This window comes from Sebastes fasciatus, chromosome 1 (genome assembly GCF_043250625.1).
Source record: "Sebastes fasciatus isolate fSebFas1 chromosome 1, fSebFas1.pri, whole genome shotgun sequence".
NCBI lineage: Eukaryota > Metazoa > Chordata > Actinopteri > Perciformes > Sebastidae > Sebastes > Sebastes fasciatus.
In genome coordinates this window covers 40633931-40778109 of record NC_133795.1, presented here as the reverse complement: position 1 = coordinate 40778109, position 144179 = coordinate 40633931, and the positions used below count along the sequence as shown (strand labels likewise).

At 42.5% G+C, this 144179-nt stretch overlaps 4 protein-coding genes and 1 long non-coding RNA gene across 32 annotated transcripts in view; 3 read left to right on the top strand and 2 right to left on the bottom strand.

Moving 5' to 3' along the window:
- The window catches only part of nfasca (neurofascin homolog (chicken) a), a 172210-nt gene extending 159990 nt beyond the window's left edge, over positions 1 to 12220 (top strand). For 23 of the 27 annotated variants that reach the window (XM_074648539.1, XM_074648547.1, XM_074648520.1 and 20 more), the window contains 2 exons: positions 1051 to 1068; positions 6149 to 12220. In XM_074648539.1, the coding sequence (XP_074504640.1) occupies positions 1051 to 1068; positions 6149 to 6377 (247 nt within the window). In that variant the 3' untranslated portion in view covers positions 6378 to 12220. The remainder of the gene's footprint in view (positions 1 to 1050; positions 1069 to 6148) is intronic. The other 4 variants (XM_074648626.1, XM_074648617.1, XM_074648571.1 and 1 more) reach the window with 1 other exon arrangement.
- Positions 12221 to 36506: 24286 nt separating this feature from the next.
- LOC141775587 (uncharacterized) lies at positions 36507 to 55157 on the bottom strand. Of its 2 annotated transcripts, none has more exons than XM_074649086.1 (3): positions 54801 to 55157; positions 37183 to 40512; positions 36507 to 36970 (listed from the first exon to the last, which is right to left on the bottom strand). In XM_074649086.1, the coding sequence occupies exon 2, from the start codon at positions 40216 to 40218 to the stop codon at positions 38218 to 38220; it is 2001 nt and encodes a 666-aa protein (XP_074505187.1). In that variant the 5' UTR covers positions 40219 to 40512; positions 54801 to 55157; the 3' UTR covers positions 36507 to 36970; positions 37183 to 38217. The 2 variants fall into 2 exon arrangements, with proteins under 2 accessions (XP_074505187.1, XP_074505196.1); XM_074649095.1 differs by lacking the exon at positions 54801 to 55157 and adding an exon at positions 40621 to 42862.
- An 8251-nt stretch (positions 55158 to 63408) lies between these two features.
- cntn2 (contactin 2) lies at positions 63409 to 126172 on the top strand. The gene is made up of 23 exons (XM_074648980.1): positions 63409 to 63633; positions 97128 to 97297; positions 99368 to 99509; positions 99805 to 99980; positions 100130 to 100225; positions 101071 to 101283; positions 101732 to 101834; positions 102020 to 102201; positions 102363 to 102499; positions 102996 to 103125; positions 103508 to 103658; positions 107991 to 108118; positions 108937 to 109112; positions 110587 to 110707; positions 110877 to 111035; positions 111425 to 111574; positions 112555 to 112625; positions 113301 to 113535; positions 114004 to 114119; positions 116060 to 116246; positions 118126 to 118238; positions 118790 to 118958; positions 121183 to 126172. The coding sequence occupies exons 2-23, from the start codon at positions 97237 to 97239 to the stop codon at positions 121287 to 121289; spliced, it is 3123 nt and encodes a 1040-aa protein (XP_074505081.1). The 5' UTR covers positions 63409 to 63633; positions 97128 to 97236; the 3' UTR covers positions 121290 to 126172.
- Positions 76120 to 76933, bottom strand: LOC141778045 (uncharacterized). The gene is made up of 3 exons (XR_012596005.1): positions 76498 to 76933; positions 76297 to 76393; positions 76120 to 76251 (listed from the first exon to the last, which is right to left on the bottom strand). It is a non-coding gene; the product is annotated as an uncharacterized LOC141778045 (long non-coding RNA).
- Positions 126173 to 129038: 2866 nt separating the features above from the next.
- Positions 129039 to 140696, top strand: LOC141775618 (acidic mammalian chitinase-like). The gene is made up of 12 exons (XM_074649176.1): positions 129039 to 129107; positions 129482 to 129538; positions 131965 to 131994; positions 132094 to 132298; positions 133874 to 133930; positions 134067 to 134232; positions 135620 to 135744; positions 136090 to 136213; positions 137221 to 137403; positions 138140 to 138256; positions 139215 to 139341; positions 140207 to 140696. The coding sequence occupies exons 2-12, from the start codon at positions 129520 to 129522 to the stop codon at positions 140413 to 140415; spliced, it is 1362 nt and encodes a 453-aa protein (XP_074505277.1). The 5' UTR covers positions 129039 to 129107; positions 129482 to 129519; the 3' UTR covers positions 140416 to 140696.
- The last annotated feature ends 3483 nt before the right edge of the window (positions 140697 to 144179 follow it).

Here is a 144179-nt window from a genome sequence, read left to right as displayed (position 1 = left end):
AGAAAGTGTTACCAAAATAATTCAAAGTAAAAACTTCAGGCACTACTCTTCTCCTTCTCCTGTTCTCTCCATCTTGTTCTTCATTCAGAGTAGTTTTAATGTGCAGGACAAGAATGAATTAAATATCATTAACTCTTTGAAGAAAAACTCTTTTACTCGTCATCACGCATGAGATTTTATAGTGTAGGTTTTAAAGGATGAATCTAATTTATTACAACCTGGATCTTACATTTCGTAGCTGGCCATCAATTTGTTGTACAAAACAAGACAATTGCTGAGAACAGGCGGCAGCGAGAAACACAAGCACTCAGACCTTCAGACGGGTTGTAAACAAGCCTCCAGGTCAGACACATTTATTTAGAAGAGAACACAAAGGTGACCAGGAAGAATTTCCATCACAGTTTACAGAACCACTTCCTGCTTCAACTTGGACCTGCTGTACTCACTGTAGTTGTGAGCGCACGGTTTTCCCCGTATAATGAAAGATTATCAGCTCACTCTCAGTTTTACCTCCACATTAAGTGGTTTAGATAAACTGTTGGCCAACCCTTTCCATATCGTACGATTGGACGGCATAACTCACCGGTGTAGTAATTACGATGCTGGGCTGTGTTTCTTGCCCCGTCAAGTTCTGTTCCCATTTCTCAACAACTGCTGACTTCAGCGTTATTGCAACTAATTACAATGATGGCCAAAACCACAGAAACAAGACTCAAGTTGTAACAAGCTGGAATTAGATGGCTCTGACACATGCTATGCTGCCTTTGTCTCTAATGGACAAAAAAAAATATTTTATTCAAATATCAAACATATACTTTATTTGATTTATGCCACTGGGATTAGGATTATGATGATTTCAATGTGTTGACCTCCACTCTATATAAATGTTGTACATGTTGTCCTCATCTCCCTCTTCTGTATCTGTGTATGTAGCATGTGTGGTTGTCCATCTGTGTCATGACTGTCTTTCTGTTCTACCCTTCCCACTTTATGTCCTATGTGTCTCGCTGTCTTTTTTTTGGGATTTATTTTCTTCATTGGTCCAAAAAGTCAAAAGTCTCTTGAAAGGTACTGTATGAAAGGAGAAGAGTCCCCCCCCCCCCCCCCCCCCCTCTGAGTCCTCTTAATCCTGCTTTAAGATAACCTCATCTCCCATTGCTCATTCGCAGTGCATTTTAATTGATTAATGTCTGTTAGAGCCAATTTGTTAACATCCTAATGAGTTCTATCTATTAATTGAACGCATGTCAACGCATTTGAAAAAGCATGGTTTATCCAATATTGGATAATATCAACCCCATACAATGTCCCCTAATAGAAAACTAAGTCAAATAAGAGAAAGCAAAAGAAAATACAGCGAGTTGACTTCCTGACTCGTGTTAATTTGAGTCATTTCCATGAACGCTGCAGATGGGCGACCTTCGCTCTTCTAGTCCAAAAATCACCTAATCAGATAATTGAATCATTCCCGACTCTTGCTCTCTTTTCATTCTGAAGACATTTCGGAGTCATCCCTCCTCGGCTCGCTGAAGCCGCCGGTGCAATACGGTCGACAAATGAAAGCGAGAGCTTGGCAAATGTGACCGGGCAGGCGGGTTTGAAAAGGGGGCTCTGCCTCTTGGCCAGATTTTTTATTTAATTAGCTGAAAGAGATGTGATCTTGAAGCGGTTCAGTGGCACCGGTGCGCAGAGAGTGATGTCCTTCTGATCTACTCCTGGCACACTCGGAGGATACTCCTTACTGCACACTGTGTCTGATATATCGATGAGTTATGAGGACATCTGCTCCTGATTCAACTACTTACAGGCCTTCTGGGTACTTTTAGTGACAACACTAAAGCCATGGGCACACTACCAACGTCAGGAGCGCGTGGCGTCTGCGTCGTGTGGTGGCTGCGTGATGCAGGAGTCTGGTGTTCACAGTAATCGCGTGTTGGCTGCGTGTCGGCTGCCTGTCAGCTGTGTTTCTGCTGCTGCTGTCAGCCCTTTCTTTCTGCATATAGTTTGCCTTTTTAATGGCCATTTAACTTCATATAAATATAATTTATATTTATTTTAGACAGAGAAAGGTTCAGAAACGTGTGGTAATTAGTAAATAATAGTAATAGTGAGACGCGCGTCTCATGCGGGCAGTGTGTCCACTCAAACCTGTTAACATAGACGCCGAAATAAAAAACAACACGCCACGCAGCCGCCACGCGCGTCTCTTGCGGGCAGTGTGTCCACCACTTTAGTCTCTAAGTATTTGGACAGTGACACACTGACTCGTTTACATACAGCCAAAACTGCTAAGAAGTTTTTTTTTAAACCAAACGGAGGATATTCGTGACAAATTAACAAATTTAATCGACTAAAAGACGAGGACCTTTCCCTCACATTTCCCCCACTTTGTGCTCAACTCCCACTCTCTTCATCTCTTCACCTTGTTACTTGTCAGCATGTGTTCTGAAAGCGTCCATTGTTTCACTATCTCTGCTTCTTCTCTGACTGTCTCTCTCGCTCTACTCTGAAAGATTCTTGTTGTGGATTGATAAAATAACTGCTTGGATTTCGAGTTCGATCGGAGTCAAATTTGCCGGATCTGAATTGTGACTGCGGTCGTGCTGCATCTCTGCCGTGGTCCATTTGTACTCTTGATTAATAACATGTATGGTTTCTAAAAAAATGTGATCAAGTGAGATGTCTGTGGTTCCCAAAGTGTTTCAGCATGGAGCATGACGATTCTGAGAAGCTACAGTGTAGATTCTTGTCCTCTCCGAGGGAATCTCTGAGTACATAATGTTTGATAACCTTGAAATGCAAATACACGTCCTGAGCTGAGAAGAGCAATGAAACAGAAAAAAAAAGATCTCACTTTTTGCATCCTTCGAGTGCATTTTCCTGCTGTTATGCTATACTAGCTTGATCTGAGACAAGAAAGCTAAAGCTAGCCTGTAGCTCTTTCTTCCTGTGCATGAAGTTCTCTTATCCCTAAAATCAGAGTTATAGGAGACATGCAGCCATGCTCTGAACTGAAATCAAGCACAGCTCCACAAATGAGGTGCAATGGAGTTTTCGTGCTTAGATCTCAGGTCAGAACATGGCCACCATTTAGCATGTGTATGCAAATGTCTTATTTGAATTTTTGATGACAGTATTTATCTCTTTTAATCACCCCTGTCTCCTATGTTTACTTATTTGATGAAGTATGTACGTAGTAATTTCACTGGCAGTATTTTTTCCAGTCCAGGAAGTGTGACGCTCTTATACTTTACTGTAGTCATGGGGACGAGGTTATCAAAGATAATTCAAGTGCAGGACTATAACGGACCTCATGTACTAACTTCGCTATTTTTCAACCTATTTTCCCATTTTTTTGTGTCTGACTGCCTATTAGGGACAACAATTCCTGAAACTGGTCCAGTATTGAGGGAGAGCGCTGTAGACGACAACTGCTCACAGGATGCAATATGGTGCTGTTGGGGCAAGCTGGCACCGTCATTTAGGTCCACTAAAAGTGCTTGTTTTTGCCATGACAGGCTCTGATTGTTATCATAAGTGTCTGAAATCATTGAAAGAGTCTTGCTAAAGGAGAAGTTGTCAGACACTTATTATAACAATCTGAGCCTGTCAGTGGCAAAAACAAGCACTTTTAGTGGACGTAACGTTACGCAGACGTCGCTCACTTGCCCTCGCAGCTCATTTCACGGCTGCCAGTTGCAGCGTTCCCTCAATCCCTCAATACTGGACCAATCTCAAAAGTAGTTGTCCCCATTGGTCACTTAGACACAAAACTATGGGATAATAGAGTCCAGGTTGAAAAATACCAAAGTTAACCCTTTAAGGCTAGGGAGAATTTTGCAGATTCATTCAGTATATTTTGTATTGGCAGTGAACAGTTTGCCAATACATTCAATGTTATGCTGATAAAGAACTTAATCCAGGTAATTATATTTCCTATAAACACATTAGGGCAAATTAGTTCTATATGAATGTAATTTTCAGGAGACAGGGTTGCTTTTAAAACATATGGACGAATACTGGTTAGTGTTCTGCAAAATCGACTTTTAACTTTGGATCAACAAGCATCTTTGGTATAAAATGCTAATGCAGCTATGTTTTTAAAGGATAGGTTTGGATTATCTCAAGTCTGTCTTGATACAGTACTCACATACCATAAGAAAGTTGAGAGAGTTCTTCTCTAAGTAGCCTATGTAAGGTCACGATGCAATTCCACTGAAGCACGACTTTAGTCTACATGAATTAAAGTACCACATCTACCGGAAGTCAACAAGTAGCCATTACTGCGGTGGCGTCTCCCTACAATATGTGCAAGTTTGAATGCAAGCTGTCCTAAGAAGTGTACAATTTTCCACTATTACCTTTACTTTCTATGTGCCGTTACTTTTGACTTTTAACGATATCTAGAAGTTCGGTATAGAACCTGTGCACTTATCAGCTGCTCCACCAGTAGCTTGGCAAACTTCAACCTGTTAGCTTAGCTAGCTAACATTAGTGGGCTACTGTCGAGAGGCTGTCGTGGTTCTACAAAATAAAGTAACTCTATCAACTAACTGTGGAGTTATTGAGAAATATAACGTTAGTTGCTTTAACTAGTGCAACCTAATGACAAAGTAAACATTTGGTCGGGATCACAATCAGAACACATAGTGTTGGTTTACTGTTTAACTGGTGACCTAGTAAAAGCCTTACATTTTACTTTAAATAACTTTAAATACATACTAATCTGTGTTTATTATCTGCGCCAACCATTTACTTTAGTTACCGCGAGCAACCACAGATGCATTCGACTGAAAGTCACCAGTTAACACCAAGTTAGCAGACATCGAGTCACGACGACTTGCCATCGAAGAAACGGCGGGGCCGCTAGACGGGGAACGCACTAAGCAGTCGCTGGATTCGTCTATACTGTAAGAGATGTGGGACAAAATCTCTCCTCGATCCACGCAAAAATGCCCTGTGATTCATTGCGCGTCAAGCTGATCACAACCTGCCCAATTAAAGAAAAAAGTAGTCCAAGTAGACACAATCTGGCAACACCGGTCTGCATACACAACACATACAGTCACAATGTTTGAGCTGTGTGCAGACATCTGTTAGAGGACCAATAAGTTTACAGTATTAAATCATAAAATGACTATGATATGTCATCAGAGATTAAGGAAACATGCTGAATTGAAATACTTGCTTCCCCGACAACAATGCTACAGCCAGTATGTTCTCCTTTGACATTTCCATTCCGGCCTTCTGCAGTCGTGGAAGCGAGCAACTGGATCAACAGAGATGACATTAACGTTAGATTCGACCCGACCTGAAAAGCCTTGGCACATCTCTCTGTGGTCCGTGTGCAGCTGGGTCATCAAGGCAGCGAGTATTTGAGACAAACAGACGGTGAAGTGATTCCGACTACTGCTGCTGGCCAGAGGCTAACGCGGTCGTGTTTAGAAAGTAACCTTCAGATTACGAAAATGTGTGCTAACTGCCATCAGTCGATTTCGCGTGAACTCTTTGTTTAAGTAGATTTGGACAGATGATGACGTTTATGTCACACTGACCCTTGCAGCTATGTGGACACAGAAACTATCATTTGAGCTTTAGTCAAATCGAGTGGATAGCTTCCAAAGTTACATTCTCTTTAGAATGAAATTATCTTTACAGTATGTTTCCACTGACGGTGTTTCTTTGCTGTGGAGGTACATCCTGTTTATTGCTGGGACAAAACACCAGGATAAACCTAACGGGAACTACCAGGAAGAATATATCCACATGAGTTGGCCTCCTATTAGCTTTGGCTGACCTTAAGAATGCAAATGACATAGCTTGTGAGTACTGTATTTATAGAGAATTGAAACTATTCAAACCTATCCTTTAAGGAAAATATGGAAAAGAAATGAATCATAAAAATCTAAATTCTAGTCTGACATGACCTTAGTGACCTGAACATTCAGTCACTTCACCAAGAGTTACAAAAGATGAAAATATGGAATTAACATCATTTCTTTACCCGCAACCTGCATAACCTTTCACTTTCCCCTTTTAACCTGTGCCGATGGGGGACGACAGGGTCCCCGAGCTCCCGCTGACACTCTTAACCGCATCCCGCTCCCGTTTTGACCTTTAACTGACAGCTCTTCGTTCACCTTTGCAGCAGCGATGAGGACAACAAGCCTCTCCAGGGCAGCCAGACGTCGCTGGATGGCGCTGTGAAGGAAAGCGACGACAGCCTGGTGGACTACGGCGAGGGCGGCGACGGCCAGTTCAACGAGGACGGCTCTTTCATCGGTCAGTACACGGTGAAGAAGGACAAGGACGAGACGGAGGGCAACGAGAGCTCCGAGGCCACCTCGCCCGTCAACGCCATCTACTCGCTGGCGTAGCGCCGCGGCGGCAGCAGCAGCAGCACACGGGGGGACGCTGATCTGATTTGAGGGCGTTACGACAAAAACCACGACACCATACACCTGACACAAACACACACACACATGAATATATTAATATATGAAACACATTAAACACAGAAGGAACGCAGCAGGGCCTGTCTGGAGACTGGGTAGGCTTCCCTCTGCTGATAAAGTAACAGGGGAACACGGATTAGACCACAAGCCTTTATTTTAGTTTTCCAGCTCGAAGAAATTGGCCCGTTGGAGCTGACGTTTGGACAAAGAGGACAGTGCTTGTTTTCCTCTGCGCTCCGTCTGACCCTTACACAGACTTGAAGTGTGCCTTCGGGGCAGCTCTCAGCACTTGGAGGCATCAACAAGCGTTCTTTAGAGATTTGTTTCTTTGGCTCGTTTCTGCTCTGAACATTTTCAGCGTCCCTGCTACTCCTTCCTGATACGCCCCCCCCCCCCCCCCTTCATACCTCTGTTTAGCATCCCAGTAAAGTACACACAAGAGGTCCCTGACACACACACACACACACACACACACACACACACACACACTGGCCCCGTCCTGCAACATATCAGCTTCTAACCATCAAACTCAACAGGATGCCGGCAGATATGTTTATCATATTGATATTTACGCAATGAAAGATTTTAGTTTTTCCACAGCTGGTAGACGAGTCATCGAATCTTAAATGAGTGCTGTATACAGTCCTGGCACACATTTTAGTGCCCTGCAAAAACTATGCACCTATCACCTCCTCCATACCATTTTGGGTTTAATCTGGTTAGTAAAAGTACACATTTTCTTTTTGTTTTGACCACTCACAGGCTAAATCACACGCTTTTATTCACTTTGCCTTGTAGGCTGCGACGTGGTAGACGATGTTTTTTCTTACCTCTAATCCAATGTTGTAGTGCAGAGAAGCTATTTCTGCCACCACAAGCACCACACTCTGCTATCTCAGTATGTTGTTAATGAATCCCATTAAAACAAAAAAAAAGATGATAAATATTATTTCGGAGCATGGTAGTAGCTTAGTGCAAGAGAAATGGAAGGCAACAGAGAGGGAAGTTGATCTTTAGACCACAACCCGGTGAATTCACTAGTAAGCATGCAGGCTATAATGCTGCGTTCATGTCAAATGGGAACAAATGTCGGTCGACAGTTCAAATGTTGACACTACTTTGGAGCTGTTAAGCGTCCATGTTTCTGTTTTTCTGTTGACTTTGGTTTCTTATTTGTTACAGGCGGTACTTTTGAAAGTACGTTTTCATACCAAACCAGACATTGCTTATGTCAATCCAACACGGTGATCACATAATGACTAATTAGGATCGGGAAAAAGTAAAAAAGAATATTTATATTTCCTCTACAACTTACCTGTGACACCAGAATTCTGGAAGTTTTTAAACTTCTTTAGTATGAACTCCTGTAAGCGGAGAAGTGTTTTCAAGTTGGAAGCCAAAGTCTACGTTCTCTCCCATGGGCCATGAATGCAGCACGAGAGGCCGGGACCCTTAGGGTGTGTTCAGACTACATTTTTACCACAAATTTTTCTTTTTTTTTTCTTTGCAGTCTATGTTTATTTGCCTTAAACAGCCAATGTATTAGCTGTTAGTAACATACGCACTAACCTCCGGTTCTCTCTGTTACTTTCCTCCGGACCTCTCTCTCTTTTCTCGTCTCCGTATGTTCATAAATTGGGAATAAATTGGGAGTCATAAAGCCTCGGAATAGGCCAAAAGTTTTACTCGAGTGTCAACACGGACACATCTTTCTCACATCTGTGCATCGCCTTTATATGCAATCACACCACCTCTCAACGTTCTCTTTGTGTTCAGTCTGAACCCACCCTTAACAGAGGGATCTAAAACCTCCGTCCCTCCATCCGTCTTTTATATTTATATATATTTCTTAATCACTACAGATGAAAAAAAGACAGCGTTAGGGCCACGTAGACTACGTAAAATAAGATTTACAGCATGAAAATATATACAATGAATTCACAGCCAACCTTTGAAATGGAACGTATCAGCTTATTTTTTTTTTTGCAGAGGAAGAACGATAAAAAGAAAACTGTTTGAGTAACAGAACAAGGTCTCATGTACACGCTCAGTATTTCACATTCGTCATGTCGCCATTCTGTTAACAGACTGATGGACTGACGGTCAGTGATTTTGCTTGTGTTTCTTTATTTTACACTCAATGTTCACATCATACTGTAGTTACCTGCTACTCGACGGCACTATTAACCCCTCCGATGCTAAATCAGAAAGATCTTTTCACTCCAGTTAGCGACTGGAGTTCACATTGTATTTCAAATATTTATTTTATATTTCTATTTATTACATTATGTGGATAGTATTAATATTAGTCCTTCATTTAATAATTGTTATATACACCAACTTATTTTGTTGTTTCACACCAGAAATAGCCAGAATAAAGGATGTCTCCAGAATCTGTTATTGTTCATCATAAGAGGCATTTTAAACACAACAGTATGTTCAAGATATTTGTGATATTTGTAGCAGCTGGATTTCTGCTGTAAACAAAACAACAACAACAACAAAATACCTGTCGTGTTTATCTGTGCTGCTCTTCTCGTACTCATGTCGTATTACGATTACTCTGTGTTGTTATTCAGATTTATGTAACATAACCTTTCCGCCACACAGAAAATGAATATTGTTGCTTATTATTTATTTGTCATATATTCTGTACTTGTAGGTCCTGAAAAGAAAAAAAATCTTATATTTGTAAATATTTAAAAGTCGATTTCCCCCAGAAAAGAACGCTTTATCCGAGACAAAAAGTCACAAATCTGTATTCACCGAGCAAATGTGACGGGTGCATCTTTAGTCCGTCATGCACCTTCGTAACGTAGCTTTGACTAACAATTGCACTCCGAAAAAAGTAACAAGAATCATCCTTCACTCTGTGTTGCCCTTTGCTTTGACATTGTGATGTACGGTACCGACTGTGGCGAGTCCTATCAGTCGCTTGTTGAATGATGGTTTGGATTCTATATCGTGAAAGAGGAATACTTGCGATTCTCTATGTAAATAAGACGCAAGTGCTACTGCAATTTTGTAGCATTGTCGCACACAAACTGCTAGTAGGCCTAAAAACATGCATTCGCTGAGGTATTGGAACAAACTCCCACACCCCCTCCCCCTTCCCCCCTCCTTTAAATTGTTATACATATGTCATCTTTCTGCATATAGCCTCCTTCCTGGGATGCCTTTCACCTAACATGCCTATTGTTGCATAGCTCGTCCCATTTCAGGGGCCACCTTAGAGGACTAAATGACGAGTCTGCTCCTCCTCCTCCTCCACAAATGAGACGCCTAACACACACACACCAAGCAGTGAACCAAATTTAGTTCCAGAAAGTCGTCCCCGACACAAGCAGAGAACAGTGGCAACACATTACGTTATGTCATGTTACAGTCATTGGAAATAGGGTTTGAAGATGAAAAATGAAGCCAACGAGGAAGTGCGAAAAAGTTGCTCACCTGAGGTTGAATCCAAAAGCGAGTCAATCCCAATAGACCTCCATGTTAAAATGCCCAACTTTACAGCAAAAATAAACAAGTTGGTACAAAAAAACGGTTTTGGTCTCTGTGGCTTATATCCCTGTTCATGACAACTGAACAGGGATATTATAAATTTAAATTATAAAAAAATATTTATTAAGGCTTAAAGGACCCATATCATAAAAGTGAGATTTTCATGTTTTTTTATTATAAAGCAGGCTTAAGTCCTACATAAATACTGTGAAAGTTTTGAAACGCTCAATCCACAGGGACACAAGCTGTCAGGATTTCTGTCCATTTGTGATGTCACAAATATACAATATTTAGACCCTTTACACAGATTTAAATGTAAACATTCTAAATGTGTCCCAGTTTATTCCTGGTTGCAGTGTATGTGAATGTCATCAGCTGACAGGAAGTACACATGGACCCAAGCTGTTGCCTAGCAACGCAATTCTGTTGCAATTTCGTCGCAATTCCGTCGAAATGCGCTAAAACGGAGCGTTTCAGACAGAGGGTAAATACAGGCTTATTCAGGCCGACAGTATGAGGAAAATACAGTTTTTTTTAACATTACAGCATGTGAACATGTTCTAGTAGAAACACAAAATACAAGTATGATCCTGAAAATGAGCACAATATGGGACCTTTAAAGTTAGGCATTATTGAGGCTGCTCTGAGTGACAGCTGGGTGCCGTACCAGGTCGCCAGCTGCTATAGCTGTGTGCTATAGCTGTCTGCTCTGCTGCATTGCCCGGCCCGCCTCAGCTCCACCGATGATCCACCTCTTTGCCCGTTGGATTAGTCGGGAGTTAGTCTGCGTCGTCACTGCCAAGATGGCGATGGCGATGGCGATGGCCGAAGCCGCCCACTATGAGCTTCAATACGGCTCTTCACACACCTATGGGTGACATCACAGAGACTATACGTCCATATATGTTAGAAGTGGTAAATACTGTGATAAATTGACTGACAAACAATGTAGCCGATAAAAGGGCAATAGGCTATATTACAGAAACCAGAACAGTGGAGTTTACTCCCAGCATTCATTATTTACATCCTGCGGTGGCTTTTAATTAGTCAACTTTATCTAATAAAAGTTTCAAGTTGACAAGGATCACCTTATTGTACAATTAAACGTGACAATCGATTGACTAAATTTGAGAAAAAGAAGGCTGCGTGTCTCGGCTCATTTGGAGGAGCCTTCTAATTAGGACAGACCTCATCGATCCATTATGACATTTTCAATTTACAAACGTCTAAGGAGGAGGAGGCCCCTAAAATGGAACACAACATTATGTCCCGGTGACAGGCGGCCACTTTAAAAAGACTTCCGGCCTGGTATTTCTCACCCCTATCATAACAAAGACATGTCTGATTCTCCAAAAAACACAACCTCTCCGTCACCGATCCCCCTCGTCCAAACACTCATGTTCCCTTCTGTCTCTCTGCAGGAACTCAAAGCAATATCCTCTGAGTTTTAATCAGCTGGGTGTTTTTCTCTGATGCCATCGTTTTACAGTATGTTCACTCTAATGTTGGTTTAACCACAAGGAGGTTGTTAGTTTGAGTCACAGACATCTTGACAAGAAACAGGAGACCGCTGCTGAAATAGAAGAAAATAGGAAGAAAAAGCACTGAGAAATCAAACTGGGTTGGAACGTATAGGTCCCAACTTTCTCACTGGACTCATAGGAAGTGCTCCAGATCTGGTCTGGAAATCTGCACCTCTCTTTTCCCACACGGCCGCCCCCCTCGACCCCTCCTCAAGTGGATCACAGTGGGGGAATGTTGTAAACTGTCTGTATAACAAAGAAAAGAGAATTATGCATATTTGCTGATGAACAGTGCTTTTTTTCTTGTCCTTTTATTCGTGCACGTTGACTCTTTTTTACCGTCCGCATCGTCTCAGCTCACCTGTAATCGGGGAAAAGAAGATGTCAATGTGCCGTTTTACAGCTTCGTGTTTTATTCATTTCAAAACGCTGCAAATTGTAGACTTTTACCGGTGCACATACGAGATTTGGATTTCTTTTTAATGGTCGATTACATGCTGTTTGGCATTTTTGTTTTTGTTTTTAATGAATTCTCATGTTAGCATCTTCTTGTTTTTACCGTATGTATCAGAGCAGCTCGTCAAAGTCTTGCTTCAACACGCAAAATAACAGCTTTTGTAAGGTACATACTCAACAGAAAATGGCATAAATATATTCACCATGTATGCGTGTATGATGAGATGTTGCAACTTCTGCTAGCGACGCCTTCTTTATAGTAAAGCTATCTCCTTTTCTCTACCTCCTGACGGCTGGTCTCTGTTCATCTCTCTGAGCTTTTGTCTGCTTTTCAAAACAGGTGCAACATTTCATTCTAGCCGTCCAGCGACCGCTGCCATTTCCAAATGCTTGAGTCAATGCTAAATTGCCGTGAAGTGATATCATCCATCCACCATCTGTAGGATCTGGATCCTGTGCAGGGTTGTGGGGGGCTGGATCAGGTCCATCACAGGGCTGACACACATTATAGACAACCATTCCCAACCTATGGACTATTTGTCATGATATTTTCTGCTCTGAGGTTATCTTTTTCCTTGTTTCATTTATCCATATAATTCATGTTTAGGATATTTTTTGTTTTCAAGATTCAAGAGTTTTATTTGCCATTTGCACCTAAGTACATTGGAATTCTGAGCAGTTTACAGCTTTAGTCAGCTTTAAGAAAATAAAAAGTATAAAAGGCACAAGGTAGTTACAGTACAAAATAAGTATTATTTTGGAAGAGTAACTTCTCCTTTCGTTTCAGTTCCTGTTTGAGTGTTTCCCTTGAGTCAGTCCAACCATCAAATCCAACAGCCAATAGCTGCAGTTGAAAAATTAAAAGGGTGTGGTCAAGGCCACCCATGTTGCACAGTCAACCCCCCTCAAAGCTCCAAAGCTCACCAAGACACTGACGGGCAAATTTACAAAGAATGGATTGTGGCACCATGAATTGCACATCAACCGCTATATCTGCCCCGTCTCAAGGTCCCATTCACCAAAAGATATTTCACTGAGGATATTACAGCGCACACACGCCCATAAAGTTTCACAGCAGAGTGCAATTTGACCTTATTTTATGTCTGATTGCAATTACCCATATGCCGAAGTATAAATGTTACCTTTGTAAGCAGAACAATGGAGAGAGAAAAAAGAAAAATTAAATGTTCGGACAGCGAGCTGCAGGTCCTGACCGACACGGTTCAGAGGTATACCTCAAAACTTCAGGAGGGAATTTAAACGTGACAGAGAGAAACTCTGTTTGGGATTTGACATAGCCATGATCACTGGAGAGTCCGGGCGTGACACCCGTCATAAATGTGTGTCAGTTACTCTGAAGACGTTAATGATTTCACTGTAACTGTGTGTGGCTGTTAGTACTGATCTTTCTGAATTAGGCTGTTTTTTGCAATAAGGCTAATTTACATAGAAAGGGGCCAATTTTGCGCCTAATGTATTCATATTCCCTAATTTAAATACATGCAAACAGCACAGGAGCAAGCCTCGTCCACACTGGGAACGTTAGGAGCGCGTGGCGGCTGCGTTACCTGTTGTTTTTTTTATTTTGCCATCCGTGTTAACAGGTTAGAGCAGCCACACTGCGCCTCAGCTGCGTCTCTACTAGAGATTCGAGATCTCGCCTATATACTATATTCAAATCAACACTTCCTGTTTCATTTCGAAATAAAAGCCCTGAAGCGTTTTTTTCTATGGACAGAATTCCTTAATTTGTTAACACAAGGCTTTTATTCTGAAATATGTGCTGGACAGTGTTGTAGAACATGCAGTGACTTGGAGAGCTCCATGAATGAATATTAGATTCATTCATGGAGCCCTTGAGAACCTGTTCTGGGCTTAGATTGCTTATCACCACCTCAGCCGGATCCAGACTGCCCAAAGGATTCATGCGCTCCAGTGACGTCACAGAGACGACATCCATGTTTATCTGCTGAGTGTGTGTCAACCTCTCTCTAGCCCAGATACTATACTGTTATACATGATCTTCCTACATCTTCTCCAGTAGAAATCAATGAGAATACCTCCACGTCTCTGTACATCTCATCTGGATAATGGTGAGCACTTACAGTATATCTGTCCATGTAAACCTAAAAGCCTGCATATAAAACTTTGATACTTTGACCATGTGCGTAAAGGCTTTTACACCCCCCCTACCCCCTATCCCCAACGCTGATCATTTTTTACAGTCATGTTTCAGCCCACAAAGTAACCAAACCAGAACTTTATAGTCTATTGATTTATCCTCTGTACCCTGGGATAAAGTGGATTACACCATTCCCATTAAAGTGCCGTGACCGCTGAGCTCATTTTACACAGATGACGCGCACGAAACCGGCTCAAAGATTAATAAAACACACTCCGACATTACATCTAGTCGTGGGTATGACACAAATGGAGAGAGCATGAGAGAGTGGTCCCTTTGGTGGTGACATGTTTTATTGAAGATGGCCTAATCCATTCTGCCTTGACCCCCCCTCTAGGCTGGTAAATATTAATGTCACAGCCCTCCGTATACGACCGTTCCCACCACCTCGTACATCAGCAGGGTAAAAGCCATTAGCAACCCAATACGTGGACTGGCAGAGAGGATTGGACCGAAGCAGCCGTGGATCAGCGTCTCAGAGGAAGTGTTGGCTAATTATTACATCTTCCTCAGGTTTCTGCAGCGGCCGAGCCAAAGGTTGAGGAAAGAAATTGAGATTTCTCTGTGATCTGAGATGACAAAATGAGCAGGGATGTCTGTGTTCCTATATTGTGTGTGTGTGTTTCAGGTTTCTAAGTTTAGTAATAAGATGGCACATTCAAATTTGATATGAATTTTGTTATGTTCTACTGGGTGGCCAGACCATTATTCAGCCTTTTGGCTCAGAGACTCTGGCAGTGTTCTGCATTTCCATCCTCTGCATCTGCTGCTGAGCTGATTCGATAAAGACACCAACTGGGAGGATGTTATTGTCATATCATGCTCAGCCATGAATGTAAAGATTAATAGAGCCTTACAAATTTGTCCTATTAGAATGGAACTTTTTTATCCTCAAATATGCAAGTCATCATCACCCTAAAAACGTCCCTACCAGTCATCTGTGCAAGCGAATGGAAAATGGACTTGCATTTATACAGCGCCTTTCTAGTTTTCTGACCACTCAAAGCGCTTTACACTACATGTCACACATGTGAGGTTAAGTGTCTAGCTCAAGGACACTTCGACATGCAACTGGAGGAACCGGGGATCGAACCGCCGACCTTCCGATTGGTGGACGACCTGCTCTACCTTTGAGCCACAGCTGCCCCAAGCAGCTTATTATGATCCCTATTTACGTCTGTTGTTTGGCGGCAACCCTATAGTGGCCGTAGTAATTGTGACGGGAGCCAATGAGGAGGTCAGGTGACGTAGTATAAAGAGCGACAAAGTCCGCTTAGGGAGGACAGCCCATTCTCATTCCCAGGGCGTGAAATACTGATGCTTTGTCATTGGTATGAGATGCACTGGGCATTCCATTAACTACGATGTAAACCCATCCGCGACAACAGCACAGTTGGTTGGTCATTGGTTGAAAACATAAGTAACAGCTCACAAATACATACTTTTATTTAAAAAAAAAAAAAGAGGCTCCTCAATGCCTTCCTTGGACACTGTAGTTTTTATCAAAAGTTAGTCAAACAGGAGGAAATAGTGCACTTTTTGGGGACTATTTTCAACGGCGGACTAATCTACATTTGGTGCTCTCATTTGGTGCAAAAGTTTTTTTTGTTACATCAAAGCTTTGATACACAAAATACTGTTAGTAGACACATTCATTGTTGGTTTGGGTTTGCACATGGGAATTGGTTTGCCAGCCTCATATTTTAATGTGATTTCCCAGCTATGAAAGAGGCCCACCACCTTTGTCTCTCTCGCCGTCCTTCCTGTTTCTCTCTTTATTTCACAGTAATCCAATAAAAATGAAAAATCAAAAAAATAATGTCCCCCATGGTAATGAATGGACTTCTGGCGTTCTGTAATGTATCACAGAGTCTGATGTAAAACAACGTGTTGGACAAACATTTCTTTCTCCTCGTGGTCCACCGGGAAACGTTCACATAAACACTGACAGATGCTCTGCTGTCAGCCAAAGCCTCACGCCAGTTATCCAATCAAATCAGCTACCTGTTCTGGGACCACACACATTCACACATATACACACACACACACACACACACACACACACAGAGACACACACTCACACACAACCGGTGGGACCTCTGATTTAATCCGGTGAAGTGCTAAGGTCGACTCCCCAGGTTCCTTCCAGAAATGAATCTCTTTAAGACAGAATCTCATTTGAGTCATCGGGTTAGGAGGTGAGGTCATTCCCAAAAATCTCCTCCCACTCTTCATCTCTCTGTCTGTGAAAGTATTAGTTATGCCCTGACCTGTTAATTTTGCAAATGCATCCTCCTGGCAAACATGTGCGTCCCACACTGAGGACCACATTGAGAATGAATGGGCACACGCCGTCCATTGTCATTGGATTGAATGGACTCAGTGGGGAGAAGAAAATTACGTTCACGGCTTTTTCTTCACAAACCCAACCAATTGACCTCAGCCAGACAGTCTCTAAAAAGACAAATGACATGTGGGAACCTGCAGAGACACTTGATTTATTACAAGGTCCTCTGGCTGAGATACTACCAGTCAATACATACAAATATGGTGTAGATATGTATTGTATGAGCAGATCCTCGGCCTCACAACATCTCTCAAAGTCCACTGCATCTTACCTGATGTTCTCAGGTCAGTGTTGTGAGAACATGCATGGCGCTAAACCAACCTTAAAAATGACATTTATTTTAAGAAATTCTACATGAGAATATTTAAAGAAAAGAAGTAGATTTAAGTAGAGAAGGAGTGCCACCTTTCTTTGATCAAAGCAAAGATGGCAACAGGAAGAAATAGCAGCTTTCTTGTCTAGTTTCCATCTTTGTTTGGGTTAGGAATGGAAACACACCTTGACCTTTGAAAAGCAGGAACCTGCCAGGACATTTAATCCTTTCTTTGATTTAGATTTTCTTTTTAAATGGCTGTCTATATCTGTGACTCAAATGTAATTATCGGTGCAGAAGTCTTAAACAAAAAGAGTATGATTACATAGTGTTGCTCTGGCTCTATCTATCCGGCGTGGAGAGGAGGTTGTGTTGCTCTGGCTCTATCTATCTGGTGTGGAGAGGAGGTCGTGTTGCTCTGGCTCTATCTATCCGGCGTGGAGAGGAGGTTGTGTTGCTCTGGCTCTATCTATCTTGTGTGGAGAGGAGGTTGTGTTGCTATGGCTCTATCTACCTGGCGTGGAGAGGAGGTCGTGTTGCTCTGGCTCTATCTATCTGGCGTGGAGAGGAGGTTGTGTTGCTCTGGCTCTATCTATTCGGTGTGGAGAGGAGGTTGTGTTGCTCTGGCTCTATCTATCTGGTGTGGAGAGGAGGTTGTGTTGCTATGGCTCTATCTACCTGGCGTGGAGAGGAGGTCGTGTTGCTCTGGCTCTATCTATCTTGTGTGGAGAGGAGGTTGTGTTGCTATGGCTCTATCTACCTGGTGTGGAGAGGAGGTTGTGTTGCTATGGCTCTATCTACCTGGCGTGGAGAGGAGGTCGTGTTGCTATGGCTCTATCTACCTGGTGTGGAGAGGAGGTTGTGTTGCTATGGCTCTATCTACCTGGCGTGGAGAGGAGGTCGTGTTGCTCTGGCTCTATCTATCTGGCGTGGAGAGGAGGTCGTGTTGCTCTGGCTCTATCTGTTTGGCGTCGAGAGGAGGTGGTGTTGCTCTGGGTCTATCTGTTTGGCGATGCCGGGAAGCTGCTTGACATCCTCCTGGATCCACCTTGCACCTCACATATGTTCGCATTACATGTATTATTTTTTGTCATATGGATTGTCTATGTTGTATTTTCATTATGTTGTTTCTCTGTACACACGACATCTATTGCACGTCTGTCCATCCTGGAAGGGGGATCCCTCCTCTGTTGCTCTTCCTGACGTTTCTAAAAAAAAATTCCTTGTTAAAAGGAGAAGTTTTTTTTGGTTACGTTTTTCCTTATCCGATAAGAGGATCGTACTGTAAAGGACAGAGGGTGTCGTATCCTGTACAGATTGTAAAGCCCCCTGAGGCAATTTTTAGATTTTTGAATTTGGGCGATACAAATAAAATTGACTTGACTTGAGCCACAAACTGAACCATATGTCTGATGCAACACGTTCTCACTCCCAAAACGTCAAATACCGCAGCTTGGGAAGTACCCCTTGGCATCTCGATACCAACACATCAAGTCACCCTTTAGCATCTGTCTGAGACGCACCGGGCTTTCAACTCCAATGTAAACCCATTGGTGTCAGTATTAGACAGTCAGAGCAACTGACATAGTATAAAGAGGCGAGAAAGTTTGCATAGGGCGGGAGGTTGGAGTGGATGGTTGGGTCAGACAAACACAGGATTTTCACCCAGGAGACTGCTGTTCTTGTCCCGTGTGAAACAAGTCAACGTTGACTTATTTGACCTTACTTTATTTACATAACTCGCGTACTAAACTAACAAATGTACTTATTTTATGTAACAAACATTTTTACCCAAACCACGATCTTCTCCTAAGCCTAACCAAGTAGTTTTGTTGTGTATGTAAACCACAAAATTAAGTAAACCTACGTTGGAAGTTTATTTTGAAGAGACTGTATGCATGTAACGAGCGAAAACTGTTGTGAACGCAGAAGTTTATTTTGAAAAGACACTATCCATGTGATGACCATATATTGACACGCCCTCCAAAACTGATGCTGCAGGGGTACCTAGAGAGTCAGTTTTTGCTGAAGCAATATTGAAGCATAGGGCCACTGACCAAGTTGGGAGTGAGAATGTGTTGCAACCAGGGTCTGAAATTAACTTTTTGTCACTTCCTGCCGCTGTGGAAGGCAAGTACTTTTTTTGTCTGCCACTCAGAAATTGTATCTGCAGCTTTTGAAATCTCTGCGCTAAATGAAGGAATAACATTTTAGATCTGATGTCATTCAATGTTTGATATATTTTACACAAAAAAAGATTATATGCATAGTCAATTACAGTGTTCAAATTACACCTTAGCTTCCTGGGGAGCAATGTTTTTTGGGGTGGGAGGGTACTGTACACAGTACTGTACTGTACCTTGTTATTGTCATCTATAGTGCTTATTTGCATAGAAACACAAAATTCAAATGATTAGGAAATAAATTATATATTTGCTTTGATTAAAAAAAATATTGGCGTTAGTAGTTTTAATAATGTATTATAAGCTGCTTAGAGCTAAAATTAGTGTTGCTGTGACAACATCTCCTTCAAACAACTGGATTTATTCAAATTTCTCACCAAAAACTACATTTTACGAGATTACATTTGAACACATCATGATAACGTTATAATTTACCTTCACTGAAAAGAGCTTGAGCACATCATAATGTAAATCAATGACACCTCTATTAACATTCGTAGCTCCATGCGTATGGTGTTATGTCATTGTGCACGTGTCACTGTTGGAAAGCATAAGCATAAGAGAAATCAATAGTCACAGAGGCATGAGACGCCAAGGAATCGGACAACTAGAAACCTCTTCTCGAGTCAAATCCCTCGGCGTTTTCCCTGTCCGCCAAAGTCAGGTGGATGGCCTGATGATTTTACATGCCACTGCCAACAATTTACCCACATTTGATGGGTGGCGGGTGCTAACTCCAGAAGTCAACATTGACTTATTTGTCACGTAACTTCCGTACTGAAGTAACGCCACTTCCGTAGTTATTTTAACTAAAAAACCATGATCTTTTCTTCAACGTAACTAAGTAGTTTTGTTGGCTAAACACTGCAGTGGCACAGGCGCACTGATCATTTGTGTTGCTGGGCAAAACACATGAAAAATATAAAAATAACTTTTTGTAAGATATCATACAAACTGTTGTATGAGGAAACGTTGCTTCATTTAGCATGGCTTCAGCAGATGCAGGAAAGGCAATGGTGACAGATTAGGGGATGTGAATGAGTGATGGGTGGGTGTAAACTGTAGGCATAGTAGTAGCAGTAATTATTTATTTTAACCCGGCCGTCCAAAGTACCTGCCCATCCTTCGCTGACGTCTATCCCATCATACTAGTCACAAGGGATATGCTGCTCCTCTTAGACAATGAAAGGGAGCCAGCAGCTCTGGCCAGCATGATGATTTGTTCTGTGAGAGGTAATTAAAAGGTTGAGCAATGTTTATTTGACATGTCATGTTTACTTCAGAAACAGGAACAGGAAACAGGAAGAAGTTGGATATTGTACTATGTGGTGCACATTTCCAGCTCCTATCAACTGACCGACCGACCAACATTGTTATATTTAGGACCTAGGAGAAAATAAATTCATACAAAGATCTGTTACTTGGAATTTTTACCTCCGCCAAGGCCGAAGGCCTAGGAAGGCGTTTATGTTTTCACTGGCGTTGGTTTGTTGGTTTGTTGGTTTGTTGGTTTGTTGGTTTGTTGGTTTGTTGGTTTGTTGGTTTGTTGGTTTGTCCGTTTGCAGGATTACTCCAAAAGTCCGCAATGGATTTGAATGACATTTTTTGGAGGGGTGGGTTGTAGGAAAATGAACAATCCATTAGATTTTGGTGGCAATCCAGATCTTGATCTGGATTCAGGATTTTTTTTAAGGATTCCGATCAGCCTGAGCATTAAGACCACAGGACACATGTGCAGTGTAACTGATGACGCGTTGATGACGCATGACCCCGCCTCTTTCCGTCAGACAGAGAGACAGAGAGAGAGCGGGGGAGGGGGCAACTGTAGATTTGGCGTTTTTTCTCATTAAACTCTGTGAAATTACAGTTGAGTTCGACCAAAGCACACTTGGTGATTGTTGGAAAGACTAACGACGACGAAGTGTTTTACGATGCTCCGCTACGTACAGCTGATCTCAACATAAACAAAATTACACGTGGATGATGGCGCAAGCTGAACGGAGAGGGGGGGAGGTTCAATTGTACTCGGGAACCCTGGCGGAGGTCTGCGCTCTCCGAGTGCCATTCTAGTTTTCATAGCAGACATCAATAACTTCTTTCAGATAAGGTTTGCATACAGAATGGACCTACAATCTGATGTCTACATTAGTCTTGTCTTGCTGTCCTGGGAGCAGCTCTGTGGCAGCGCACAATGTTGATGGATGAAAGTTGGTAAAAAAATACGGATGCTCTGCCATGCTGCTCAAAACAGCAGCGTGATGACAACATAAAACATGTCTACGTCTCCGATCCGGCTTTATCATGATTTATTGAGCTTCCTGCACCGGCACTGTGTCTTTGTGGATTTTAGTTTGTAAAGGCAGTAATTGGGTTTTGAAAAAAGAGACTTCTTCCTCCTCCTCCTCCTCTTCCTCCTCCTCCTCCTCCTCCTCCTCCTCCTCCTCCTCCTCCTCTTCCTCCTCCTCCTCCTCCTCCTCCTCCTCCTCCTTCTCAGTGTTCCTTGCTGTCTGTTCCTCTTGTTTCCCTCTGACATGATCTCTTGTCATTTTTGTAATCTGTGAAATATGTCTATTAATCTCAGTCCACAAAGCAGACCATTCATCTGTGTTTCATTTCTATCAGTCAATTAGCTGGCTCGTGTCATGCATTTGATTAAAGTCCACTACGTCTTTGTCCATCCCGGTCCGACGAGACACTCTATCATGCGTTAGGAAAACTTGATTAGCAGGACTCAAGCTCTGTTCTGGTTATGAATGCATCTGGCCACCTTTAGCCATCAGTCTCTGTTATTTGTCGTGCGTTGTTCATTAGTCTCAGGCAGAATAATAAAATGTCTCGCAACACAGCATGTAATGCCATTAATGTTCATTTGTCATTGGGGGGAGCTATTTAAAGGTGGTGCAGTGGCAGCAGCCCTACAGGGCTTTAAAAGGCACTAAGACGCCACAAGCTCAATCTGTCAGGACTAAATTATTCATGTTGTTTAAGATGTCTGGTCACAGACAGGAGGGAGAGAGGTGAGACAGCCAGGCGGGAAAACCTACTGTACTGTATGCGTCTGCTGATTTACATTTGTGTGAAGTGACACATGAGATCCAAAGTAACTTATGCTTTTAAACTCTTTAGACCTACAGAACGCTTTTTTTTAAATTGTGGTGGATGTCCAAAGATGTGAATTCTAAAGAAATGTGAATAAACGATGCCCAAATTATTTGGCATTTGCCAATGCGAGGTGTAAATTGGTAGACAGAACCAGACACGGATGGAAGGGTGAGAAAGAAGACAGAAAGAAAGAGAAGAGTGGAATCAATCAGACAGTGGAGGAAGACTGACTGAGCAGACGTGATGTTAAACATTACGCTTCACTCCTGCACTAACTGGCAGTACTGCAGTAGCTGTGATTGTAAATGTCTGTAGCATTCATTACCGTCTGTAATGTCGATCCCCAGAGAGTCTGCAGATTTCTTACATGCCTGGAAAGTAAAAACAAAAAAAAAATGTCTTGAGATAATTGCCTATTTCTTTTCAGCTATTTAGAGCAGCAGTCCAGTTAAAGTGACGACTGGTGATATAATGAAGCTGTTATACTCAGTATCATACCACATAGATGAGTCAACGGAAGTATCCTGTATCGGTGCAGGAGACTTAAGCACCGATACCTCATAACCTTTCCTCATTTGTAACTAGTGAGAGAGAGAGAGAGAGAGAGAGAGAGAGAGAGAGAGATAGAGAGAGAGAGAGAGGCTGTGTCAGCTCTGTCCACAGAGACAGGTGGAGACAGAGCAAAATTTCCTGCGACAACTTAGCACATAATATGAAGACATTAGGGAAAAGTTCTTTACAAAAATTAAATGTAAACTCCAAGATTTTGATTCCCTCTCTGACCAAACTAAAATGCAACATCTACTTGGAGAAAATAGTGTCATTAGCATAGAAGCTGCAGGATATGTCAGTGCATGTCACAGCCTAAGAGACAACCACAACAACACATAACAGCTGTAACTCACGCTCTGTCTTTTGTTTACTCCTCTAATTCATGTTTTTTTTTTTTTTTTTACATTTGGCATTTGATATTGCAATATATTGTTGTTAATTGTTTTTTTTTATTTGTTTGTTTGTTTTATTGACACAAAAAACATGAATTATGTCTGTATTGTTTTCTACCATTTCCATGTTCTTTTTAAATATCTTTATATTGCAATTTGCTTAATGAATTGTATATATATATATATATATATATGAATGTTTTAGTTTTTATTTTGATCTTCTTTTTTTCTCATTATTGAATTGACACTTTGGCAATATTGTTCACCTAACAGTCATGCCAATAAATCATATTGAATTGAAATTGAATTGAATTGAACATCGTATAATAGTATAATGAAATAGTATAATGAAATACAACATTAACTTTCTTCTCTACTATGGTGGCAGCAGAGTGTTACGTACTGTGCGGCTGAATGTATGAATTGTGGTTGTTCTGCTGAACACAGTTTCATCAGTTCATCACATGTTGTCTCTGCTGCTGTGATGAACTGATTAAACTGTTTAGCAGGAGAACCACATTACATGATTTAGTTCTCTCTCTCTCTCTCTCTCTCTCTCTCAAAGATATGATGTAATTAGATGTAATAAGATGCATTAGCAATGACGGTTGTTTACCATTCAAGCAAATAAAGCATATTGAATTGAAATTTGAGAGACAGAAAGGGAAAGAGAGAGAGAGAGAGAGAGAGAGAGAGAGAGAGAGAGAGAGAGAGAGAGAGAGAGAGAGAGAGAGAGAGAGAGAGAGAGAGAGAGAGAGAGAGAGAGAGAGAGAGAGAGAGAGAGAGAGAGAGAGCATATTGATCGAAGCTTGATTTTATACAGTGGAACAAGGTGCTCAAAAGCACTGCTTCAGCAAAAGTAAAATGGTTAATACTACATTCACACTACACAGTGTGAAAGCAGTAAAAGTTCTACTGTGGGGTGTTACAGTGACAACCCTTTTGAGTTTCCTCAAGACGTGCCAGTTACTCTGTTATCTGTGTTATGAGCATCTGACTGTCTGCCCTTCTGGACCTATTTGTCTGTAATGACTGTCTGCTCACCCAGTGCAGAACTTTACTTTACTTTGACCTTGGCTGTGACTTAAATCACTCCCTCGTTCACTCACTCACTCACTACTCCCTACATATATACACTTTATAGCTCACTCTATAGTGAGCACTAAATCTGTACCTGTAGAGTCTGTTATGTCTAATGAGTTGTTGCAGCAATTTTTGGGTTGATACCATTTGTTACACAGATTTGGTGCTAAATTTAATCATTTTTACCACTGGAGAATTGATCAAAATTATCAATAATCCCTCCAGAATACCACATTAATACACCAAGACCTTGAGGAACACCATAGAAAAAGCCATGCTGTGATTTGGGGAAAAAACCTTTGACATTTGGAGATTTCTGCTAGAATTGCATTTTTGGGCGATTGGATGGCGAGCACTTCTGTTGTGTAAACTGCTCAGAAACCCCCTTATTGTCAGTCTAGCTAGGAAAGCCATCCATCCTCTGAATGCTCTAGATCTGTAGTTTGTGGCTGTAAAGTTTCATGAGGCTGTGATTATCCTAGAGGTCACCACAAGGTCATTTTATACAGTAAGGTCAAGTTTCATAAAATGGTCTCACTACAATGAAATGTCTCCTATGGGGACCAACATCATCACACATGAATACAATTGGGCTCATTGGATCCACAAGATTCTCAACTCTACAGTGATACCCATGACAAGAGGGCGTGGGATACCGCTGGATACCGCTGGACACCGCTGGACACCGCCTTATAAACTGTGGTAGCGCACGTATTCGGTAGGCACGTCCTGATAGGCCGGCTACGTTTATGCAAATCTCAGTGGGTGAAGGTGTGCGTGTGATTGGAGAGTGTTACCCATAGAGTCCAGTAGAGGGCGAAGCCCGTGTGAGTTAATACAGCCGCCACAGACACAGCGTTTGTATTACTGCAGATATATAAATATTGCATCAGTGGACCAAAGGCTCAATCACCATTGTGTTACCTCATTCGGCAATAGTGACTTAACAGACATTTATTTAAAAGATAATCTTAGAGATTATTCCTTTAAAACACTTTATTGTCTGTCCGTGTCGTCCTCAAGAGTCAATACTCATTCAGTCTCTAGAGGGCGTTGACTCTTGCACGTATTTGCATATGTTTTGGGTATTTGCTGCAACTGATGCTTTTGTTTTGTCAGTGGTTGTTGTTGTTTGGAACGAAGGACCACAGAACCAACAAGTGAATAAACAGACCTCCATCCTCAGACAACCAATCCTCCAGACTCACTAAGAAAAAGAGTGTTTGCTGGTTGCTTTCCAATATGACCCATCTAAGTGTTTTCTGGTGGCCCTAGTGGCTGGATGCCATGGACATGTTTGTCAGGGCCTTCCAAAATACATATGATAGATTATAAAAATGTTTCATACGACTGCTGATGATCTGCTACCTCTAGTTAGGTTTCTGGTGAGAACAGTCTCGCCCAGGCCATTGGAACTGACTGACCCTCGACAAGGTGACTATCACCAGGACCAACAACCTCCCTTTGTTTTGTATGGAGAAATAAAGGTAGCAGATTTACATCAAAGACGAGAGCCAAGGTCTCCACTAGGAACAGCCTTCTACGACAACTAACAAACTCAAAGTGGGGGGCTCACCCAAGTACACTGCGTATTGGCACTAGCCTTGTGCTTCTCCACCGCTGAATATGCCTACTCAGCATGGAGCAGATCATGCCATGCACGTAAAATAGACTCTATCCTCAACGAGACCTGCAGGATAGTGACTGGGTGCATCAGAACAACCCCCGTACACTGCCTTTATGCCCTCTCTGGCATCGCTCCCGCTGACATCCGCAGAGCAGTCATCACAAAAGCCGAGGCCAATGACAACCGGCACCCACTCCATGAGCACTGCGCTGTCCAGAAATGGCTCAGCTCCAGGAGCAGTTTCCTGGACACCACTGAAGTACTGGATACCATCCCAACTGATGCCAGGTTTACTGAATGGCAGAACCAGTGGAACAGCCTTGGCAGCCAGACAACCCAATGGATAGAGAGAGACATCACCCCAGATGAATGCCTCGCTACCGGCCACGATCAACCTCGGGCTGTCTGGAAAACACTGAAACGCCTGCGGACTTGCGAAGGACACTGCAAGGTGTCCATGAAGAAATGGAAAATAACACCGTCCGATGCATGTGTGTGTGTGGCGAATCCCAAACCATGGAACACATCGTGAGATGTAGCCGAGCTCCATAATGTACCAAAGATGACCTGGCCAAACCAAACGCCGCTGAGCTCGCCTGCGCCACAACCACTGGAAAGACGTGATATAGAAGATGGCTGGACACAAGGAAGAAGAAGAAGATGAAGCGGATTTACATTTGACTTTGTTGTGTAGTCTTCTGCCCATTGTTTCATACTGGTTGGTCAACCTTGAATTTAAACCCACTAAACCAACAGGATTAAGAATGAGATTTGTAACGCCTGAGCACTATCCAGAGAAAGGGACTTAATCCTTTTATGTCGGAGGAATGTCACATCCACATTAGATTTAAAATCTGTGGTCAGATGTGGATAGCTGCTCAGACCACTGCTGTGTCTGGCCCTGCTACAGCTCCACGCCACTAATTCAACTGTTGGCTTCTATTCCATTCAACAGTTCAGCTATTATATATATGTTGGTCTACACATATGTTGATGAAGATGTACTTGAGGTGAGCGAGGTGGAAATGTGAATTACCTCAGAAACCCGTGTTGTCTCCTAAGTATAAAACCACTTCATCTCTCTGTCACCACGAGGCTCCACCAGAGTCGTGCACTTAACCCCTCCAGCCGTGCTCAGCCTCTGCTGAGGCGCTACGCATCATGAGCCATCTTAACACTTTATTTTAGGCAGCAGGTTCCACCTCTCTCTCTCATCCATCATCTTCAGCTCATCTTCTTCTCATCCATCTCTCTCTCTCTCTCTCTCTGCACCTCTTTCTCTGTCACTGTTTCCTCATCACTTACCATGTTGTCCTCACATTGAAAGAAAAAGATCTAGATGGATGCTGAGGTCATCCTTCTCTTGTGGCAAAGTGTTGTCCTGTCCATTGTCCATCTGTTCTCTTTGTTTCACCCTTCATCCATGTTCACCCCCTCCCTCTGTCTGCTTTTTCTACATTTACATTTTATGTCCGTCATGCACTGTTGATGTATCTTACATGCATATTAACATGCACATGAGGAGGGGTGGGTGGGGGGGATTTTTTTGTTCAGGACATCTGATCTCGAACCTCGATCCCAGAAACACAAGGCTTTCATCCATCCAGAGACCGCTGTTGTCCCGTGTGGTGAGTTTCACTTTCATGTTACAGTCAGCTGTTCGTTCGTGTCCCGTGTTCACAACAAAAACTTATTCATTTTGGTTGGTTTTGAGTTTAATTCACAACATTAAGCACGTGTTTACTGTGACCAAAAAGTGACACGGAGGGGTCTGACAAAGCATGAGAACATGTTGACACACCTGTAAAGTTTTGTGAATCGGGCCAGGGGCGTAAAGTGGGGGGCAAATAGCCCCTTTGCCCCCCCCCCCCCCCCCCCCCCCCCTCTCCTTGCTCAGACCACGCCCATCTTCGTACACGACCTTCATTTTGATCTTAACTAAAGATCTGTACATTTTCGTGATTTTCTCACACAGTTGCTATGTGACATTCAGAGCATTAACATATAGCACCAAATATCTATTGTCTATGTAAAGATATAGAGGAGGAATGTCTACCTGAGCAGAGAATGAAGTCTCTCCCTCTGTGTGTGTGTTGGAATCAGAGCTTCTCTGTGCTTTGTTGATGTAGCCGGGCTGGCCGTGTGTGCTTTTAGTGCATGTGAGCGTGCCCCTCTGGTTAGCTCACGGCTGCCGCCCTGCTTTGCCACCCTTCGGTCACCCCCCCCCCCCAGGTTAACACTGTTAGCGCTCTCAGTAGTGTTGCCATTGTTTTCACTGTTAGCACCCATTAGCTTCGAGCCATCGGCTCAGCCATCTCCATGTTGGGAGCCGTTAATTGGCAATAGAACAACTTGCATTAAATCTTCTGAACTCAGGCTAAAAGAGCCTCTCCCATCAACCAGCTAATCAATTCTAGATAATTCAATTATAGATAATTGATTATAATTGACCAGTGGAAAAAGTCTGAAATGATTCCACAGTTGGAGCCTGAACTTGTACGGCCCTGTGGGTCTCCTCCAGCAACATGAGAAAACACCAAACAACCTGAATCATTACCACAGGGAACACCAGTATTCCTTGAAAAGGCAGCGTGACAAGAATCAATGTGACAACGTCCCACTGTAGGAGGAAATGGAGCTAATTTGATGCTGCTGTCAACGTGGTTTGACGCCTCACCCAGCATTATACCCCTCCCTCCGCCCTCTGGCTCTCTCTCGGGGGTTACACAGTGACTCTTTAATGAGCTGCATGTATACGCAGTAGCCAGATGCCAGCGGAGAGCCATTAGCTCATATCACAGAGAGGGGACCCCCCCCCACCACCACCACCATCACCCAGCACCATTTCCCCATCCCGCCCTCCCACTGTCTCAGTGTGTCAGACCGATAGATGGGTTTCTGAAAAAGCAATGAACAATAACAAATAAATATGTATTATTTCTTGCCCTTCAGTGTGTTATAATATATACTGTCTATAGTGTGTCATTATAAAACCTGCCTCACCTTCAACAAGCTGCTGATCAACAGTTAACATCAGTATAACTCCACTACGAATGAGTTGTATTTCCTCACGATGGTCTAGAATGAAAATTAGAATCAATATTAACATCAAATGCAGCACAAAATATAATATATCTATATGTTATATATAAAACAAACAGGTCGGAGTCAGGGAGACATAAAGTGGCCTTAGTGGACCTTCAGGGGCCCTGGAGGCGATTCCTGGGGTCTGATAAATAAGTAAATAAATGATGAATAATTCAGTTTCACTATACTTTAATTCAGTAGAAACGATCCCAGCTGGAGTATAATGTACTCGATGGGGTTCACTCTCTTCACTCCATCACTGTAGATATTTCTATACAGGATAATCATATAATTACATTTCCTTCCACAACGAGAACAGAATTGTAGAAAAAAACCTGCATGGAAATATAATCATTGTTATGCATAATGAAACTGTCTTTCTGTCTTCATGAGACACAAGTTCACAGAAGTGGACAAACTTGATGACATGTGATAGACAAACCCAGGACACTGCAGTTACAATGTACTGTATAAAGCTTTACCAGCTGATTAATGAATCATTGGATAAATGAATGAATGAATCAATCCGTCTGTCCTCTTCATGTCCCACTCTGATCCGAGGCTATGTTTTGTTTGTTTCATGTCATTCTTTTGTTTTAAGTGTTTCCTGTTTTATTTTGTTACTCACCTCTCCTCTCGTTTCAGATCACTTCACTTCCTGCCTTTCTGTTTTGTGAGTTTTGATTGGCTGCCCCGCCCCGATTAGTTTCACCTGTCCCTCTTTAGCCCTGCAGTCACCAGACCTCCTGCTCACCTGAGGCCTGAACTACAAAGCCAGTTCAACATACCCAGAGTATATTTTCGTTATCTGGCTTAAAGGGACTCTATGTAAGAATCTCACTCAATCTTATTTTCACCTTTTAGCAAAGCAACACAAGGTAAAGCATACAGTCTGCGGGACTGTAAGCGCGCGACTCCAACGTGTTTAACGGCAACATACGGCTCAAGAAGCTGATTCAGATAAGTGAATGATATGATATGAATATAAGATAAAATAATATATACTGATTTTGTATTATTGTGGTTATATAAATGCAATTTATGGGTTTAGATCGCCTCGTTAATACAGGTAGGCTGTGTGCCTCCCTTTGTGTGCTGGAGAACAAAACTGTTTTTTTTACCTCAGTGAAAAATGTTGTTTTTGAAAGGCTAAACCCCAACAAACATTGATTGAATCAGAATATCTTGTTAGTTAAAAACATGTGAATTCTGGAAATATATACATCTATTTTTTTTCAATAAATGTTGAATTTTGGACTTTACAACGCTCTGGAGTTATTGGAAATGTTTGGATCATTCAAGTCAGAAACCTACGCAGCCACCACTGGAATCTAATTCTACAAATTGTACAATACTAATAATATTAATGTAGCCTATTCATTATCAAATTTGAGTTCCAGTGTTATGAATGAAGCTTCGATTGGTCAGTACACAATGCTTTTATATGAGCTGATCTGTTATCTGGAACATAACCTGCTCCTTCTGTTCCTTTCACCCCCCCCCCCCCACCATCCCTCCCCATCCCTCTCTTCCTCCCTGCCCCACTTTTCCACTCCCTCCACTCCCACCCTCTCCTCCATCCCTCTGTCGGGCTCCTCGGTGCCGCATGGCTAGCAGTGCTTCACTGAGCAGACACCCAGCCCAAACACTCAGTCCCAGCTGGGAATTCCACTGTGTGCTGGCTGTCTAGCTGGGACAGGATGGGTGGGGGGGTCTGGAGGAGAACAGGCACAGCAGGGGGTAGAGGTTAAAACAAGCCCATCTTTTATTAATTGGGGGGGAGCCTTTAAGTGATCTTTATTAATCATTCACATTGTACATTTCATTACAGCCGCTGTCACTTTGGGTTTGTTTTCAACGCCATGGGAGGGCAGAGGGAGCATGTTAATTACCGCTCATGACTTTGACCGTCAAATGCTTTGTTTAGAGTTCAGTTTTTATTGCCATGAAAACCTACAAAGCTGCTTTATAACTTGAGCAAAACACACAAGGCACCTCGGTGTGAAACGCACCGAGCTTTCCATTAACTACAATGTACACACATTCGCTCAGGGAAAGTGGTTGGAAGTGTGGTGACGCTGTTCATGTCTTGTTTGTTACGTTTCATTTTCACTCATTTTTCCTAAAAGTAGGTGAGATTGGAGCATATATGATTAGTTTATTAGTTATTACAAAAGTTTTTTTTATAAAACGGTCGCTATATCGTGACAGTAGTACATGAATCAGGTAACCTAAAAAAAATCATGTGCCTCTGTGTCCTCTGTGTCCTCCGGTGCTCCTAACGGAATCTGCAGGATTTCACAGAGCGGAGGAAAACAAGCAGTAAGAACTGATCTGAGGTCTGCTGCCCATCTGCCGTCTATAAGAGCCGGCTGTCAATCACTCGCGAACTCCGACCAAACGGTCAAACTAGGCAGCACTGATGAAATATGAATCAATATTCTGTTACGTTAATGTCTATTTCTCTCCTCAAATGTTTTAAAAATCATCTTGTAGTGCACGGTTTAGCTGTAAAATTAGAAAGTTTGTGACCCTGCAGCCATGTTGAGATCTCTTGAAGGAACGCCAAGCACCTGTCACATGACCGGAGCACAGCCAATAGGAACGCTCTGTCTCTCTGAAATGACCTGTGATTGGTCAAAGTCTCCCGTCACGGGCTAGATTCATTCTGTGAACTCTATTCCAGCATAGTATAACGCAAATAGGTTTTAAGATTAGAAATGCTGTCCAAATTCGTACCCTTCCCTACGTACAGTATGTATATAACTTAAAAACAGTAACAGTTTTGTCTCTTTTAAGGTGGCAGGACTGAAAATTTGTCATCCTCAACATTTGTTGTGTCATGGTTTCAGAATGATGAAGACAGTTGGAGAACAGTTTTTCCTTGGCAGTATCATCTATCCATTATCCGTAACCACTTATCCTATTCAGGGTCGCATGGGGGTGGGGGGTAGAGGGGCTGGAGCTGACCACAGCACGCTCACATTCATACCTATGGGCAATTTATAGTCAACAATTAACCTAACCCGCATGTCTTTTTACTGTGAGAAAACCCACGCTGACACGGGGAGAACATGCAAACTCCTCACAGAAGGACCCCGGGTTTGAACCTGTGACCATCTTGCTGTGAGGCGACAGTGCTAACCACTGCACCGTGCAGCCCTGGCAACTGAATTAAAACAATGATGGAAAGGTTGTGGAATGGACCTTTAAATAACACTTCATTAATATTGTATATGCATTTGACAATGATAAATTGCATCGGCATTTAGAAAAGAAAACATACACTTTTAAAACATCTTTTCCAGATCTGCTTTGTATCGTAACAGTTGATCATCTCCTTAAATGTAATCAGTTACTCACGAGCTCTGTTTATTCAGTAAACTGAGCCCACAAACAGCCTCCATTTATTTTTCCCTTTGAACGGAATAAATCTTTGACATTTCAGTCACTCTGCGGGGGACTGATACCATAAAGACAAATGAAGTCCAAACAAGGGACTGCACTGCTTTGAATGACTCACACACACATACACACACACACAAAACAAATGCAGGCATACACACAGTGAATAATGTCTTTACACTAACATTGTTTTATCCCTTTTGTAACTAAATGTTGGTCTTCACAGAAAGGCCTGAGCTACATTAGATTTATTCCTCTAATATACAAATTGATGGCTTTTAGTATATGAAAGAAGTATGAACAAAGACGGATAAGAGCTACATCATTGGTCGGTTCGTTCTGTTGTCAGTAAAGGAGGTGATCTTGTCGGTCCACTCTCCCTGGGGAGGTGTCCTCTGCAGGGGTCAAGAGGCTAACAGGATTAGCTACTAGTTAGGACCTGTCATTCTGCAAATGAGTGGATGGATTCAGACGTACCTGACAGTAGACAGGTAATTGATTATGGCACTAACTATTGGTTTGCCTCTTTAATTCCTAATGAAGATGGCTTATATTGACTCCTTCAATCTGGAGGGGCTTTCATGATGACTTCAAAAGAACAAGGACACACCAGCTGTGTCTCATCTCAGGGACAGCAGTTTTCAAAGTCTGTGTGTCAAAGCTAACATGTCATATTGGATCAATAAGGCTTCAGGAAATGTTCAAATCTGGCCACCTTTTGTCTGAATCCAGAGGATGCAACCAGTGTTTTCTGAATCCATCAGTATTCTGCACTTCACTGTGCATTGGTCAGTTGTTTAAAGGCAGGGTCGGTAAAGATTTTACAAACATTTTTTGTTACATTAGTTGAATTTTTGATTACATCCCGACAGCAATCATTAAATCAAATGCTCTGACAAAAAAAAAATCTGATATCTGTTGCCGTCACTGGACTGTTATAAATCCGCCCGAACATTTCGTTTGGCCCGAATGTAATGATTGGTATGAGTACTAACAAAAGCCATGGTCGCCTTTTACGTTCATTATGATTATGTTCATGTTTTGGGGGCTTTGTTTTGAAGCGACGGATTGTCAGTATTGCAGACTTTGCAACTTTCTCTCTAGATTTAGGGACTTTCTGAGCTAATTAGCTGCTAATTCTGCGAGCTACTTTCATTGGAAATGAATGCTCCCGGCCTGGAGGAGGAGCCACGGCTGCCGGGCACGGAGCTCTCCACCTCCACCTCCCTACGGAGCTCTCCGACTGAGGTCGAAGGCGGCAGCGAAGCTGGATCTGGGTATGTCGGCGGTGAGCTGGTCGCTGCCGGAGGCCCAGCTGGAGTCTGAGTTGAAGGAGTTTCTGGTGAACCTGATTTCGTCTGATTACGATGGAATCGGACCCGGTAGCACCAATGACAGTCATTAACAATAAAAAGCCTATGCAGGTCATATAAGGCATCAGTATTAAATTGAGACTTTTTCATAAGGATAAAAGTTCCTCGTTGTACCTTTAATGGTGCGTTCAGGTGACCATCGTCAGTTCATCGAGTCAGGATATGTCACGCCACCAAGTTGTATGTTACCAGTGTGTGTTTGTGCTCAACTGGTCATCAGTCATTGGTAAAAAAAAAAAAAGCCAACAAAAAAACACATGAAATGGAGCAACGGAAAAGCCACAGTAGGATTTATATAATGGAAGTCATAAACTGAAAACAGCCTGAATATGGTTAATCCCCATAAAGGGCATTACTGTTGAATGGAAGATATTATCGTTGCTTTAAATGAGGTATACTAGCTATCTCGCTATCTTTATGTGATCATAAAAAGAGAGAACTCCAGGGAGGTATTAGTTTGAGTAAGTTAGCATCTGCGACTCTTGAAAGTTTTTAAGCTCATGAAAAAACCACCAGGTCTCAATGTTGATTTAAATCTGAGCTCCGTTTCTTCAACAGCTCTTCCACAAGGAGCTACACAGTCAAGCAGGATATCCTGATGACAATGACATAGTCATTATCACCTGTCATTACCTTTTTAAAGCTGTTCAGAGTTCAAAGAAACGTCAAAAGAGAAACGAATGATCCGGCATCACCCAGCCTCCAATATCATCCCCCTTGATGAGTCTTTCTCTTTCATCACACCTCAGACCTCCCATCATAGACGACTTCTCCCCCGATACTCTCCCGCCTCCTCTTCACTTCTCCACAGATGATGTGTTGCCTCTGCTCCGTCTTTCTTTCATCCCTCTAAGAGCTCAGGATGTGAAGCTCAGGAGCTGTGGCTCACGTTGGAGCTGATATTGTTCTCCCATGCAGTCACAGAGCGATGAAGTGAAGTCAGTTAGTGTGGATGTTTAGTTAGAGTGTGGCTTTGCATTAAATAGTTTCTCTGTTCAAGTGTTTCCAAACACAATATTAACAGTAGTAGTTGAGGTGCTGCATAACACTATGTAGAGTTTTACATATTACATTTAAGGGAGTACGCTTTACTCACTTTCTTGGTGAAAGTTAGATGAAAAGATTGATTTCACTCTCTAGCCGTGAGCCTGACTCAGACTTGACTGAATAATTAACACTGCAGATTCAGTGCTCCTTGTCATGTTCTTCAAGTGTGAGGAACTCTACTGGAGGGCCATTCCTCCACAACATATTCCCTCATTCAGTGTTTTGATGATGGTGATGGAGAATGCTGTCTAATACATCCGTCCAAATATACCTCACCAAATAGAGGAGCTGGTTTAGCGGCAGGCTGCTGCGTCCCAAGTTTTCTACAGACAGACTCAGGAAATCCTTTGTCCCCCGAGCCATCAAACCGTACAACACCTCTCTGGGGAGGCGGGGGACAAAGGAGGACGGTCTGAAGGACAGATAATAATGCACACATTGCACTTTCATAGACTAAGCTACTTTTTAATTCTGCACACCACCAACAGCTCTACTCTGCACTTTATAGACTGGTTTTACTGTATTCTACCAATAATGCACAGCTTATTCTGCACTTAAGTCTATTTAAAAAAAAAAAAAACCTCTCTACCTCAGTTCTCATCCCGCATTATATTATATTTGACATTTCTTAATCCCCTGGTCTCTACTGTATATCTCCTATATTTTATTATCCAGCACTATATCACTTTTTGTACTATTTTCACATTTTTAATAGTCAGTTGTTACCCTGCACTATATTCAGTTTTAACAGTTTTCTTCATCTCCTTGTATTTTTATATCTGGTATATTTTTTTGTACTTTGTACTTTGTGCTACTAACTTTTTTACTGCCTTTTTACTAACATGTTTGCACTACGGAACTGTGATGCTGGAAACTTGAATTTCCCTCAGGATCAATAAAGTTACTCTCTATCTATCTATCTATCTATCTATCTATCTATCTATCTATCTATCTATCTATCTATCTATCTATCTATCTATATCTATCTATCTAATTATCAAAAACATATGATTCACATAATTTTCATACTCAAAACATGAATCAGTGACACACTGTGTCAGTGGTACATTGTTGGTATCTTGTGTGCAAAATGGATGTTTTATACTTTGTGGCTGTTCACAATGAAAAGGGTTTATCCTCTGGGGATTGTAAATGATTTTATATATTTTAATTAATTAGATCAGAAGGTCACCAAACGGAAACTAACTACGTTTTTGTGACCAGGTCTGACCAAGACAATTTGGTCCAAAGTGTTGCTGAAAGTTAAAGTTTGACCTAATAATGTTGATCTTCTTCAGAAACATTTTTTTTTTTGTGCTAGATTTAGTGCAGCTAGCTACTTTTAAAAATCTTTTGTACTCTTGCTGGTTTCTCAAGATTACCAACCCTAGAAGCATGTCATGAACTCATTCCTAGTTCAAGTGAAGGCGGTGACAGGTTATATCAATACTGACTGAGAAGAGATCATATAAAGTGTACAAGCAAAGGAAGGAAGCAAAGACAGGACATATCGTCAACTCAATCCTGACTGTCCTCAACCGACCTCCAACACCATGAGTCATTCCAACAAGTGCCCCAAAAGAACACAGGACATTTTTACTGTAATATGTCCGACTGCTGTTCGGTTTCTCTTTTCAAACCCTCAGTCAGCGTTTGTTTTCAGTGCCAATGTTTGTTTGTTTTTAGCAAGACCACAATCGTTTCCTAACCTTAACTGCATGGTTATTATTACTACACCCATGATAACAAAGCTCCCCTAACCTTAAAGAAACAGAGTGGTAAAGAGTCTCTGTTGGTGAGGAAACAGAGGTGTTTAGGATCCCGGATGAGCCCCCAGAATGTTGGAGAATTTTTTTAATAAACAGTCTCTGGTCATTCAGTTAAGAAGCAATTACAATTTATTTAGCAAATGCATTTGGGTCAATACAACAGACAAGTCAGTGTAAAAGACAAAGAGCTCCCTCACTACCTCATTCTCTATAATCTTGGTTTAGCCTTCCCCCCCCCTTTGTGGCCCACACCTTCCACCCTGCTTGTGTGTGAAAGCATTGTCTATTCATACAAAGGAGTTACTTGTGATTCAGTTTTGTTTTAGCAGAGTGCAGGTGCGAGAAAGATAAGAAATGTAACTACACTAGGACAGTCTGAGCTTTCCCGGAACATTCGGATAAATCTGAGTACACAAATGTTACATACACATCACAAGGGACATGGTATTTTACTCTCACATTCCCTCCTTTTATCATGAATCACTGAAATGATAACTGGAAACACAAAAATACATGAGAAATTGTAGGGTTTGTACAGCACATGTGTCATGATCATCAGTGATAATACACCTTTTTTTTTTTTTAAAGTTATTTTTTTGGGGACATTTTCCATTTTTTATTGAGAGGACAGTGGATAGAGTCTTGGAAAGGGGGGAGAGAGAGAGTGGATGCGGAAAGGGCCACAGGCCGGATTCGAACCCGGGCCGCCGCGGTCAGGACCAAGCCTTGATACATGGACGCCCGCTCTACCAACTGAGCTAACCCAGGCGCCCATAATACACCTTTCAAGGGTTTAAATTAACACGTCATTGAGATACAGTGGTTAAGGATCAGTGATGCATTGTTTTGTGGAGGACAGTCTCCTAATAGATATAACAAAGCATGTGTTTCATGTGTGTATATATCAATGTGCGATGGTTTACAGTTGACGAGTCATGTTTTTATGTCTGGGTGTAGAGGTCTCAAGAACAACAAGAGTGGGAGGACTATAAGGAGAGTGAGCAAGAGGAGGGAGAACATGGTGCCCCTCAGACCACAGAAACCAGTGTGTCTGAAAGGGTGCCATGGTCGTCCCCTCTCCATGTTATGTGTATGTGTTGGAGGGTGCAAGTGTGATGTGCGTGTATCTCCCTTGTCGGTGACACAGAGACTCGTCTGCACGCCACTTGCTGTCTTCTTGCTGTCTCCTTGCTGTCTCCTTGCTATTGTAGTGTAGTATTGAGAGCAGTGTACCTGCATACGCCCCTAATCTAAAAGTTGTGGGCGCTCATGAGCTAGCTGTGAGCTAATCATACACAGCTAGTCACGACACTCTCAGGTTCTGCACAACGATGTCGCTGTTTGTCTCAGCCTTGTCCTCTGCACAACACTCGTTCTCAGCTTACTGTGTGATGTCCTTCTTCACCCGGCCAGTTGGATGGAGCCTTTTTGCAGTGTGTGGCGTGTATCCACGTCTCTCTCTCTCAGCCACCCGCTCTGCTGTAGGTGACGTCAGGAGGACCTGGAACGGGCCCAGGAAACGAGGGTTTTTCCAGGATTTTCTCTTTCACCAGCACCCAGTCTCCTGGTTCAATGGAATGTAGCATCCCTCCTTCAGTCGTTTGGAGGGCACTTTCTACTGACCTAGAGGCACCAGAGTCTACAGCCATGTTTACTTTAAAGGGTCCTGTAGTTGGTTCAACAGTGGGTAATTGGCTGGGATGCATTACTGCCATTAACAACGCACAGTTTACTTCAGGCTCTGTTTCAGTGTCATGTGATGTTATGTGTGTGTCTGTGGTGCAATTACCCTCCCTTGGATGTCCGGCCTCCCCTAGTCATGCTTGGTCCTGCTGGTCTCCGTCTTTCCGGCCTTTTTGGTCTGGGCAATTTCTTGCCCAATGTCCTGTTTTTCCACAGACATAGCAAATGTCTCTGCCGTTGTAACAGCCTCTTCCCCTTCCACGGCCTCTGCCACGTTCTCTGTTTTTCTTCTTTTTGTCCTTGTCCTCCCTCCTGGCCCTCTCCTCGTTTCTGTCTCTCAATGTCCTTTCAGCATGTACCGCGTGTTCTTTTACTACAGAAAACCTGCAGTTGTCCCATGTGATGCAGATGGTTTTCAGCAGTCTGCGTACATCTGATCTCAGTCCTCTGATGTACACGTGCTTGTATTGTTGTTCAAAAGGCGTATCGCCGGCCCCACCAAAGGCCTGTCCTGCAGACAAATTCCTGCCTGAGTTGTGCTGAAAAATGGGGAACAGTCTTCGGTGGTATTGCTCACATGTTTCGTCTTTTCCTTGGGTGCAGTCTGTGATGACAGCCCAGTCCATTCGCCGGGGGTAGTGTGTTGAAACACGGCCCAACAGGGCCTCCACTGCCACTCTGTATTCACTGCCATTAGTCCAGTCAAACATACAATGTGTCCCTTCGGCAGTTAAGGGGTTAAAGTTACCCTGGACCTCTCCCATTTCCAGTCCCAATTTGTACTGGAAAAGTCGTAGAAGCTCGGGGCCGGTTGGTCGGTACTGTTGGACCAAAGATGTCACATCTCTGACAAATTCGGGTCCACCAATGTCTCTTGGATGTTTTACACCGGCCATTACTTCTTTAATGTCTGTTAATGTCCACGGCCTATAGACATACATGGTAGCAGGTTGACCTTCCCCTACATTTGGGATAGGGACTTCAGTCATGGGCATGACCTCACGTGTTTCGTCTTTTCCTTGGGTGCAGTCTGTGATGACGGCCCAGTCCATTCGCCGGGTGTAGTGTGTTGAAACACGGTCCAACAGGGCCTCCACTGCCACTCTGTATTCACTGCCATTAGTCCAGTCAAACCTACGATGTGTCCCTTCGGCAGTTAGGGGGTTAAAGTTACCCTGGACGTCTCCAATTTCCAGTCCCAGTTTGTACTGGAGAAGTTGTAGAAGCTCGGGGCCGGTTGGTCGGTACTCTTGGACCAAAGATGTCACATCTCTGACAAATACGGGTCCCCCAATGTCTCTTGGATGTTTTACACCGGCCATTACTTCTTTAATGTACATTAATGTCCATGGCCTATAAACGTACATGGTAGCAGGTTGACCTTCCCCTACATTTGGGTTAGGCACTTCAATCATGGGCATGACCTGGCAGGTCATGCTAGAAGGAACAGGTTCAGGTGGAGGGAGGCGCTCTGACTTGTGCACCACTTCAGGAGTGAGGACAGCTTCCTTCAGATTGGATACAGTAGGGCTGTTGATCAGTTCAGTGGCAAAAGGGTAAGTTGTTTTCCTGGGAAGGGAAATCTGAGGGTAGTGGACCTGGGGCAGGACGTCCAAGGCTTCGACCGCAGCTCCCTGGGTCTCATTTCCATCTCCAGTGGTCTCGGCGGGGTCTCTGTAGGGTGGTGGAGGTACCTTCGGTCGGTAGTTGTCACCGGAACCAGCAGGAGGTGCATGAGGGGGTGGCCTTCGTCCTCGGGAGGTCACTAATTCATCATCGCAGAGTTTATCTGAAAAACAAATAGACTCAGGGGAGTGAATTGGTCCAGTACCTTCCTCCTTTTTCTTTTTACCTCTGCTTTCTCTATCCCTCATCACATCCTCTCTTTTTAACATCTCTTTATTCCACACTTTCCATTCCTCAATCCCATATTTCTTTAATTTACTTTCTTTACCACCCGCCTTCTCTTCAATTTTTTCTTTAAGTTCACTTAAGTCTTGTTTCTTTAGACTTCCATTAACAGGGAATCCCCTTTGAATCCATTGTTTTAAATGTTTTAGGACCCCGGGCCCGTAAACATTTTCCATCTGAGAAGCAGGTCCCTTAGCGGGGATCTTGCTTCCACTCTTTCCCATTTTAACCCCTGGTTAAAATGAAACTATTCCCAGAACAGTTATTATAAGCCCCCAGGACTTCACAGTATTGTTTCAGAAATGAAATTGACCAACCTGATTCAGTTGTCTAGGAGTAACTATTTTGGATTCTTGTCCTATGCCCGTATTGAGTAGAGATCCTGTCACCCTATGTGTCTCCACCAACTCTCACTGGACTGGGCTCTCAATATTCCAAACCGTTGAATTTACTTCGCCAGGCGAAGGTCTTTCAGTCAGGAGTCCCGAACTCCCCCGTGCACGGTGTCAGATGAGTCTCTGTTGGTGAGGAGAAACATGGGTATTTAGGATCCCGGATGAGCCCCCAAAATGTTGGAGAAATTATTAAATAAACAGTCTCTGGTCATTCAGTTAAAAAGCAATTACAATTTATTTAGCAAATGCATTTGGGTCCATACAGCAGACAAGTCAGTGTAAAAGACAAAGAGCTCCCTCACTACAGCATTCCTTATAATCTTGGTTTAGCCTCCCCTCCCTTTGTGGCCCACACCTTCCACCCTGCTTGTGTGTGAAAGCATTGTCTATTCATAAAAGGGAGTTACTTGGGATTTAGTCTTAGCAGAGTGCAGGTGCGAGAAAGATAAGAAGTGTTACTACACTAGGACAGTCTATGCTTTCCCGAAACATTCAGATAAATCTGAGTACACAAATGTTACATACACATCACAAGGGACATGGTATTTTTTTAATACTTAATAATTTAAACATGAACCATGAGGTTTTGCTAACTCAAGTAGCTTTTGTGCCTAAACTGAACCATTTGTTTCTTGAAAATAAATAAAAAATATATTGCTTTACATAGTCAGATTCTAACAGCCTGCGTTGATCCTGTGTATCCAGTGCATCACCATTTTTCTTCCATATATGATGTGTTTTGTTACTCCATAAAAGCTGCATCTAACACATGCATAAGCCGACTTTAAAAGGCAAGCACAATTTTCCTATGGATACCCAGTCTCATCTTTTAATACTGTTTATTAAGTCAACAGCACTGTGGCCTTTAAAGCTGAAGTAGGCGAGATTGAAATATGATTAAAAAAAGTTATTTCTATAAAACGGTCACTATATCGTGACAGTAGTACATGAAACAGGTAACCTGAAAAAAAATCATGTGCCTCTGTGTCCTCCGGTGTTCTCTGGTGCTCCCAACGGCACCAGGAAAAAAGACAGAAATATATTATATTGTGATTCATTCCCATGCATGCTTCTCAGTGTAATCTCTCCCTCTCCTGTTGTGCTGTGCTCAGGCAGTCAGCAGATGTGTGGCAGGCAGGAGGACGCCGCTCTGCAGGAGTTGGGAGTTCAGTCGTAGTGACTTTCTATGGTTCCGTTTACTCTCTCTCGCTCTGAAACTTTCTCTGGATTGGAACTTTTCAAAGCGCGAGAAAGTGGTACACTGTAGATAAGCGCCGTAGCTCTCATGCCAGTATTTTTCTATTGAACCTAATTCAGCAAAGTTGTAAAATTCTTCCATTTCTGTCAGAGTATAATAAAGAATATAACTAACTACACTTGGACTTGAGCCTTTTAACTTGAAAACACTTACCTCCCCCCAAACCCAAAGATTAAAAAGTTATATTACACAATATATGTATAAATTATATAAAAATGTTATGGTGTGATTGCACCTTTCCATTCTGGACCAGTTGGAGCTGAGCTGCTGCAGACTGACTGAGGAAAGTGGACAGGTTCTACTGTAGGCTGAAGCAGTCGAGCATGGATGTGATAAAAGCATGAATGACTTTGATTTTCCGCCAGATAGATTAGTGACTCTGACACACCATCTATTTGTGTGTGTGACATTAGAAGGCTGTGCCCCCTCTGACAGATCAATGTCTCGGCCCCTCATCCTGTCTCCATCCAGATAATGGGGTTTAATGGGGCCAGTCCTCTGAGACTCATCCAGTATGAGATGCCATGGGGTGGTGGGGTGGGGTGGGGTGGGGGGGTTGCTCGAGGATGGAGGTGGGGTGTCTGCCATGTGTTAGTTTTTGTGACAGAAACTCTGTCATAATTTCATCAGCGTATTTGACTGACAGATCCACATTGTGTATTAATCAGAGTAAGGTTACACTGCAAACCATCTGCACACGGACCGAGAATGACTCAAGTCCCCGTCTCTGTCACTCCGTACAGGAAATCAATATGCACTCTAGTCAATGGACAGACAGGGTGTCTTCTGTCTTATAGGACATCACCACGAAACTGAACTCTTCTTGAAGCAGCACTGCTCATTCCATTTCTGTCTTCTGAATAGCATTTTTTTTTGTCTGCTATAGCAACATATGTGCTCTGTAAATCACTCGTTGTGTGTTCTTTGAGAAAAAAAAATCAGAAAGCAAAAGGCAGAAATTGATATTATTTATTTTTTGGTTCCATGATGGCGCCCACTAGTTGTACTAAGTCAACGGAACGCCTCTCCGTATACATCTGTGTAGATGGAGACCTTATATCGATACAGCCAATCAAATCCTGCATAACGCTGTAACATCATTGTCTTAACTCTAAGTTCAAAATGACCCATTTGACTGTTCCAAAAGGCCGATCTTTATTAAGATGCTACCTTTAAGTGTATGTGCTACTGTATGGCCTAATCCCACTGTCCCCCCCCCCTCTAACGCCTTAAGCCCTGAACCCTCAGGGACTTGACTGACGTCACCTGGTAAATGGTTGAGTGTGAGAGGCTGCGATGGCTTGAAACGGTATAAATACAAATGAGACAGCACTTTGCGGCGTGCGGTTTTTATCTAATGTTTTTTTACTGGTCAGTTGAACGTCTTCCAGACTCTTGCCTTATGAGAAAAGAGGTAACTGTCATAAAATCTATTTACTTGTTTTTGTCAAACTTCATTAAGCAAAATTAAAAGAAGTGGTTGAAATATGACACCTGCTACTCTGAGCTGAGACTCCGCATGGATGCATTCATGGTCAGTTTGTAGCGTCCGTCGTCTGACTTTGTATTGATAACATGCTGCTGATACGCCAAAATGGGTTTTATTTCTATCATAGACAGCAGCTGGACAGCAGACCTCAGATCAGCTCTTACTGCTTGTTTTCCTCCGGTCTGTGAAATCTTGCAGATGCCGTAAGAAGCACCGGAGGACACAGAGACACATGATTTTTTTCAGGTTACCTGTTTCATGTACTACTGTCACGATATAGCGACCGTTTTATAGAAATAACTTCTTTTAATCATATTTGCTTCAATCTCGCCTACTTCAGCTTTAAAGGACACAATGCTGTTAACTTAATAGACAGTATTAAAAGATGAAACTGGGTATCCATAGGAAAATTGCCCTTAAAGTCGGCTTATGCGTGTGTTAGATGAAGCTTTTATGGAGTTTTGTAAAAATATATTTTTTTAATCATATTTGCTCCAATCTCGCCTACTTCAGATTTAACCTGGATTATTCACTCTGGTTTGCACAGCATCATAAGATCTGTATATGGGGTTAACATTCATGCTATTGGTACAGAGGAGATGTGTGAAAAGATGTATACATGCATTTGAAATGCAGTTCTATTGCTGCATTGTCAGATTAGCTCTTTTGCATCTTTCTCATCACTAAAGACTTCATTCTTTTGGCTGCCACTTACACAACCAGCGGCGTAAGGTCGTTACAACGGACCCCAGTGCACGACAGTTAATGAAACTTACACACACACACACACAAGCCAAAAGAATCTAATTTAGAGCTTTGCTACCGTCTCCTCCTGTTCTTTTCTCTCTTGACTTTTCTTACTGCCGCTTTTATGCCGCTTACAGATGTGCTCAGCTTGTCAGTCTTGACAGATGTTGCGCCTACGCTACCGTAGCTATATCACATGTCTCGTCACATCATCAAATAGAGACTTCACATTGGACAACATCAACATACTGCACATATTACTCAGCAATCATCATTCCATATCTGTATATGAAAAAAATACCAAAGAAAATAAGAAATTATTCATTAAATGTAATTGTTTTTTTTCATAGTTTGTTCATAGTTTTTATAGTTTATTTAGAATAAACATATACATTTGTTATAGATTGTTACTGACTACTACCAAAAAAGAAAAAGAGGCATATACAGTATATGAAATGGCACTGCTTAAAGTTTGATGTGAGTTCTTCTATGAACACTATGGCAATCTGAATCATTCACAAGGGCCCATACTCCGTCCAACACACACACACACACACACACACACACACACACACACACACACACACACACACACACACACACACACACACACACATGGAGGGTCTGCTCTCTCTACAGTTTGTCATTTGTACCACTGTGAATTCAGTGAAGCCAAACATACAGAGCTCTGTCTCCTCCACATCCAAAGGGAAACAACGGAAGAGGCAGGCAGGGAAGGATTAGTCTGATATTTATACATAATTAATATCCACAAACAGGCACAAAATATTTCGGACCCCCTGATATCTGTCTCCTGAGGCAGCCTCTGCCCTTCAAACCTGAGAGCACAGAGAAACGTAGCTTATCAGTCCAGCTGCTTTCCAAGCACAAACTCCACTTAAACTGATTATTAAACAATGCCAAAAGACTACTTGGGAGAATGGAAGACAGAAACTAAGAGCAAAAAGTGGATTACGTTGTTACCTGGCCAAAAGTAAATTGTGAATTGGCAGAATATCTCTTTACTGTCGGGGGGTGGAGACGAGACGCAAAGGCTCACAAACCATTTGGCAAGTAAAATAATAGGGGTAAAATATATCTTTGCACCGAGAGAAATAAATGATGTGGCCAGTGTTGGATGAGTGACATTCCTCCTCATCTGTGAACGATATGCTCTAAACTCTAAACTAACGTTCTATTGCCTCCAGCAGCTTGAGGCGTTTGGCCTTGTCTCCTTTCTAATGCAGGAAAACTGTGAAGCTCTTTACTTTGATAAAGAACTTAAATCTTACATAAGGCTTAACATAAAAAATACAACTCAGACAAAGATATTTTAACCATTTCTCGGAGTTGTTCAAGGAAAAGAGAACTGCATAACTGGCTGCACAGTTTGTCACCACATGGCACAGCGTAAAATGACGTTACATTATATAACCGGTACGCAAGATAGATGTTGATGACGAACACAACGGCCCAGTCGCTCCATTAAAAGCTGCTGACCACTGCAAATGTTTCTTCCTTTTTCCATTCACACAACCCCAAATATATTTTTTAAAATCAACATAATAAGGAAATGTTTTTCATGAATGTATCTGCAAAATTGCAAAAAGTTCACACTGAATGTTCGTGTGAATGTTTTCTCTATGATATCCACTAATGTCAAATAAGGTATGATAAAAGCTTTTATTGAAAAGATTGTTGTGTGAGTTAAAGGTACTGTTTGTAACTTCTTACACAAATAAATTGGGTCGGTGTCCCACGTGCGCTCGCGTGTGGCTACGCTGTTCCAACACAAACTACATGGAAACACCAAAACCGCAAAGTTATATCTAGTGAAGCCCGTCTTGCAAAACAGTGTTAACTCTTCCTGCTTCAGCCTCCCGACCGCAGTCAGAAGACACAGTGAAGACCGTAGCTTTGGTCTCCAGGGCCGGAGTCTCTGCTGCTCTGTTCCTCTGCCTGCCTTCACACACACTGCGCTCGTTCTCACTCGCTCACTCACTCCACCTCTCAGGTGCATGCTCACACACTACACATTGCAGAAGACGGGAGTCTGAAGCAGGACATCACAGTATCAGCATTGATTCATGGAGAGACCTTCGTCTGGTCAGCTAACATTACTGCCAAGCAGCTGAAATATAGAGTGATATTGTGCTTTTAGCTGACGTGTGTCGCCTCACTGTTTTGACCGATACTCCTTCATGTCTATGTAGAGCGAGCACAAGCGCGAGCAACAGGACGCTGACTTTCGTTGACTTAACGGCCACAGGTGTCGCTGTTAACAAGACATTTCTGATTCTTACATAGAGTCCCTTTAAATTTGGAAAAAGTCAACAATGACCCAAGACAGAACGTGATTACTTTTTCTGTATTTTAAGAATTAGGCTGGCATTATTCTGTGTGTCTACTCCGTCTCTCAACACTTTCTGATCATCTTTACACAGTTACTTTCTAAAAACAGCTGGTAGGTTTCAAGAAACTGTCAATAATTAATTGTGCATTTTTAGGCAACTGTTTTGCACAATCCATATTTGGTGCTCCAGTGATCATTTCCAGGTGTACGTGGGATTGAGTCAAAATAAACCACAGTGTGTGTTCATGGTAATGTTGGAACATGTCGCCCAGTGCAACAGTGAGGCTCACTAATGAGGTTTTAATGTAGCTCTATAGCACAGAAGAAGAAGAGATATCAGGCTCTGATAAACACACAATATTCACAGGGTGTGTACGAGGCAGCAAGGAAAAGGACACCAAATGCAGACGACCAGGCAAACAGGACCAGTTGAATGATTTTAATGATAAAGTGGTAATACATAAACTTACGGGCAAAGTCTGCAAGTCCAAACAGAAGTGGCACTAAACTCCGTAGGTTAACAGGAATGGGGCAGATAGTTTGGTGCACAGGCACAAACAACAGCCAGAGATTTCCTCTCAGTCGACACAGCGGCGCTAACATAATAATAAGTACACCTTTTGTTGGTTATCAGTTTGACGGAAGTAAAGGAAGAAGTGGACACTTAGGATGAGCTGCAAACTTTACCTTCATGTACTTAATATTTTTAGTAGGGCTGTCAATCGATTAAAATATTGAATCACGATTAATCGCATGATTGTCCATAGTCAATAACGATTAATTACAAATTAATCACACATTTTTTATCTGTTCAAAATGTACCTTAAAGGCAGATTAGTCAAGTATTGAATACTCTGATTAACATGGGAGTGGGCAAATATGCTGCTTTATGCAAATGTATATATATATGTATTATTGTAAATCAATTAACAACTAATATTGTCCAGAAACCCTCACAGGTACTGCATTTAGCATAAAAAAATATGCTCAAATCATAACATGGCAAACTGCAGCCCAACAGGCAACAACAGCTGTCAGTGTGTCAGTGTGCTGACTTGACTATGACTTGCCCCAAACTGCATGTGATTATCATAAAGTGGGCATGTCTGTAAAGGGGAGACTCGTGGGTATCCATAGAACCCATTTACATTCACATATCTGGAGGTCAGAGGTCAAGGGACCCCTTTGAAAATGTCCATACCAGTTTTTCCTGGCCAAAATTTAACGTAACTTTGTCGCGTTATTTAGCCTCCTTCTTGACGGAGTAGTATGACGGTATGATTCCTTAGGTTGTCTAGTTTCATATGATGTCACTATCTTCACTCTAGCTTTAAAACTGAGACCGCTACAACCTAAAAATCACAAGTTGCGTTAATGCGTTAAAGAAATTAGAGGCGTTTATACAAATTTGCGTTAACCCATTATTATTATCGCATTAACTTTGACAGCCCTAATTTTCCGTTAATAATTTAAGTAAATCATTTTGCAGTTTCGCTTAAAGGTGCTCAATACAGAATTCAGAGCATATCTATTGACTCCACACGGCTCTTAACATGGAGACGGCTGAGCTGGCGGCTCGCAGCTAACGGTGCTAACAGCGCTCGCAGTGCAAACAACGGCGAAAGTGCTAAGCTAACTGTGTTTTATCGGGGGGGAAACCGGAGGGTACTACGCCATGGGTCAGCACTCCGTTATCAGCTGTAACCGCCGTATGAGAGCAGTGCAAAGCGGCAGCCATTAGCTAGCCAGTGGGGCACGCTCACATTCACTAAAAGGCACGCGCTGCTGGCCGGCTATGTCAACAAAGCACAGAGAGAAAACAAACAAAACTTTAGGAACATTAAAATCCTTCCAAGGGTACCAAAAGCCTGACACCAGTTATTTCTAGGTTTACACAAAAAAAAACTATAAAGGTTTCTAGGACAAGGATGGACCTCATGGCATTGGGGCCAGCAGAGGGCTACAACCCTACTCACAATTGTGCACAACCACCAAAACACACACAGCAAACAGCAAACCACAGGGAGGTGACTGTGCAATGAGCACCACTGTGCAGAGGGAGCAAGGCCAAACTCATTCACCAGGCACTCTGTGATCTACCAGCAATGCCTATAAAAAAAGATAAAAACATTATTTAAAGAACTATGAATAAAAATTGCAAATTTATTATGAGGCTCTATTGTAGTTTTCCTAATAGGGAGTGTTTCCAGGTGAGGGGTAACCACGGCAGCGACAGCGAGAAACAGAAAGGGGCAGCACTGAGTACGAGGAAGCAGGACTGTGCTGGAAAGTAATAGCGCTATCACAAATTCATAAAAATATATAATAAAATAGTCGAAAAAATAGAATGAATCCATCAGTTCTTCAGTGTTTTCAATGTATTCTCGTGTATGGCTGCAAATATGGTGCAGATCAGTTTCAGTAAACATATCTGTGTACATGTTGTCTGCCAGGTGCAAAGGAACAGAAGATGTGAAATGGCTTTTTGCAATGCGACACTGCACAACATGAAGCTGTAGTTCCTGTTACACCTGCAGGATGCGTCATGAACACCTCACACAACGCAACACATCTGTGAATCACAAACAGCCCTGCAGAGAAGCCATGAGGCCTGACAGTTGGTTAGGATGGTGATGAAGCGCTGAGAGCTTCTCTGGGGACCAGAAGGAAATGTGTTTATGAAGATACGGCTGCCATATGCCTGTTCCTGTATGTTGTTTACAACATGCTGAGACAGCAGGGAGAGGCGGGGGTGTGGAAACGGGATTATGTGAACTGTTCTAAGTGATTTGGGATCTTTGCACCAGTGGGTATATGTTGGTCTGAATGCTGTTTCAGAAGCATAGAGAAGTCAAGAAGAAGATAAATTGATTGCCTTGAAAAAGCCATGATGCTCAACAGGTTCTGATTGAGTCACCCATACAAAACGATGTGCAACTGCTTTAAAAAATATATCTGGTTCTTTGATAAGAAGGCGAAGGTATGATAATAATAATACCAACTAGAATGGCACTCTGAGAGCATAGACCTCCGCCAAGGTGCGTGACTTTAAAAACAGATCACAGCTCACAGCTGGCGGTACCGTGAGGTGGTCAGCTTGTTATTAACACGGTGTGTTTCCGTGTAACGTATCGGCGGATGCCTCTCTCATTCAGCAGCCTTCTTATGTCTGTAAAACGTTACACTACGTTGTCTCTCATCCCGTCATCTACCGTTTTGTTCTTTCTCACCGCGGACGGACAGTAGCTCCCACACACACATCCACACACACGTATCTGTCTGCTCTCATAAAGAAGAAGAAGGCGGGGTCACGCGTCATCAGTTACACTGCGCATGTGTTCTACCCTGTGGCCTTCAAGCTGAAGTAGGCGAGATTGGAGCAAATGTAATTAAAAAAAGTTATTTTTATAAAACGGTCGTTGTATCGTGACAGTAGTACATAAAACAGGTAACCTGAAAAAAGGCAGTAAGAGCTGATCTGAGGTCTGCTGTCCAGCTGCTGTCTATGAGAGCCGGCTGTCAATCACTCGCAAACTCCGACCAAACGGTCAAACTAGGCAGCGCTGATCAAATATGAATCAATATTCTGTTACGTTAATGTCTATTTCTCTCCTCAGATGTTTTCAGAATCATCTTGTAGTGCACGGTTTAGCTGTAAAATGAGAAAGTTTGTGACACCGCCGCCATTGTGAAATCTGGTAAAAGAAACGCCAAGTTCCGATCACATGATCGGAGCACAGCCAATAGGAGCGCTCTCCCTTAATGAAATGACCTGTGATTGGTCAAAGTCTCCCGTCACGGGCTAGATTTCCTAAAGCCTGAAAACAGAGCCATGAGGAGGAGCAGAAGTCTAGTTTTCTCTCAGAACACTTGAATTACAATATGCTGAAAGGTTATTATGGAATTTTAATAAAAATATACTGCGTACTGACACTTTAATGCTCAGGCTGATCGGAATTCCTAAAAAAATTCCTGAATCCGGTTCAGGATCCGGATCGCCACCAAAATCAAATGGATTGTTCATTGTGTTACACTCCACCCTTCAAAACATTTCATTCAAATCCATCACAAACTTTTGGTGTAATCCTGCTAACAGACAGCCAGACAGACAGACAGACAGACAGACAGACAGACAGACAAACAAACCAATGCTGGTGAAAACAAAACCTCCTTCTAAGACCGGATTTCTCAGAATTGAAGTTGAAATAATGAAAGCATACGGCCATAACATAAATATTGGTCATTTTTACATTATTCAGGAGACCCCAGTGTTCCTGCTGTATGTTGAGGGCCATTGAGGATACTAATAGAAGAAAATGTTCAAAAACCACTTCCAGAACCAGCAGGTCCTGGGGCAAAAGCTTCTGTCTTACATTCCTCATCCTAGTCCATTTAGTGGAAGCTGTAACACGCCAGGAAATGTAGCCTGCAAAAGGTAAGGAAGCCTCTTAGTAACTAAACATAATGTTTACAATTCAAGCCACAAAATATTCTTTAAAAGTTGGCTTTGCAAAAGTTATACGAGGAAGGATGCATTTGTTTGTTAGGCCTTAAGGATACACACAATGCATTTTGGTGAGAAACTCTGAATGTAAACTTAATTTTGTTTACGAGAAAACTCCTTAGGGCACATGTAAGTTGAAATGACAAAGTTCATTTGATTGGGTGCTGCCTCGTCCTGTGGCCCTCTGCCCTGTGCAAGGGACTGAATACCTTCAGTGTTATTATACTCACGCGGTGCATACATAAATCTATAATAAATCTGTTTTATTTGTTTACTAGAAGGCGACAAGATACATACACAATGTGTCTTGTCATTGGATACATCACTCACCTTGGAAGTGAGTGATGGGTGTCACTTTCCCCCACAGCCATGTGTGGTAATGCCTTTCTTGTACATTTGAAACCCTTGCACTGATGGTTACATCAGAGTAACAGAAATTAGTTTCTGCTTTTGACAAAAATAATAACTAATTTTGAAAAAGGTGTCTGGATATTTGACAACTCCCCAAAGACTCTTCTGCCCCCCAAATTATAACGGTTAATTCGAATTTTGACCTCTTTTGACAGCATTTACACCCTTATTATATTTGACTGCAACAGTCTTGATGGATTATGAATATTCCTGTTGAAAAAAACCTCTTCAAATTTTTTATTTTTACAGAACTTTTTATTTCTCTGACTTAGTCATTGTGATGAAGCATCCCAGTCACCAGAATAAAATGTTTATCTTAACTGTTTAACTTTCACTAAAATGTTTAATGTTTCTGCAAACCATGGATATGTTGAATCTCGATGTTTCTGTACCAAAAATACGTTTAGTATCAACACTTTTTACATATGTGTATATCAGTGTAATCATGTTTTAACCGCTTGTGGTGTTTTTGCGGTTTCAAAACTCAATTACGTTTAAGACTACACACAAGACTACTTGGTTAGGTTTAGGCAACAAGATTACTTGGTTAGGTTTAGGCAACAAAACTACTTGGTTAGGGCTAGGCAACAATACTACTTGGTTAGGTTTAGACAACAATACCTCTTGGTTAGGTTTAGGCAACAAGACTACTTGGTTAGTCTTAGGCAACAAGACTACTTGGTTAGGTGTAGGCAACAAAACTACTTGGTTAGGTTAAGGCAACAAAACTACTTGGTTAGGTTTAGGCAACAAGACTACTTGGTTAGGTATAGGCAACAAAACTACTTGGTTAGGTTTAGGCAACAAAACTACTTGGTTAGGTTAAGGCAACAAAAATACTTGGTTAGGTGTAGGCAACAAAACTACTTGGTTAGGTTAAGGCAACAAAACTACTTGGTTAGGTTTAGGCAACAAGACTACTTGGTTAGGTATAGGCAACAAAACTACTTGGTTAGGTTTAGGCAACAAGACTACTTGGTTAGGTTAAGGCAACAAAACTACTTGGTTAGGTGTAGGCAACAAAACTACTTGGTTAGGTGTAGGCAACAAAACTGCTTGGTTAGGTTTAGACAACAATACCTCTTGGTTAGGTTTAGGCAACAAGACTACTTGGTTAGGTTTAGGCAACAAAACTACTTGGTTAGTCTTAGGCAACAAGACTACTTGGTTAGGTGTAGGCAACAAAACTACTTGGTTAGGTTAAGGCAACAAAACTACTTGGTTAGGTGTAGACAACAAAACTACTTGGTTAGGTTTAGGCAACAAGACTACTTGGTTAGGTATAGGCAACAAAACTACTTGGTTAGGTTTAGGCAACAAAACTCCTTGGTTAGGTTAAGGCAACAAAACTACTTGGTTAGGTTAAGGCAACAAAACTACTTGGTTAGGTGTAGGCAACAAAACTACTTGGTTAGGCTTAGTAAAAGATCATTTTTTGGGTTAAAACATTTATACGTTTGGTTTCGCATGGGTCACAGTGGTCACCTGTGTGAAAGTCCGGTGTTTGACCCACCAGCCATCCCGTCCTTCTCCCCACGTGGACTCTGATTAAACATGTGATACATCAACAACAAACGTAAATATATATGTACGTAAAAAATATGCTCCCTGGAAATGTAAATGCAGTTTCATAATATGGGAACGTAATTTTTAGAAGACCAGAACTTGTACTTCTGGTCAATCGTCACTTTGATGAATAAAGGAATAAAGCTCAAGTTGTTCTGACTTGCATATATGGTTCATCACAATCAACTTTGGCTTAGTCTTCAGTTGACTGGTGCGAGGACTGATAGCCCACCATGGTGACAGCGCTGGCCTCGGGCTAAAAGAGCCTCTCAGGTTTCTTAGCAGGCTTTTAGCCGTCATTAACATCAGCAGTATTGATCGTGCTGCTCTGAGCAACAGATGGACGCATCCTTAGGGGAGTCAGAGTCTGGCCTGTCTGTCATTCACCACCTGGGAGTATGATATACTGTAAAACATCAACAACGGTGGACTGGGCTTATCAATACAAGGTGCCAATGATGGCGATGAGTTTCACCCTTGGATATGAGACTGACTTAACAGATGCCTGGAAAAGTTATGCAAAGTGACATTTTTTCATTGCACAGGATACTTCGTCATACCATAGGAAAGGCATAGATGTAATGATAACCTTAGTAATGGTCCTGGTATTGTCCATGCTGGCTCACTGATGTGGTTTATGGAAAATCCAAATGACACACAGTCATTATTATTAGTATTAATTACAGTGAAAAGAGTCTGTAATCTACCCAATTGTCCAACCAGAGTGTGCTTTTAGAGAGAATGCTTTTATATCTTTCCTAATATAACACTTTTGGGGCATAAGATTGCTGAGTTACACAATCTCGAAGTTTAAGGATGTGTGAACATTGTTATAAGATGGAATCTGTCGAATTTTGAAACATATGTCATTATTCTATGATTATTCTTCCGTTGTCTGTCATCCAGCTAGCTGGCAAAGCTAGCAAGCAAGCTAGCTTTACACCTCCTAAATAGGTAGGGTGACCATATTTTTTTGAACCCCCAAACAGTGACCCTTAAATGTACTGCATGTGCTAATATGCAGGCACCATAGGTGTTTTCATCAGGATGGCTAATGTGGGGCACCTGTGGCGCAATTGAACACGTGGTGGGATCATAAAGAAGGTATTATTATAGGGGGCACAAATTAATTAATGAGTGGAACATGATAAACGTCTCTGTAAGTATGATATTGTTATTTTAATTGTAGTGAAAACCGGGACAATTTGTTATTGACTGTTTAAAAACCGGGACATTTGAGTGTTTTACAGATATTTGTCAGGACTCGGGACACGTCAGTTTAAAACTGGGACAGTCCCGGACAAACCGGGACATCTGGTCACCATATAAATAGGTAAAAACCAGACTAACATGATTACCTGTAACTGAGTGGGTAGACATTAATTAATCTAAAATCAGGAGTTTTCAGATTTTAAGTTACCGTTCACTAAATTAATGATGATCTCCCACGATTTTGCTCTGGAACCCAACCTGCTGTGTCCTCTCAGCTCGCTGTGAGCTTCATTACCATGTTGTGTTACAAAAGAGACACGTAACAAACCAAAATGTACTATTTTTCAAATTCTCTTATCTCCTTGTTGTCCATAACCCTCATAATGGTGCTGCTGGCTAACTTAGACTCTGTAGCCAGTTCACAGACCAACCAATAAGCCGGTGTCTCTGTCCTCTGCTGCTGTGGCCAGCTGACAGCTAACCACTGCTTTTTGCTGCTGCCTCAGTGTTCCCCTCCTCTTTCTCAATGCTTCTCCTTTATTGAAATACAAAGTTATAGTTTATCCAACAGCAAACATCGTGACATGTAGAACTTTGCTTACTAACCATCGATCAAATGAAATGGACAAGATGACAGCTCAATAAAGTGTGTGAGACAGAAAATAAATCACTCATAAAGCACACCATGAAAAGCCTCCACCATTTCATCAGGTGGACAGTAAAACAAACTCAATATAGCCTTCACAGATGCAGAGTACATTACCATGCAAATCAAGACCTAGCAGAACTTTCCTGTACATTATGTGACATAATCCTTGTCCTTGTTTCCAGTTTCCAGTTAGTATTTCCTGTTATATTTTTGTATACTCACCTTTGTCTCTCATTTCAGATCCTTCACTTCGAGGTCTTGGGTGTGTGAAAACATTATGAATGCATAGTTTTAGGATGTCCCCAGGGACAATATTTCCTCAGGGTCAATATTTCTGCTTTGAAGTTTCATAAACAGATAAATTCCTTGGTGAGAGGCAGCTTCTTCCAACTACGAAGCCTAGCAAAAGTAAAACCCTTTTTATCTTCCCAAGACTGTGAAAAAGTAATCCATGCTTTTATTACCACTGACCTTGACTACTGTAACTCCCACTAGATGGGAGTCAGCCACTCTTCACTGTCACGTCTGCAGTATGTGCAGAACGCTGCTGCAAGGTTTTTAACTGGTTCCCGGAAACATGAGCACATTCCCCCCGTACTCCCTTCCCTCCACTGGCTCCCGGTCACTTTTCGAGTCCATTTTAAGACTTTATTATTTGTCTTTAAATCATTTCATGGATCGGCTCCCTCCTACCTATCGGCCCTTTTAACTCCCTACACCCTACCTAGGTCACTCAGGTCTTCCAAAATGCCCCCCCCCCCCTCCCCAACATCAGATCTGCTCCCTCTACGGAGTCTTTCAAAGCACAGCTCAAGGCCAACCTCTTGTCTTTGGCTTTTGAATGCACTTGAAATACTAATTGGCCTTTCATAATGCTCATAACAGTTTTTTACTTTTTATCTTGGTCTCTATCTGTTGATATGTGTGATTTTGCTGTCTGCTCTGCTGACCGGTTTTTATTCTGCCTATGTCTGTAAAGCACTTTGGTCAGCTCATGTTGTTTTAAATGTGCTATTGAAATAAATTTGACTTGACTTGACTATTTGAAGTGTTGTAATACATAGCAGTGAAGATACCATCAATAGCTTTGAACTGACTCTTTGAAACGAACTGTTATAGTATCACCATGCAGTTAAGAATATAAATGGTCAAATTGTTAAGGTGCAGTGAATGAAATTCAGCTCTCTGGTGGGACAAATGTCAGCCAGTAGTCTCTGCTCTCCTCCTTGGTAGAATATGCAGCATACGCAGGTATACAGAGTATACTGACTTGTTTTCCAGTCAGCATTGTGTATAGCCACTCTGATGTGCATCATTCAGTAGTGTCCTGACAGTCCAGCATATGAGTAGCTAATGCAGTCACATGTGAATAAATGCAGAACAACCAATAAAGAGATTATCGTCATGTAAACAGTGGCTGAAATGTCTCTGATTGGTTGGTCATCAGAGCTAAGATCCTCCCTCTCCTATCCGCTGTGTTGGTTCACCTCAAATGATACAACAAAATATGGCCTTTGGAATATTTTAATTCATGAAATGAATAGGAAAGATGAAGCGATCTACTCAAACAAAAACATTTTTTTTCAGAGTTACAGACAACCTTGCGATGCTACATTGGGGCAACAGTGTATAGTCTTACATGACACTGTTTCACACTGAGCCTTTATTCTTTGCTGGACGGACGCTTTAAAAAAGAATGTGGGTTTTAAACTACGAGAAGGCTATCCACTTGTTCAGGTACCACTACACCACTGGGAGCGGAGCAATGACCACATAAAGTGAATAACCTCTCTGTGTATTGTCACACAAGGAAACAAGCGTCTTGAAACTTAATTTCATCATGGCCACTTGATACATTTGTCACTGCTGTATTTCATTAGGTGACATATTCAATTCATTTGCCCTTGCTGCACATCACTCTTTGTCAACCTCACACACACACACACACACCCTACAACCAGCCTGGGGAAGATGACATGTGACAGTTGGTGGATGCATGCAGAGCCCAAATGAAAATGAATGGGACAGCAGGGAGCCCAGAGGGCAGACAGTGGAGTGTGCATGGTGGGTGCATGGTGGGGTGGGGGGGTACTAAAACACAGACAAACACACACAGGGGTGATGGGGTGAGTCTGTCTGGGGTAGCCAAATACCCAAAGGAAGGCAGAATTACTCCTTTCTTACATTTATTTACAATAACCTATATGACTAATAAGTTTAATTTATTGATCATTTTTGAGTAGATAGTGGACAGTATGCATAACATCTGTGACACGCCACAGTCTGAATAACCCACAGTGTCTCCTTCAAAATATGTGCATGTACTGTTCGCCAAATATATCATAGTGGAAACATAATTGCTTCCTGGATTATGTTCACGAGCTACATTTGTTCCAGTCTAACGGCCGGGACACACAGGGCGTTTGAGCAGAGCGTGGTGGCTGCCTCACTGAACTCCTGCGTCTCTCACCCACAGCGTTTCTGCTGCTGCTGGGCTGTTACTGCCAGCCGTTACTTTCTACATAGAGTTTGCATTTCATAATGGCCATTTCAGTTCATTATAAATGTCATTTATATTTATTTTAGACAGAGAAAGGTTCAGAAGAGTGTGCTCATTTGTAAATAATAGTAATAATCCACAATTAAAAGCTGTACTCTACATATCTGCAAGTCACTGTTCTACAACACTGTCCTGCAAATATTTCAGAATAAAAGCCTCGTGTTAACAAATGAAGGAATTCTGTCCACCAAAAACAAAATGCTCGAGGGCTTTTATTTTGAAAAGGGACACAGAAAGTGTTGAGTTAAACAATAACTATTTAGTTTTTTCATGTCTGTGACATATATGAAGTGAAATAAATATCCACCACCAAGGGGAACAAAACTGTGCTGAGTTAATTGGCAGTCAGAGAAAAGTTTTAGTGTGTGTGTGTGTGTGTGTGTGTGTGTGTGTGTGTGTGTGTGTGTGTGTGTGTGTGGCTTCATGGTTTCAGATTCTCAAGGTGTTTTGGAGGTTGAGACCTCGACCTTGAGATCAGTAAATCTTAGAGCGAAGAGGCTCAGAGGGGATTAGTTCAGAGAAAAAAATGGCACTCGCATCAAATACGAGTGTAAAAGGAGAAGTGGGCAAATGAAAGTTCCTGGAACATGGCCAAAGAATTTAATTTGAAACCCTTTTCATGGCAACCACTCAAGGTATTTGATGTAATCTTGTACCTCATTTATTTAACTCAATTGCCTGTGACTTTACAAAAAAGCTGGCACAAACAGAGCAATTAATGACATGACTGGGACTCTGAAACTGAAATTGTGTCAGGAGACACATCCATGGGAACACAGTCTCTGATGTGCTTTAGTCAAGTCAAGCCAAGTCAATTTTATTTGTATAGCCCAAAATCACAAATGTTCCTCGGGGGGCTTTACAATCTGTACAGGATACGACACCTTCTGTCCTTTACAGTACGACCCTCTCATCGGATAAGGAAAAACCCCCCACCATAAAACCCTTATGCCCACCTAGTCCCACTATGCATACAGCTTTCTGCCCATCAAGATGCATGTGCACCGGTTAACTTTCTGTAAGACATAAAACAATGACAGACATGACATAATGACATATTGTGAAATGTTGAATATGAAATAATCAACATAATAAGACTGTTTTGCTACAGTGCAGTTTTTAGATTTTTTTGAATATTTGGATTATATTTAGACTAGTTCCGTTCATGCTAGACTGGTGTGCATGGAATCTGATGAAGAGGGGTGAACTCTCAACACTGTCAGGAGTCTACAGCCACGCTATCAGTTCCGTGAGCCTGTACATGGAGCTTTGAGCTAAATGCTAACATCAGCATGCTAACATGCTTTCAATGGCTATGCTAACATGCTGATGTTTAGCAGGTTTGATGTTAACCATCTTCACCATTTAGGGTGTTAATATGCGAACATTTTCTGGTTAGCACCAAACACTAAGTTCAGCTGAGGCTAATGGGACTGCTGTTAATGTTACAGGTACCAAAGTAAAGGACACATTTAAATGTCACCCTGATGATGGCACTAGAAGTGAAAGTTTATTAAGTTCAGTTATTAGAGCGATACACTATTCAAAATGTCATTGTGTATTTCTTCAATGACATACGTACATATTCAAAATGAATATGGTAACAGTTTTGATCAGGTAATGGTATGTTAAGGTATGGTAATAGACTAGATTTAGTGACTTTTCAATTGTAGATATCTGTTGTTGTGCTGCATGGTGGTGCAGTGGTTAGCACTTTCACCTTTTAGCAAAGGGTCACAGGTTCGAATCCAGCTTGGGGCCCTTCTGTATGGAGTTAGCTAGTTCTCCCCGTGTAAGCGTGTTTTTTTTCCGGGTTCTCCGGGTTCCTCCCACAGTTCAAAGACACGCAGGTTAAGTTCGTTGTTGAATCTAGGTGTGAATGTGAGCGTGAGTGGTTGTCTGTCTCTCTGTGTCAGCCCTGTGATAGTCTGGAGACCTGTCCAGGGATTACCCCGCCTTCGCCTAATGTCAGCTGGGATCAGCTCCAGCCCCTGAATAGGATAAGCGGTTACAGATAATGGATAGAATGGATATCTCGTTATTTTTATTAGCGAAAAAGGACTTACTGATATAAATCAATAAATCTGTAAATCAGTTTTGACTAGTCCACATGTAATTTCTACATGTGAAAATAGACTTGTATGTGAAAATTGTCAAAATTGTTTCACAGATATCTTAAATTATTACACGGCTGTGTTGAATACTCCATTCTGATTGGTCAATCACGGCGTTCTGCGGTCTGTAATTTCTCTATAACAGACTATTGCTATGTATAACAGACCATTGCTATGTATAGCAGACCGTTGTTATGTATAGCAGACCGTTGCTGTGTATAACAGACCGTTGCTATGTATATCAGACCGTTGCTCTGTATAGCAGACCGTTGCTATGTATAACAGACCGTTACTGTGTATAGCAGACCGTTGCTATGTATATCAGACCGTTGTTATGTATAACAGACCGTTGCTATGTATATCAGACCGTTGCTCTGTATAGCAGACCGTTGCTATGTATAACAGACCGTTACTGTGTATAGCAGACCGTTGCTATGTATATCAGACCGTTGTTATGTATAGCAGACCATTGCTATGTATAACAGACCGTTACTGTGTATAGCAGACCGTTGCTATGTATAACAGACCGTTACTGTGTATAGCAGACCGTTGCTATGTATATCAGACCGTTGTTATGTATAGCAGACCATTGCTATGTATAACAGACCGTTACTGTGTATAGCAGACCGTTGCTATGTATAACAGACCGTTACTGTGTATAACAGACCGTTGCTATGTATATCAGACCGTTGCTGTGTATAGCAGACCGTTGCTATGTATAACAGACCGTTACTGTGTATAACAGACCGCTGTATGTATATCAGACCGTTGCTATGTATAGCAGACCGTTCCTATGTATAACAGACCATTGCTATGTATAGCAGACCGCTGCTATGGGCGCAGTTCTGATGTCATACTCTGGCGGACCGTTTTTTGTCAAAATATAAATTTCTTCATTAAGTAGCCGTGTAATAAGCGGGATAATGTTCAGCTAGCGGGTCATTGTTGTGAAAGAATACCCTTCAGGGCGATGAGAGATCAGCAGCATCGCCCTGTCGGGGATTCTTTCACAACAATGACCGGCTCGCTGTACGTAATCCCTTACTTAACATATTAACTACATTTTGACATGTCAGATTGTCACTTCCACTAGTGAACACTAAATGGCTATAGTCAGCACTACTGATTAAATGTTGTAGTAGAGGATGTTATGATGATTTATAAGTCACATAACTGATTGATAGACTATAAAGAACCAGGTGTAAATAATGAAATGAATGATGGCTGAACTCCATGCAGCTGCTTCACTTTCAAGGTTCTGGTATTGTGCATGCTGAATAGAACAGAGCCATCTTTGATGACTTGCGCTTTTCCCTACTACGACAACTCAACAAGTCAAAATGTCTGCTGTGAAAAAGGAATATATATATATATGCCCCCAATGGCATGTGCTTGTAGTATTTTTCAGCTTTATCTCACTAGTTAAGTTTTTCTCATTGCAATGCAATCCCTCTCTGAACACTGAGAGTGACTGGCTGCCTCTGTTTGCTGCTCAGCTCTACACTGTCTGACTGTGTTGAGTTGGCACAGTGAATAAGTTCGAACCAATTCCTCTCAATCTGCTCTTTTTCAACTCTGTTACTGAACCGTTTACTTTCAGTGCTTTGGATTGGAGGGTGTAGCATGCATGCTCATTATTTAGCAAGCAAAACAAGGGAGTGAAATGTTGCTGATTAATTAAGCACATATCAGTCTTCCTTGAGGCACTGCGACTTGAGTAATTACCAATTAGCCAGGACCTACTGGCTCTGCATGCTGTCTGTTGCTGTGTTGTCTAAAAGATCACTCTGATGTCTAATTGGTGTCACTTTGCATGTTGCCTGTTCTGCTCTAATGACCCTGAGGCTGAAATATGAAATCATAGAACCGGATCAGTGCTCATTCCTCACACAAGATCGTCACACAGCTTCCATCCCATCTCTCCTGTGAGTGACCCGGTTCATTGATGATGAGAGCTAATTTTGTATACACAAAGCTCAAATCCCAACCGTTAAGCTTTTCATAACAACATCCAGTACTGAATCTTAAAGGTCCCATATCATGCTCATTTTCAGGTTCATACTGTATTTTGTGTTTCTACTAGAACATGTTTACATGCTGTAATGTTAAAAAAAACACGTTATTTTCCTCATACTGTCGGCCTGAATATGCCTGTATTTACCTTCTGTCTTAAACGCTCCGTTTTAGCGCATTTTGACGGAATTGCGACAAAATTGCAACAGAATTGCGTTGCTAGGCAACAGCTTGGGTCCATGTGTACTTCCTGTCAGCTGACGACATTCACATACGCTGCAACCAGGAATAAACTGGGAGACATTTAGAATGTTTATGTTTAAATCTGTGTAAAGGGTCTAAATATTGTATATTTGTGACATCACAAATGGACAGAAATCCTGACAGCTTGTTTCAAATGCAGAGTTTCTGAATACGAGCTGTGTGTATTTCCCTGTGGATTGAGTGTTTCAATACTTTCACAGTATTTATATAGGACTTAAGCCTGCTTTATAATAAAAAAACAGGAAAATCTCACTTTTTTTTATAATATGGGACCTTTAAAGAATCTTAGAAAAATGGAAGACCATATAAATATACCTTTTTTTGTTATTTAAACATTGGCTAATTTCTTCTTCTTCTTCTTCTTCTTCTTATTCATTTATTATGTCATTAATCACTTTATTTATTTAGTCTTTATTTATTCATCTTACATTCAGCCTACATAATGTAGGTGTGATATCATCCCGGTCTATCTCCATTTAGTGTTTAATTGGAGGGGTCTCTTTCTCCTCAGGGTCCCCTGGGATCAGGTCTTTGGAGCCGGGCTGTGGAGCAGCACCTGCCCCCTCTGGGCTGCTTCACTAGCAGGCAGCCGAGGAGCCAACAACAAAAGGGGGATGCAGACTGACGCCGTCTGTACAGCTCAGATGCTGCGTGAAGCTCGTCGACGGAAGCAAGACAATTACAGGAAGTTATTCGATTTTGCCTTCAAAATAAAAGCGTTTAGTTTGAGGCTCTATGGACTTCTATAACCTTGTTTGGTTATAAAAATATAGGCCTCCATGCACACAAACATTGTTTGATTGCTTGTTTATGGTGTTGATAGACAAAATGCCCATTTATTTAATAAGAAAAAGCTTTGAACTTGTTAAAAAATAAATGAAATAGCATTAGAACAAGTAGGCTACTGACTGGAAAACAACCACAACAGTGCTGTCAATTTCACTACACAGTGAGACGGAAGATGTCACCGACACACACTGCTGTAGCCTACTAGGCTATTATGGGCTTAAACTTAAACTCAAGCAGGTTACACTTGCTTATACCCCCATTTCGGCATTTACTACCTGGCTCATTTTCTTACTAGCCTACCATGATTTGGAGCTGTTTTTTTTTGTTCTTTTTTTCACCCAGAAAATTGATGAAAATGGTTGCCTGCTGCTGGAAAACAAAGCTGTATTAAGAGAAAACTAGACTTTTGCACCTCTTCATGGCTCTGTTTTCAGGCTGTCAAAAAATTTATCTAGCCCATGACGGAAGACTTTGACCAATCACAGGTCACTCGGAACATTCAATGATGTCATCAAAGCACTCGGAACATTCGATGATGTCATCAAAGCTCCGGTCATGTGACCGGTAGCCTACTTGGCATTCCTTAAGAGATCTCAACATGGCGGCGGCGTCAAAAACGTTCTCATTTTACAGCTAAACCGTGCACTACAAGATGATTCTGAAAACATCTGAGGAGAGAAATAGGCATTAACGTAACAGAATATTGACCATTTGGTCAGAGTTCGCGAGTGATTGACAGCCGGCTCTCATAGACAGCAGACCTCAGATCAGCTCTTACTGCTTGTTTTCTTCCGGTCTGTGAAATCTTGCAGATGCTGTTAGGAGCACCGGAGGACACAGAGGAACATGGTTTTTTCTTGTTACCTTTTTCATGCACTACTGTCACGATATAGCGACCGTTTTATAAAAAATAACTTTAAAAAAAAATAATCATATTTGCTCCAATCTCGCCTACTTCAGCTTTAACTGTGTCATATGGAAACCGGAAGTAGTTTTGCTGTATTTCCGCGGGCTTGACGCTGGTGAAAGGAGACCAGAAGGTGATCGAAAGAAAGCAGAGGGATGCGGAGGAGAGGAAGACATTAGAGAGAGAGAGAGAGAGAGGTGGTCCTACCCTGAATGCGGACAGAAGGAGGAGGACAGTAACAGTAACTGTGTAGCTGTGTGTGTGTGTGTGTCTCATCTTAAAACACGGTGCTGGTTTCACGGTTCCACCGTCGTAACGTTATCGAGCAGCATCAGCATCACTTCGCCTCCTGCGCATCATCATCATCCGCGGCTCCGAGCAGGAGAAGACTCTCCGCATCACAGCGAGGTAAACAAACCCACACCTCTCTCACCCTCTCTCACCCTGCACCTTCATCTTTCTCCCCCTCGTCTTATTCATGGACGGATGCGGGTTTAGGGTTTAGGGGGGATGTTGTTGAGATCAGGTCTCCGCTGTGTCTCCAGCAGCCTCCAGACAGGATGAACGGGTTTCCCTCTTATTAGGGTTTTTTGACGCAATAGCACAAGTGTAGGCTGCCTTGGACAGACTACCAGAGGACCAATAGTTACCGTCTTTAATTCCTTTATATGTGTGTGTGTGTGTGTGTGTCGTGAATGGACAGACGGACATTTCACTGAATGTCTTCTGCTGTTTGCTGAATATCCAACACACTAAATCAACTGTTTCCATTAACTGTATTCTGCTGTTCTACATCTGCAGTCTATAGTCTATAGTCTGTGTTAGCAGACAGTCTGAGCTCATTTCTTACTAGTTTTGGTGTGACATTCATGCAGAAGACATGTTCATGTTTTTAACATCCATATGCATGGGAGCATTTCAGGATACTGTGTTGAAGTAAATCTGGTAAAAGGAGGGTTTGTAGCCTGCAGACTCAGACTGTGGACATCAGTACGGCTGGTGGTGCCGAGGCTCATTATGGGGACTGGACCAGTTTGAGCAATGCTTTCCAAAAAAAGGGGCTCATGGTCTGTGAGTGTGTTTTCAGAGGTACTTGACAGGAGGACCACAACAGAATTACTAATGATTTGTTTCACTCATTTAGTGCAATATGAAGGCTAGGACTTAGAGGATGAGTGATGTGTTCAGGCGGTAATTCAGTATTATTATTATGTCTCCATATATGAAAAGTTAGATATTTCATGAATGATGCATGTTACAGCATGGGAACATGTCTTTTAATTTAGAGACTAGTTACACACAATATATTTTTTCCTGTGTGATTTTGAATACTTCACATACATCAGTGCTGAGACAGTAGCCTGATAGTTATAACTATAATACTGTTGTACTGTCCACCCCATCAGTGGCCAGTAGAATCACAAAGCTCATGGTCTCAACTGTTGTTATCCACTGTACGGCATAGACAGCTCTATTCAGTGCTATGATAAGAAATGCCACTCGTATGAACTCCTAAGCCTAAATGGGCGAGACACCCCAGACGAAAACATTGTTTTTCATGCACTGGTTAATTTTGAGATTTTGGGCTTTTTTTGGAAATAGTAAGAGTACATCCAAAATACACATTTAGGTGTTATTTTACTGCACGTCAGCGGTTTGATCCCCGGCTCCTGCTGTCTGCATCATAGTGTCCTTGTGTGAGACACTGATCCTCAAGTTGCTCCCCGTGCTGCTTCACAGCAGCCTATTGCTTCTAAATACTTAGGATGGGTTAAATGCAGTGGTCACACATTTGTGTATGTATATGACAAATCTAATAAAGTTCAAGTTCATTTGCATATGTAATTTCTCCTACATTCACCAAAAGTTAGCATTGGATATTGCCTCATTTGCATATTTAAACATAACATTTCAGAAATCTTGTATAACACTACATATCTTTAAAATTATTATTATTATTTTTCATACACTGAGCCAGAAAATATCCACCTCAGTAGCACTTACATACACCAAACTTTCCAGTTTCATTTCTCTCTACAGTATATTCTGAAGGTTTTTATAGATGAGATATCACTCATAGCCTGATTTATACAACATTTTATTCCTCAAATCGTGGCAAAAATTGATCTGTTGACAGTATTTTCTGAAGCAAGAATTTGGAACATGGCTTTTTCCAATGTTCAGATTTCTGTCCAGGAAATTTATGCAAATTAGCACATATTTGATAATGCCTTATTTGCACATTTAAGGATAACATTTTAATGCAAAAAACAACAGTTGTAATGGAAGTAATAGGGATGGTAATAATTAACCGTTTAACTGTTAACTTACAATAAGAATTTTGACTGATTAATGCTGTCAGTTAAACGGTTAAAATAAAAAATAAAAAATAAAGTAAAAACCTGAGCAAAACACAGAGGCTTATCACTTACAGGAGAAAAGCTGGTCCACCTTAACAGCCCACCTTAAGTGAGCCTGAGCCAGGTGTGTTGCTATCATCGAGTCTAACCGCTTTCACTTTGATCAGCAGGTAACTGGCAAGACACGGGAACTTGGCTTGGGTCTTGAGGAGTTGTAGCATTTATTCACCGACAAATAAACTGTACACACACACTGCTACTGCTACGTTCACAGCTATAATGTTCTTGTCGGTCTTGTCGGACACTCGCTAACGTTACTCCGGGTTGACAGAGAACGCCAGGCAGACATTCAGCTGACGACCTCGCAGCTAAACTAAATGATGCGGTGGAGACTTTGACTGGGAAAGTGCCTGCATGTGTCCAAAACAATACACGCAGCATTGTGGCTGCAATATCTCCCGGTCAGGTGAACTTGGGACTCAGTTGTCTGTTGTGCTCATACACTGCAGCTGACGATAAATGATGGATTTAACCTGTCTGTGTGTCAGCTTATTGTTGCAGCTGGGCGGCACTAAATCCACAGCACCGCTGCATGAAACGCGTTAATCTTGTCGGTTAACGGTTAATAATCGGTTAACGACTGTCGGCTATAGGTCAGAATTTTTTTTTTTAAATTAGCCTCCTTTGTAAGTAATCAACTGGGGAAGTTCCATGGTGGTATCTATAAGTTAAAATGTTAACCCTATTCACCTCTAGTGTCTCTCCTTAAATACGTCTTATAAATAGCCTAATGCCTGGAGCTCTGACACATGAGAAGGTTTGAGTTAAAGGATCAGGTCATCCCATCTTGTTCAGTAATCACATAATGTGTTGGCACTGATGCTGTGGTAATGGAGGTTGAGCACAGTCTTCATATACAGTTACAACTTTTTCCTTCTACTATAGTGCACTGTAGTAGGCACTGTTAGTAGGCTATAATAAGTAATAGTTTAATTACTAAACACTCTGTTATCGGGTCTTACACTTTGGTTCACTACTAGTACGAGTTGTGTTTATATTCTCTCTGTCTTAAACAGACAACATTGTTTCCATTAAATGGCATCATTGGTATCTTTAATGTCAAAACTGTTGAAGGCTGCTGTAGGTTATTAGGCTCAAAGGAAATCAATTGAGAGTTGATATGCAATCTTATAGCCATTAGATCTACACACGTAAAGCTGAAGTAGGTGAGATTGGAGCAAATATGATTAAAAGAAGTTATTTTTATAAAACGGTCACTATATGGTGACAGTAGTACATGAAACAGGTAACCTGAAACAAATCATGTTCCTCTGTGTCCTCCGGTGCTCCTAACGGCATCTGCAAGATTTCACAGACCGGAGGAAAACAAGCAGTAAGAGCTGATTTGAGGTCTGCTGTCCATCTGCTGTCTATGAGAGCCGGCTGTCAATCACTCTGAACTCCGACCAAACGGTCAAACTAGGCAGCGCTGATCAAATATGAATCAATATCAATATCAATATTCGCATACCAAGAAAAATACAGCAATTAAAAAAATAATGAAGCCAAGAACCAGGTGTGTTACATTAATGCCTATTTCTCTCCTCAGATGTTCTCAGAATCATCTTGTAGTGCACGGTTTAGCTGTAAAATGAGAAAGTTTGTGCCATTGTGAAATCTGGTAAATGAACACCAAGTTCTGGTCACATGACCGGAGCACAGCCAATAGAAACGCTCTCTCAATGAGATGTCCTGTGATTGGTCAAAGTCTCCCGTCATAGGCTAGATGTTCTAAAGCCTGAAAACAGAGCCATGAGGAGGAGCAGAAGTCTAGTTTTCTCTCAGAACACTTGAATTACAATATGCTGAAAGGTTATTATGGAATTTTTGCCCAATGATGACAAAAATATACTGCCTACTGCCACTTTAATAACCTCCTAGAAATCAGTCCCCCATGAGTCAGTCATATTCACATTTCCTTATTGCACTCACTCTATGCACAGCACATGCACAGTTAACCTGAATTGAATGATTCATAGTTTAGATTTCAGTGAGCAGACAAGTGAGACATCACATACTGATTTTGCAGCAGCCGACTTGTCAGAGAGATTTGTTAGATCCTGGACAGCAAGAAGCAGACGGTGCTTGTGAACACTACTCTAAGCCGGAGAAGACATGCAGAGAGATATTATGAGCTTTAGAGCTGTAATCTTCTTCTGTAGAGGCTGTCAGAAGGCTGCAGGATGGTGCGTTGCAGAAATGAAAAGCGATAGCTACTGACTACATTTAAATGGACGCAATAATCTGCTTTACTTGTGACCGACTCTTATTGGACGCAAAGAAACATGAAATGGAAAAGAAATAGAAAGATATTAGCTGCATGAGCAAGATTGTGATGTCTCCATGCTCTGACAACACTATTGATACCAAGAAAGTGACATTCCAAGGACCAGCTGTATGTTGTGAAAAACACTTGTTTTTAGGGCTGTGTATCGGCAAGAATCTGGCAATACGATACATACCACGATACAGGGGTTACAATTAGGGATGCTAATTTTGAAAACATTTCTTAACCGATAACCGACCCTCGTTAACCGATTATTAACCGTTAACCGACAAGATTAGTGCCTTGCATGCAGCGGTGCGCCAGCTGCAGTGTATGAGCACAACAGACAGTCCCCAGTTCACCGTCCGGGAACGTTAGCTTAGCAGCTACGATGCTGCATGTAGTGTCGCGGACATGCAGCCACTTTCCCAGTAAAAGTCTCCACCGCACATTTAGTTTAGTTCAGCAGGTTGTCCGCTGTGTGTCTGCCCGGCGTAGCGATACTCTGTCTGCCTAGATTAACGATAGCAATTGTCCGACAAACTGAGTGTGTGTTTGTGCTACATTAGCATCTGTAGCTCTGCTGGTAGCTTCGTGCTCACCATTGTCACACACACATATGACCGTATGTGTGTAACTTCAGCGAGTTTCCGACAGACCGTGTGTGTGTTGTTGGTGGCGTCATAGCTGTGAACGTAGGTGTAGCAGACAGTGTGTGTGTTGTTGGTGGCGTTCTAGCTGTGAACGTAGGTGTAGCAGACAGTGTGTGTGTTGTTGGTGGCGTCATAGCTGTGAACGTAGGTGTAGCAGACAGTGTGTGTGTTGTTGGTGGCGTTCTAGCTGTGAACGTAGGTGTAGCAGACAGTGTGTGTGTTGTCGGTGGCGTTACAGCTGTGAACGAAGTTGTAGCAGACCGTGTGTGTGTTGTTGGTGGCGTCATAGCTGTGAACGTAAGTGTAGCAGACAGTGTGTGTGTTGTCGGTGGCGTTACAGCTGTGAACGAAGTTGTAGCAGACAGTGTGTGTGTTGTTGGTGGCGTTCTAGCTGTGAACGTAGGTGTAGCAGACAGTGTGTGTGTTGTCGGTGGCGTTACAGCTGTGAACGAAGTTGTAGCAGACAGTGTGTGTGTTGTTGGTGGCGTTCTAGCTGTGAACGTAGGTGTAGCAGACAGTGTGTGTGTTGTCGGTGGCGTTACAGCTGTGAACGAAGTTGTAGCAGACCGTGTGTGTGTTGTTGGTGGCGTCATAGCTGTGAACGTAGGTGTAGCAGACAGTGTGTGTGTTGTTGGTGGCGTTCTAGCTGTGAACGTAGGTGTAGCAGACAGTGTGTGTGTTGTCGGTGGCGTTACAGCTGTGAATGAAGTTGTAGCAGACCGTGTGTGTGTTGTTGGTGGCGTCATAGCTGTGAACGTAGGTGTAGCAGACAGTGTGTGTGTTGTCGGTGGCGTTACAGCTGTGAACGAAGTTGTAGCAGACAGTGTGTGTGTTGTTGGTGGCGTTCTAGCTGTGAACGTAGGTGTAGCAGACAGTGTGTGTGTTGTCGGTGGCGTTACAGCTGTGAACGAAGTTGTAGCAGACCATGTGTGTGTTGTTGGTGGCATCATAGCTGTGAACGTAGGTGTAGCAGACAGTGCGTGTACAGTTTATTTGTCGGTGGTTAAATGCTACGAGGCTACAACTCCTCCGCTCAAGCGAGCTATAGACGGGAGCCAACTTCCTGTATCGGTAACGCCGGCTCAGACTGTCGTAAGGTGGACCAGCTTTTCTCCTTTAAGTTACGAGTTTTTCTCAGCTTTTTAATTAACCGATAGCATTAATCAGTTAAAATGCTTAATGACAGTTAACGGTTAAACGGTTAATCATTAACATCCCTAGTTACGATCCAATATATTGCGATACATTGCGATACTATAAGTAAGGCGATAAATTAGAATTTTTTAAATCTAATTTAACAGGAAAACTGTCGGTATAAAGAACACACTGCCATATGCATAAAATCCGAGTAAAGGAAAAAGTGAACTTTTTTAAGCGAACAGGACAGTGGGATCTATCACAGTCCCTGTAACATCCAACATCATAGCATTCATTTGAAAGAGGGCACATCTCTTTGAAAATGAAATAAAGTATTGACTGAGTTAATATTTGCCTGTAAACTGTTAATAAAAAATCAATACAGTGTTTTTGAGAATCAATACAGTATCACAATACATAATATCGTGATAGTCAATTTTTGTCAAATATTTTCTTACTCCCCGTCTCAGTCAGACCTATCAGTTTCATCTCTGTGCATCCGGTACAGGAAATTTCCAGCGATGTGTTCTGCCAAGTTTAGCACAAAGACTGGGAGCACAGAGGAAACTGCTAGCGTAGCTCCAAGATAAAAAAAATACACCTTCCACCAACTCCAGAGTCTTATTAGCCTGTTTAATGTTATGTTTATTCCATTTAAGTCACATACTGTGATGACGTTAAGTCTGTACATATTCTATCTGCTCTTGTTTATGCCAATGAAATTCCTTGTTCTATTGGGGGGAAATGGTCCGAGCGTGTTTCTCTGTATTGCCTTCAGATAGTCAGCAGGTGTTTAGGAGAACAGAATGTAGTGTGGTGTTTGACTGCTGCTCAGTCATTTCTTCATGTGTAATTAACTGGTATGAAGAAAATAACAACAAAAAGTGCAGAGAGGTTCATCACACTCTAACGCGCACACGGACCGTCTCTGTGGGCTGCTGTCAGCGGCAGCTCTTCACTCCGTGGTGTCCGTCGGCTTGGGAGTATAACCAAATGACTGAGTGAGTTAGTGAGGTTGTTAGTTGAAGGAGAACACAGGTAACATTAGGCAGATAATGTCTCTGGTGTTTGCTTTGGAGTTTTAAAGATTTGCTTTCGCCGTTTATTACCTCCGCCAAGGCCGAATGCCTAGGAAGGAGGTTATGTTTTCACAGGCGTTGGTTTGTTGGTTTGTTTGTTGGTTTGTCCGTTTGGAGGATTACTACAAAAGTCCACCCTGTCTTTGAACGGTCTGAATGAGACAGCAGAGGAGGACAGACAGGTGATCAGGAGGATGGGATATGAGGAGACAGACTCGGTGCCTGTCGGAGGCTCTTTCAGTGCCACTAGCCAGCGCTGCAGTAACGTTACTGATACTGTGAACTCAAGTTTCAGCTGCAGTGGACTGTTTTGTTCTTGGTTTTAACATTGTAAAACTCATCTTTACATCAAGGAGCAGTACAATAGTGTCCCCTTCTTTTTTCTCTTATAGCTGAACATTTGTCATGTTTGTGATATAATTGTTCATTAGAGTGGAAATACCTTTAGTAAACCAGCTTAACTTGGTCGAACGTTTCATTTCCACTTTAAGCCAAACCATGATATGTTTTTTACTAAACCTAACCAAGTAGGTTTTTTTTTAGTTTTGTTTCATTTTACAATGTTAACCATGTTTAAAACTGCGAGCGTAAGAAATACATAGAAAATATGTTTCCCTCCAAACGTAGTTGTATGGGAACATCATTTTGTAGGAGACAAGGTTGGTAGGGGACACCATGTGCTCCTGTTTCCATTCTTCTTCATTCATTTTTGAGCACATACATATGTATATATGTATTGTTTTATGATTGCTTTTGAATGTAATCACATGACATTTTGATAAGGACTCCCTAAATGTATTTATCAAAGTGTTGTGACTAAGATATGTACTGAGGAGGACATTTTACAGGACAATTGACTTGCTGTGAGTGTCTCTGGTGGACAAACTGCGTAATGGTGACACTATCTCTTACCTCCAACATATCTACATAGACATATTTACGCAGATACAAAAAAAATAAATAATGTGTATGTCGTCAGAATATTATACATCTTTTCTTAAAACAACGAGCTTAGGAAACTGAAAAGCATTCTATGTTATCTTGAAATGATGACACAATTAAGTTGTGATCAGGAGACAACAGCTTGTTCTTAACACTAACCAAGACAGTTAGACTAAGTCAAGATCTGGAGATAACAGGCTTAAAAAAAGAAATATGAGCAACCAGAGTGTCTCTCAGCTTTATCTGCTTTATCTCTCTTTTATTCCCCAAGTGCCTCACCCTCACATCTATATGTTGTCTGCTCTGCTGCTCCACGTCTCCATATCAAGGCTGCTATCGATCCACCAGTCCAACGGACCAGACTCCGTCTATGGTTCATATGACATTCTTTGAGCTGGAGTGGAACAGTAAAGCCTTCACTCAAACCTTTTCTCGCTCATAGCAGATTCATGTCAGTGTGGCCGGCTTGCTCAACAGCTCTTTGTGTGCTCTAATAAGGGGTGAGACCAGCGAGGTCAATCCCTCCATCTCAGAAAGATATGAGCCTCAGCACCCTGTCAGGACTGCTGGACCTCTGCTCTGTGCTGCTCCGAAGTGTCAGATAAAAGTGGAGATACGGAGCCGCATGGCACGAAGGGGAATTCTTTGTTCGGCTCAGAGAAATCATCCAGATAGCTGATCTCGGAGCACGTCTGCGAGAGAGAGAAACGTTGACAGCTGAAATTTGAAATTCTGCAGCTTTTCTTTTTTTTCTATTTAAGCTTTTATAGTACACAGATAGCATTCATAAATTCTGACTAAAACACAAGACACAAGAACAGCTGTCGGCTGGGTACTCCAGTGCCCGCTGTGCTGTTTAATAGTGTGTTAAAGCCATATAGATTATATAATACAGATAACTATAACTTCAGATCCAAATATTTCTAACAGCTGCAATGGTCACCAAAGTTAATTGTAGCAAGTAGGGACAAATTGCAGGTAAAAACACACTATTCAGTGTAAATGAAATGACTATCAAGAAAATAATGTAGGTAGTAATGAATTGAGACATGTGGGTCGGCTGCCTGCCCTGATGACACTGATGCTATTGATGATATTGATGATGAGGATATTGAGGATGTTGCTGGTGTTGATCAGGATATTCATGATGATGATGACATTGATGGTGTTTGTTGTACGAACTCTCAGATGTATGTCGCTTTGGACAAAAGCGTCTGCTAAATGAAATTGTAGAATTGTAGAAAGTTAACAAGGCTCACATTCATGCTCATTAGTTCCCCGTTCATAGGTATAGGTGTGTGTGCACATAAAGTATGTGTTCAAACATGACCAAAATATACTGGAAAAACAAAATTCGGAAACTTGTGTTTGGTGGATTATTTCTCTGTTGTTACAATGCTAATTGTCATTGTATTTTACATCGTTGGAAAACCTGTTTATCTTCGCAATGATACCCAACTTGTAAGGATCATGCATTTGTGGGATGAGCAGCACAGCTGATTATGTGGGGAGCGCCCAAGAAAAATTTGCCAAAATGCTCTTCCAATGGTAAACAGTGTATTCTCATAAGGCTACCAGGAAGCCTGCAATGACTGCCTTCACCGTCAGGCCCATTTGCGCTGGTGTCGACAACACAGACAATGGGACCTGAACATGTGGGGGAATGTCATGTTCAGTGATGAGTCCAGGTTCTGTCTGTCAAAGTTGGATGGCAGGGTCAAAGTATGGAGACGACGTGGAGAACGCTATGCTGATTGTAGCACCGATGGAGTAACAGCTTTTGGTGGGGGCAGTGTCATGGTGTGGGGCGACATCTCCCTCACTGGCAAAACAAGGCTTGTCATCATTGAAGGCCATCTCAATGCAGTGAGATATCGGGATGAGATTTTGCAGCCAGTGGCGATCCCATATCTCCACAATCTGGGCCCTAACTTCATCCTCCAAGATGACAACGCTCGCCCCCACAGAGCCAGGGTTATCACAGACTACCTCCACAATGTGGGAGTAGAGAGAATGGAAGAGTCCAGACCTCAACCCAATTCAACACTTGTGGGATCAGCTTGGGCGTGCTGTACGTGTTAGAGTGACCAACACAACCACGCTGTATGACCTGCAACGAATCCTGGTTGAGGAATGGAACGCCATCCCACAGCAACATGTGACCAGGTTGGTGACCAGCATGAGGAGGAGGTGCCAGGCTGTTGTGGCTGCGTATGGATCTTCCACCGCTACTGAGGCTCCTGACGGTGTATTAAATGAATAAAGTGTAAAATTGCCAATATGTCTTGTTTGTTCCTTGTTACTGATAGAGAGTTCAATCATCCAATCCACCAAACAACTCAAAACAAGAGTCAGTACCAACAGGAGAATACACTGTTTACCATTGACGGAGCATTTTGGCAAATTTTTCTTGGGCGCTACCCACATAATCAGCTGTGCTGCTCATCCCACAAATGCATGATCCTTACAAGTTGGACATCATTGTGAAGGTAAATAAACAGGCTTTCCAACGATGTAAAATACAATGACCATTAGCATTGTAACAACAGAGAAACAATCCACCAAACACAAGTTTCCAAACTTTGTTTTTCCAGTTTATATGCCAAGTTAAAGGCCCCATATTGTAAAAAGTGAGATTTTCCTGTCTTTTTTATTATAAAGCAGGTTGAAGAGATATATAAATACTGTGAAAGTATCAAATCACTCAATCCATGGAGAAATACACACGGCCCGTATTCAGAAACTGTGCATTTGAAACAAGCCGTCAGGATTTCTGTAACTTTGTGATGTCACAAATCTACAATATTCAGACCATTTCACAGTTTTAAATGTAAACATTCTAAATGTGTCACTTTATTTCCAGTTGCAGTGTATGTGAATTACATCAGCTGACAGGAAGTAAACATGGACCCAAGCTGTTGCCTGGCAACGCAATACGGCTGCAATTCCGTTGAAATGTGCTAAAATGGAGCGTTTCAGACAGATGGTGAATACAGGTATATCCAAGCAGACAGTATGAGGAAAATAAAGTTGTTTTTTTACATCACAGCATGTAAACATGTTCTATTCAAAACATAAAATGCAAGAATTAAACTGAAAATTAGCCTAATATGGGACCTTTAAATTGATGAGGGTGCATGTGAGTATGGGTGTGCACGTCGGTATGGGCGTGCATGTGTATGTGAGTGCCTTTGTTCCATGAATCAATGTGACAAAGACAGAACACTGTGTGTGTTTGTGCAAATATGTCTGGATGAATTTGTTTCATGGTTCATGATTCATTTGAATAAAGACCTAAAAATGTACTTTGATGGCCTTTTTCTCAAAGTCATGGTTTGGTGACAGTCATTATGTAAAGTGACATATTCTGTTTAATATTTGGAGTACAGAAACACTCCTGATCTCATTAGAGAGCTAATAATCTCCTCTTTCCAACAGAGTATACTACTCAAGATGTGTTCAGGGTCAATGTGGCTGAAAACGATAGAGCAAGTCACATATTTATTTTTGATCACTCTGGGCTAAGCGCACAGTAGAGCTCACGGTCAGTGCACAGCAAGTCACATGCACTCAGCACTGAACTTTAAATGCACAAATCAACAGTGTCCAGTTGGGGGTCATGCCTCTGTAATCTGCTGCTATCGTCACCTGATTGGAGCAGAGTCGGGTTCACAGATGGGAACCAGCACACACTTTAAAGGTCACCTATTATGCAAAATGCACTTTTCCATGTCTTTTAAACATCAATATCTGTCCCCAGTGTGTCTACAAGTCACCATAGTATCATAAAAGACCATCCTCTCTCTTTTTCTCCTGCTCCGTTTGTCCGGAAATGGGTGTCGAAAAACGCTGCGCAGCTTTTCCTTCTCTTCTGACGTCGTTAGAGAATGCAAGCCATGTAAGGGTTTCCTGGTCGAACCAGAGAGAACCTTCAGTAGCTGACCCCGCCCCACAGCGCGTCACTGTCTCTCCTCCTCAACCTAACTTGAGCAAAGTAGCTCCTACTGTTAGTCTGCAAGAACCAGCAGAACAGGCTTCATGTACTCCCATCATCTAAATATAACATGTTCATTCACAAAGGCTTTATGTAATTACACTGTTTAAACAGATGATATTTATATATTATATATATTTGATGTCATGCATGTAGCAGAGTACAGGTAGTAAATAGTGACTGTAAGCAACACAACACATTTCTGTTTCACAGTCAAACTTTATTTGAGTTGACAGATGACAATATTAATTATTCACAGCATTTGTAATCATCTCACCTGTTAGTTAGTTATGTTAACATGGTACAGGAGAAAGTCTTCAGCTCTGGTAAACTATGGTAAGCTAAGCTCCGGTGGTCTGTAGTCATGGTAACACAGAGACAGCTACTACTGTAACTAATATACCATTACTCTGATCTTCCATACATTTATCTTTTAGCAGAAATAATGAACTGACTACTGTTTCACATCTTCTATTTTCCACCCTGATGGTCGCTGTGTTTACACACCGTGTCATAGCGGTAGCATGTAGCTAACCTGTTAGCATGTAGCTACATGCTAACGGGTTAGCTACATGCTAACAGGTTAGCTCTGTATCTCCCATCTGCTCTCAGCTGTCTGCTCTCAGCTGTCTGCTCTCCTCTGGGATGATTCTGTCGGTCATTTCTCACGGATGGATCTGTAAAGACAGACGTAAAACAGAGTGTATGTTTACGATTTACAGAGTTGATGCATGAGGTAAACACTGAGTTAACCAACAGAGCTATAAATAGTATTATTTACCTGAGAGAAACCGTCAGGAAAACCTGGAATCTGGACCGCAGATGTTCATCATTTGTCGCCGATTTCTGATCAGATTCCTCCGGTAACGTGCGCTGGGTGAAGTTTCTGGTTTATAAACTTTAAAGTGGTTTATAAACTTTATTCTAGCTCCTCTCTCTCCAGAGCTTCTCCGGGAGGGAGGGGGAGATAGTGACGCTGTGTTGTTGAGGACGTTTGATTGACAGAAAACGCTGACCAATCAGAGCAGAGTGGGAGGAGACAGGCTGTGAATCAGTGGTTTTCAGACAGAGGCTGAATTAGGCTCTGAGGCAGGCAGACTCAGGCTGCAGTATGAGAAGAATAAAGGGTTTTTTGAACATTGCAGCATGTAAACATGTTCTAGTGCAACATTAAAATACATCTATGAACCTGGAAATGAGCATAATATGAGACCTTTAAATAAGAGGTGTGTATGTGTGTATCCAGGAGTGAGTAGGGATGCAGTGTGCACATTGTGGGTTTGTCTATATTTTAGTATTAGAATAGCATATGAACACTGTCATGCAGATGTGTGTGTGTGTGTGTGTGTGTGTGTGTGTGTGTGTGTGTGTGTGCTTCTCAGTTTCGTCAGGATGCTGGAAGGCTCGTAGTGTCTGGATTAGGGTTAAGGCTGTAGATAGAAGTCTTCCAACATTTGGAGTTCAAATTAAAAGTCAGTGAAGCGCTGTGCATGAGAACATGCTGCAGACTGCTAATAGCAGGTCAGCACCAGGGAGCTATCACACTGATAATGTTAGGTAAGCTAGCGCAGCACAGCTAACCCACTGAGAATACAGGCCAGACTTTAAAGTGTAGCACCATCCTGCTCACCATAGATAACCGGAGGTTAAAGGTTAGTCTATACCAGCTCATCTGGTCTTTGCATGGAGGAGTTTGCCAGTTGCAAAATTCTAATAGGAAAAAAAACAAAAAGTTAATATTAGGGATGTTAATAATTAACCGTTTAACCGTTAACCGACATTAGGCATTTTAACCGATTAACGCTATCTGTTAAACGGTTAAAATAAATATGAATAATTAATTAAAAAGCTGAGAAAAATTCAGAGGAGCGGCTCGTCTCTTTAAGGAGAAAAGCTGGTCCACCTTAAGAGCCCACCTAAAGAGGCAGAGCCGGAGTTGCAGGATACAGGAAGTCGGCTCCCGTCTATAGCTCGCTTGAGCGGAGGAGTTGTAGTTTCGTAGCATTTATTCACCGACAAATAAACTGTACACACACTGCTACACCTACGTTCACAGCTATAATGCCACCAACAAACCCCACACCCCCCGCCGCCACACGGTCTGTCAGAAACTTGCTTAAGTTACGCAGACTACGTGTATGGTGGTGGTGAGCACGAAGTCTCCGACAATAGAGCTCCTAACGTAGCGCAAATACACACACTGTTTGTTGGACATTTGCTAAAGTAATGCCGGGCAGACACACAGCTGACAACCTGCTAAACTAAACTAATATGCGGTGGGGACGCTCACGGACGGGTAAACTGGGGACTCTCGTCAACGAATGTCTGTTGTGCTCATACACTGCAGCTGGCGCAGCGCTGCATGCGAGACACAAATCTTGTCGGTTAAAGGTTAATAATCGGTTATCGGTCAAGAACATTTTTCAAAATTAGCATCACTAGTCGGGTGGGTTGCCGCAATCGCCGCAGACCCCTGGTGCCTTTTACGTGGGCCGAGCCCCACTCTGGGGGCACGACGCGGTTGGGGTGCACTGCGGACAGTCCACCCTGGTCGACAGTCGCTTAGATTCTTAGCATTTTGCTGTTTGTGCAATCACACACACACACACACACACACACACACACACACACACACACACGAACACAATGACTGTCTCACTGAGCGCCAATACTGTCTGACCTGAAATCTTTAATAACTCCACTTTATGTAAATATAGCCTCCTACAGTCCCGGAACCAGGCAGTGAGCCATTCCACACAGGCACTGAGCTAGATCGAAGCAACATGAAGCACATGACAGTGACAACCTCTACAGTTTGAACACTGGACAGAAACCATCCGAGCAACACGTAGATGAACATTAACAGCTATCTCTGAAACTCCTCTGAAGGTTTTGTCTTTCTAAACTTTCCACATCATAGCTCCTGTCACAAACTGGCCACAGCCAAAAGCTTCCAGCTGGCTTTTTTATTGTCTGTCTGAGTGTTTTTGTCACCTCACCATTTTATGCAGCTGTAAAGAGGACTCGGGCACAATTTGAGTTTGTGAAGGCATATTGACAGTTATTTCTTTCCCTTTCTGCACAGTTTGATAGCAGTCAGTGGATGTGATTGAAGTGTATGAATGGATATTTACAAGGTGAGCTGTGCAACCAGGGTCTGAAATTGACTTTTTCCACTTCCTGCCACTGTGGAAGGCAAGTATTTTTTTTTGTCTGCCACTCAGAAATGTTATCTGTCCCTTTTGAAAATCTCTGTTCTAAATGAAGGAATAACATATTAGACCTGATGTCATTCAATATTCGATATATTTTACATAAAAAAAATTATATTCACGGTAAATTACAGTGTTCGAATTACACCGTGGCTTCCGGGGGAGCCCTGTTTCGGTGGGTGGGATGGTACTGTACACAGTACTGTACTGTACTTTGCTATTGTCATCTATAGTGGTTATTTGCATAAAAAAACACACAATTCAAATTATTATGATTATTTAAATATTTGCTTTGATTAAAACAATCTTGGCAAGCTGCTTAGAGCTAGTGTTAGGAAGTTAAACAGGTCATAATACTCTCTCTAATAACTATTTTATATTGATGTGAAAACATCTCCTTCAAACAACTGGATTTATTAAAGTTTCTCGCCAAAAACTTAATTTTACGAGATCACATTTGAACACATCATGGTAACGTTGTAATTTACCTTCGCCCCTTTAACGCCTCATAGTAATAACTCAATGGCACCTCCGTTAACGTTCGTATCTCCGGTATTTAGCCAGTCAGAACTGCGCTGCCCACCGGCTGCTTCCAGATAACGTTACAAACTCTCCTCCTGCTGATTTCAACACACATTTGTTGTTCGCAGTGTTGCTTTATCAGAGAAAAAATAGGGTGCGTCCCTCAGGTTTAGTAGCGCCACGCTGTTGAGCGCTTTTTACTCTGAGGATCCCTGAGATCTTTTTTTTTCTAAATAATTGTGACCAAAATATGTCCTGAATGGGACATATTACAGCAACAAATACACTTGTCAGTACAAACTATGCAACAGTGACCCAGGACTAGAGAAGATCTGTCTTACCTTAACTCCATGTCCCTCTACAGTAAGTGCTTTGTGTAGGCGGAATAGGGGAACTGACAAAAAAATTTAAAAATGTATTATTACGGCGCAAAAAGATACATTTTGGGTGCTGGTGCACCGAAATGAAAATGTTTGTCGCACCAGTGCAACCAGTGTAAACGGTCTGGGGCGCTGTACTCACACGCCCATATTGACACCGCGTTTGGTTGATGAAAGCATTCCATATTGACCATAAAGAGATCCCTTCTTAATGCAGAACATTTCCCCATAATTAATATAATCCCGTCTTTTAATTAATTTTGTTTTCTGTTTTTTTTTTTTAAGTAAGTAGAGTTAGCTCTAAAATCTCCTGTTCCATAATTCTACTCACAAGTGTATACTGTAGGGGGGGGTGTACACCTCTCCCTCTCAGATGACTTACTGAATCAACTAGAATGGCACTCAGAGAGCGCGGACCTCCCCCCCCCCCTCTCCGTTCAGCTTGCGCCATCATCCAGTGTATTTTTGTTTATGTTGAGATCAGCTGTTTGTAGCGGAGCAAAATAAAACTCACCTAAACCGTCGTCGTTACTCTTTCCAACAATCACCAAGTGTGCTTTGGTCCAACTCAACTGTAATTTCACCGAGTTTAATGTGAAAAAACGAATTTACAGGTGTGTCCCCCCACCCCCTCCATCCACCACCCGCTCTCTCTCTGAAGGAAGGAGGCGGGGTCATGCATCATCAACGCCTCATCAGTTACACTGCGCATGTGTTATACCCAGAGCCTTAATGTTCTGGCTGATCGGAATCCTTAAATAAATTCCCTAAGCCGGATCATGATCCGGATCGCCACTAAAATCCAATGGATAGTTCATTGTGCCACACCCCACCACTCCAAAATTCAAATCAATCACAGACCTTTGGAGTGATCCTGCAAACGGACAAACCAACAAACCAACAAACCAACACCAGTGAAAACATAACCTCCTTCCTAGGCCTTCGGCCTTGGCGGAGGTAAAAAAAACAACCCAGACATTTACGGCATGTCTACTGCCACACCAGCAATAGTAAACAGAGCTAGTGGTAACATTTTGCCTGGATCTTTTTCACTGAAATGCTGCCAACAGGGTTTCATTTAGCTCAGTTCCCAGGTCAGTGTCATTCATCATTTTGGCTTCAGTGGCAACAGAGAGAAGTTTCCCCAAACTTCAGTGTGCTTTGGAAGTTGGAAGAGTTAGCTTTAACAATTAAAGACATTCTACAGACTACAAATGCGATGTGGGTATGTGTTGATGTTTTTCAGAAGGATTGTTCGAAGTAGGTTTGTGATTGGAAAATGTAGCTAGCTCGAAGGAGAGGCGTTTTCAGGAGAGGACACACACCAACACACGGGGACAGGAGGACAGGAAGAGAGAGAGCGACTTGGAAAGTGGGTTTTTGACAGCTGTATAGTAGATTGATATTTGAAAAGTTTCTCACAAAGATTGTTTTGGATCTGTGGCTGTGTATCGATGTAGCATTATATCTATATCTTTAAACTCCTAGTGTATTGCTGCACCAAAACTCATGAAGAGAGTATGCACTGGCCTTGTGATACTGAACATTATCAAGACATGAGGGCGATTTTTCACAGTCCAAACATGGATATTTCTCAACTACTGCTAATACTGGCAGTGATGCTCCTGCTTATCTCTGAGCCCCAGTGTCACCCAGCAGAGAACCAGTCAACATTAAAATAGATAAGTTCCCCCAACCTCACCCTTTCTGTCTGGAGGCACCCAGGCTCTCTCCTGAGACTCCGACCCAGACACCGTGACCTCTGGAGTCAGGCATCGGTGCCCGCCGGAGTCCCTGTGGAGAACCAGCCCCGGTAATATTGGTGTGTCTGTCCCTGCTCATCTGTCACTCTGAACACAAGCGGTACCAAGAGAGACAGAGCGGGGAAGAAGACAGACAGGGACACAGAGGTGAGAGCTGGGGTTACATTGATGTATGAGGCACATGTTAGCCTTTCACAACAGTTCTGATCCTAATTCAAGTAAGTTTAGCCAAGCATGATGGACTTGTCTGTTCTCTTTGCTCCGTTTTACCTTCTATAGTTCTAAGAAGATATAGAAACACAAGATCTGACAAAAAAAGGTGAATAAGAGCAAAGCCATTTTAACCCACTTCGATTAGTTTTAAGCAGTGGACCACACGGGTAATTTCTTTACACATTGTATAAATGCTTATAAACAGGTTGCAGATAAATGTTTGAGGGTCAAGTCAGATGAGGCCATCTCCACCAAAGATGTACTGTAGGGTCAGAAGAGCGCCGCAGCATTTTTCTTGTTAAAAAAAACCAATCAATAGTTCTCTCCATTTTGTATTACCTTAATGTTGTATTTGTATGTTTTATGGTTGTGATGTTGGTGGAGGAGGAGTAGACTACTGGGCGCGGTTTCACATATACACACACACAGAGACAGACCTGGTAAATGTCAGGCGCACCGGTGCGACCAATGAAAATGTTTAGTTGACAGATTTTTGGTCGCGTAGGAGCCCCGGAGTATATTTTGAAGACGGACTTTAGAAAATGTGGACCTGACCTTTTTTTGCTCTTCATTCAGGTTGTCAAATGCAAGCTAGGCACAATTGCAAGACCTTTTTTTATGCGGACTGGCTACAGTTTATTTCTAACTGAATGAATGTGATTGCATCCTGGACCAAATCAGTCCTAAAGACTTTATATTCAACCAATATGTTTATATGTCAGTGCCTGCTTGGACAGGTTAGGGAAGACTTGCGCCTCTCCTAAACCCAGAAGGATGACTTTCCAAGGTTACTTTTGTCTAAAAGTAGGACCCAATGTGTGTCACTCTGAGAATATTGGGTCACTTTTTGGACTTATTTCCTTCACTGAGACATCTGATAAATAAAGGCCCAGAAGGAGAGAACAAACACACAGTGGTCTCTTAAGAACTTCAATGGCCAAGCTGTCCACCCGTGGCCCCGGGTGCAACGCTGACCTTATTCCAGCCAGCAGCCTTCTCTGGCCCGAGGTCAGTCAGAAGTCAGGACAGGAAGTTAGAGGACATGGTAGTGACTACTGAGAGAAAGCACTTATAACTGAGGTCAAAAGTCACACATCCGGCGTTCATAGGCTACGACACCTCACATCTGCAAATACACACACACACACACACACACACACACACACACACACTGAGGCTGTGGTGTTTGTCCTTCAGCCAGGGAAGAAAATAGAACAACGAGGCCGAGAGGAGAGAGTGTACTAGGGTGTGTGCTTGTTTGTGTGTGTGTGTGTGAGTTTGTTTGTTCGCTAACCTATTTGTGTGTATGGAGCTCAACCAGTGAAAGTTGGCACTGGGCACTTTCACAAACCAACATTTACTCCGTTTTAAACAAACTCTGGTGCGGTTCATTTGGACAGTTGTGAACCACAGACTGTATAAAATATGGACGGATGTAGGCTGCGGTCAAAAAGTCAAAACATTACATCCTAACGTCTTTTCCTAACCGCTTCTCCTTGACCTCGATGGAAAACGTCATGAGGTCAAGGAAAGATCCATCCATCCATCCATCTTCAACCGCTTATCCGGGATCGGGTCGCGGGGGCAACAGCTCCAGCAGGGGACCCCAAACTTCCCTTTCCCGGGCCACATTAACCAGCTCTGACTGGGGGATCCCGAGGCGTTCCCAGGCCAGAGTAGAGATATAATCTCTCCACCTAGTCCTGGGTCTTCCCCGTGGTCTCCTCCCAGCTGGTCGTGCCTGGAACACCTCCCAAGGGAGGCGCCCAGGAGGCATCCGTGCTAGATGCCCGAACCACCTCAACTGGCTCCTTTCGACGCAAAGGAGCAAGGACTCTACTCCGAGTCCCTCACGGATGACTGAGCTTCTTACCCTATCTCTAAGGGAGACGCCAGCCACCCTCCTGAGGAAACCCATTTCGGCCGCTTGCACCCGCGACCTCGTTCTTTCGGTCATGACCCAACCCTCATGACCATAGGTGAGAGTAGGAACGAAGATTGAATGGTAGATCGAGAGCTTTGCCTTCCGGCTCAGCTCTCTTTTCGTCACAACGGTGCGGTAAAGCGAATGCAATACCGCCCCTGCTGCTCCGATTCTCCGACCAATCTCACGTTCCATCGTCCCCTCACTCGCGAACAAGACCCCGAGATACTTAAACTCCTTCACTTGGGGTAAGGACTCATTCCCTACCCGGAGTAGGCAAACCACCGGTTTCCTGCTGAGAACCATGGCCTCAGATTTAGAGGTGCTGATTCTCATCCCGACTGCGTCACACTCGGCTGCGAACCGATCCAGTGAGTGCTGGAGGTCGCAGACCGATGATGCCAACAGGACCACATCATCTGCAAAAAGCAGCGATGAGATCCTCAGCACACCGATTTGCAAACCCTCCTCCACCCGACTACGCCTCGATATCCTGTCCATGAATATCACGAACAGGATTGGTGACAAAGCGCAGCCCTGGCGGAGGCCAACCCCCACCGGAAACGAGTCCGACTTATTGCCGAGGATCCGAACACAGCTATCGCTTTGGGCGTACAGGGATTGGATGGCCCTGAGAAGTGCCCCCCTCACCCCATACTCCCGCAGCACCCCCCACAGTATCTCCCGGGGGACCCGGTCATATGCCTTCTCCAAGTCCACAAAACACATGTAGACTGGATGGGCATACTCCCAGGCCCCCTCCAGGATCCTTGCGAGAGTGAAAAGCTGGTCCGTTGTTCCACGGCCAGGACGGAATCCGCATTGTTCCTCTTCGATCCGAGGTTCGACTATCGGCCGAACCCTCCTTTCCAGCACCTTGGAGTAGACTTTACCAGGGAGGCTGAGCAGTGTGATACCCCTGTAATTGGCACACACTCTCTGGTCCCCCTTTTTGAAAAGGGGAACCACCACCCCGGTCTGCCACTCCTTAGGCACTGTCACCGACTTCCACGCGGTGTTGAAGAGACGTGTCATCCAAGACAGCCCCTCCCCACCCAGAGCCTTCAGCATTTCTGGGCGGATCTCATCAACCCCCGGGGCTTTGCCACTGTGGAGTTGTTTGACTACCTCAGTGACTTCCACCAGGGTAATTGATGATGGTCCCCCATCAGCTTCCAGCTCTGCCTCTACCATAGAGGGCGTATTGGTCGGATTCAGAAGTTCCTCAAAGTGCTCCTTCCACCGCCCGATTACCTCCTCAGTTGAGGTCAACAGTGTCCCATCCTTACTGTACACAGCTTGGATGGTTCCCCGTTTCCCCCTCCTAAGGTGCCGGATGGTTTTCCAGAAGCACTTTGGTGCCGACCGAAAGTCCTTCTCCATGGCTGCTCCGAACTCCTCCCACACCCGCTGCTTTGCCTCCGTCACGGCAGTGGCTGCTGCTCTTCGGGCCCGTCGGTACCCTGCAACTGCCTCTGGAGACCTCCGAGATAACATATCCCGGAAGGCCTCCTTCTTCAGTCGGACGGCTTCCCTGACCACCGGTGTCCACCACGGTGTTCGAGGGTTGCCGCCCCTTGAGGCACCTAAGACCTTAAAACCACAGCTCACCGCCGCAGCTTCAGCAATGGAAGCTTTGAACATCGTCCACTCGGGTTCAATGCCCCCAACCTCCACAGGGATGCCAGAAAAGCTCCGCCGGAGGTGTGAGTTGAAGATCTCTCGGACAGGGGCCTCCTCCAGACGTTCCCAGTTCACCCTCACTACGCGTTTGGGCTTACCAGGTCTGTCCAGAGTCTTCCCCCACCCTCTGACCCAACTCACCACCAGATGGTGATCAGTTGACAGCTCCGCCCCTCTCTTCACCCGAGTGTCCAAAACATGCGGCCTCAGATCAGATGATACGATTACAAAATCGATCATCGACCTTCGGCCTAGGGTGCTCTGGTACCACGTACACTTATGAGCATCCTTATGTTCGAACATGGTGTTCGTTATGGACAATCCATGACTAGCACAGAAGTCCAACAACAAACGACCACTCGGGTTTAGATCAGGGAGGCCGTTCCTCCCAATCACGCCACTCCAGGTGTCTCCATCGTTGCCCACGTGCGCGTTGAAGTCTCCCAGGAGAACTATGGAGTCCCCTACTGGAGCCCCATACAGGACACCATTCAGGGTCTCCAAGAAGGCCGAATACTCCGAACTGCTGTTTGGTGCATACGCACAAACAACAGTCAGAGTTTTCCCCCCCATAACCCGAAGGCGTAGGGAGGCGACCCTCTCGTCCACCGGGGTAAACTCCAACATAGTGGCACTCAGCCGGGGATTTGTGAGTATCCCCACACCCGCCCGGCGCCTCACACCACGGGCAACTCCAGAGAAGAATAGAGTCCAACCCCTATCCAAGAGTACGGTTCCAGAACCGAGGCTGTGCGTAGAGGTAAGCCCTACCAGATCCAACTGATAGCGCTCCACCTCCCGCACAAGCTCCGGCTCCTTCCCCCACAGAGAGGTGACGTTCCACGTCCCCAGAGCCAGCCTCTGCCGCCCGGGTCCAGTCCGTCGAGGTCCCTGGCCTTCACTGCCACCCGTGTGGCAGCGCACCCGACCCAAGCGGTTCTTCCCGCAGGTGGTGAGCCCACAGGATGGAGAGGAGGGGGGTGCCACGTTCCTTTTTCGGGGTATCCCCGGCCGGGCTCCGTGGCAAGCCCGGCCACCAGACGCTCGTTGACGGGCCCTCCGTCTGGGCCTGGCTCCAGACGTGGGCCCCGGGCTTCCTCCGGGCCGGGTAACTCCTCCTCTGCCTCGTGTCGTCATTGGGTTTTTTGTGAACCATTCTTAGTCCGGCCCCTCACCTAAGACCAATTTGCCATGGGAGACCCTACCAGGAGCACGAGGCTCCAGACAACACAGCCCTCAGGGTCATAGGGACACACAAACCTCTCCACCACGTTAAGGTGATGGTTCCCGGAGAGGTGAGGTCAAGGAAAGATGTGAAAGAGAATTCAGAAGGATTTAGGAAAAGACAACCGCGGTAAAAGAATGGTCCAGTGTCTCCTATGCTAAAGGAGATAATAAAGGAAGCATTGAAGCTCTCTGGTCATCTCCATCTTGGCAGTGACAATTCCAGCTAATCCGAAAATGGACAAAGAGGTGGAGCGTTGACGGTCTCTTTGAGATCCAGATGTGAGTCTCTTATTTTGAAAATGTATTTAGCCTATGCACTTAAGTTTCAGTGGGTTTGATTTGTGACAGTATTGACTACAGACTAATGTTTATTAACTAGGTGTGTCCTTTTATATGAACCCTTTATATGTAGGGATGCACCGGTACCACTTTTTTTCAGAGCGAGCACAAGTACAAGTACTTACATTTGGGTACTCTCCGATACCGAGTACCGATACCAGTACTTCTCTGTGCCAAAAGACCCTCGTTAAAAGCCAGCTGGAGGGTGTGAGCGACACACGGCAGCCTGGGGAGTCTCGCATACGAGGCGGTGCGCCGCGACCGGCTCTAGGTCGGCTTGGAAAGGCTCGGGGTGAAGGTGCTTCCCGGGGCCGTGACCAAAGTGCACGCTGCGCCCTCTCTCTCCCAGCCAGGGAGGGACGGGGCTCCCTGCTCCCGGTGCGACTGTCGACCGAGGCGGACTGTCCTCTGTCAACCGCGTCGTTCCCCCATGGCGAGGCTCGGCCCACGTAAAAGGCGCCAGGGGTCTGCGGCGATGTCTGCAACCCACCCGACCCGTCTTGAAACACGGACCAAGGAGTCTAACACACGCGCGAGTCAGAGGGTGGAAGCAAAACCCCGTGGTGCAATGAAAGTGAGGGCCGGCGCGCGCCGGATGAGGCGGGATCCAGGCCCCGAGGGGTCGGGCGCACCACCCGCACCCGTCTCTCTCGCACTGTCATGGCGGTGGAGTGTGAGGACCCGAAAGATGGTGATGAGAGGTTAACCTCACGCTGCCGTAAAGTGGTATCGGAGCTGTTTTGCGAGTACGAGTACGAGTACATGAGCACACTATCGGACCCGATACCCGATACCCGATACTGGTATCGGTATCGGTGCATCCCTATTTATATGCTAAGGTAGAGAGGACATATGTCAACTCAGTTCCTCACTCACGTCACGTCAAGTGACTGTGATTAGAGTGGGTTCTGTGATTAGAGTGGGTTCTGTGAGTCGTGCTGCAGTGGTACAGCAGTCATTCACTGTGTGCTCTTCACATGTGTATCAGTGTTGGAAGTGTGGATTGCCCTTCAGTAAATGGTTCTCTGTTTAACAGGGCCAGAGGTGGCCAAAGAGACTCATAGACCCACTATTGTTCCGTAATGATCAGACGCACACACACACACAAACACACACGCACACACACACACACACACACACACACACACACACACACACACTCAGACACAGACAGATAATAGATGTGTTTCTCTGTGTCCTGATGAAGTCAGACACAGTGTGCATGAAGTCATCCCGCTCTCAGGCGCCTCACTCTCCTTGTTAGTGGATGGGAAACTAATAGCCGGTTCAGGGTGCAGCAGACAGTATGAAGATTTGTATCTCCCCTCCCCCCCCCCCCCCTCCGGTTGGCTGCCTGGATACTGGCTCAGGACTGTGCTTATTATGCACTATGTCTTCTTCAGTTTTCAGAGACCTGAACAGTTCAGCATGTCCTGATATGATCGCTCATTCTTTCCGTCCATTAATGTCGCAGTAATTGTGTTTTTCCCTGCGTGTGGTCGGTCAATTAATGCCTAACTTGCATAACTGTCGGCAGGTACACGGCGTACGCTGAAGCGTAGGAGTTACCCCGGAGGGCTAATTAGATGCTCGATCTGCTCGGTGGTCTGAATTTATATTGTTCACATTTCTGTTGGTGGATCAGATCAGGATGCTTTTAGACAAGATTTGCTTCTTTTTAATTAACTGCATTCCCAGTGCAGCTTTAAGGGCTTTAGCTGTTCATTATTTTTTAATGACTAGTTGTAACATTTGCTTGTGTGTTAGTGGTTAGTGATCTCAATCAATTCATTACAGAATAATGTTTAGATGATTAAGACTCTGAGTACAGGAGGTTAAAACATGCCTCGTTCTCCTTTCTTTTCTTTTGCCCTTCAAATTCACTTTCCAACAGGAAGTTGGATCAACCAATCAGCTTGTTTGACGCACGGGGATGTAGTCGCACTGTTGAGATTTGGCAAGTATGCGCATTAACTTCTCTGTGAGCCAATGTGACCTATTGGTATAGATACCCATAACCCCCTTCTCTGTGTACATCTGCAGATGTACATAGACTGTATATAAGAAGTGAACGTAGTCACCGCGATGTCCCCCGTTGGTTTGTGGACTATGTCTTTTGAAGCCTAGAGTTCGGGATTTTGGCCGTCGCCATGATACAAAAACACAGACTACTCCCAGACTGGACAACACCGTGGTAGCGAGCTGTCAATCAAAGGGTAGCCATGCCCTGAAGCCTCCCCTGCTTTATGGTCTATTTGACTCTAAACGGGAACATAATTTACTAAATGAACATCATGCTGTATTGAAGAAGACTTGGAACTAGTGATTGAGACCATAAACTCATGTTTACAATGTTTACCTAGGTAATAAATCAAGTGAGAAGTAGGCTCATTTTCTCATAGACTTCTTTTTACAACCAAAGGAGTCGCCTCCTGCTGGCTGTTAGAGAGAATGCAGGTTTAAGGCACTTCAGCATTGGCTTCACTTCTCAGACCTGGAGGTGTTCCACTGAGTGATACACAGCACTCTCTTGACTCAGCACCCATTAATGATGTGTTAGTATAACCCGGAGAAGGATGGCTTAGTGCCAGACTGAGAGATCACAGTCAGGTCATTTTAGAAGGAATTAAATGCAAAACAGCTTCAGTAAAAACAAGCAGGGAAATGACCTGAAATGACTTGGCAGGTTAAGACAACAGCGAGGAAGGTCCACATCTAAATCAGAAGAGTGATGATTAATCTTATTCACAAAATAGGGTATAAATGTTTAAAAAAACGGCACAAAGTGAAGCAGAGAGAAATCTAGTGTTCGCTAGTTGGACACATGGTCGATGGAGAACATCAACATACCACTGAGCTCTCTGCAGCTGTAGTAGCGGCCCTCTTAGTGTCTGGTCCTGGCATATGAAATCAAGATTGAAGTCACCCGGCCAAATTCTCTAGGAAGACAAAAGGGTCTAACGGACCCTGTGAGGACGATCCTCTGGGCCGTGGTCCGGGGCGAGCTTTTAACCCTTTGTTGTGAAATCAGCTCCATACTGCCAGCAGTGTACCAGCCAGCTGATACTTAAAAACAAAAGAGAAAAAAAACAACCCAAACTGAGGGAATCTCTCTGCCTTGTCCTGGCAGTAACGCTGAGCCATTACCTAAACTGAGGATACAGTTTCTGTTCTTTCATCAGAACTGCAGCGCAGGTAGAGAGCTGGTTTCTGAAAATCCATGGAGGGCCTCCTGGGAAGGTCAACCATAGAACAAACAGAAACATTTTGATTCTTGAAATACGCAAACAAGTCCCTGCTTGCATTTTCAGATGGACGATTTAAATATTCTCACAAAGATAGAACACGCTGGAGAGATTATATATCTGGTCTGGCCTGGGAACGCCTCGGGGTCCCCCAGGAGGAGCTGGAAAACGTTATTGGGGAGAGGGAAGTCTGGAATTCCCTGCTAAGCCTGCTGCTCCCGCAACCCGGCCCCCGATAAGTGGAAGAAAATGGATGTATGGCTGGATGGATGGATGGATGGATGGATGGATGGATGGACAGAGATAGAAACCCCACAGTGGGGTCAGACACACAGTTAAACTCAGACATTTGGTCTGAATGCAAAAGAATCCCTCTCATCATACTTTTCAAATGCTTCCCCATTTTACTATTCTTTAGACACACACAAGCACACACTGCATGCATAAGGTCAGGACGACTCAGACGAACAGAACTGAGCATCCTGCTGACAGTGCATGGTATGAGAAACGGAGGGACTGTCGGGTTTACGACACCCAGAGCATTAATATATCATCAACAACTATCGTCTATGTGAAGATATAGAGGAGTAATGTCTACCTGAGCAGAGAATGAAGTCTCTCTCCCTCTGTGTGTGTGTTGGAATCAGAGCTTCTCTGTGCTTTGTTGACATAGCCGGGCCGGCTACGCGTGCCTTTCAGTGCATGTGAGTGTGCCCCACTGGCTAGCTGTCCCGACGGTGTCGTCATGGAAACGTAGCACCCACCCTCCCTCCCGCCCGAAACAATGAAAGTGAGGAGGACATGTCCAGCTCTGTTTCCTCTGCAGTTCACTGCTTCTCCTTTACCTTTCTGAACTCCTTTCCCTCCACTCCTCATTCTTTCTCTAAATGTCACCTGTTGTGTTACTTGTAGTTCCAATTTTAACCTATTGCACGTAGGAATGGTAGAAAGAGGAAGCAGCCACAGTGGGTTGTGCAGTCAACAGGTTGTTTGTGTTGCTGTAAAGTCCCAGTGCCACATGGTTCCTCACCACGGCGTTTTGCTCATGACAACACAGCTCAGTTATCCTTTTTTCCAAAGTATCACTTCTCAACTTCAATATCACATTTGCGTGGGCCGTGTACGGTAACGAGACGGTGACGAGAGGATTGCCACATTTCTCCTCGATGGCATCACATCATAGTAACAGAGGTGACGATGCAATAATATACACAGAACACAGCACACCGCCAAGATGCACCTTCTACACATTCATCAGGGAAATTGGAGATTATGGATTCTTCGGCTCAGCTGGCTGAGCGTGCTCATGATGCCTTTAACGCAGCGGGATGGAAAGACACGGACAGAATGTGTGTGCGTGTGTGTGTGTGTGTGTGTGTGTGTGTGTGTGTGTGTGTGTGCTTGTGTGTCAAGATTCCAGTCACGACAGCAATCTGGTCTCACTCATGAAGTCAATGCATGAGCTGCTTCTCGCTTTCAGCATCTCCATTTCTGAATCAACAGGGAGGGGCCCTGCCTATGTTTGTGTGTGTGTGTGTGTGTGTGTGTGTGTGTGTGGTCGCGGGTTATGATTTTCGAAAAATAAACAACTAATTCCCAGTGATTATCAAATAGTATTTTTGCTTGGAATGCACATCCCCAGTATGAACCTTCATTAATAATGTTATGGTGTGTCCCAAAAGTGTACAACTGATCATAGATTAACTAGTAACTCATTTTTAAAGAGACAATTCTGTGCCTTTTATATGGATGTCCAATCAGTGTTGATGATAATTGTAGTCCATTTAAGAAATACCTCAGTGCATGATATATTGACCCAGAGAGCCGAGTTCTCCTGCTGCAAAACCAGTTGTTCTTCCTGCATCCAGCGCCGTCATTTGACAAGTCAGTGGTGGATGCAAGGAAGAACTACAGGCTAACTCAGCTTGGACTTCTCTGGGTAGTCAATATGGATGTAATAAGAGAACTGGATACAGCGTTGGAGCCCCGTTCATTCCTATGAAAGTTGCTCAGTGGTGCATGAAGCCTAAATGGCTCGACTTCCGTCTGGAAAAGTACCCGGATCTTGGGCACATGGAACATGCGCAGAATAGCGTCCGCTCGGTCACATGACTCGGTCACGAGGTCCCAACGTCACGCCGTCGTCACAGCTTGCGCTCCAGCCTCGGTCTGGGTCTCATTCACATGAACGCAGGAAGGGAAATAACTCTGGATTCAGCTATTAGTTCATTTTACAACTTTAAAAACTTAATTTTTTAAATAAGGGCTATCTAGGTGTTCGTACAGGGAAGTTGATTCACCTCAAAAAAAATTATCTGCTGAGTTACAGACGTCTCTTTCCCAATGTAAGTCTATGGGAAAAAGTATTTTTGGGCCCAATGCATGTCAGGACACAGAAGTTGCAGTGCCGCCGTTTGGCCACTACGAAAGTTGGGATCGAAGACCAGAGCTCTTCCTGGGGGCTTGGTAGCCATGCAGGGCCGTGTTCCACGACAGACAAGACTTCCTTGTTCTCTTCGCTTGTATTGCAAACTGCGAAAATGGCTTCCGAAAATATGAGTGCAGAGGATGTTATGGATGAGGATACATTTTACAGTGTTTTGGCTGTATTTATTCGAGCTAGAGTATATGGCCGAAGAAATGCAGCAGAGAGAGGCCGACGTTGGACAGAAGCTTGCAGGTTCATTGAGCTGGCTGAATCCGAGTTGCTGTGGCCACTGACTGGGTGTCTGTCTCCTGGAGCTGCCGAGTGCCGACCGCTCTCCTTCCGGCGGGGTGGTCTCCTGAACGCGGAGGGGGGACGAGACGAAGGTGCGGGTTATTTTCTCGTATCTGCCACTTTGGATTTAATCCAAACAGACCGTACAGACCCCGGTTAGTGGCACACAAACACACAGGTGGCTAACGTAGACTATAGGCCGACGCCACACGGGAAGATTATCGGATAGCGGTGTTATTTTGACCGGCTCTCAGCGTTTCAGTAGTTTGGTTGAATTTTTCGTATTCTTGCCCTGCTGTTAGTTAGTAGCTTTTTTATAATTGATCACTGTAGATTTAGATTGTATGGACCCAGTAGTAGAGGTGAAATGCTGCCCCCTATCTGTTTGGAGCAGGTGGCCAGATCTTAAACACAGCACCTTTAAAGGATAATGAAACCTTTCTCTTTTGCTTTCTGTTTGTTATTGCGTCATGTGACTTGTTGCCGGAAGACAAACGTGAAGAAAAAAGTTATATTTCTCTGTAGGGTCCTCCTTTCCGTAATGTTGTCAGACACTTCTAATAACAATCTGAGCCTGTCAGTGGCAGTAAACAAGCACTTTTAGTGAACGTAAACTGACGGTACCAGGTTGCCCCCAAATCATTACATCACAGCCTGATTAGTGGTTGACGGCTGCAGTGTTCTCCCTCAATACTGGACCAGTTTAAAAAAATAGTTGTGCCCATTAGTGACTCACTTTGACACAAAAACATGGGAAAATAAGGTCCAGGTTGAAAAATGCCAAAGTTATTCCTTTAAGTTTGACCTTCAACTCTGACCACATATCTCTCCACTACCACCACCACTACCACCACCCAGCCTTTTACATCTCCTTTACCTCCATTCAAATGATATGCCCTATTGTGTATTGTGTATTGTGTGGGTGTGTGTGTGTGTGTGTGTGTGTGTGTGTGTGTGTGTGTGTGTGTGTGTGTGTGTGTGTGTGTGTGGTCCTCAAGGGAGCGTGTGCTCCATCAGCAGATGTCTAACACAGCCCTGAAAGCCTTATGGCCTTGGGCTGTCAAACTCCTTTATGGAGCATGAAGGTGAGAGAGAGAGAGAGAGAGAGAGAGAGAGAGAGAGAGAGAGAGAGAGAGAGAGAGAGATGCATTGTTGTGAAGGACAGATAAAGAGTGTGTGTCCCACAGTTTAATTGTTAATGTGTGGAGACATTTTGACCTTTTCTGCTGCTGTCTTTGAGTGCCCTTCAACAGCCTCAACCTCAGAGCGGAAAATAGAGGGATGAGGACGGACAAACAGTTTTTTCTAAAGGTTAAGTTAAGGGCAGATTGCAGCTACTTCAGTTTATCCCTCTTAAAGCATAGAACACACTCATGTTGTGTGTTTTAGTTTCATTATTTCCTGAAGATGTCACACTGTGACAAATTGATATTTTGAGATTCAGCTTGATTTTCAGTTTGAGATGAGAATTTTTGAGAAACAATATCTCAGTAAGTGTCTCTCTAAAGTGTCAAGTGTCACTCTGATGCAAACGGAAGATTAAAGTTAGACTAATCGACTAGGCTGAAAGTGAGAAAACACTCAGAAAACAGTCAAAATTGATCGCAATTTAATCTACAAGTTTAAACATTGGGTATAAGATATATAGATTATAATAATCAAATGGTATTTTAAATGAGGCTGAAATCAATATGTCCCCAGTTTCTGCTGTGGTTTTTGGTTAGGAATGCTCGGTGTGTGGTGTAATGTTTGATAAAATGCCAGCGGGGATTGTAGTCTAAGAGGAGCTTAAGAAAATATTAAGATTGCATTTAAAAGACAAAACAAAAAAGCAAGAACAAACTAACAAATACTTTAAGATTAGAAAGAAATTGCATTTAAAAAAGCAATGAAAACAAAAAGCCAATAAATAGTTAATGGTTTAAATAAGTTATGTATATAATTTAATTGGAAAGCTGCAGTAAACATTAATGTTTAATGCCCTGATTTAAATGAGCTGTGAGACAGTTTCAGCAGAAGCAAAGAGCTGTAATGCAACATGGAGCGCACATGAACATGTTTAAACAGGCCATTTAATTGGTTGTCCGTCCGTCAGTCCCATTCTTGTGAATTTCTTGGACTTCTTCCACTTGGACTCGAGGAAGAACCGATTAGATTTTGGCGGTCAAAGTTCACTGTGACCTCACAAAACACGTTTTTTCGGCCGTAACTCAATAATTCATATGCTAATTATGACAATTTCACACAAATGCCTAACAGGATAAAATGACATTTTGGACAAACACGGATGTAAACTGCAACTTGGCTGGTTGGCGGAGGCGTACAAACGCCAGGCGGTAATTCCAGTATTGTAGTGACTCACTGTCAACAAATGAGAGGACAGGCACACTGGGGGCTTTGTCAGGAGCCATTAAGAGCTGCAGTGCAAATGAGAGGTCAAGGACAGAAAAACAAGAATTCATTCAGCTAATTCAATTCCATTTCCATTTATTACTGAAACATGTTTGCAAAGAACACCACTCTTTGTGTGCGTCCTAGTATACAGTAGGATTTTTTAAACAAAATGGTAAAAAGTGGATCGAATTTGAAATTTTAGAGCAGAGCACCAACAGATGCCATCGTGTTCTTTGTTCTTTTAGGGAGTGTAGTGCCTCGAAATGGAGACCTAATGACTCAAGAACTCTCTGACTGACCATGTCAGTCAACCAGCAATTTCTTACAATCTTATCAGCTTCTTTACTACATGTTCTAAATGGTTCTACATAGAGCCGTCACATGTCCAAAAGAAAAGATGCATTTTTAATGTATTACTGCAGTGCTCCGTACATATGATATCCTGAACAATGCTTTTCATGCTTCATGTATTTTTCTTTTAACATGAACAGACTGTCTGACCTGAAGCAGGGCTGTGTTCAGGGCCACTTCAAGTTCAAATGATGGTTACTGGACTATTTTGAATTAATATTTTTGATACATTGTAAAAATGATCTGAGGTCCCCACAAAGTTTTGAGCTACTTCCATTGAAGGCTCTTTTAACTCTGACTGTCAGTAAGGGGAGCTTATGTGGGAGTGTTGTTGTGGGTAGGAGGAGCTTGACCTTCAAGAAAAACTTGAATGGATCTTATTTATTTGGGAACAATAAAGAAACAAGGCTGCTAGTGTGGCTGACAAAAACAAAGTCTGATTATCAAGATTTATTCACAAAGCAAAACCACATGTAGAGTTTAAGGTCCTTGAAGAGCTCTACTGAAATAGCAGAGCTTGCTTCACTCTTAATGTAATGAGAAGTTTTCATGTTGGTATCTTGTCAGATGTGAAACAACATTTAATTCCCAGTAACGTTTGATGAATTGATGATCAAAGAATGAAGAATGAGAATAACAAACTGAAAGGAAAAAAAATATATAATAATGTTTTTGGAACATCTGTATGTACATATTATGAACATGTGTTGTTACAACCAGGGTTTGACTGATGGGATAGTACAGATACCAGTACTTAGCATAGACTGTATATAAGAAGTTGACGTAGTCACTCATTGGTGGACTAACGTTTTGAAGCAAGTTTGATATTTTGGCCGTCACCATCTTGTTTTTTTGGAGCCAGAAGTGACTGTATTTGGATGACAGGGTGGAGCTAGGTACCTGTTAGCATAGCAAACGCTAAGTTACCAGCTAACACTAGCACTGGCTAGCTAGCGTGGTTAGCGAGGTGCATCCATAATTCACGTTAACTTTGATGTTAATCAGGATGCTCATTTTGGTTAGTGGAAAACAGGCTTCAAACAAAATGTACTTACCAGAAAAAAATTATCAGCCAACTCCATGTCCTCATCATCCTCATCATCCTCATCATCCTCATCATCCTCATCATCATTATCATCATTATCCTCCTCATCAAGTGAGAAGTAGACTCATTTTCTCATAGACTTTTATACAATCAGACTTCTTTTAGCAACCAGAGGAGTCGCCCCCTGCTGGCTGTTAGAAAGAATGCAAAATAAGGCACTTCAGCTTTGGCTTCACTTCTCAGACCCGGAGGTTGCCTCTTGGATTTTAGTGATGGATGAGGAGTCAAATTGAATTACATATTTTTAAGCAATCAGTGCTTAATGAAGATAATTCCTCCAAAGAGCTATAGGAGTTGTCATGTAAGTAATCTTGTTCTTCTTTTTCCTGCACAGGCTCGGTTAGATCGAACGCCTCCTCTTCCTCCTATGAGATAAGGTGAACAGGTTTTGATCCCTGCTCCTGATCTGTTTTGGGAACCTGTTGTAATCCAGCTGGATCCAGATGATGGAGCGCCTGCTGTGTCTGCTGGTCCTCAGCTCGGTAGCCCTGAAGGAGGCTGTCGGTAAGTTCTACTTCAACTCAAACTAACATGCATGTCCATGTGGGGTTTTCAGAACACACACACACAAAAACACACACCTACGCAAATATATGGGCAATTGCTGTGTTGGGCTGACGATGGCCGGTTGGAAAATGTTAACATGTCACCCAACCCTAATATACAGTGGGCCAGGCCCTGGGCGCCAGCAGTAGGGGGGCCGAGTCCCACATTCTTTTTAAATTGCGGATCACTGTATCCCCACAAATGCCCCTATACTGCAACACAGTAAAAGATGTTGCAATCATTCTCGACCCTGTGCGCGTCCCACCCACCCGACCTGTTATGAGTGCCAATCGTCACTGCCGTCCCGCAAAAATATGGGTTAATCAAGTATCTATAATAGTAGTAATATAGTATCTATATCTGTCAAGTCAATGTAGTTGAGTACAATATTTGTCATTGAAATGTAGTGAAGTAGAAAACAATGGAAATTGTGAAGTAAAGTGCGAGTATATATCTCAATTGTACTTTAGTTCAGTACTGGAGTAAATGTACTTTCCATCACTAACACAGTTATTGATTGTGTTTTACAGTAAGTCTGTCATCATGATACAACCTCTCCAGACATTTAACAAGATGTTGGAAACTAATTCACATTCTTTTGCCAACTTTTCATCCGTTACATACAGATGGACATATATTATCGTAGTATGTTCAGTTAGAAAGCTGAATGTGATGTTTACTCTGAGACCGACTGGGAGACTGATGTGGGGATAAAGATACGGTGTAAGATGTTTTCCTCTGTGCTGAAGGGAATTGCTGAAGGGGAGGCATTTCAGAGTGTAATGACAAAATCCCCTCGAGGTTAGGAAACCTGGTTGGACTGACACCATTAGAACCACAATGCACTGGGTTACAGTTGTGTACGGTAGATACACAGCTCAGAGCAGTGTGTGAGGAGCCTGCTGTACAGTAGTGATGGATGGACCCTCGTACCTGGAGAACAGATTTACTCTCACCCTTCCCTCCTGTCCTCCTCCACCCTTCAACAGAAATACAACCCAGGTTTAAAACCCCTTGTTACTCGGCCTTGGACAGTCTCAGCAGTATTTCTGAGATGCCCTGTTACGCCACTGAAATGTATTGTGTCACCCCAAACTGAATGAGACTCAGGTTTTAGGCTAGGGGGTTCAAGTGAAATTCATTAAATTTACAAATTTGACCTGGATTGTCCTACTTGTACGAAGGAACATAAATGAGACCAGCTATTATAACGATGTCTCAAATCAGTAGGATGGATGTCAAGGATATATCAGTCTTCACTTTGCACCTAAGACCTTTTACAACAATGTAAATATCATTTATTTTAGACAATTCAATCACTCTGCTTTTCCAACTTTGGATAAAAAAAAAAAGAAAACTTAATATTCTGTGTTATGCATTCTACATTTCTTGGCATTTTGCAGCTGGTGCAGTGTTCATAGTGTTGTATAATGATTAAGCTATATTAGTCTCCCCGCAGTGTCTGGGCATTTTTAATCCTTCAGATAATAATGCATCTAGCTTCAAGGAGAGACTGCAGACTGACTAGACTGTTAAAGATGCATGTCTTCCATTAGACCTGCATTTCAAGCCAGATTACACGATAAAGGCTTATTCCTTATAGGGCTCATAAAGCTTTACAGCGTGAAGGGGGTGTGTAGCTTTTCACATTTTAAATCAAATCTTTGACATTGGGCTGTAGTTCATCCGAGACGTTTTGAACAGTTCTCACAACTCTAATTCTTCACCACAGACTGTATAAAAAAAGATGGACGACGTGACGGCTCCCCAAACGTGAAGCCTCTCACATTTCAACATCTGTTAAGATTTGAAAAAATCTTTTAGTGTGGGCCAACCTTTAAGCTTTTCAAAGTGAATCAGTCAGCCAGTAAATCAGTAAAAGGCTGGCTTGGCTGGTAGGAGTTACTGTATATGAAGACACAATAGAATTGTCCAGGACACAACTGTATAGGTCCTCAGCATCGGGACGTTTCTGGCACAGGGTTCGGTGTCTGATTTAGTGTGTTGTGTTAAAAATGTTGTTTCCAGGTGGAGACGTGTGTGTATCGGGTCATGACAGCGGGCCGGTGTTTGAAGAACAGCCAAACGGTCTAATCTACCCAGAGGGCCTCAGTGAAGGCAAGGTGACTCTCAGCTGTCAGGCCAGAGCTAGTCCAGCTGCATCCTACAGGTGGGTAACACACACACACACACACACACACACACACACACACACACACACACACACACACACACACACACACACACACACACAGGCTCTCTCTAGCTGTGTTCAATCTATGTTCTGACACCCCCCCCACACACACACACACACCAGAACAGACTCACATTTCAAAACGACATCAGCATGGGTTACCCACGAGGCAACTCTTTCACGCTGAGCCTCTGCCACTCTGAAACCTTGTGGTTTGTCACTAATGTTTATTACCTCCTATTTGCTGTGTTCTCATCACTTTGTCTTGCAGATGGCTTGTGAACGGCACAGAGGTCCCGCTGGGTATGGACCTGCGCTACACCCTGGTGGCCGGCAACCTGGTGATCAGCAGCCCCGAGTCTGTTCGAGACACGGGCTCTTATCAGTGTCTGGCCATCAACCGCTGCGGCACCATCATCAGCCGAGCAGCTAACCTCAAATTTGGCTGTGAGTGAGAACAGACCTGTTTGAGTTACCCGAGTGGCAGTCATTGGCAGAGACAGAAGAAGCTTCTGTTACGATCTGAACGTGACAGTAATCGTTTTCTTCCATTCCTTTCTCTCTTGTCTACTTCACACCTTTGAATGTTTCTCCAGACCTCCATGACTTCCCTCCGGACAGCAGGAGTCCTCAGACAGCGTATGAAGGCATAGGAGCTTTCCTGGCCTGCCAGCCTCCGACACATTACCCAGGTATCCATCTACTTCCTGGAAAACCTGGAAAATTTCACACTAGTAATTTAGTATTTTAAACCACCTGGAACAGGGGTCAGCAACCTGCGGCTCCGGAGCCACATTTGTGGCTCCCTGCGAATTTTTAAAAATGGAAATGAATAACTGTTTTTTGTTTAAATTTTCATTTTTATTTATCATTGTTGTAGGTCTATGGTACGACGGTGCGACGGAGTATTAGGGCCACATTGAGGGAAAAAAATTAATATGAGATTTCGAGAATAATGTCATAATATTATAAAGTAGTAATTTTACGTGTTATTTTCTTTTTTTCTCGTAAAGTTATGACTTTATTCTCGAAATCTCAGATTTGTTTTCCTCAATGTGGCCCTAATACTTCGTAATACATTTGCACTTTGGCCCTCACTGCATTAGACTTATACTTGTATACTATATACTTAGATTTATACTTGTGTTACCTTCATCACAATGCTCAAATGTTTTGCGGCTCCAGACAGTTTTTTTTTTTTTGCCTGAAATGTCTCTTTTGATAGTAAAGGTTGCTGACCCCTGACCTAGAAGATGATGTGCTGTCAGCTGGGAAATATTTTTTCTTAAGTTTTCTTTCACTGAGAACCTAACTGTCAGAAAACCTACAACCGCCTGAAGCTGTCGGGGGGGTTCAAAGGTCACAGTGTTTTAAATGAGCCTCTTTTGGCATGAGGGTGAAATATGAAACGAAATGACTCTGCTGACCGTTTCCATATTGAAATGTGAGCATTGGCAGGATGGCAGTAAGTACAACCCGGTGCATTCCGTCTGCGTTACTAATGAATGTGATTTGCCCCAACCTGTCTCCTCTCCAGCTCTGTCCTACCGCTGGTTAATCAACGAGTTTCCCAACTTCATCAAGCAGGACGACGGCCGCTGGTTCGTGTCACAGGTAACGGGGAACTTGTACGCGGCTAAAGCGGAGCCCAACGACACCGGGAACTACTTCTGCTTCACCACCATCAACATGGACATCAGCACCAAGAGCACCTTCAGCAAGGCCAACCAGCTCACTGTGCTGCCTGATGGTATGAAGGCTTTGCAGCTGGTTGACTGATTTATTAGCAGCCACATGTAGCTTCAGCACAGAGGTCTGCAGAAAACTGTGTAACTGATGAATGAATATTAACAAACAGGACACCTTTACTGTGGATATCCAATCAGTGCTGATGGTAAATGTAGTCCACTGGAGAAATGAAAGAATATTCATGAATCATGAATATCCACCAAATCTCAAAGCTAACACATCTCACTCTCTCACAGCGATCTTGTCAGTAATGTAAAAGTAAGTTGCTCCAGAACAAAACCACAGGCCAACATCACTAATACGGCAAATTTCTTTATTATGTGTGTAACATTTAGATATACATCACAGTAGGCGGTGCAAATGTCACCACCCAGTTCTTAGATTAAAGAAGAGGTTTTACAATCTGCATGGGATTTAACATGAATATTTACAATTGTATTTTATTTCAGCCAATCCCAGGAAGTCAGCTCCGAACATCAAAGTGCGCTTCCCTGCAGAGACCTATGCCCTCGCAGGACACACCACTCAGTTAGAGTGCTTCGCCTATGGAAAGTAAGTGAAATCATTGCATCATGTGTCGGCAGGTTATTTTGGGTTGAGAGGTTGTGCCCTCTCCAGCTTTACACTTGTCTTAATGATACGTCTTCCTCTCAAACTTTCTTAAAACTGGATCCCCATCTGGTCCCTGTGCCGTTTCAGTTTGAAACTACCATTTCTCCTTTACTCCTCTCTCACAGCCCAGTCCCCAAACTGCGGTGGAGGAAGGTGGACGGTTTGATGCCGTCCAAGGCAGGCTCCAGTGCCGAGGGTCCCACCCTCATCCTGCCAGACCTTTCCTTCGACGACGAGGGCGTTTACGAATGTGAAGCCTACAACTCAGAGGGAAGTGACACATACCAGGGACGCATCAGTGTGCAAGGTAAACAATGTACCAGCAACGTTACGTAATATTCCACTTATGAAAAGGGACAAAACGTCTCGCTGTAATACACCTTTATAGTTCACTTCCTCACTGTGTTTCTATTCGTTGAATGCCATTTATACCGTCTCTGTTCGTACCTTTCTTCTCCAAACCTCCAGCTCAGCCGGAGTGGTTGCAGGTGATGAGCGACTCAGAGGTGGAGATCAGTTCGGAGCTTCTCTGGGGTTGTGTTGCTGCCGGTAAACCACGACCCTCCATACGCTGGCTGCGCAACGGACATCCACTCACCACACAGGTATCATGCACAGCATACTGTACTATATACATCCACACACAAAGTCATGTTAAAGCACTGCTGTTTTTTAGGGAATACTTTCACCCAGAGAAAGTTCATTTCCTTTGAATTAGAGAATCCATTAAACCCAGAAAAGGTCCTATTTTCTGCCATTTCTTATAAAACTAGAGGAGACGCAGGAACTCAAGTTCTTCTTAACTTGGCATTCAACTAGGAGGAATAGTACGGAGAGAGTTTTCCCTGTTGTGAACGACTGGGTGCTGATGTGAAATGTTCCAATCGTCACATTCACAATAAAGTCAAAGTAGAGGGAATAATGTGAATTGGTGTAGAATTGATTGTGACATTTCAATTCCCATACATCACAGCAGCACACATATGCAGAATACATGTACTGTATGTTTCCCAGCTCACACATCCTTTTTTTCTTCCCTTCATTCACTTGCTTTTCTCTTTCTTTCGTTCTCTACCTCCCGCATCACCTCTCCCTAACCAGGACCGGGCAGAGGTGAATGGGGCTCGTCTTAAGATCAATAACCTGGCCCTGGAGGATTCTGGGATGTACCAGTGTGTGGCTGAGAACAAACATGGAACCATCTACTCCACCGCTGAGCTCAGAGTCCAAGGTACAAGTCCAAGGAAGTACTGTCTTTAGTTTCCCTCATTGACACTCAATGTACTGTTTTTATTGTTTAGTGGTATTATTTTTAACTTTTCATTCCCAAAATTAGATTTCTACAGAGCCACCCTAGACCCCTAGGAGAACATTTGTATTAACTCGTTCCCTCCAGTTAGTAACTCGTTCCCTCGAGTTAGATATCTTGTTCCCTCGAGTTAGATATCTTGTTCCCTTGGGTTAGGGAACTCGTTCGAGTTACTTCATAGAGCACTTAATGGGAAAAATACATTTCCCTTGTATTTATGCAAATTGAAGTTGAATATGATTTAATACTGTATCACTGTCACTCCTCTGTCTTTCTTCCACCCTCTGTGCTCCCGTCCTTCCAGTTCAGGCTCCAGACTTCAGGTTGAATCCAGTAAGGAGACTGATCCCAGCAGCCAGGGGGGGACAGGTGATGATCGAGTGTCGCCCTCGAGCCGCCCCGAAGCCCAGCCTGTTCTGGAGCCGTGGGACAGAACTGCTCACCAACAGCACCAGGTAATACTGAGTTAACCTCATGTTCATACGTACGCTGCATTTGCTTCACATTTTAAAACCATGTAAAACAAAGACTGGTCATTTTTATCAATATCTATATGACTCATTTCCTTCCCGAGGGTATTTGTCCTTAGGAAGACTCGTGCTGTGAAATAGAGAAACTATGAGGCTCAGCATAACATACAGCATGAAATAAACAGGATACCTGGATATGCATACAGAACAGGAAGTCATCAGTTGACTGCTGTACAGAATATCATGCTGTATACTGTAGGATGAGGCCTGCACCTCAGTGTTTTACTGAATAACAATGCTCGTTCTCACTTGCTCTCTCGCTCCACCTCTCACGTGCATGAGCGTACACTACATACTGTAGAAGACGGGAGGCTGAAGCAGGACTACACAGTATCAGCATTGATTCATGGAGAGACCTTCGTCTGGTCAGCAAACATTACTGCCAAGCAGCTGAACTATAGAGTGATATTGTGGTTTTAGCTGACGTGTGTCGCCACACTGTTTTGACGGATGCTCGTTCATGTCTATGTAGAGCGAGCACAAGCGCGAGCAACAGGACGCTGACTTTCGTTGACGTAACGGCCACAGGTGTCGCTGTTAACAAGACATTTCTGATTCTTACATAGAGTCCCTTTAAAGGTCTAGTGTATAGGGTCTGGCGGCATCTAGCGGCGAGGTTGCAGATTTTAACCAACTGAAACTTCTCAAGTGTGCCAAGCGTGTCGGAGAACTACGTTGGCCGACGCCAAAAAAACGTGAAAACGGGAATGTTCCACTCTAGAGCCAGCGTTTGGTTTGTCCGTTCTGGGCTACTGTAGAAACATGGCGGCCAGCTCCGTGAAGAGGACCCCCTCCGTAAGTAGATTTAAACGGCTCATTCTAAAGTAACGAAAACACAATGATTCTTATTTTCAGGTGATTATGCACTAAAGAAAACTTATTAATCATATATTCCAAATGCTACACAGTGTGCCTTTAAATATCTGCCAATACAAGTCCAGTAGCAGCACATGTTGCCTAAAGAAGCCTCAGATTTCTGTCAATGGTTTCCTATGTTGTACATCTTTGTCTATTAATGTTTTATATAATGTAAGATCTTTATAAAGCCAACAAACCATCCATTAACTACAAAGCCAAGCTATTGATCCTGTAGATTAACTTAAAACGTCTCATAAACAAATCATTTTCACACAAAGCACTTAGTTCCAATCTGTAGATTGTACTACACCATTGATTTAATCTACTACCAAAGTCTAAAGTGTCTGCAAACAAGGGGTTGCAAGAAATGGTGCTTTCTAGGTATACAGTAGTCTCATACAGCAGTCCATACCATTTACATTTCTTGTTTTAATCCAGATGAAGCTCCAGCTCAGGTACAGTAGGAACCTGGAGGTGTAAGTCATCATCATTACTCACACGTACTGTAGGTGTACCAGTGATGAAACTATGATGAGAATGTTTCTCGTTGAATTACACATCGCTGTATGTCTCCTAAATGTGTGAGTTACTCATATCGCAGCAGGTGCTACATTCTCTTGATAGCGAGGTCATCACCGCAGTCTCACCCTGCCTCAGTCTAACGACGAAACTCACAGCTCCACTCTCGCAACTTCAGGTTCAAGCGATAAACAACGGAAGCTACAGCGATGTCATCATCTGCAGGGCAAGCAAGCCCTTGGTTTCTGCTCAATCTGAGAGATGCAGTTAATTAAAAGAACAACCTTTAACTCACGTCAACTGTTGAATGATTTAGCTCTACATGGAGGTACCTACGGTACCATACGTGTGTGTGCATCGCAGGATTTATTACTGTTGATTTCATCAGATTCTGTCACAGCTGCAGGACGAGTCTGTAACCACCTGAGTGTTGGTGTGTGTCGTATTGATTCAGAGGGTTTAGGATGGACACACAATGTAGAGGCAAAGTCTTGTCCATCTGATATTAAAGGGATAATTTGCCACCTTTTTATGTGATGTCCCGTCAGTGCTGATGGTAAATGTAGTTCACTGAAGAAATAAATTCCCCAGTGCGTGCTGTATTGACCGAGAAAGCTGATTCCTCCTACTTGTGGAGGCGTGCCGGCTGTGCCTGCATGTACCAGGATGCATTGCGCATGAGCGGCGAGTTTGCTATGTTACACAAGCTCTGTTTTAGTCTGATAAATAAATAAAATAAACTCACAAAATGTCAATGAAGGGACAATGAAGGAAACATTCCTACACCTAAACAGGAATATACAAACGTACACCTTCTGAATTCATGTTTCTCTCTTACGTCGAACTAAGAGTCATCGTAACACACTTCATTCAAACTGGACAGATCATTTATTTTGGTCAAAATAAATCCTTAATTCACAGAGTAAGATGTGAAAATATGCCAGCTCTACAGGCTGTTTCCCCCCCCCCACTATATCTCTCTGCCGTACCCGGCGGCCCATTGGCGGCTCATTGGCGGCTCATTGGCGGCTCATTGGTGGCTCATTGGCGGCCCATTGGCGGCTCATTGGTGGCTCATTGGTGGCTCATTGGTGGCTCTCTCTCCTTCTCCAGAGGCACACCATTAAATTAGCAAAATCCAAAGACAAATATCGCCCTGCTGGTCTCGGTTATCTCTTCCAGTTTAGATTTCCAGTTTATCTGGAAAAGACAATGAAGATCCTGGAGAAGGTCTCCAGCACACTTCTGTCCCAGTGAGGAGGTAAACTCATGCACAGCAAAGCTCACACGGCTCTCTCTCTCTCTCTCTGGGTTGTCGTCTGCGACAGCATCCAACAAAAAGTGCCCACGCTGACATTCATTACAGCAGAATGATTCTGTTTCTGTTGGCATCGGAGGGCAATTTGAGCAAAGGCTCCACCGGTCGGTGTTTTGCTCTCGGCAGCTCAGGTTCTGGAGGGTTCCCAGCGGCCATATCCTCCCCGCTGCAGCAGCAGCCTCGAGCGGCCTCTCTAATATCTGAGTCAGCAAAAACACTGTAAAAATGGGGCATTGTGCCCCACAACTACCAGAGCTGAAGTAGCACTTTGTAGTTCTTTCTCGCCTTCTACAACGTTACTATGACGTCACTGGATGCAGGAAGAACAGACACAGAAAATATATCGACAAGAACTGCAGCCATTTCTCACATTCCTAACTCAGATATAATATCGGTAGATAATAAGGTTGAAAATCGTCGAATTTTCCCTTTAATGTTCTACCTGTGAATCGTCGTTGTCTCTATAAGTGGTCAGCAAACACTCTACTAAGTGTCAGTCGCTTGACATGCTTTTAAGGGTTTAAGCTTTCAAAATAGTGAGGATTACATCAGATGAATTGAAGAGGCAGTTACTCAGTTACCCATTTAGTTTTAATTTGATTGACAGCACCTAATGGACTACACCGTCCTCCCGTAGTCCAAACACATCAGTCACATTCACTCATTCAGTGCTAAAGCAGCAGAGTGGGTGTTAAACTGCCAGTCATTTACAGCTACAAACCACCAAGCTAAATGAGTAGCTGTTTACAGGTACGCCGTTCTGTAGTATGGAAGTGATACTTAATACTTGATACTCTGTCTGGCAGATAGCCTCAGACTAATTCAACTCCAGATTGTTTTAGTACAGGAAACAATGTGTTCTATCATCCCTAGCTGTTCTGATGATTTACTCACACACAGCTTTACAACAATATCCAGCAGAGAAGACAAAACATAAGCCGTCAGACAATCACATTTGGCCGACATGTCTAAGCCACTTATTTGGCAGTGAAGCTGAAAGTGACACACAAAGCTGCATTCTAATTAACAAACTGCACTGCGGACCAAAGCCTGCAAGCTAGTTCAGATATAAACCACTACAACTCTGCTGTAGGGATGAGCAGCATTCCTCCAAAACACATCCTCTCATTTAGTGTTTTGATGATGGAGGTGGAGACGGCTGTCTGACATGTCACTCCAAAATCTCTGTAATATTGTAGGTGTTCCATTAAAACCACTAAACCACTAAAGTGATGTTGTACAGCAGCAGTCTGAAGAGTTAGAGCAGTGGGCTGGTGGCTGAAGCAGACCAGCTGGGAATATGTGAATGATAACATAAAGTGAGAGCTGCAGGTGGACACAATAACAGGAACACCTGCTCCATACAACACAATGTAATACATTAGCACTCATCTTTGTGATGCCTATAATGTCCATGTTCTGTGATGATATTTGAGGGAATAGTTTGTGATGTATTGGATTACATGAGAGTTGTTTTCAGTATTTTGCATTGAGTTGGTAGCAGTATAGTAGTCAGCCAGCTGTGGGCGCTCTTTACTCTCCGTATGCTCGTGTCTTCTCAGAGTCACGGTTACTCCAGACGGCATCTTATGGATCCACAACATCAGCAGGGCGGACGAAGGGAAGTACACCTGCTTTGCTGAAAACTACCTGGGGAAAGCCAACAGCACCGGACACCTGTCTGTCAGAGGTACACACTGACACACATCACACACACTGAAGCAAACCGTCCAACGGCAGAAGCCTTGTGGTTTTAAAAACGGCAACAAACTAACGCTTGAAATGTCAGCTGTGACCGCTCCATCCAGACTTCCTCAACTCAACAACAACGCTGAATTTTCTGGCTTCAAACAGACTTCATATATACCTCCAGAACTGTAAAGGCTTTTTTTGTTCGTCTGTTTTTTTATTCTTTTGTTTTACAGTGTATGGCCTAAATGTTATTCTATATTTTAATCTAAATTGAATTCTTAAAGATAAAAACACATTTTAAATCCCAAGTAATTTGCAAAAATAAATATTATCACGAATGACGAATAAATGAGCCGCGCTCATATACAATATTGGCTTATTAGCCTATTGCAGATAGATAGAGCCAGAGCAACACGCCCTCCTCTCCACCATGGAACCTTGAGAGCGGACCAGATATTTGTTTTTAATTCACATTTTTGGTGGTCAAAGGTCACCTGGTGACCTCACAACACGTTTTTGGCCATAACTTAAGAATTCATATCCTTATTATGACAATTTCGCACAAATTTGTAATAGGATAAAATGATGAAGTGATGACAGACATGGATGTAAACTTGCAACTTGACTGGTTGGCGGAGGCATACTACCGCAAGGCGGTAATTCTAACTTAAAAAGTGTCAAAATGTATCCTCATCAAATATGTTGACTGTTTGTAGTAAAGATTTAATTATTTATTTTTAAGAATTTCAAATAGATATCTGTATGGGTGCTAGTTAGAATGTGAATCAGCTTTCATTTTGTTCCCAAACTGTACAGATGCCACTAAGATCACGCTGGCTCCTTCCAATGCCGACATCAACCAAGGGGAAAATGTGACGCTGCAGTGTCACGCCTCCCACGACCCCACCATGGACCTGACCTTCACCTGGGCCCTCAACGGGGTCCTACTGGACCTGGAGGACTCTGCCGGTCCGTACCACCGGGTGGAGGGGGTGAGTCCTGTGAGGCATAGTGGAGAGAAGTTGGTACTTTGTGTGTAAGACTGGAAACCCTGCAGAACCATGCTACTGCATGGAGGTTAATCATTGCGGTGTGGTTGTTAAAACATTGGGCAGGAGGTTTTGTGAGGCGGTAGTAGGGGAAGAGGGGACATCATTGAGGCTGTCTTTAATTTCATTCAGGCTTCAGCAAATAACCACGATCGGCCATTAGCAGAATCCACCCGAGCTTTGAGGTTGTAAGTAACCATAATTCTCATGAAAAATAAATAGCTGCTTCTTTGATCACAGCTTTTCTCTCTGGCTGTACTGAAGAGGATGAACATTGTTTTTTTAGTGATTATATATTTTCTAATGGCCTTTTACTCTTTCTACCAAACTCTGAAAACTTAAACTGTGTTTGGTCTGAAAATAATTTAGCAGTTTTCCCTGGAGGTGGATATTACAAATAACTGCTTGGATCTATTATCCAGGTCCCTTACCGCCCCCTATCAATTAAAATGTAGGCTAATTGTCTCCCCTGAATATCAGTGTTGATTATGGTTCATTAAAAAAGCATGTCATTGAATGCCCAATAACAGATTAGATTAGACTGTACAGATGGAATATCGCATTATAGCATTAGTTTCCCAGGGAGCAAAAATGTGAATATGAATTATATTTATGAATGTTAAACAAGTTAGAATTTTGACATTCAGACTTTAATTAGGTCTCGTTATTGATCACAAACAGCAGCCAATCAGAAAGCCACTTCGAAGATGTAGGTTTCATTTCTACCATGGGTGGGGGCAGGGGGACACATATGATGCTACATATGATGGTTAAGTCTCGTCTTTAGCGGGGAAAGCTCGTCTTTAGCGGGTTGAGCCTCGTCTTTAGCGGGTAGAGCCTCGTCTTTAGCGGGTAGAGCCTCGTCTTTAGCGGGTAGAGCCTCGTCTTAAGCGGGTAAAGACTCATCCTTAGCGGGTTAAGCCTCGTCTTTAGCGGGTAAAGCCTCGTCTTTAGCAGGGAAAGCCTCATCGAAAAAAAGCCTCAGATGATGGTTGTAAAAGCAAGTCTAATTATTGTGAAAATGTGAATTTGAATGTAGGACTGAACCGGCATAAAAAAAACAGATACACACACAATCGGACCTCGAGAACACCTCAATGCCCAACCATAATTTCCGGACAGCAAGTTGAACATTTCACGGTACCTGAGCACAGGGCCTGGCAGAAATAAGCTCCTAAATGAGATTAACTACACAGGTCATGTTCCTGCACCTGCATATCTAAATGTTTAATGAATGCTGATGTGATAACATGCTGCTGTTAGCCAGTTGTGGGTCCAGATGAAAATGAGCTCCTGTAATCTTCAGCTCAGCTGGTTATGGTCAGTTCTGCCTCAGCATGAGTATTGCCTTCTGTCTGTTATACTCATGACTAACACAGTGTTTAACTCTATTGCTGCTCCGCCTGTGCCCTTTCAGAAGGAAAACATCGGTGACCTGTTGACTGTGAGTGCTCAGCTGAGTCAAGCAGGGATGTACACCTGTACAGCTCAGACTGTTGTGGACAGCGCCTCAGCTTCAGCCAAACTTGTGGTTCGAGGTAAGACGCCTCAGAGCTGTCTTGTCCTGTCCCTCGTCCTGTCCGTCATGTGACATCTGAATCATGAAGTACTGATCAACCTCCTGTTACTTTAGTTAACAGATACTCACTGAGATGTGAATGTTTTCATTTACTCTGTCAAACAGTTCCATTTCTGTATTGTGTCCAGGCCCCCCAGGACCTCCCGGAGGTTTACTGGTGAAGAACGTCGCTGAGGCATCGGTGGAGCTCAGGTGGAGTCGAGGCTACGATAACCACAGTCCCATCGGCAAATATGTCATCATGGGCCGATCGTCGCTCTCATCAGAGTGGAAGAAGATGAGGACAGGTGTGTGTGTGTGTGTGTAGAACTAGAATCAAATGTGGGTCCTGATGATGCAGGATGAACGAGTTAGCTGTCAGTCTGCATAACTTCATGTTTACTCCTCTGGTTCATTTGTAAAACATCAGTGTGAACATGAACCGGACCAAATGAACTGAACTGCAGGTGTGAAAGCACCCTAAGTCGGTTTTACAGTATTAGAATTTAGCTTTTTAAATGTGAAGTACTCTGAAAAATGATTTTTGTGTTATAGAAATGTATCATGGACATAATGTCATTATTTTTGATATTTTTTAGACTAAATGGATTAGTTTAAAAAAACAATAACATAGATTGAGATTGAATATTGATGCTTATCCATGTGAATAAACACACATCTGCTCTCCGTACACCAGACCCGGTGAACATCGAGGGGAATGCGGAGTCAGCTCGTGTGATGGGCCTGATGCCCTGGATGGATTATGAGTTCCAGGTCATCGCCAGCAACATCCTGGGCAGCGGAGAGCCCAGCGTGCCCTCACACACCATCCGCACGCAGCAAGCAGGTGAGGGGACACAAGTGGGCTAACCCAGACTTTTGCCCAGGGCTTGCTGGACCTACTCCAGAGCAGGGTTAGCACCGAGTTTACAGAATTATCCCTTAAAAATCAACTAAACATTTGGGCTAAAAGTCGCCCGTGTGAAACGGGGCTAAAGTAAAGAGGGGAATTGTTTGAAATTGTAGAATGTTAACAGTAGTCACATGTTGCATCAGACATTTAACCCAGGGTTAGCAGAAGTGTGAAAAACCCTCCTGAAAATCAATGGCAAAAAGTCACTGGCAGTCATTTTACATTTAACCCCAGTTTACCCTGGACTCCACCACCACCCTAACCCCTGACCACAGGCCTGTAATGAGAAGTATGGACGTATGAGAGTAAAATCAAAGCCTCTCCAGAGCAGCGGTGTAGCAGCTGTACAGCAGCTTCCTTCAGTGAGAGTTCTAGAGGTTTATTCTGAGGTTCAGGATCAAATGGAAACATCACCATCATGAAAACTGTTCAACAAAAATACAAATGAAAATACATATAAAATGTGGCAGTGATGTGGCAAAATATTGTCTTTGTTTCTGGTCATTGCAACTGACAGATTTTTGGCATAACTCTAACTGAATTGGTTATGATCTTAAATGAGCTCCACTTAGCGTTGAAATCGATGCAGCAACAACCAGAGATATCGTCTTTTTTATTGCCACACCTCCTTCCTTGTCAAAACCTGGCACCTAAATTCCCACAGTGCATCTCACCCGCCGACAGTTCGATGACGGATTCAGGTGTGCTACGCTAGTAGCGGCTAATGTAGCCTGTTAATACATGTGTGTCTGCCAAATAAACTAAAGAAATAATGTTGTAAGATGAAAACAGAGTGTGTATCCTTGTGCATTCGGAAATGATTTAGTTTGTGGGAGAGGTTATTGTTTGAAAGCATCATATGTTGTTCCATATATCATGTATGTCATCTTGTGTTTTATATATTTGGCCCTCAGCTCCCACAGTGGCCCCCAGTGGTCTTGGAGGAGGGGGAGGAGATCGCAATGAACTCATTGTTACCTGGACGGTGAGTCGATGACTCTTTTGTGTGTGTGTGTGTTCTTTGTGTACATAGTACAGTATATTGTACATGCACAGAATGAGGCCTGTGGACTTTTGGAAGCACACTACAGTAGAAAGGGTTCTCTTAATGGACAGTATGAATGATTACAGCAAGAAAAACCTGTGTCAGTATTCACACGGGCACCTGGCTATTGTTTTAAAGGTCCCACATCGTGCTAATTTTCAGGTTCTTACTTGTGTTTGGGTTTCTATTAGAACATGTTTACATACTTTGATGTTGCTAGGCAACAGCTCGGGTCCATGTTTACGTCCTGTCAGCTGATGTCATTCACATACACTGCAACAGGAAATAAACTGGGACACATTTAGAAATGTTGACATTTAAAACTTTGAAATGGTCTAAATATTGTAGATTTGTGACATCACAAATGGACAGAAACGGCTTGTTTCAAAAGCTCAGTTTCTGAATACGGGCTGTGTTTGTTTCTCTGTGGATTAAGCGTTTCACAGTATTTATATAGAACTTAAACCTGCTTTATAATATTAAAGCCATGAAAATGTCACTTTTTACAATATGCACTGGAAGTTGAAGTTGTGTTCGCTGTCTGTTGGAACATTGGGTTTGGGCCCATTTGTCTTTGTAGAGGTTCACATCTTAATTATCTGCTGAACCTTCCAGCCTATGGCCAGAGAGTACCAGAATGGCGATGGCTTTGGCTACACCCTGGCATTCAAGAAGCAAGACGCACCGTCCTGGACGGTGGTGCGTATTCCTCACGTGGAGTCGTCGAGACACGTTTACTACAACGAGAGCCTGACGCCGTACAGCCCCTTCGAGGTGAAGATCAAAGCTTACAACCGCAGAGGAGAAGGTCCGTTCAGCCAGATCGCCGGGGTCTACTCTGCAGAGGAAGGTGAGTTCAACCACGTCTCAGCGTACCACCCCCGTTCTAATCAAGGTGCACGTTTACTGCTACGCAGCTTTGTATAACAGAGCAACTTATTCTTATTGTTGTTATTATAATGATAACATTTACAATGATTATTGTCATTATTATTATGAACATGAACTATTGGGATTATTTTCCACAGTGTTTCCCGGTCAGATATATTATTGTTAGTGGAGTGAAATAGATGGAGGCATTAAAAAAATCGAACACTTAACAGAGTATAATTGAAGAAGGCTCGCTGTAAGGTCAACTACGCAACATTTGTAAAGAAAAGTTTGAAACAGTCTCTAACTGCAGTATCTGCTGTCACCACTAGAGAGCAGCCTTTAGTGGGACGACCACAGTCAGCTCACATTCACTGTCAGTTTGTTCATCATGAAGTATGCTGCATACGGTGTTCTGACCTTGTGACCTCTTACTGACTCCTCACAGAGCCAACGGTGGGACCGTCGATGCCCAACGCCACGGCGTTGACCGCCTTTGAGATCCTGGTTTCATGGGAGCCCGTCCAGCAGCTCAGCGCCAACGGCATCCTCAGAGGATATGAGGTGAGGAGCTGCTACATACACATGTGGATGTTTGTCCAACACAGCAGACTGTACCTGAGATAGGGATAGCAAAAAATCCATCCATCCATTATCTGTAACTGCTTATCCTTTTCAGGTGGGGGGGGGGGGCTGGAGACGAATATTTGACATTCAACTAATAAAACAAGAGAAGAATATCGTTACAAAAAACAGTTACACTTGATGATCAGTGACATTTTTGCTCGTTTTATTGTGAAAACAGATTTTGATTTTGTCCGATGGCCTTCAGTTAGACCTGTCTCTATTTTTTTATGACTTTATTTTTTTATTTTTGGTTTTAATGGAACACAGTTTTTTTAAATGCGTAGGAGAAGTGAACAGACATGTGACCAGGGGTAATACAATACGGCTCATGTTATCAGTGATTATCTGCTTTGTGTTAAGGATTAATTTCCCAATAGTCCAAGGAAGAAAGAGAGCATAAAAGGAACACACAAGGGTAACAGGGTAAAGATCACCTCACGTCCATATCAGTCTCAGTCCATCTAGTCCTCAAAGGGGAATTAATTAATGACTGTTGTCTTATGACATTTATCTAGCAAATACACACACAAACCGGGTGTAATGTCACTGAGCGAAAGAATCACAGAAAAGAAATGAGGAAAGAATAATAATTTTGATAATACCACGATCATAAAGGAAAGGAGGAGAGAAATTTAAAGGTCCCATATTGTAAAAAGTGAGATTTTCATGTCTTTTATATCATAAAGCAGGTTTAAGTGATATATAAATACTGTGAAAGTATCAAAACGCTCAATCCATGTAGAAATACACACGGCCCGTATTCAGAAACTGTGCGTTTGAAACAAGCCGTTTGGATTTCTGTACATTTGTGATGTCACAAATCTACAATATTTAGACAATTTCACAGTTTTAAACAAAAACATACTTAATGTGTCCCAGTTTATTTCCTGTTGCAGTGTATGTGAATGACATCAGCTGACAGGATGTAAACATGGACCCAAGCTGTTGCCTAGCAACGCAATTCCATTGATATTCTGTTGAAATACGCTAAAACGGAGCGTTTCAGACAGAGGGTGAATACAGGTATATTCAGACAGACAGTATGAGAAAAATAATGTGTAGTTTGAACATTAAAGCATGTAAACATGTTCTAGTAGAAATCCAAAATACAAGTATGAACCTGAAGATGAGCACGATATGTCCCCTTTAAAACAAAAATCACAATAACACATATTTCCTTTTCTTTCTATGTAAAATCCTCTTACATTTGTAACAACCATTTTGACCAATACTTACATTTATCAATACATTTATTGATACAAATAAGCCAAAACCACGCTAAAATATGATTCTGAACGCATTTGTGGAGAGAAATAGGCATTACAGTAACAAAATATTGATTCATATTTGATCAGCGCTGCCTGGTTTAAGAAAAAGAGAAAAGGTCAGTTTCTCCATATCATACATCTCTATCCACTCTCCTTCTGTTGGTGCTTCCTTGTCCCTGTCTCTGTTTATGATCGGACTTCATCACTGAATCTACAGCTACAGTGTTTTTCTTTGAGGTGGCAAAAGGAAAAAAACAATCTCAAACTTTGGTCTCATAGACCAGGTTGAACTGGTATCAGACCAGTTTATTTATACGCAGTCCTCTGACCTGCCGTTAAAGTTCTAATCATTTTATTAGCTGTTCTTCACCCACACAAACTGCCATAGTCCAAGCTCACTTAATCCAATTTTATTGATTTGATGGTCGAGATCATAACAAATTTATCACTTTAATAGTGCTGAGATGGCTGATATCAACGTATTCAACAGGTTCATCGCCTGTTGGTAAAGTCCAGATAATCACTTTCATTTTCCCGTATTCGAGAATCATACGCAGTGTTTCAGGTTCGGTTTGTAAATGTGTTTTTGGCCTCATGGCGTCTCCTCAGATTCGGTACTGGCGGCAGCACGAGCGGGACGCGGCAGCGGACCGAGTGCGGACAGCGGGACTGGAAACGACAGCCAGAGTGTCCGGACTAAGACCCAGCACCCGATACCACGTCGCCGTTCTGGCGTACAACAGCGCCGGTACCGGGCCGCCCTCGCCGCGCACCACCGTCACCACCAGGAAACCACGTACGGCTGCAGCACTCACACACTGTACATACACAGTCACATTATGTGGAAACTACTCAGTAAGCAAAAAACAAATATGCAGGTAAAGATTTAGGTCACAAAGAGGGACAGAAGCACAGCAAATGCTGTGTGAAAAAATATGATTTGGTTTGCTGTTAGTTGGAAATCAGCCTTCAGCAACACTGACAGTAAGAGTGTGAACAGTACCAAATATAAAAAGGGTGCTTTCAATCTCAATCAGACTTGGACCAAACCACCGTACTGAGACTGTTTGAAAATCTGGATCGGCTTCCAACTGGATTTTATGACTCTACATACATTTTTAGCTCAAATTCAAAAGTTAAACCACTGTTAGATCCAGCTGCTGATTTTCATCTGTTTAGGAAGCGATGTGTGATATTTTCTTTGGTTCAGACCAAATGATCAAAACACAGGTGTGGAAGTGCACTTAAAGGTGCTAAATATGAGGATTATTGGAAGCATATCTACTGCTTCTCCAACAGCTCTCAACATGGCGACGGCTGAGTCGGCAGCTCGCAGCTAACCGTGCTAACAGCTCTAACTCTGCTAACAGCGCTAACAGTGCAAACAATCGCAACAGAGCTAACAGTGTTAAACCTGGGGGGTAACCGGAGCATTACGGATTTTTTTCCCGTACATTTTTCAGACATTTCCTTTTTTTTTCTGACATTTTTCGGACTTTTTTTTTTTTTTTAAATTTTTTTCCGACTTTTTTCTCCGAATTTTTTCTCAATTCCGGATGAGGTCAGTGCAGAGCGGCGGCTGTGAGCTAGCCAGTGGGCCACGGTCACATGCACTAACATGCAAAAGCTCTGATTCCAACACATGCAGAGGTAGAGAGACTTCCTTCTCTGCTCAGGTAGACATTATTCCTCTATATTTTCACATAGACACTAGCTATGTGCTGCTCTATTAATGCTCTGGATATCGTATCGAGAACCTTATAGAAAAAGCTCTTGGAGCACTGGGAAGTAACAGCATCTGGTGGAGTTTACTCAGCTCTAAAGAACAAGCAGCTGCTTAAATAATTTAAATCCGAGAACACAATTATTTTTAGAGGCTTAAAACGCTGACTACACTTGTGATTCTTTTCTCAATCGATCGCTACGCTGCGTTCACCATTCAGTTTTTTACTCTCAGCAGTTTTGTCATTATCTAACTTCCGTATCCACAGATACACCCAGACACACACACAGGAGTCATCTCCTCAGGCATATAAGATCCTGTGACTAATCCATCTAGGTCAAATGACCCCTGTAGTCTCCTTCTCCACCTCTCCTCCTGGCAGAAATGGATCCTCCCTCTCAGCTGTAGCAGCCAGTACTCAGGAAGGAGAGTTGGTACTTAGCACTTCCTCGGCCTGTGGCTGTAAACCTATTCAACTGGAGGATTAGACATGATCTTTATGTCAGAGCAGCATTCACTCCTCTGCCTGGAGCCATGTCAGCATGTACATAGAGAACTGTCAAAACATGCCATAAGAGATGAATAGATATGTCTGTAAGTGTGTTACAGCATATGTGTTGATAATGTAAGTTAATTTTTTTATGTTTTAAACAAAAATTCTGGCCAGATGTTACACATTGCTCTTTTAAAGTGCTGCTCCGGTGATTTAGTACTGTACTTCCAAAAGGTGAGAGACAAATATTAAATGGTCAAAAACAGCGGAGGCCAAGATTCCCTGATTTTTAGTTCCCAAAGATCCCAAGACCAAGGTGAGATAACTTAATGGAAAAACTGTAATTATATATATATTTTTGTCATTCTTTCTTTTTCATACCACACCCACAATCTGATTTTCTTTCTTTTCCTATCAATTTTCATTATTTTAAAGGTAATGTTTGTGTTTCCATCACAGCTCCTAATCGCCGTCCAGGCAACGTGTCGTGGAAGACCGACGGCTCCACGGTAACGGTGAGGTGGGACCACGTGAAGGCCATGCACAATGAGTCAGCTGTCCTGGGCTACAAAGTGAGTTATGTCTGATTAAAAGTGTGTGTATGTCTGCATGTCATGTGGCACATTAAAGACATCACTCTCTTCTGTAAAATGGTTCTCTCAGGTAGGAGCTCACTAAAAGGGTTGACTTGAGGCAATGAACTCGGGGTCACACTGTAGTGACAAAAATAAAGACTTGAGAGAAAGCAGCAAGACACCTTCTTCCTCCTCCTGAGTGCAGAGAGATAGGTGTGTGGATGTGTGGTGAGACATCGAGGTGCGGGAGTACACACGTTTTGTCCGATCAGGATATGCGTAATCTCCTCTACATGTGAGATATGAGACGCAATAAGAAGGCCGTATAACAAAATCAAAGATCGTGTTTATCAACCTTGTACCGGCTTATGCATGAACAAAACACGACCATCAAAAGATAACAATGGTCCTTTCAACACAAACAATGACATTGCAGTACACAAATCGCTAAAATGTCAGCAGCATTGTTGTATTGTAACTGTAAAAAAAAGGCTTTTAAGATGTTGTTTTAACGTTGAGATGTGAACCTGCTGTGTTCTGTGTGTCAGGTTCTGTACAAACACGAGGGCCAGATGGCGCTGAAGGTTCTGGACAAGTCGAAGACGTCAATGAGCCTGCCGCTGCCGAAAGACAACGGTTACGTGGTGTTGGAGATCCGGTCCTGGGGAGAAGGCGGGGACGGGCCGGCGCACGAGATCATCGTGTCCCGGGACTCAGGTGACAAACTAAGAAACACACACCGAAGCTTTCTCTGAGCGATGCTCATGTTTTAGAGTAATAAGCAGAGTGAAGAGTCATTCCAGCTTCTGGTAGAGCTTACAGACATGACTGTATCTGCAGCACCCACAATCCTGTGATCCAACACCCCCACAGCACTCAGGCTACGATTAACAAGTCACTATAGTGGCCGAGACAGGTTCTACTTTGGCACCAACACGGTGTGTTTATAATTAATTAGCTGTACCAGTATCATGTGGAGGATAATTCTTGCGAATGTTCTTAAGATACTAGTCTGCTATGATTGTTTAAATATTTGTTGAAATCACCAAATAGTAGTGTTGACAGTACATACAGTACTAATACAGCAGGAGTGATGCCGTGTTGAAGCCCCAGAATGTGCCATGTGTTCTAATAGTCCGATCTGAAAGACCCTGGCCCGATAACGACTGACCCATTCAATGATTTAACCCATGGATGTATCATGGTCACACTGTACATTAGGAGTGGTCAGTATAGAGCTTTTCATTGCCATTCTGTTGCTAGGGCGAAAGCTTTGGTCCAGGTTTACTTCCTGTCAGCTACTGCATTAAAGGTCCCACATTGTAAAAAGTGAGATTTTCAGGTCTTTTACATTATAAAGTAGGTTTAAGTGCTTTATAAATACTGTTCATGGACCCAAACTGTTGCCTAGTAATGCAATTACATTGCAATTCCATTGCAATTCCATTGAAATGTACTAAAACGGAGCGTTTCAGACAGAGGGTAAATACCGGTATATTCAGACAGACAGTATGAGGAAAAGACGTTTTTTTTTTTTACATTACAGCATGTAAACATGTTCTTGTAGAAACATAAAATACTAGTAAGAAGCTGAAAATGAGCATGATATGGGACCTTTAACAAGCATTGCAACAGTAAATACAAAGGGGGCCCATTTAGAATGTTTCTGTTGTCTAGTTTAAAAAGGTCTGCGGATAAAACGGCCAATCACAGGGGCACCCTGGACGCACCCTGGGAGCACCCTGGGAGCACCCTGGGAGCACCCTGGGAGCACCCTGGGAGCACGCTGGCGGCCTCAACCACAATGTTCCCAGTTTACATCTGGCCAGGAACCTCTCTCCCTTCATTTCCTGGCATCTCACTACTCTTGTCATCTCCAAACAAGAAATGTCTGTCAGCAAATTTATTGCACCGATTTTAACAATCCTGTAAACCAATTTGCCATAAAACTGTCCTGAATGGTAACCCACAATGCCCACAATGGTCTAATACAGCCAGAGATATTACAGATATAGATTCCAGTGTGAACCCAAATGGAAAATCTCCGACAGTTAAAAATAGTATATTGTTTAACAGCATAGAATCTATAAAAATGAAGTGAAGATTTTGTGATCATAAAATAATGATGTTATGTTGGTAATGACTGCTGGTCATCATCGTATTCATGGGGCACCATCAGATGTCATTCCTCTGTCTGACAACAGAAACAGAAAAATATGTAAATAAGATCAACAATATTGTGAATTTGATGATCATTTTATTGTGAAGTTTGAAACAATTATGTCAAGTTTTTGTATGTTTTAAGTTAAATTATGAATGAGTATAGTAATGACTGCTGTATAACGGGATGACATCTTTAGTTATAGGTTATAGGTGTTGCTTTAACAGGAAGTGACCCCTATTCAGAGACATCCAAGGCTGCGTTATCGTAGAGATTAGGACCATTAGGATATATATTATGGTGATCATAAACATGTCAGCAGTATCTTAAACAACCATGGGGCAGTGAGAGTTCATTATGGTCTGACTTTTAAGGTCCTTTGGTTATAAAGGAAAGTTCAAAAGGACAAAATTATGCTTTTCTTTTTATATATCGGACTTTGTGAAATATTAACAGTTTCCTACAGAACACCAGTTTTTATTTAATTCATTTTTGAAAAGTTGTCCAAACACAAACAGCTGTACGAGAACATAAACCTAAATCAAACAGTCCAGTATTGGCAAAATTTTGATTTAAAATGTGGAACTTGCTAAGCAGACGTTTGATGTCAGTTGGCAGTCTTTGAAACGTTGGTTGCTACAGATACATATCAATACCCAGCCCAAGTTCTGTATGAACCGGGACTTCAAGTTTGAACCTGAAAGTGTACTGTTTTAGGGCATGAGATGTTGTAAATCTTGATGTCACATTCAGCATCTTTACATCTCATCTCTCACACAGGAACTGGTATGATGGTGCAGAACGAGGCCTCCTCCACACCGTCCGGTCCTCTCCGCCTCCTCACCGGCTTGCTCCTACTCACTCTGGTGTCGTCGTCAGGCCTGTGATCTCAGCCAATCTGTGGACTTTTTTGCTTTTAACGGCTTAAACTAAAGCTGTCCTGTGTCTCAGCCTGTGTTTTTGGGGCGGGGTGGGGTTCTGGTGGTCGGGGGGGAGGTTGTAGCACAGCAGCGATTGGACGGGAGGGGGAAGAAGGACGGGTTTTCATTTTTTTAAATAATAAAAAAAAAGTTTTTTTTTAAAAGTCTGGATGGGTTGTGAACGGGTCGGGGGAGGAGCGGGGGGGCAGCCCTGTCTGGTTGTGTATTTGTGTACCGGTGTCAGTAAAAACCATGCCTTATGGGGACCATCACATCTGTGGCTGACGCGTCTCACACACGTGTCCTCCAAACTGTAGCTGGCGAGACACAGACTTCAGGTGTAATTTATTCATAGAATCAATGATGATGTGTAGAACTCGTGTACATACGGTACGGTCTGACACGTGACGGGTGTCGGCCTGTTCACTCTGAAAGCAACTGGACTGATGAGTGTCTGGTGGTGTAAAGAGCTATAAAGGTCTGCAGCTACAATATTAAGAACAGCATTTTTCCCTGCTAGGTATATATACTGTCAGAAGTGTATGGTCAATGTTCCTGAAAAAAATGGAATTTAAAAGTGTTGGAAAAGCCTTTTGACAATGACAAAAGTCACCAAATTGTCCACATCAAATTATTTACAGCGTTTACAACATGAAACTCAAAGATATCACTTTCATATCAATAGATATTTAAAGGGGACATATCATGATAAACTATTTTTCAGAGCTTGTGCGCATCCATCTGGGTACCTGGAGTTCCTACCAACCCACAAAACTGTGAAATAAGACAACCCAGTCAGTTTATTTGTGGGCTGTCTAGATCAGAAAACATGTGATTCAACAAGACAATCAGATGTGGCTTCCCTTCCTATGTCACATGCAGCTCATTAGAATATAAACCGCCCACAGCTTGAGAACTACCTTTGCAAAGGTGCACTGTGTTTTTCTCTCAAGCCAATCAGAGAGCAGAGCAGGCATATTCAGACACAGTAGGAGAAAAATAATGTGAACATTAAAGCATGTAAACATGTTCTAGTAGAAACCCCCAAATACAAGTATGAACCTGGAAATGAGCATGATAAGTCCCCTTTAAATACTTCAGCCCCTAAAATTAAGCTCCTCTGGATATATTGATGTGATGAATAAAATAAATCCATCTGACTGAGAAGATTTGGACCCGTGGAAATTAGAAATTAGGATTCAATTAGCTGAGTAAACACATTTTTTTAGCAAGAGCTAAGGGGCAACCCCCTCTGGACGCAAACATGTATAATAAGCATAACATTTCCCACAATTCCCCCTGAAAAGCAGCATCCTGTTGTTGAACCTCGCTGGTCTCGTTGCTCACAGTGTGAACACAACCAGTCACTCAACAAAGCACTGAAGAACTTTTTATTGTTGATTTTGAGCTCGCGCTAACGTCTGTATGCTCGTTTGTGTTTTCGTCTCAGCAGTAATTAGAGTATAGCAAAGCTACAGAAATATGTCACCGGTCCAAATGAATGTTTACATTTTCTATTTTTTACGTGGCATTTTTTGGGGGTAAGTTAAATTGGATGGATGAAGGGTGTATTTAATGCTTTGTTTACATTTGTTGTGCCTGCATTGTGTGAATAATTCTGACAACGATGTAAAAAAATGCTTCTGTTCAGTGTTTATTGGGTTTATTGCAGCTGCTTTTTATGCTTGTAGGTTGATATGAAACACCCGTGGGCAGCGGGGGGGAGGAGTCACTGCTAGAGATGAAAGAGTTGGTCGCCAAAGTTATCAGAGAGTACAGTCAACAGTGTCATATATCGTTCTCATTGTAATCCTGTCAGCGTCTATCAGCTCTTAAGTAACACGTCTGGTTCACTACAGTTTACAGGTAGGATGTGACCTCTAGCATACGCATTGTTTCTGTCCACAGTTATCTTGTCCAGGTCAGGTCTGGTCAGCAAGTGCTTACAATTTCTGTCTCTTGTCGTTGCCTTAGTTTTTTTTTGGTCAGAACTGTCTAAACTGTTTGCTGTCAACACTCAAAAGTTTAAAGATTAACTGATGCTTTGGATTTAGATAGTCGTCCAAGAGTCAATAACGACCGAAATACATGGTTTGGGTTTCAGTTATGACTTTGTGTTATATAATAACCACGTTTTAGTTTCCATTTCCTCAATCTATCGCAAATCTTAAAGGTCCCATATTGTCAAAAGTTATATTTTCATATCTTTTATATAATAACGCAGGTTTAAGTTCTATATAAATACTGTGAAAGTATCAAAACGCTTAATCCACAGAGAAATACACACAGCCCGTATTCAGAAACGGAGCTTTTGAAACAAGCCGTCAGGATTTCTGTACATTTGTGAAGTCACAAATATACAATATTTAGACCATTTCAAAGTTTTAAACATAAACATTCTAAATGGGTCCCAGTTTATTTCCTGTTGCGGTGGATGCAAATGACATCAGCTGACAGGATGTAATCATGGACCCGAGCTGTTTCCTAGCAACGCAATTCTGTTACAATTCCATTGAAATGTACTAAAATGGAGCGTTTCAGACAGAGGGTAAATACAGGCATATTCAGGCAGACAGTATGAGGAAAATAAAGTTTTTTTTAAATATTAAAGTATGTAAACATGTTCTAGTAGAAACCCAAAATACAAGTAAGAACCTGAAAATTAGCACGATATGGGACCTTTAACAAAGTACAGCGTGAAAGTTCACTCCTGACCCTGGAAACCGTCGCCTTCAAACATTTTAGAGTGGGTTCACGCCTAAAGGTCCGGTTCCTGAATCGAACCAATGCGAGGATGATACATTGTGACAATTCTCCAGACAAAAGTCATGTGGTGTTAGTACCATTTGATTATCGGTCATACAGTTGGCTCCTCGTACGACTCAACAAGTTAGCTAGCTAGCTAGCTTGCTAATTCCACCACGCTTTCATTTTACATTGGTTACAGAAAGTGTGCTGAAGAGCGGACCTGTCCATCCGTCACTGCGTGGACTGACCGCGGGGTACGCTAGCTAGTTATTGTCTCATTTGTTGTCTGGTAAAATAAATTGAATTCATTAAATTCAGTTGTAGCAAACACGCAAATAGGCTACTAGTTCACCAGCAGTCCGAGACCCCCGACTCCCCCCACCCCCCTCGAGGCGGACCAGAAAGAGTTTTTTTTTCAAACTCCACCCACTGAGGAAAACAATGAGGTTGAAAGCTCCGGAAAAGTGTTTCAGGTCAACTGCTCCAAAGCCAAAGCATCAGGAGCTGGTGAATCACAGAAGAAACGCCAGGATTTATTCTTAACATACAGATTAGTTTTCTGCTCTGCGTGGATGTGTTTCATACACTCATGCAAAACTAAAACAAAAGAAGACTAAATACATTTATAATAAGTTTTAAAATTGCCAAAATTATTGTGCGAACAAGCTTGTGAGTTAAATCGGTAGGTGGTCTGTTATCCATTAACTCAGGAGATCCAAAGGAACTCAGCAGCTTAAATATTTGAATGGCCTGGACAACCAAAAGCTTTTTGTGTTACTTCAGTATTACTGTACATGTTATACTTTTGCAAGTGGTCGAATGATAGACTGCTTGATTGATGTGCTTTATTTTGTCTGGAAAATGTAACTTTTCATCACATGCTTCATACTTTTGATCTCACCTTATTTAGTTTGCATTAGTTTGGGTGCAGCCAAACCAATGTATTAGGCATATTAGCAAATATCATTACGAGCACTGGAAAGCAAACTATCACAAATGTCAAAACACCCTGAATTACACTTTATAGGCTATTAGCCATTGGCAGTCATTAGTATTGCTTACGTGATGTTTGATTAGTAAAAACTGAGGTTTAAATTTAGGTTAGACCAATGTACAAGTGTACTGATGTTTGGGGCCGACAAATCTCGGCGTGGTCCACCGCTGGGCCTACAATCATTTCAGTAATCTGGTCTAAATGGTCTAATTACCGATTCTAAACCTGGATTTAAAGGTCCCATATTATAAAAAAGTGAGATTTTCATGTTTTTTTATTATAAAGCAGGCTTAAGTCCTATAGAAATACTGTGAAAGTATCGAAACGCTCAATCCATGGAGAAATACACACAGCTCGTATTCCGAAACTCTGCATTTAAAACAAGCTGTCAGAATTTCTGTACATTTGTGATGTCACAAATATACAATATTTAGACCCTTTACACAGATTTAAACGTAAACATTCTAAATGTGTCCCAGTTTATTTCCTGGTTGCAGTGTATGTGAATGTCATCAGCTGACAGGAAGTACACATGGACCCAAGCTGTTGCCTAGCAATGCAATTCTGTTGCAATTCCGTCGAAATGCGCTAAAACGGAGCGTTTCAGACAGAGGGTAAATACAGGTATATTCAGGCTGACAGTATGAGGAAAATAAAGTTTTTTTTTAAACATTACAGTATGTAAACATGTTGTAGTAGAAACACAAAATACAAGTATGATCCTGAAAATTAGCATGATATGGGACCTTTAAACCGCCATCACTGTCTTTCACTCAGAAATACTGAACCACTCACACAGCTGCTTCATCTCTGTACTAGACCAGAAGTTGGAAATGCTTTCAGAACTGTTGAATGATGTCCTGTTTTTTTGTGTTTTACTCTGTACAAAGTGTTTTTCTCAATGCCTTTAATATTCATTGAAGAGCCATAAAGTCATTTCACCATGTCTGGGTGCCCAGTCACTGAATGTTCTGGCAGACTGACTGGCCTCAACACTCACTTATAAAGGTGGTAACAGCGAGTCTGTGTTTCATATGGCTTGCCTGGATACACTGGATAATGTAGCCTTTGGGCCTTTTCAAAATGGTGATTGAATGGAAATGTGAGGGAGGGGTGGGTGGGTGGGGGGGTGCTACTTGTAAATATGATTTCAAATAAACACTTTGGGATTGTATTTGAGTAACGTGTGTATTTACTACATTGTTGGTGGTGTTTGTTGATTAACCTCCAACATCCGATCGATCACAGACGGCCACGTTGACACGTTGCTGTGAGGAGAGATCGTCTGGTTACGTTGTAACCTCGGTTCTCTGAGTGAAGAGATTATCTCTCTACTCTGTTACATATTTCATATGTATGGTGAATGATCCCCTGGTGTCAGGGTGCACCCTGTGGTTTACCTATAAAACACCTGTGCTGGTGTGGAATCACTGATAGTTTATAGTGTCTTCACTAAGAGAACCGTGGTTACTATGCAACCAGATGTTCTCTATCATATCGAGATTGTGGTTGCGTTCGAAATTCCACACTAGCATGCTATTAAGTACGCTATAACAGTATGTGAGATATTTCAGTGTCCGAAAGTATGCAACGCTGGACACTACGGCGGCATAAATATCCCACAATGCAACGCAGTAGTGACAACAACATTCATAACGGACGCTGACGGACAGCTCTGTAACATCAATAATGTTTCAATTTAAGTGCAAGTATAAGATTTCCCCTAGCTAGGCGCAATATACCCCGATCAGCCATAACATTATGGCCACCTGCCTAATATTGATTAGGTCCCCTTTTTGCCGCCAACACAGCCCTGACCCGTCGAGGCATGGACTCCAGTAGACCTCTGAAGGTCTGCTGTGGTATCTGGCACCAAGCCGTCAGTAGCAGATCCTTTAAGTCCTGTATAAGTTACGAGGTGGGGCCTCCACTTTTGGTACAGTAGGTCCTGACCACTTCAGACCGGGAACATCCCACAAGAGCTGCAGTTCTGGAGATGCTCTGACCCAGTCGTCTAGCCGTCACAGTTTGGCCCTTGTCAAAGTCGCTCACATCCTTACGCTGGCCCATTTTTTCTGCTTCCAACACAAAGTTCAAAATGTTCACTTGCTGTCTAATATATCCCCCCCACTGCCAGCTGCCATTGTAACGAGATAATCCATGTTATTCCAGGGTATATTTTAAATTAAGTCAGACCTTGATTCTAACAAACTGCCGTTTTGGTCACATGAAGTTGGCACGGGTTACCGTGGTTACACATCTCCAACCGGCAACGAGGCTCTCAGGAAGTGACGACGTAAATTACTGCTCAATGCGTCCGAAAAGATACACACTACTGTTTATTCACACAAAAGTATGTTAAACGATAGGACACCTGTTGAGTATGTAGTGCATAGTATGTGATTTCGGACGAAGCCGATCTCTCCACTCTGTTACAGATGTGACAGGTGACACTTTGAGAAAATGTATTAGTATTTATGTTTCAGAAGCTGAGCATTGTGCCTGCCAAATTTTTCTGTTGTTTTGACTTTCAGATTTTGTTGATTTGGTCATTATTCCTTGATATTTGTGCTCCTACCAGCCTAAGTAGGCTAAGTATATGTAGTGAAATGGTTTCTTTTTTGTCTGTTATATTTGTGTTTATTGTTGTTTGCTGTGCTGTAGCTAACACTAATATTGTTGAAAGTCCAGTTATGAACGACATGGATCAAAACTTGTGGCTGTGTTTTAGTTGTTAAAATGTATTCACCCTCATAACTGTTTTGTATCTATATTCCCATACAGCGCCTCTTAGCATGAGGCATGATGTGCTTGGGTCCCCATTCACTGGTCGCAACATTCAATCGCTAGTTTCAAGTCTTCTTCAATACAGCATGATGTTCATTTAGTAAATTATGGTCCCATTTAGAGTCAAATAGACCATAAAGCAGGGGATGCTTTAGTGTGTAGCTACTTTGTGATTGACAGGTTGCTAGCACGGTGTTGTCTTTAACCCTTTCATAGTGTGTTTGCAGTTCGTGAAAGTTAATTGTAACATTTTGGTCACCTAAAATTGTCCCATTCAGCATTCGGTTGTACTTAGCTCCACCCTCTCGTGTCACTTCTGGTTCCAAAAAAACAAGATGGCGACGGCCAAAATGCTGCTCGAAACCTTAGTTCACAAACCAATGATGTCACGGTGACTACGTCCACTCCCAGCCCATTGTCATTCCCAGGGCGTCAAATACCAACGCTTTGTCAAGGCTGTCGGCGTTCGATACCGCCACACAGGGCTTCCATCCGGAGCGCTTGTTTGGGTCCCGTGTGTTAAAGTTCACTTTCACGTTACAACCAGCTGTTTGTTCGTGTCCAGTATTCACAACATTAAGTCACATTTTCACTGTACAAACGTAGTAGTTTTAAGTCCAACCATGTTTGTTTTTTCCTAAAAGTCACTAAGTGTTTTTCTTGCCTAATCCTAAACAAGTGTTTTTATTTAATTCACAACATTTACTGCGAGTGAAAAGTGATGCAGTACTAGCAGTTTCCTCCTGCTTCCAGAAAAATATAAAAATATTGGAGAGCTCCTTTAATCACCCATGTTACATGCACATTCTGATCCAACCGTTGGTCCTGACCCCAGGGTCGGCATTCATCATGGTGCAAAAACCCGATTCCCAGCAGGAAGCTGCACGCTCAATTTCAGGTTCAGGTACATTTAGGCTGTCTGCATCTATCACCTATTTACCTTTACTCTTATTAAGATTATTACATTATTACTATATATTTCCAGGTAACTAATTCTTGTGGATGCACACTGATTACACTTATCACTACAGTAGCAGTCATGTAGAAACGGAACTGATAGCTCATATAATTCTTACATGGCTTCGCACGGTCTTACCGGAAAAGGGGTTATTATGCACGTCAGCCAGACTCCCACCACCCTGAGTCCTTATCAGCTTGCACTTTGCTACCGGCTATTAGTCATTAATAAGTAAAATATAAATCTGACCCGACTCCACCGAGCTCTAGACTGCTGCTTCTGTTTCTCTTGAAGAAAGGTAATGAGATCGTCGCAATGTTTGCATTTGTATCGTATACAACTAGCATTTAGCTGCAAGTTGCTTCATGTGAAAACATAAAATGTTCTATTTTAAAAAGGGGAAGAGTGGTTACATTGTACAATTATTATTATATAGGCGTGTAGGCTTACAACTAGGAATTATTGATTATCTTAAGGATTCTTTTTGTAAAATAATCGAATTGTTAAGCATATAAGATGTTACAGAATAGTGCCAAATGTCCATCAAAAATACGTCTGACTTGAGTGATGAAATGTAGAAAGAAAATGAGCAAAGTTGCCATGAGTTAACATGCTAATGTTTGATATCTGCATCTGTTTTTCATCTCATGTGAATGTTTTATGACGATTCAGAGCTGCATCTGAAAAATCGGTTGGATTCAGCGAGCACGATGGCGAGACTCCTCACAGGTAAATACCATTCACTCATTTCATTTCTTTAATTCTATAGACCAGTTATGTACACACAGAGACACTCACATACATATATATATATGCACACGTACGTTCATTCAGTGATTAATTTATTCATTCAGTCGACCGTTTACTCATCCAGTCACTAGCTGATCTAAGACATAAGTGAAGTAAGCAGTTAAAACTGAGCATAAAATTATTGAAATCACTATTTTAACACTGAGCACAACTGTACTAATTTTTTTTATGAGAAAATATATCAGTCAGCTTAGTGTTATATTTATGAACCATTATCAATCTTATTTATCTCATGTTTCACAGATTTCAAATGTATCTATGCAACTTTGACATAACTCTAGTATTTAATTATACCCCCGCGACAACGTGATCAGGAGCTATATAGCGCTCCGCGTGTCCTTCCGTCCGTCCGTTCGCGTGTCACGCTTTCGTTTCCAGAGTAGAACTTGTAAACTATTTAACGTAGGAACTTCAAATGATGGTTGACAGTGTGGTTTAGTTGTGCTTTTTGGGGGTTAGAAGTTCAGAGTGCCCAAATTTTTTAAAATTTAAGCCAAAAAATGATTTTTTTTGGACTTCAATTTCGTATCGTATGAAACTACACAACCTAAGGCATCCATTGGTACCAACCAGGTAATGCTAGCTTGTTGGGAAGGGGTAAGGAAGTTAGGCTAAAGTTTAGCAAGGGGGTGAAAGGGGCAAGGGGTCCTCCAGATATGTGAATGTAAATGGGTTCTATGGGTACCCACGAGTCTCCCCTTTACAGACATGCACACTTTATGATGATCACATAAAGTTTAAGGGGCAAAACCAGGCAGCTTTATGCATGCAGTGGGCAAAAATTATACTTATTAAAATTATACTATTCTAAAAATGTATGGTGTATTTGTGATGTAGTGGTGTAATATATTATATATTATATATTTCTGCATACTGGGGTCCCTTAACATTCTTGGAATGTATTCATGTGTGATGATGTTAGTCCCCATAGTAGCCATTTCATTGTAGTGAGACCATTTTTTTAAACTGTACAAAATTACCTGTAGTGACCTCTAGGATAATCACAGCCTCATGAAACTTTACAGACACAAACTAGAGACCTAGAGCATTTAGAGAATGGATGGATCAAACTATAGAGACCTAGAGCATTCAGAGGATGGATGGCTTTCCTAGCTAGATTGACAATAAGGGGGTTTCTGAGCAGTTTACACAACACAAGCGCTCACCATCCAATCGACAAAAAATGCAATTAATTTTTTAGCCCCGGTAGTCGCTCCGCTGTTGACCCCACATAATGCGCTTAACCATTTATCCCCCAAAACAGAATTTTCCTGCGGTCCTCCTTCTGTTTTAGGATTTCTTCTTTTTTGAACATCGTTGCATCTTGTATCATGTAATTATAACGGTGGGATTAACACTGGCGCCGCAGTTTCTTTTTTTGTTCCATATTACCTGCTGAAAAAGCATCACACATGTTTTGTGGCAAATTTAAAAAATATCGTAGCATCTCGAACAAACATGAGGAACGATATTTTACTTATGGAGCAATATCTTACCTTTTTTAACCGAAAGTGTTGACGTGCGGTGCTGGAAGCGAACCAGTCTGTTACATATGCAATGACATCACTCCAACAATGGCGGGTGGCTAGCTAGACAGCTATGTAAAAATGATTTGTAGTAACTTTTTTAAATCAGATTTTATAGAAGGAGGTTATCCAATCCAAAACATGCACATTTCATGTCCTCTTTACTGGGGTATTTTAGAGGGATTTTTGATCATTTTTGATCAAATAATGTCCTGGCAGAAAATTACCAGGACATTTTCCGTTAAGTTTACGGACATTTTCTTCAACCCTAAAATGGAAATTTCTGTTTATTTACAGGACGTCCTCCGTACCATTCACGAACACTTCTGTTAATTTAACCACAGAAGGGTGAGAAAGGTTTCTCCAAATTCGAAATTTGAACTAAACTTTGCGCGTGATGGCTTCTGCCTCTTACAACTCTTGCGCTAGCGCAGGTTCCCACAATGCAATGCGTATTTAAAAATACGAGTTAAACTCCTGTGAAAAATCAATACAAAAAATTCCGTCATATTAACACGGTACATTGGCTCGTATATTTACGGACTTTCCTTAGAGGGTAGCTCCCCCTAAAGATCCCCTGCCCCACCCTCTAAAAAACACAAAAATGGGTCTATGTGGGTTGGGGTTAAAATCATCAGGTGAATATATTTACTTTTTATGCAGCAACTTAAATTGTTGTTGGTTATTGTTTTGCACACCTGGTCCCTGTTCATTCTATTTGTCTTTCCTTCCTTGGACATGTATGTGTATTTACTCTACATCACGTGTCTATAATGTCTATAATTCTCTCTTCTTATTTTCTCTGTTTTTTTGTTGCAGCTCTGGGCGTTCTGCTCGTTTTGCACATCGGTAAGCATTAGTCTCCACACTATACTGTGATCAAAGATTCAGAACCAACAACAGGTACACTTGAAGTTTAACTGCTGCTGTCCTACTGTCATCCCTCAGCCTCATCTAACAAACTGGTGTGCCACATGACCAACTGGGCCCAGTACAGGCCCAGCGTTGCCAAATTCACCCCAGACAACATCGATCCCTTCCTGTGCACACACGTCATCTACGCTCTGACCAGCATCAACAGCTTCAACCAGATCAGCCCCACCGAGTGGAACGATGAGCAGCAGTTCGTCAGGCTCAACCTCCTCAAGAATGTGTGAGTTGATATATTTTAAATATCCATTTTCAAGCCAAACAAGACCAGGATTCAGTGTTTTCCTCCAGAGCTCAGCTCTTGTCAGGGTGTTAGACCCAGAACCTTTTTCAGTCTGGAATCCTGTTATTAAGAAGCACGGAGGGATTTTCCAATTGATTATTGATTTCCTACCTCATTAATGCATTTTCAACTTCAGAACTCGGACCCCAGAGTCCTGTCATCTATTTATAGATATGCGTACAATGAACCGAATAAACAATAAACCAATGGGTAGTATAGTAAGAAGAAGGGATGTAACTTTGATATGTATAAAACTGAGTGCTAGCAAATGCAGCTCTATTTTATGTAACTATGATGTGTACAGTAGGAGCAGAACCAATAAATAGTTAGTACAGTTGAATGAGTCAAGATTTGTTATGTACAGATTAAACAACAAGCAAGTATGTAATATGTAAGGGGTAATGTACAGCTAGTAGGTTATTGTTGTAAAGAATCCCCGACATCGCCCTGAAGGGTATTCTTTCACAACAATGACCCACTAGCTGTACATTATCCCGCTTATTACACGGCTACTTACTGAAGAAATCAATATTTTGACACAAAAACGGTCCGCCAGAGTCCGACATCAGAACTGCGCCAATAGCAATGGTCTGTTATACATAGCAACGGTCTGTTATACAGAAATTACAGACCGCAGAACGCTGTGATTATCCAATCAGAATCGAGTATTCAACACATCCGTGTAATAAATGGTGTGTAAAATAAGCCATTATTTACAGTTGAATATGGCCAGAGTAAAATTACAATCAGAGTTAAATAATATGTGTAGGCTTGTCTGAATCAGCTCCCGAGAGGAATGTCTGCAACAGAGAAGAGTCTGAACTCAGTACTATAACTATTTAACTATAATAAATCAAACAACACCAATTTCAAATCTTCCAGGCCAGGGAGTTAATTGGTGAAGTACAGAGTTATATCATCAGTATAAGTTTGACCTCAAACTTTGGCTGCAGTCGAAAAGGCTTTTTTTTTACTGAGGAAGGTTCCTAACGGAGTGAAATGACGCGGGAGTATCTCAGTAGCAGCCATGATAAGAGCTGTTTGAATCCTCTAAATGTTAAGGAAAGGTGCTTCAATGCTTCCCCACAATTCCTTGCGGCCGAAACATTTAAAACAACGCACCATTCTGACCTTCATGAAAACAAACAATATCTTGCATAATATTTTCATACAGTCATATACTAATTGGGATTCATGTTGACAAATATGAGTGGACATCCATTTAGTTTGACTGTATTTTTAATTAATTATTTATTTTGAAGAAGTAACAAATAAGTAAAAAAACAACTAAAATAACTAAAAAAACAATTAAAAAAACAAGAATAATCCTTCACTATAACTAATACAATAACTCTTTATTTATCATATACATTTTTGTGGTAGCCTGCAGGTTATTCCATGAGAAGCGGTTACAACGTCATTATTTGACTTTTCAACCGCAACCTCCGTGTTGTTTAATGATGTGATGATTGCATTTAAGATTTTGTTTGTCTCTCTCTGTTTCTCTGCTATTAGTAACCCTGCACTGAAGACTCTGCTGTCTGTCGGAGGCACAGTCAATGGAATTAGCCCGTAAGTTCAAATATTACCCTTAATAATCTCCCTCCATATCCTTGACACACATTTAACTCAGAGGTCAGACACCGTCCTCTGCCACTGTATCACCAGAATGGAGGTTGCAGGATTTTTTTTTTATACATCCCACCAGATTCATCGCGATGGTTGCCAGGCCCGAGAGTCGTGCAGCCTTCATCAGGTCGGCCATCAGCTACCTGCGCACCCATAACTTTGACGGGCTAAACTTGGCCTGGGAATATCCTGCACACAACGGCAGCCCACAGGACGACAAGCTGAGGTTCACTCTGCTGGTCGCGGTTAGTACAGATCCCAGTGTTTACTATGTTGGACCTTTATGTGATTATAGCATTTATAAAATGATTCTGATGGAAAAAGATGCAAAAAAAAAAATGGTGCATTCCAAGCAGCTTTCAGTCTATTCATCTCAGTGACATCTTGCCGGATCCATGGGGGCCGATGCATTGCTGTCTGGCAGCTCGATAATGTGTACCATGTTCAGAATCATCAGTTTAGCATGTTAGCATTCTAACATTTGCTAATTAGCACTAAACACAGTATAATCCCTCGAAGCACAGGCAGACACAAGTGGCTTTCTTGCTACTGGTTTATTCGAAGCTTCCTCTTCAAATCCACAAAGAAAACTAAACACACATTGTCAAGATGTTGTGTATGTTAACTTAACTTAATAAGAAAAGCATGCACGGCATGTGAAATAACATTTTACAAAGTAAAATACAGACAAACCAAACAAAATACCTCGTTGGCTGCAAGCTGTAAAAAGGGAATAATCTTTTATCTTCAGAAGTTCACGTCCACTTAAAGTCCGTTGTGACAAGCACTTAACTCTTAACCGGTGCACAATTGTTTGCTTGCTTGTTCTACTGAGTCCTAGTCACGTGAGAGCAACCTAACGAGATTCTTGTAACTTAGCTGAGCCTTCCAAAATAAAAGCACTATTGCATTTAACAAAAGAAAAAAGTATGTTTAGAAGAAGTAAATAAATTATACAAATTATGTAGCAACAATTACACACAGAGTACAGCAGGATAGTTCATCTGACAGCGTGTCTCGCAAGAGTTTTTGCAAGTTCTCACAATTTTTGGGTTACCATCTAGACACGACCACAATTTCATGGCAACCCATCCAATAGTTTTTGAGATATTTCAGCGTGGACAAAAAATGGAGTCCTGACCAACCGACCGACTGGTATTAATATCCGTAGAGCCATGCCGGTAGCATGGTTAAAATCATGGTACACGTGAAGATCACCTATGGGCCAATCAGTAATAAATAAATCACTGTGTTTTATCAGTAAGTGTAATGTTACCTTTGAGCCAGTCAGCATTATTTAAAAAAATAAATTAAATCCACTTAGTTGTAGTTTTTGATACTATGTGACAAACTAATAAAAAAAAGAGAAATGCAATGCAAATGTTGATATTACACAATTCAATTTATTTTTATATAGCGTCAAATCATAACAGAAGTTATCTCAAGACGCTTTCCATATAGAGCATGTCTAGAGTACATACTTACTATAATTTAGAGACCCAACAAGAGAATGAATGTCTGAACAAACTAAAGTACTGTAAGAATCATCAAATCCGTGGTGTTGTAGTAGGAGAGACAGAAACTGATCAGATGTGGAGGATCTGAGGTGCTTTTTGGTCGTTCTGCCTGCAGGAGCTAGCCAAGGCCTTCGAGGACGATGCCAAGGACAACAGGAAGACTCAGCTGCTGCTGTCAGCCAACGTTGCTAGTTTCCGTCCCACCATCGACAGAGCCTACGAGGTCAAAAAGATTGCATTGTAAGTTTGATTTCAATGGACTCAGTTGCATGTTTATGCTCAGAAAGGTAAGGTAACCATTTCAGTAGTGAAACATTTAGTGTGAAAGACAGATAAGGGTGCCAGTAACTTGCTCAAGGACACCTGGTAGGAAGTATGAGACGAATTGAACATGAACATGATGTATTCACTGATGGGATAGACTGAGAGATCAATGCACTTGTGCCTCTTATTGTTCAGCATCAGAAAGAATTTGACCTTTAATGTTAAACAAGATAGTTTGCTTGTACTTTATACTACGTCCTTCACCAATGGTACAACTTCCTCTACTGCTGATCTAAAAAGAAAACCTCTTAAAATCAACAGTCACCTTGATTTCATCAATGTCATGACCTATGACTTCCATGGACACTGGGAGGCAGCTACTGGACACAACAGCCCTCTGTACCGCAGCGCTATGGACTCCGGCTCACACGTTCATCACAATATCGTAAGACGCACACAAAGACACACAAAAGACTCATTGTTGTCATTATTCTGTGGGTTGGTTTGACTGTATATCTATAAGAGGCTTTATCTCCCTGATGAAAACCACATTTAGGGTTGATTCAATAAATATGTTTTTTCAAAGCATTTTCCACTTAAACCTGCATTAACTGACTTTTTTTTTACCACGGAGGTGCAAAGGGTTTCACTAAAAACTTGTGACAATGAGCCTTGATATAAAATTGAAAAAGAGATATGAAGTATCCAAAAGACACGGAGTGACATTTATTTTGAGTCATGTTTCTTTCCAGCATTTGAATGTAAGCCGAATATTCACTCCCATTTTAGCTCCGTTTTGGTCTCCAACAACTCCTGAGGAAAATATCTGCCTTTTTAGCTGCTTGAACTATAAACCTAAACAATGATCAGCAATACTGGCAAACCTTTTACATTACAGGGAGGCATGATCCAATGTTAATATCAAATATATTGAGTTGAGTTTCATGCTGTAGTATTTATGGGGTCAGGCCGATATTACAATCTGTCAATAACTTTTTGAGATATCGCACCAACAATATCCGATAACAGACAGACAGTCTGGCTAGTGCATGTTTTCTTCGTTGGTCGGATTGTTTAGGTTTAGGTATGAGGAGTGAGATTGGTTAGGGTTAGGGTACAAATATCAGGGTAAGCGAATCAGAGGCAGAGTAGCGCTGGTCATGCCCTTTACATAAAACACAAACAAATATTGCAACTGGAAAGGTCTGGTGACGTCATTCTGCATAATAATTAGCCAATTTGTTGTATTTTTGGAGCCAAGAGGCTTCGGAACTATGGGTGTTTGTTTTCGAGATAACAGACTGTTGGACAAAGGGGCTTTCGGTCCAATGGGACATTTTTCGGGTTTCGGAATAATGGGCCGTTGGAACAATTACATGGCACCGGCAGAGGTACTGATCTGAGGGAACATAGAAACGCTCCCGTATTTATCTCCTTTGTCCTTTTTGTTAGAACTCTTCTGTATCCCACTGGCTGGCTCTGGAAGCTCCAGCTGAGAAGCTGCTGCTGGGTTTCCCCACCTATGGACGAACCTACCGCCTAACTACTGGCTCGACTGGTCTGGGAGCACCTTCCAATGGCCCCGCAGACGCTGGACCCTACACTCGCACTGCTGGCTTCTGGGCCTACTATGAGGTACTGCACATTCAGATAATGTCCAGTTGACGTTGTGCTGAAAGTGAATATCTCCCTAGTCATGGCCACTGCAGCAATGTTTACTGATGTTGAAATGACAATGTAACGTTTCAACCATTACTGAATTGCCACATATCTGTAATCAAAGCAAAGCCGCCTAAATTAGTAACAATAAGGGTGGAATTTTCCTTTAAAGGGCCAGTGTGTATGATTTTGGGGATCTATTAGCAGAAATGGAATCTAAAATTCATAACTATGTTTTCATTAGTGTATAATCAGCTGAATTGTGTTTAAGTTGACTTAGAATGAGCCCTTCATATCTAGAGCCCTTGGTCTCTTTTTACAAAACCCGAAGGCACCATAGTTCTCCAATATGCTCGTGAAACTGCAGTAAGGAGGCGCAGAGTGCAAAACCGTGGTCCCGCCAGCCGCCGTCTGACCTCCATTGCTCCTAAAGTGTTATTGTGGTAAGGATGGACCCTGCTAGTCGAGGGTCCTGATAGATACCACGGCCTTACCATGGTTTTGCACTCGGCGGCTCACGTTACTGCAGTCTTGGAAAAAGGAGAGGTGAGCAGAGGGGTATTCAGTTGGTTGCAATCTGTAACCTTTAGTGAGATGCCACTAAATCCTACTACCTGGACCTTTAAGTATCTTTTTATCAGTAAAGATGTCAAATGTAACTTAGAGTATCTCCATCCCAAGCCTAACTCTGTTTATGTTTCTGTGTTACCAGATCTGTGACTTCATCGCTGGTGCTACTATTGGATGGATCCCTGAACAGGAGGTTCCATACGCCACCTACGGAAGTTCCTGGGTGGGCTATGATGACCTGCGCAGCTATTCTTCCAAGGTAATCAAGAGTTCTAACTCACACAGGCTCCACACTCTACTGGACTCTATGGGTAATATTCTCCAATCACACGCACGCGTTCGCCCACCGAGATTTGCATAAACGTAGCCGGCCAATCACGACGTGCCTACCGAATACCTGCCTTACCACAGAGTATAAGGCGGTGCCCAGCACTGCCTGGTATCCATTTTTTCTTCAGCAATCAGCGGTTGCCCACTGACTGCTACATCTCCACGGATGGAGTCGCCACTACAAGAACCTCGCCAGTGCTCGTCGTGCTGCCCATGCCTTGGAGCGGACCATACAGGGGAGGTCTTTCAGCATTGGAGATATTAGACTGGTTTATTACCATTGATTTAAAGGATCTTCAGACTATCCAGGCGGCAAGAGCAGGTTCCACCGCTGCCTGTTACAAGGCAAAGTGGTTACGGTTCCAAGGTTAGCTTGTAAAGAAGCAGGTGGTGACTGGGGTGTCTAACCGATCTGGATCAGTGTGGTTAGGGCGATGTAGTGGCGCGGCAGGGTTTACATCCATCGAGTGAGTTAGAACGAAGGCTACAATATTGTAACTCTAGTTCTATAAGCACAGGCGGAGCCCTCTACCACGCAGTCCCTGCCACTCCGGCACTGCTCGCTGAAGTTGGTGTGGGTATACCAGGCAGCACTCGACACTGCCTTATATACTGTGGTAATGCTCGTATTCAGTAGGCACGTCCTGGTTGGACGGCTATGTTTTATGCGAATCTCAGTGAGCGAACGCGTGCGTGTGATTGGAGGAGAGTGTTACCCATAGAGTCCAGTAGATGGCTCTGCCTCTGCTTATAGAACTAGGGTTACACTACTGTAACCTTAATTCCATTATTACCTGCAGTTATACTAATGTCATAAGTCTATCTGATAGACCTGTAGCTGTTGCTGCTGTTTAATCCTCTGTGTTACCGATGTGGTCGTCCCGTAGGTCCAGTGGATGAGTACCAACAACCTGGGAGGTGCTCATGTGTGGACTCTGGACCAGGATGACTTTGGTGGATCCTTCTGCTCAGCTGGAACTTATCCTCTCATCAACCACCTCAGGATGTCAATGGGTAAATACTTTAGCTCCACTAACTTACAAAGCCACCTCTACTTACTGTGATTTTTACCTCCGCCAAGACCGAAGGCCTAGGAAGGAGGTTATGTTTTCATCGGCAATGGTTTGTTGGTTTGTTTGTTTGTCCGTCAGCAAGATTACTTCAAATGTCCGCGATGGATTTGAATGATATTTTTTGGAGGGGTGGGGTGTGGCATAATGAACAATCTATTAGATTTTGATCCGGATCATGATCCGGATTCAGGAATTTTTTGAGGGTTCCGATCAGCCAGAACATTAAGACCTCTGGGTATAACACATGCTCAGTATAACTGATGAGGCATTGATGACGCATGACCCCGCCTCTTTCCTTCAGAGAGAGAGCCGGGGCTGGGGGGGCAACTGTAAAATCAATCAATTAAACTCGGTGAAATTACAGTTGAGTTCGACCAAAGCACACTTGGTGATTGTTGGAAAGAGTAACGACGACGGTTTAGGTGAGTTTTATTTTGTTTCTGTCCAGTTTGAATGAAGTGTTTTACGATGCTCCGCTACGTACAGCTGATCTCAACATAAACAAAAATACATGTGGATGATGGCGCAAGCTGAACGGAGAGGGGGGGGAGGTCTGCGCTCTTTGAGTGCCATTCTAGTTATTATTTGTTTTACTTATTTTACTATTTAATCGATTGACCGATCAATAGCAATCCCAGAAACCTGAAAACAATGAAAGCTGCCTTCTTGTATTTGGTAAGTTTTTTAATAAAAAATAGGTTTATGTTTCAGTTTTGGTGCGGTTTGTAGTCACTTGTCAGAAAAGGTTGGTTTAGCCTCTGTTTATTCCATTTGTAACATTTCTTTCTTCTTGTCTGATTCTGCAGGCTTCCCCCCAAAGCCCACCACCACCCCAGCCCCCAGCACCACCAGGGACCCCATTAAAGAGTTCTGCCGTGGCCGCCCCGATGGCCTGTATGAGAACATAGCCGATAAGACCACCTACTTCCAGTGCTTCCTCGGAAACACCTACCTGAACCGCTGCCAGCCCGGCCTCATCTTCTGGGACTCCTGCAAGTGCTGCAACTGGCCCTGAGCCACAGACTGGACTACAAACAAACACCAAGTCCATGAATGTACAAGACAAAATTAATTATCATTGAGTGTCAGCTTGCACTTATTAACCTCAAATTGCTTTTTGGAGCTGGCTCACAGCTCTCTGCAACAAAATAAACAACACCTTCTTATGACCAGATGAATGATATGCCTGATTTACTTGGATTGTTCATTCTTGTGTTATATAGGAAAAGTCAACATTTTGTCTATTTTATATATTTTTTAAATTTGAATTGCATGATTAAATCAATTCAATTACTCCAGTTTCAGGTGAAGTCTATTATTTGAATCCACTCCACAATTACACACTCAACTATATCTATATTATATTCTTCTCTATGTCTCTCCAAAGACTTTCTAACAGTGGGTAAGCTATGAATAAAGTGGGTGTGCTGGGATGAAAGCCCAAAATGAAATCCATCATTGTGAAGGGGTTGTGTTGGGAAACCATAGCCATTCGTACGTGGGACCCTTTAGCACGTATTGGCGGGGAATCTTTGTTTCAAGAAAGTAAAACTCAGCATTAATACTCATGGTGCTTCCTTCTGTTTTTTTTTTAAGAAACAGTGCATTTGCCCAAACCTGACATACATCTTTTACCATATTTGAACCAATCTCAGATCAAACACCTTAGAGGTTGTCACTTTGATACCAAAGCACAGCATTGCTTTTACTATGGTGTTCCTTAAGGTCTTGGTGTCTAAATGTGGTATTCTGGAGGGATTATTGATAATTTGTTATCAATTATCGAGTGGTAAAAAATTGTTAAATTTAGCACCAAATCTGTGTAACAAATGGTATCAACCCAAATTATGCTGCAATATGAGACATAATAAAGCATTGGGGTGAGCATCACAAACTCATATCATCATGTTCTAAGCCCTGATACACTTTCACAATTTATTTTAATTAATTAATCTATTTATTAATTCATTTTCATTTCTTTATTTATGACTGGAACAATTTGTCACAGAGTGCTGAGCTGCATCTCAAATTAATGTTCAGGTTACCAGCTTTTAGATGATGTACACCACTTCTATGTGACATCTACTATTTACTTTTTATCTCCCCCTGAACATCCCGTGTCCCCCACACTGACCCCTCTAAAAAAAAGGTCAGAATGGTATGGAAGTTTTTATTGGACTTTATTAGTTGTAACCCACAGAAGACATTCAACAAATGTGTACCATGATCTGCAAATATTTCACTATCCACAAACATGTATTTTTGTATTTGTGTTTTGTAAAGTCACATCCACAAAAATACAGGGCCATTTGCAAATACGCATAACTTACTCTGTAAATACGTATTTTAAGGTTTACATGTAAAGTGATAAACACGCATTTGTGCATCTATTTCTACATGTGGATTGCTATTTGCGCATTTGCAGATCGCTTCCTGTGCATTTGTGGACCATGTGACATTTGCAACTTCCCTCCTGTGTGGTTACGTAATTTTGACCAATTGGTACCGCAGCAGATCTGTAGAAACAATCTGTAAGTAAGAGGTGCATTTACTAGCTCCACCAGGAGGGGGCGACATCCCCTCACATGAACTGACAGAACTTCAGTCTAAAGCAGGGCTGTCCAAAGTGGGGCCCGCGGGCCAAAGTTGGCCCGCCATCAGGTTTGATTTGGCCCGCCAGATGTTAGCAAATTCTTTTTTTTTATTAAAAGACCCAACCGACCTTACCCTCTTTTGGAGGCCATACCAGGCTCGGGTTTACGGTTAGAAGATAGTGGCATCATATGAAACTAGACAACCTAAGGACTCCATTATACCAATCATGTCATGTTATCTTGTCAGGAAGGAGGCTAACACTCAAAACACAAAATTTTGGTGGGGAAAAACTGGCATGGCCATTTGTCAAGGGGTCCCTTGACCTCTGATCTCAAGATATGTGACTGAAAATGGGTTCTATGGGTACCCACAAGTCTCCCCTTTACAGACATGCCCATTTTATAATAATCCTATGCAGTTTCGGGGAAAACATGCAGTTCTTTGATGCAGTATACGTGTGTTATTTTTGCCTATTCTAAAAATGGTGTATTTTAATATTTCTACACACTGGGGTCCCTTAACAGTCTTGGAAATGCATAAATTGCATAAATGAGCCCAATTGTATTCAGCAGGTGGGTTTTAAGGGGCTAACTATGTAAAACATATTCAATTAAGGGAACTTGGGATCCTAGTGCCATTTTGCATCTTAACAATACAATACAATACAATAGGTGTTTAATTTTGGCCTGTGGCCCACCATTGAGTTCCAGTTTTGGCCCTCCAAGGGAAAAGTTTGGGCACCCCTGGTCTAAAGCTATAGAAATTGAGTCTAAGGAGACAACCAACAGTCTGGCTTCTGGAGGTGAAAGATGACGTGGAATATCTTTATTTAAAGCGAGCCAGCGTCAGTGACTAAATCAGTTTGATTGCAATGTTTTCTATTAGAATGAACTAACTGGCCACGAGAGAGGAAGCACTGCGCAGCGTGCGTGTTTTGTCAGACTTCCTGTTTCTATTTATTCCTTATTCCAAAAGATGAGGAACGGCTGACTGGTGAAATTGAAATGATATAAATATATATAAATGATGTTATCTGATACGATACCTCCTCATTTCACTACAAACACCTAAACACCCATCTTTTAAGTGGTTACGTGTCTAGTCTTGACCACACAGCTGATTGGTTCGTGGTTTGTGTACATGGCGTCAGAGCGTCCGATGTTATTATGCTATAAGTAAATAATAAGACAAATCGATCTTCTTATCTTGTTTACTTATAGCCTTATACTATAGCTTATGTTACGCCATGTACACAAACCACCTACCTATCAGCTGTGCGGTCAAGACTAGAGACGTAACCACTAGCCCGTGACGGGAGACTTTGACCAATCACAGGTCATTTCATTGAGAGCGTTCCTATTGGCTGTTCTCCGGTCATGTGACCGGAACTTGGCGTTCCTTCACCAGATTTCACAATGGCGGCGGCGTCACCAACTTTCTCATTTTACAGCTAAACCGTGCACTACAAGATGATTCTGAAAACATTTGAGGAGAGAAATAGACATTAACGTAACAGAATATTGATTCATATTTGATCAGCGCTGCCTAGTTTGACCGCTTGGTCGGAGTTCACAAGTGATTGACAGCCGTCTCTCATAGACGGCAGATGGACAGCAGACCTCAGATCAGCTCTTACTGCTTGTTTTCCTCCGGTCTGTGAAATCTTGCAGATGCCGTTAGGAGTACCGGAGGACACAGAGGAACATGATTTTTTTCAGGTTACCTGTTTCATGTTCTACTATCACAATATAGCGTTTTATAAAAAATATTTTTTTTTATCATATTTGCTCCAATCTCGCCTACTTCAGCTTTAACTACAATGTAAACCCATCTGCGGCAACAGTAAACGCTCAGGGAAAGTGCTGTGGTGACGTAGTTTAAAGAGCAAAAGAGACACAGGGTGGGGAAGGGAGGTGGATGGGTCTAACAAAAACGTTTTTCACCTAGCAGACCGCTGTCTGTGTCCCCTGTGTTGATTAAGTTTCACTTTCACTTTACAATCAGCTGTTTGTTCATGTCCCGCGTTCACAACGTCAAGTCAGATTTTCTCTGTACAAACGTAGTCATTTTAAGCCCAACAATGTTGTTCTTTCCTAAACCTAACTAAGTGGTTTGTTGCTTAAACCTAAGCAAGTGTTTTTGTTTAATTCACAACGTTAAGCACGCATTTACTGCAACTGTAAA

What these genes read in the sequence shown, in the direction of transcription:
- cntn2 (XM_074648980.1), top strand. Translation starts at nt 97,237, where the DNA reads ATGATGGAGCGCCTGCTGTGTCTGCTGGTCCTCAGCTCGGTAGCCCTG. An exon ending in CATCCGCACGCAGCAAGCAG is followed by an intron (nt 111,575 to 112,554) that starts GTGAGGGGACAC and finishes TTTGGCCCTCAG; the next exon opens with CTCCCACAGTGGCCCCCAGT. An exon ending in CATCGTGTCCCGGGACTCAG is followed by an intron (nt 118,959 to 121,182) that starts GTGACAAACTAA and finishes TCTCTCACACAG; the next exon opens with GAACTGGTATGATGGTGCAG.
- LOC141775587 (XM_074649086.1), bottom strand. Translation starts at nt 40,218, where the DNA reads ATGGGAAAGAGTGGAAGCAAGATCCCCGCTAAGGGACCTGCTTCTCAG.
- LOC141775618 (XM_074649176.1), top strand. An exon ending in GGTTCACTCTGCTGGTCGCG is followed by an intron (nt 134,233 to 135,619) that starts GTTAGTACAGAT and finishes TTCTGCCTGCAG; the next exon opens with GAGCTAGCCAAGGCCTTCGA. An exon ending in TGCGCAGCTATTCTTCCAAG is followed by an intron (nt 138,257 to 139,214) that starts GTAATCAAGAGT and finishes GTCGTCCCGTAG; the next exon opens with GTCCAGTGGATGAGTACCAA.